The sequence below is a fragment of the Hibiscus syriacus genome, unplaced genomic scaffold (genome assembly GCF_006381635.1).
Source record: "Hibiscus syriacus cultivar Baekdansim isolate YM2019G1 unplaced genomic scaffold, ASM638163v2 tig00110785_pilon, whole genome shotgun sequence".
NCBI lineage: Eukaryota > Viridiplantae > Streptophyta > Magnoliopsida > Malvales > Malvaceae > Hibiscus > Hibiscus syriacus.
This window is the reverse complement of record NW_024062862.1, coordinates 745,118-889,296: the sequence shown is the minus strand read 5'-3', so window position 1 is coordinate 889,296 and position 144,179 is coordinate 745,118. Positions and strand designations below refer to the sequence as shown.

The window sequence follows — 144,179 nt, the reverse complement described above, 5'->3', positions numbered from 1 at the left end:
AATTATACCTATTAGCTTTTTAACAAATTTCTTCATCAAAAGGTCATAACCTTTTGATTAATTTCCTCTCCCCTATATATAGGTTAGTTGAGGCACAATCTTAGACACGACTTTGATAGACAACTTTGAGACACAATTCACAAAGTTGAATTAGGAAATCACTTAGAAAATTCCTTTCAAATTCATTATTTCTGGTGATAGAGAAAGGCAAGATTGTGTTCGACTGATCACTACGGTTGTGCTTACTGTTGTGATCGTTTGTTGTTGTATCCTGGGAGACCGACGTTCAACGTTACTCAAAGCACCGAGGAGAGGGCAAATCTTTCTTAAGGAAACTGTTCATACAGGCCTCAACAAAAATCCTTCTTCGGTTTATCATACTCTACTCATCCGATTCATTGTCTAAATATGAGTAAACCAATTTTTTGCCTCTACTTTAAGTTTTATTTATTTTGCTTCGTTCGATTATATAATAATGTTTATTATTATTATTATTTTATCTCAGATTAACCATTTTGTCTAACAGTACACGATAGAGGACAAGTCGCATATGGTTGCTCTGTTAGAACCTCGGATTAGTGGGAGTAGGGCTGACCTGGTTATTGATAAACTGGGCTTCGAGAATTCCTTTAGAGTAGAGACTGTTGGTTTCTCTGGGGTTTAGGCTCCTTTGACATTCCTCAGTTAAGGTCGAGGTGATTGTTGCTCATCCACAATTGATTTCCTCGATAGTGGTCTTACGTCATTATCCTCATTTTCTTATCACTGCCATTTACGGTCATCCAAAGAGGTATAAACGTCGAGCTTTGTGGAGAGACATTGGTAACGTTCATTCAAATATCAATACCCTGTGGCGGGTGATTTCAATGCCATCTTGAATAGTGATGTGTTAAAATTTGTAAGCGGAAAAATAATCAAAGAAATATCAATATAAAATAAGACATGCATAGGAGATGAGATTTAACGTGGTTCGGCCTTGACTACCTCCACGGGCGAGATGAACAATAATCCACTATAGATGTAGAGAACACAAAAAGTACAAATACATGATATCACATGTATCTCAAAACTCGATATAGATACCAAAATTCGGTGTATCCCAAAAACTCTCTCAATCCCTACAAAATTATCTCTGTAACATACACCCTAAAAGTTATATAAATCCCAAAAAGATTACATCTCTCCAAAATAATTCTCTCTCACTAATTAGGTTATGACATTATTTCTATTTATAAAGTCAAATACTTTATCACCAAGAATTCTTAATCCATAAAAATTCTTACATAAAACAATTACAATAAAATCCAAACTTATCAATTATAATTTGGGTCAAAATATAACAAATCTCCCCCTTACCCAAATTTCATCCAAAAATTGGTCTTCAAGTCTTAAACAACTTAAGTCTTCACCAACTTCAATTCTTATGTAATATCCTTTAAAGTATCACAGATTAATCGAGAATTACTTCATTGCAACTGGAAACTCATTGCAACAAATTCATCTTGCATGTCTCCAAAATCGCTAACAAAATTTGCAACAACAAATTCCTTCAAAACTCAATAGCCCGAACCTTGCTCTGATACCACTAGTTAAAATATGTAAGCGAAAAAATAATCAAAGTGATATCAACATAAAATAAGACATGCACAAGAGACGAGATTTAACGTGGTTCAGCATTGCCTACCTCCACATGAGAGATGAACAATAATCCTCCATAGATGTAGAGAACACGAAGAGTGCAAATACATGATATCACATGTATCCTAAAACCCGGTATAGATACCAAAACTCGGTGTATCCTAAAAACTCTCTCAATACCTACAGAATTATCTCTGTAACATAAACCTCAACAGTTACAAAGATCCGAGAAAGATTAATCTCTCCAAAATAATTCTCTCTCACTAATTAGGTTATGACATTATCTCTATTTATAAAGTCAAATATTTGATCATTAAGAATTCTTAATCCATAAGAATTATTACCTAAAACAATTACAATAAAATCCAACTTAATTACTAAATATAATTTGAGTCCAAATATAACACATTTAATCCTTGTAATTTTAATTCCAGGAATTCATTGCATCAATAACTGTGCATGTAATTGCTTAATTGCTTAGCCAACAAGATATATGTATGTGTTTTATAAAACTAACACTCCATTTATGGATTTGCCACTTTGCACCATGTTAGTTCTATAAAGTAGGTCATTGTGCCCTCTTTTTAAGTAAGTGAAGTAATCAAGCCATTCAAACTCTAATTAGCGGTTCATGAAGATTATATGTTATACCAAAATGTTCCAACAATAATCAAAGTTGAGGGTCATGCCCCTCATACATAAGGATAAATCCTTGTGAATTTTAAACTTCTATATGATTTAAATATTTATTATATTTTTTTATTATCTAATTTTATACTTCAGAAATTTTATAATTTTTAAAATTTTAATATATTAAATGTTCGTACCCTTAATTTAAAACCTTAGTGATGTCCTTCTCCGACCTCCAACCTACAATGTGACTCCATTCTTTTCCGGATTCCAATATGTAAGACGATTATGAAGAAAGATCCAAGTCTGTATCCTCACATTTTATGAGCCAATTGCAGGGAAGTTTTGGGTTTTGTGGATATTGGATCACATCATTCAAGCTCTAACAGAAGCCTAGAATCGTAGAGGGATTCTATAACAATGGGGGATAAATTTTAGGTTCCACGAGAATTAAGAGTAGCAAGCCCAACCCAGGTCTCCAAGCTGTTGAGAACGGGACCAATCCATATTTACATACTCCGCTCTGGGATATCCAAAGACGAGGATATGAGGCTCTGGTCTGTAATTAATGAGAGAACAAGTGCAAGTTAATCACCACTTGCACCCGCTGGACCACAAATGAATGTGACTGTTTGTAGCGACGAATCTAAATCTTCTGCTACGTTGCAAGGTCTTTCATTATAGCTTGGTTTGTAGTGACGAGGAAACTACAATCAAACAACGTTGAGTTCATATTAATCGGTACTTAATGACTGAAATCAAATTTCTAGCTGAAACTAATCTTGCCACCATCTACAGTCTTATAAAAACTCTAAAACCCAGCGACGTCTCTTCATGATCATGATTCATGAACACTCCTTCACTAAAACTTGTCTCCCATTCAGGAATTTCATCGAACACAATAACGATACCCACATGGCCACAAACATCACCCCCGTAGCACGCAACCATGCGACAACACGTGCCCAGAAAAAGCCAAATCGATCGACCCCTTTCACAAGCCCTTTTCGATTAAAAGTTAGTCGGGCCACACCACGATTGTCCGATTCCGGGGCAGGGTTTTTTCATCTGAGCTGCACTGGAGCATCCCCTTGAAAGAGAATATTTCCATTGCCCAAGCCGATGGCTTTCAATGCTTCGGAAGCCAACATCTGTAATGGTCCCCTCTTCTGTCAATTCTGCGCTTTTATATCCTTTTCCAGAAACAATTACTTGTCGATATAAGGGAAATACGAGATAAATCATTTCGTCGAACACCTTACCTTCATAAGTGGATTCCTATCAAAAGCTTTCGAATTTTTGTAACCATGGATACAAAAAACTTACAAAAATATTCTATATTTTTCTGGTGAATTTTAATTTGGATGTTTTGAAAATTAGATTTATTGGGATTTTTTTTATTGTGCGGTTGGTTGAACTACATGTCATTGTCTTGAGAGGGTATGAGGTTTATTGTAGTTAATGCACCATTTAATGTCAATTAGTTCTTTAATCTCTCTGACTCTGTAATTCCATCTTGTTATCGCCAAATCGGTCATTGAGATCAGAAGATTTATGACATACACGCTCTTCTGATCGTCTTCTTTTTTTAGGTGTTCTTCAAAATCCATTTAAGGTGTGATAAAAAAAATTGAACATGATAATATTATTTCAAAAATATAATAATTAATTGATGGATAAAATGAATTTTCAGTTAATTAAATATGTCATTTTCAATTGACGTGATTTTCCTTGCCATGGACTTATTAACAAGGAAAACTGATAAACTGAACTCAAATTGGGTACTAAATTGACTCAACCGTCAGGAAAAGTCTAAAAAAACAAACAATTTAATTTAAGGTTGAAAACGACGAAAATAGACGTAATCAAACATGTCATTAAAAGTATAATATTTTAATTAATAGGGTTGGTTCAAGTGGTAAGTAACTTAATATCTTTTAAGCAATGTATTGAGTTTGAGTCATTGTATTTGCAGAAAAATCCCTACTGGAAGACTCGTAGTTTTTGTAATATTAGTCAAAGCAAAACCTTGAAACGCAAAAAAATATATATAATATTTTTTGTCGCATCAATTTTCATGATTTTTTAATCAAAAATGTTTTTATAATCTGAAATAAGAACAAAGTAATATATTTTAAAGATAACTTTAAATTATTTGATATTAAATACTCATACTCCTAACATTCATAAACAAACATGAAACTTCAAAAAATAATAATAATTTATTTATCACAAAAAAAAATCACTTGGATTTGTGCTAATCTAAAATGATTAGATTGTACAACATAACTACCCATCATCCAACCTTTTCTTTTACACAATCGTTTCTGTCATTATTGGAAACGATGATGACTTTGATATTATAAACTAAGTACAAGAAAGAAAGAAACTAGGTCAAAATTTTTATTATTCCTTGTATTATGTTCAAGTTATCAATTTAGTCTTTATACTTTAATTTAGTCACTTTTATCCCTGTACATTTTAGATTTTACAATTTTAGTCGTGACTCAAATATTAACCGTTAAATTTGTCAAATCAAATTATGTTTCTAATCTCTATATTATACATATGTTGTAGATTTAATTTATATTATTCAATTTGGTCATTTTAAGCTATTGCAATTTAGTCATGTTATCCTTATATCGTTTGGGCCATGACTAAATTCAAGATTTGAAAAATATAAAGACTAAATCATGAAATTAGAGTATAAAGATTAAATATACAATTTAATCATTACATATGGACTAATAAAAGAGTTTTACCATAAATTGATGCACAATGCATTGGAATCTGAAACCAGGCCAATCCTATACTTCAAAGTACGAAGTGAACGAAACAAACATCAATTTTTTCATGTACTGTTAAACTTGCCTTGTATTAAGAGAATAATAGATCCCGATAAATCAAGGGTATACTACATAAATGGTTTCTCGACTATAAAATATTATTTTGTTGAGTTACTTAATTACTAAAAGTTATAAAATAGTCACTTGACTATTCATATGTTCCTAATTCGTCATTTTTCATTAAAAAATCGACGACAATATGAGTTAGACGTTAACTTGATGACTTAGATATGATAAAATTTGATCCTATAATCGTAAACGACTATCATATATCAGCCATCATATTAACTTCTAACTCAGATGTCTGTTAATTTTTTAACGAAAAAGGATGAGTTTATAACATATGAATAATTGAGTGACTATTTTATAACTTTTAATAGTCGATAAACTCAACAAAGTAATGTCCTATAGTTATTGATCCTTAAAGACGAGCCTTGGCCCTTGCTCCTTGCTCCTTGGTTTAACGGAAGATCTATAAATTTAGCCCCTTCCCAAAAAATAAAATTTGATTTAAATCCTTTTAACCTATTGATCAAATGAAAAAAAAATCTAGTTTTAGCATCTTTTGAAACTAATAATTCAATGTAAGTCCTTTTAATGTTTCGGCCAGATGGATAATTTACATTTTTTTATATCTACAAGATTCAATTTAAGTCCTTTTAATACAAAATTTTTAACTTTTGACACTTGAAATTTTATAAGTTTATCTCAAAAAAAGAAACCAGTGTGAGGCTTACATCCAAAAGGAGAAAGAATCCAAGAAAGTGGAATGGATGTGCCATATCTAGGAGAGATGGTTGAAATGCAAAAGGGTCCCATTTACCTAAAACCAAGATTCTCAAGTCCCCCATTTGCAATTTTACCCTCTTTTGCTCAACAAATACAAATTTATAAAAGGAAAGCACCTTGAGACAATTCTCTACAGCTGGTTTACTCAAAGCCCTCTGTCTCAACACATTTCTCACTCATATTTTTACTGATTTGCATGTTAACTTCATGCATATGATTTATAAAATTATTTATTTATAGACCAAAGATTTAACCTCAAGATGTAACAATATTATATTATATACTTTGTCAACCATATGTAGAGCATGTAGTTAAAAACTCCTAGTCGATATATTCTTTTTTTTCTAAGGTGTGAGTTCAATATCTATTAGGAGTAAAATTTTCATTTCCTTTTCCTTGGATAGGAATTATTAAAAAAACAATATTATATAATTTTCATAAAATATAATGATTAAATTCTAACGAGTTATAATATAATCTTAGATCTTATAAAATAATATAATATAGAATTCATAATCAAACATATATTAAAAATTCTATATAATTTTGACACAACGGAGACTTTCAATCTTAGAGTTAGATGCTGAAGTTGGCCAATACAATGTGTGGATTCTTTTTTTTCACCTTTTTCCTCGGTTGACTTATTTTTATTTATTTATTTATAAAGTCAACCAAGTGCACTTTTAGCTTTAGAAGTTCATGAAATTATTTTGCATGAAAAATATTTTTGGTCGATTCGATCAATTGTATAGTACAAGAGATTTTCCTTACAGTTTTTTTATACATGGTTAGGGAGGTAAACGTCGAGTCAAACTCGAGTATTGTTAAATTCGACTCAACTCGGTTTGAAATTCGCGAGTCTAAAATTTCAAGTTCGAATCAAATTCGGAACCATGATTTTAAGCTCGAAAAAGCTTGAAATAAAAAAATCTTAAATTTAACTCGTTTGAAACTCAAACTTGAACTCGAACCTGAACTTTACATACATGAAAATCTTATATTGTATTTAAAAAAAATCAACACATTAATGTTAATATTATTAATAATTTACTTTTTTTAAAATAAAATTTTAATATATATATATATATATATATTTATATTTAGTTGCTCGCGAACTTTTCAAGTCGAGTATTAAGTAGTTTATTTCAGCTTGTTAAAAAATCAAGTCGAGTTCGAGTTCGAATCAAATTCATTCGAGTCAAGTATTTATCAAATTTTGATTGAATAACTCAAAAACCATCTCTCATTTACAAGCCACATGTAACCATCGAAAAAGAGGAGGATACAATGTGCAAACCCTCACCTTTTATTTTTCTTTTTACAATAGAAAAGAATTTGGTTGAAATTCTCCCACTTTACACCCCAACTCCATATTCCGCGCTTTAACTTGACAAAAACAAAATTTTGAAATTGACAGAAAGCCGTGGTTCCGAATAATACCCATTAATGTTGTCTTAATTTAAAAATTAGTGACGATTTATCCTTTTTTTTAACAGGTAAAATTTCCCTAATACAATCTAAGCATATCTGCACTTTTTAACTTTAAAAGAAAATCATTAATTATGATGATAAAAGATTTAAATATCATTAATATTCATAAAAAGTTTAACTCAAAGATTTAATTATTAGTTTTATATATAGTTAATAGTATTTGATTCAATGATAAATTAATATATAAATTAAATAGTGTAAGAACAATCCTCATAGTTCAAATTGTTTTATAACGTTGAAGTTCGAATTGCTGAGTTTATTTGAAAGATTTTATATCTCATCTCATTAAAACCATTGCTAATACATATTTAACTATTATTCTTTTGTTATTATTATTATTATATTTTGCTAAACCTAAGTATGAATTATTATTATTATTTATTTTTGTCCCATTCCTTGCAACTTGTCTGTCTTCTTTTAGCCTAAGGGGCCAGTTCATGTTGTCCTTGTTACATGCATGATAATGAAATATGAAATGAAATATAAAAAAATTGTTTATTTTTATTATTATTTCAATCACAATCATAATATGGGATACTACCGTTTACTTTAGTGGTAAAACTTATCTTCATTAAACAAATAATTAACAATTTTTATTCTAAACTCTAATTAATTAACATTTGATGTTACCGTCTCAAGGAAAGGACAAAATTAGGTAGGCCTTTGGAAATTTTTTAAAAATAATTTAATTTATCATTAGTATATAATTTTATATATCAACCATGAATTAAATAAATTCAAATACATGACTCTAACGTAACATGTTCCTTGTTTTTTTAGATAATTTTATATAATTTTTGGCATAAATATGCTGCTTGCTTTTTTAGATATATAATAAAACTTTAAATATATGATTTTGAAGATGAAGGTCAATTTTTAACAATAATTATTTTAGAAATAATATTTGTGTAAAAAATACAAAATTATTATTAATGAAATAATTAAATATTAATTCCTAATCTGTTAAATAAACAGTGGGGACAAACCACAGTACTTTGTCTTTTACGCTTTGTCCTATTGTTGTATTGCATCACTTTTGTTTTCAACTAGCTGAATAGTAACACTCTGCTTCTTACATGTATGTATAAATTTCGCACTCCTTTCACTTCATTCAAAACCCTGAATTAATCAAACCCCAAAACTTCTCCCTTTCTTGAGTTTTTTTTATGCTTTGTTTGGATCAATTTTCTGAGAAAAGAGTGGAATTTCACTAAGAAAAGCCGTGTTCTTTCTGTGAAAAGATCGACGAAAGTGTGTGTTTTGTTTGGTTGAAAAGAAAAATGTATGCCGAGACAGGGCTGTTTTTCCCTTACATGCACAACTTTGCTGCTCAAGATTTTCAGCAGCTTGGAGATTACTATAAAACCCAGAAACCCGATGATTCAGTGGTATTGAATATCTCAAATTCCGTGCCTCTGGTTTCTTTGTTGCCTTTAGTTTCCTTGATCTTTGCTTCTGTGTTTACTTTGTGCTTCATGCTTTTCTGGGTTCTCCTGAAAAGGGAGAGAGTGGGGGACTTGGTTTAATTTATTCTCCTGAAACACTTCCTCAGTAACCAAACAAAACAAGGCTGAAATGGAAAGGAAAATTGAAAGTTATCTTTACATGCTGGAAGCTGGAAAAGGGAAAGAAAAAAACAAAGAACTTGGGAATATATTTGGCAAACCATGTCATGAACTTCAGATCGATTCCGTAAACAATCGAACGCTGATGTTTGAGCTCGAATCTTCAAATTCTAGTCTAACTTTCCTGATGCATGTATTGATCTTTAAGAAATTTGAACTGAATTTGTTTCATTGAACAAAAGTTGTTATTTATCGGTTCATGATGCTTATTTCTTAGTCTTTGTTTTTGTGCCTACTGTAGAACAACCTGATTCCGACCTCAACGATATCCGAGTATTTTCTGGGAGGAGATGGTGATCTGTTCAAGGCTCCGGAGCCGATCATCGAAGAATCAGCATTAGGCCTTGATCCCATGACTGCTGCCATGCCGTTAATCTCGTGCAATGAAGACGTCATTACTTCACAAGAACTTAAGGCTGCCGATATCGAATCGTTTCGGAACAAGCAGCTTTTGGAGGTTCTCTACGAGTGCGAGAAGGATCTGATGGCACAAGCGGTGATCGAGACACCTCTGGTAGAGGTCCTTGAAATCAAGGTTCCTGTCGTTAAAACAGATGAAAACCAAAATCAAGAAAACGATATGTTCTGCAATGTACAATTCTCGAAAAGTGTCAGCTCAAATTGTTTAAGCTCTATGGAACGGATGCAGGGGGCTGCGATCAAGTCGAATTTTCTCGATTTTCCGGGAATGGATTTAGATTCTGTTTATGAAATGAGAGAGCATTCAGTGAAGGAGATATAAAGGTTAGCTTTCCTGTCGGTGTATGTGTGGAATACCACTCCATTTATTAAAAAGTAATCCGATTCTAGGCTCGATTTATTCAGTCGATGCACCGAACTTTAGGCCTAAAACTCGTAAAATTTCCATTGATCACCGAGCATGTATTGCCTTTGTAACAAAGTCTAGCAACTGAGGAACTTTTAGATGTTTCTGGCCATTTCCGCATGATGGGGTGGGTCATTGATGATACTGCGTTTTTATGACAGGCTCTTGGCAATGGTAATGTGAGCGTCATCCATTCTCCAGTCGAGCTGCCGTTGATCTTCAGCAGCTGTTATACAGAAGATCGAAGAGAAAAGCTCTCGAGATACAGGAATAAGAAGACAAGGAGGAACTTTGGAAGGAAAATCAAGGTAAAAAAAAAGAGAGAACATATTCAGTTTCATTCATTACTCACGACTCAACCTTTTGTCATACCTCTGCACCGGAACTCACGGTATGGTTTTCTTTCCCCAGTATGCTTGCCGGAAGGCTCTTGCTGATAGTCAACCAAGGATCCGCGGAAGGTTCGCAAGGACTGAAGAATCCGACAACTGCAAGAGACAATAACTGTCGGATGACTCAAATGAAACTACCGAGCGAAGCAGGAATGAAGTAGCTAGGACCAATAAGGCATATATAAAGGTAGGATCATTAGGTGAAAGTAAATGGATGGTTGAATTCGGATTGTATAGTGTCTGTTCAAAGGTAATTGCAAAGTAGAAATATGTTCTCGTTCGTACATATATGTGCAGTAATCATGGATCATTTCTAGTTAAAGTTGATACTGAAGAATACAAATAGTCCGTTTTGTTTTGATTATACGAATATGTTTGAGCTCGGACATAGATCAATAAAGTGACCAATTGAAAATGGGTCTTGTCCAATTTCTTAACCAGATTTTTGTCCTAAAAACCAGGGATATGCCTTGCCTTTTGGAATCATGACTGTAACATGAATATTGTACACAAACTCAGATATCCAATTTTAGGCATGCAATTTGCTTTGGACAAGAAAAGTTCAAACTACGTACCCAAAAAAGGTAAAACAAATCTAAAAACTCCATGGCACTCTAATTAACCCGAGTTTTCTCAAACCCAATTTTGCAAGACCTCAAGTCATCAACATCCCCCAGTTCTGGTTTCTCAATCAGTTCGATCAAATTAACCGGCGATCAGCAGAGCCATTGCATTCAATCATTGAGTTTGGAGATTTCTCATTAGTTGTATGAAATATCATTAAACAACAAAATCAACAGCAGCGGCAAAACGCTGGAAGATTTTTCATCTCACGACTCCGATGGCCACGCGCCAATGCCACTACCGATCAGCAACCAAAACCAGTTTCAGAGCATCCTTAGAGCATAAAGAATTGATGCATGTTTCTTTCCTTCTTTTAGTTAGAATTCCCATAGAAACCAGTCATCGTATTGCTGAAAGTTACTAATCTAAATGCTTGGTTTATGATTGGCATTGGCAGGTATGATTACTTGTTTGAACCACATGAATTCGAAGTTCCATGTCAGTATAAAGCTCCAAATTGTGGAAAATTAATACCCCGCTGTTTCTCCCCAATGCAAATAAGTCGTTATATACAAACCCAAATTTGTAAAAAAAATTCCCATGACGAGGAAATGCATCTTTCCTCTCTTTTGCTTCTTGACCCCCATTTTATCATACACAAACCCTGTATTGTCACTGCCTTAACTGGTCTATAGAAAACCAATCCTAGTTACATATGACAGAAAAATACAAGTTTAATTAAATTGTACTGCAGAACTTTTCAAGTCGAGCCATAATAGAGTTCACAAACTCTTAACAAAATAAAATCAGAACAGTGTCCGAAATGATTCAATAAACAACCATGTTAAATGCATCGAAGTAGATGATGCTAACAGATTAAGGATGAAGATGCATGGATGCGCCTAATCCAGGAAACCAGATGGCATACCTCATTTTATTTGCTTTATAACGATAGGCAACAAAAACATCAAAAGCAAAAATAAAAATGCACAAAATAGAAGAACAATGATATAGAAATTGTCTCAATGTGTATTTTCAGGATAATGATGTATCCGACTTAAAATTACGGACTCGGACCCAGACTCATTCGACCCAGGAATTTGACTCTCTGATTCCTTGGGAGGATCATTTAAAGTACAACTAACTGCACCACCAACAGTATGTCTTTCCTCGGCACAGTATACAGAATTATTACCTTCAGTTTTGTTTATATCATTTGAGTTTTCCCCATCAATGGCCGGACAACAAAAAGGCTCTGGTGCATTATCAAGTGAATTCATCTGCTGCTCAGTCTCCGTCTCCGTCTCTTCCACCTTATTGCCATTCAAAACTGGTTCAGGCACCTCAGCATTCATGTGATCAATATAAGTATTTGGTTGGTATGATTTCCCAGGAAAGGCACTATCCGGATGATTTGGTAATTCACTCCTTTGAATTGAAGCTAGCTGTTCCATATTCTCGTGAGAAGTAGCGGCTGGAACAGCGTTCCCTTTCTGCTGATCTAAATCTTCCATGGTTGAATCCACCATTTCTGCATCAGGCATCAAAACTGGCTCCTCTGCTTCGTCAACAACATGATCAGAACTTTGCTCCTTCCCCTTCTCCGTGGACACGGAAGTAAATGCTAATGTTCCACCATCGACATTTGGGATAGCACCCACTTGTAGCTTGTGTTTCTTGTAAATGTCCATGGCTTTCTGCAAGTCAGAAAACAGATTTTAAACACAACATTAGTTTAGAATCAGAAGGTTTCAAAATAGAGTACAAACATATAAGATCTATATGTTTCCTTCCATCAAAACAAATTAAACCTAGCTTCTAAAAGATAAAAGATAAACACAACTCCTCCCACCAAAGAAGCAATGCAGATATTAGCTTCACTAAGTACCTGAAAAATAGCAGCATTAGTTGCAGGAATGAGTGAAGGGCTGAGCACAGCAATGGATGCCTTTTGCACTGGACGTGCACCATTCTGAAAATTTTGAAAGGATATAATAAGTAAAAGATCAGCTAAATTAGATATGGAGAGGGAATAATGTTGAAAATGATTATCTACCTTCAAATTCACAAGCCTTTTTACATCTTTAGTGAAATCTTTACTTTGCTCCGCACTCAGTATACCCATACACTGGTCATATAAATCAGAACCAGCTAGTTCTGCTGAAATGTCAAGCTTAGAAAGATAAACCTGACAATAGCGAGCATCAACATCTTTGTTTGATATTTTGGGAGAATCAGGTGCCTTGTGTGGAATCTCGGGTGAAATCCTAAAAGAATCTTTAACTGGTGACATGAAACCAGGTCTTATTTCAAGACCTTTCACCTGAATACTGTTATCACCATTTTCATATTGAGACCTCTGAAATTCCTGTCCATCATAAACATCATCAAGAGGGGCCTGCAGAGGATGGTCCTCTTTCTGAGATATTGAGGGCAAGTCAACATCAGCGTTTTGTCCTTTCCACACATCTGAATTGGTGACCCATCCTCGACCATTCACTGGATGCCTATTCTGGTCCCATTCAGGACCCCCAAGCATGTGCCCTTCTTCCCTATAAATAACATTGTGACCATCCCAACCATGAAAATGGGCAGGAGAAGAGCCATCCATCATATTTTGCCAGCACATTGGACGCATATGATTGTTAAACCTTTCGGAATCAGGTATATGATATGGAATCCCAGAGTGATTAACATCCATTGAGGGTCTCACATTAAACAGAGATGGGGAAGGAAACTGTGGCATCATTTGAAAACCACCATGGGGTGGCCCAGGTTGGAATGGGATGAAACCATTTGGAACGGGTGGTGGCCAGTTTGGGGCACCCCTCCAAGCATTTGCATGGCCTCTCCTAACATTCAGATCACCCCGCTTGTAACGGCCACTATTATTAAATCTAATATCTTCTTCTAGAGAACTCATGAAAGGACTGCCAACTCCAGATCTTAAACCAGGTGGCTGAGAATTCAAAGATGAGTTGCCCTGACCAGCTCTATTATAAAACGCAGAATCTGATTGAGAGGATCCATCCAAAAGAGGCTTCTCAGGAGGTAAGTCTCGAGTAAGTCTATTATCCTCTTCTCTGCCACCAACGGAGGCACTGCTCCATCCTGTCTCCTCTATATCAAGACCCCGCCTAACACCACTTCTACTCGTATATCTACACTCAAGACTTGTTGAAGGGGATTTTTCCATCATACTCATTGGGGAAGCTTTTAAACTTGAGGACCTCTCGAACTCCCCAGAATAGCCCTCTTCCACCCTACTTGATTTCTCTGTGGATCTGTACTTAGCACCCCTCTCAGATGTTTCAGAAAAACTAGTTACCTCTCTTGTTGAAGCTGCTTTGGACCTCTGCTCTGTCATCAGATCTCTACAACTCAAATCGTCTTGTTTCAAATGCCTGTAAAAGATAATAATTATATTATACTCAGACAATGAGAAAAATACAATCAGTTTAACTTGTCAAACAATAATCAGAATCAATCATACTGAAGAGGGTGTGATAAAGAAACAAAGTACCTATAATCATCAGTCCCACCATGGGAACTTGGGCTGGGAGAAGCCCTCCTTCTGTAACTACCCATTACTGCATCTAAATTGGCTGGGCGTAACAGAGACCTTCCCCTATCAGCATCTACCTCAACTCTACCAGAAGTCGATTTATTTCTATGTCAGAATAGTGTATTTTGCACCTCTAGACTTTGTATCATTACCAGCATCTCGATCATCAGGAGATCGCTTCCTTCCCTTACTATCTTTGCATCTAGCACTCCTCCGTTCATCATGTAACTCATCACGGTCCCGATCTCTATCCTTGTCCCGATCACTATAACGGCGATCACGTTCACGTTCTCGATCAAGATCTCGGTCACGATCCCATTGATAATCATAATCACGATCGTGGTCATGATCTCGGCTTCGGTCACGTTCTCGATAATGGTCACGATCAAGATCACGATAACGTTCACGCTCTCGATCGCGATCCCGCTCCCGCTCCCGCTCCCTATAACGATCACGATCTCTATCACGGTCACGGTCTTTATCATGGTCACGATCATGCTCAAAGTCACTATCATGAGCCTTGGACTTCTTCTGCCGAACTTTCACATCATCTTTTCCATCCCTTAAAAGCTTCTCACTAGACTTACAATTAGCTTGATCAATTGCTGGTCGATCATCTTTCAATTTATCATCTTGCCACTTGTCTTCATGGTCCATTTCTTCTTGATACTTGTCCTTGTATCTTTCATCCTTATGTTTCTCATCTTTTGCTCTGCCGTCTTTGCCAGTATAATTGTTCATAGACAACTGCTTGTCCAAGTTATCTCCATTATCTTCCAGACACTTATCCCCGTCACCAGAAGCATCTCTCCTTTTCCTAAGTCGTCTCTCAAGCTGGCTCTCTGATTCAGGACTTTGCAACCGATCTGGTACATCCAAATCTATAAAGAACTTAAGATGTTACCAAAAATATTTAAGAGCCTATTTATAAGGGGGGGGGGGGAACACCTCAGAAGTTAAATTTGATTTCAACATATACTACAAAAATCTCCTCTGACAATCCTGATTTGGTAATGGCCAAACATACTCATTTGTTTCAAGCAGAAGACAAGAGCCTATAGGAAGCGCACGAAATAATATACCTATCTGAGCAATGACATATAACACAAGATGTAAAGCAATCCAAAGCAAAATAGGAAATCTAAAAACAAAATAGAGAACATAAAGAACTTGTTCCTAATATTAGATTTCTAAAAGCATACAAGTAAAATTATCTATTCTCCCAAAGCTAATGATAACTTCAAACCTGTGTAAAATCAGAAATAAGATGAGTATCAAAATCTCGATGCATCTTGACATAGCACTAATATATTTGTGCCAAACAGCTCAACCATTTTATATTAGGCCTTAACTAAAGACCAGCTCATAGCACTGAATAAAACAGAATTTGGGAAACTGATGTCGTATACTTAGAAAAGCAATATGAAAGCACTTCTAAGTGTACACAAAGTGTGGCAACTTCAAGCTTAACCCAGCAGATTCTCCTCTAAATTTACATAAAATTTATATCCGTATCCAAAACAGGGATCCATGCATGGGAAAGTACTTTTCAAACAACACTTTGAAGCTAATAGAAAATTACATATTGGAGACAACTGAAATTTTCAAATTTTGATTCCTTTCAAACCAATACCTAGAAAAAGGAAACCAGCCAAAAGGAACATTAACTGGAGAAGGCTAACCACAATTTCAAGTCAACATTGAGGTTAAAAAATTGGAAGAAAAAAAAAGCAACCTAATCCAGGTCCATTTATCATTGCTATAGGAACTCAGACGCAGGGTGCATCACAATGAAGAAAGAGTAATACACCAAGTTTTAACGTCAGATATTAGTTGCTTTATAACTGTGCAAAGAAGGCCATAAAACAATACAAAATACACACCTTTCCAATACCATAAAAGCTAATCGGTAGAAACTATATTCTCCCTTTAATTTCAACTATATCACCTACTCTATAAATTCCTCGACCCTGCCTCTCATCCTGCAAGAACATCTACTTTTCCTCTATGTTTCTTGCAGCAAATAGGACTTCTTAAATCAGATAACTGATGGAACTTAAATTATTTGGTTTTGAATTTTAACTTCCTCAATCAACTTAAAATGTTTTCTGAGAGACTAAATATATTACATACACACTTAAACGTGGATGTATTTATGAGACATAAATTAAGACTGACTAATCATTAATTACAAATGCAAAAGGTTCTGAATATCCTTTAGTACAGTATAGATAGCATCCCTACTCGATAAAGTTATATAACAAGTTACAAAGGTTCTGCAGTTCATAAATATCGCCCTTATTCAATGTAGAACGTGTTAACTCCTAAAACCAAATAAAACTAGTAAACAAAATTGGGGAAAATAATATAACAATCAATCTTAACACACACTACCTAACAACAACAAAAGAGCGCCAAAATAGTTAGAAATGCACCATTGCACATGCTAAACTGACACTAAACAACCAACAGATAGTAAGTTATCTTACCAGTTTTTTCAGTGGATTGCTTCACAGGGTGGTGTTCATCTTCCCCAATCGACCTATCACTCTTTCCTTCTTTACTTTTCTTTTCTCTTTCCCTTTCCTCCTTTCTACTCGATTCTCTATATTTCCCCTCACTTCTAATCCTGTTTGCATCCTCTCCTTCGGCATCCTCTCGTTTCTTACTCTTGGATTCACTTGAAACCCTAGACTTCTTCTCTCCTTTACCGTCGTCTTCACCGCCATTCCACCTGTCGATTGCTCCATCATCCACTTTTTCTTTGCGGCGCTTTGAGGAACTGTACTCCTCCACATAATCTCCATTCCCCGAAACCCAAGTGTCCTTGGAGTCAAGCTTTCTCTTCTCACCGGATCCAGGCTTGCTCTCCTCCTTCGTCTTTTTTTCCTTCTCCTTTAAGCACGTACCTCTCTCCGAATCCGAGTAGTCCCTAACATCCCTAGAACTATGCTTGTTAGATTTATGCCTTGAACTTCGCGGCATCACCGGAGCACAACTAGGAGAACTCAAAATCAAAAAATCCTAACCGGAAAAATTAAAAACCCTCCAAATAAAAAAAAACGAAACACCAATCTCAAATCAACATTCAATATGAAAACCCTAAAATCGAATCTTTCACGATACTAAAATCGAATCTTTTACGATACTAACGTCGATTCTCGGGAAAAAAACGGACAAAAATGACGGTGGAAACCCTAGTTGAGCGGAAAAGAAATGAAGGCGGCGGTACCTCTCACGGCGAAGATTAGAGGTGAGTGGAGGCGGAAGGCGGTTAAGATAATGAGATCGATAAGGGGGAAATTACGAGGTTAGGGTGAAATAGGGATTTGAGTTTCAAGGAGGAAGATGGGGGCGTTTTGGGGATAAATGATAAAAGATTATGTGATTTTGAAGAAGAGAAGAAACGAGAGGGTGCGCCTTTCTGTTTTAATTGGCTTTGTTTTTCAAATATATATATAATTCAAGTTCATTAGACTTGAAGTAGACTTCAGATAATTTTGTCCATTTGACCGGATTAACCCTTGAGATTTATTCGTATTACTGTCTTGTCCTTGGTTTGGGAGAGCGGTAGGATGAGACCGGTTTGGTTTGATTGAATTCTATTACATTTTTTTTAACCGTTCGCAATTTAAATTGTTTTTATTCTTCATATTTCAAGTTGATTTTATATTTTATTTTTTAAATTTTATTTTGATAAAAAAATACTTTATTTTATATTTTTAAAGTTTTAAAGTTTTTTTGTCTGTAAAGAATTTAATTTTTCATGTAAAAATTAATTAATATTTTTATATTATCTTTTCATATTATTGTTATACTTACCTCAAAGAATTAAAATTAATTATAATTAAATAAATAAAAAATTCAATCCAAATATATTTTAAATCATAAATCACTCGAACAATACTATTAATTAAAAGAGTAGATTATACAAATAGTCTCCTGATTATAATATATTATTTATTGAGTCAATTTATAATTAAAAGTTTTAAAATGATCCTCCGACTATAGAGAATTATTTCGTTGAGTCTTTCGACTATTAAAAGTTATAAAATGATTACCTAATTCTTCATTATATTCCAAACTCGTCATTTTCCGTTAAAAAATTAACGGTCAACTGAATTTAACGTTAACATGTTGACTGGGATATGATAGTCGTGGGTGAAGTCACTCTACATCTAGATCGAAGCATATTTCAGGTGAAAAGTGTATTTTATCGAGTCTATCAGGTTGAAGGAAAACTTGACCTAACCCGACTTATGTCCATCCCTGCTATATTATAAAATATAGTATAATATAAAATATAATATAATATAATTTAAAATTTTGTTTTTTACGATATGTAAAGCTCAAATCCTAACAATTACGTAGATATTAATGATTATTCAGCTAAATGAATTAATTTACATTAATTTTGTCTTCATTCAAATTCTGATTTAATCTAATCAACGCAGAATAAATCAAAGAATGAGTTTGAAGTTAAGGATATATATGTGTATAGTATGAAATTAAACTGCAAAACAGCTTTGCTTTCAGCAATTTAAAGATGAAGAAATTGAGTAAATTTAAACAAATTGTATAGTTAGTTAGATGATAAACGAATAAAGTTTTGATGATCCTTCAAGTAGATTATTATGGAAGATTTGAAATATTATGTGGAGGATCCCGTTGAAATATTATACAAATATCCTCGTTCAGGTGAAATCGAACAATCTCATGCACGGTTCTTTGTTTCTTTAAGCCCAAGCAAATCCACGGCCCGGTCTTCAACGTGTTTTTGGAATGCCACTCTTTGGATTTAATTTGGACTGAATTGTAAATTGTCCTTTTGAGCCTGAACCCACATTCTATAGTCTACACGTCACAACATTTTAGCATCAAAACGTGGCGGCAGCATCACGTTCCAACACCACGCCGTGCTGGTGTTCCCAAGTCCCAACCAACACTTCCCTTTTAATTCCTTCCTTCTCAGAGGATATAACCGATTTAGGTCTCTCTTCGTTCCCGCACTTTACTTTCCGCTTCCTAAAGAGCTCAAAATGGCGAAAGCCGGCCTGAGCCGTCTGTTCTCGTCGCAATCGGAGCACTCTATCGTCAAACTCACTTCTAATAGTTTTAGATCGGAATCAGTGACTCGCTTCGTATGCTCCTCCGCCCACCAATTGAAACATGGAGAAAAGGCCGATGAAAAAGATCGAGAAGCCGTGAAAAGGAATCTTGAACTTAATAACAAAGAAGAAGAAGCTGATGGTGGAGATGAAGAAGATCACGTGAATAAAGAGACGGGGGAGGTGGGCCCCGGAGCCCACTCGGTACGGTGATTGGGAACGCAATGGTCGCTGCTACGACTTCTAATTTTTGTGTGTTTGGTTATTTGCTTTTCTGAATTTTTATATCATGAATGTAGAACTGAAGTTTATTTGGTGATTTTGATTTCCTCGGAAGAGAAAATAGAAGAAAAAAATTGTTGGAATAAGAATCAAATAATAGTTTGTCCAAAAAAATCAAATAATAGAATAGTTTGAAATTTTAGTGATGAAATATAAACGTTTTGAAGTTGAATGACTAAACCAAAATCATAATAAAACTGAGTGATGAAAAATGTTATTTATTTTAATTTTTATTGAATTAGATTATAATAAATTTAGACACAACTCCGTTATTTACCAATGACGAATCAAATAAAATGGGCTAAGATAGTTTAAAAAATAGGTAAATTATACTTAAACTATTATTTTTTTGTTTTGATATTTAAATTTTATTGTTTTTTATATTTAATTTTTTTAAATCATATCTAACATTTAGTTTAAATTTATTGTTATCATTAGAAAATTAAAAAAAATTGCGTTAGTAGTTCTATTAATTTTTTGACAATGGATATCAAATTAAAATTAAATATAATTTTAAAAAACAATAAAATTTAGTATAAAAACATAACAAAAAGATATAATTTATATATAAAAATTAAAAGGTAAATATCGCAGAATTTGGCAAAGTTGGAAGATACCTTCCAAATCGGTTTATTTCTTTACTTTTATTTTGCGTTTGGATGCCAAGAATCTTGTAACCCTCAACACAATCAACAACTAAAACCGAAACCATAAAAATCATTATGTTTAAAAGCTAAATATTGCAGAGAAGAAAGAGTCAACAGTTGAACTTTCCTTCATTTGAACCCCACGTTTTCTATGACCAAAGACCAGTCTCCATGATTCTATTTACAGTCAAACTTACGTTCAAAAACCCAAATCACTGTCCTTTTCTCATATAATTCCATATCTGTGACCACTCTCTTTATATACACAAGCATACGTATAATGTAACATTTGTATAGCATGAACTAATTGAGTAAGAAGAAACAAAGTCTGGGCGGTTTATTAATGGAGAATATGGGAGAATGGGAGCGAAGGAATATGATAAATGAGTTAACTCGGGGAAGAGAGCTAGCGAGGCAACTCCAGGCTCATCTCAATGCGCCTTCTTCTGATGATGTAACGAAAGAACTTCTAGTCCAAAAGATTGAAGCTTCTTATCAGAAGGCACTTTCAATGCTGAACTGCAATGTTAACACATCGCCGATAGTGACACAACAAGCACCGAGAGGAATGATCGTGACACAACAAGCACCGGGAGGAATGATCGGAATGTCGGAGTGTGGATATCCCTCGAGTGAAGACCCCGATCGACGTATTGGGGATCCGAAGCTCAAAGATGCCTCCAAGAAAAGGTATACATGTAGTGTTGATTTAAACTCGAAATTTTATTATCTTATCGTTAGATTGTTAATTTGTTGATTTTGATTTGATGCATATAAGAGATTTTTATGTTGCAGGAATAGTTCTCAACCAAGATGGATACAAAAAGTTCGAGTAGCGCCTGGGATGGCACTGGAGGGACCTCTTGATGATGGTTTCAGTTGGAGGAAGTATGGACAAAAAGATATTCTCGGCTCCAAACATCCGAGGTCTGTAAACTAAATTAAATCAATTGATCCGTCTAATTATACTATATTTAATGAAGTTACATTATATATATTGGGTAAACTACATATTTAGTACCTAAATTATTATTTTTATTTCATTTTAATACTTAAACTTTCATTTATTTCAATATCATACGTAACGTTTGCTTTTTATATCTGGACATAAAAATTTAGTGGACTGTTACAACATGACACTTTCTATAGATAAATTATATCATTCATCACTAAATATCTCTTTACTCCTATTTTGGTCACTAAAGTTTAACTTTGTTATTTTAATTAATTAACTTTTAAATACTCATAATTTAATCACTACAACTTTCAAATTTATTTTTTTATTTTAATTATATTATAATAATAATAATAATAAATTTCATGTCACAAAAATTATTAATAAAAAAAATTAGAGTGATTAAAATATGAGCAATTTGAAAGTTGAGTAGTTAAATTGAAATTTTTTAAACTTTATTGGACAAAATAAGAGTAAGAAGATAGTTAAGTGATGAATGATGTAATTTACCTATAAAAATAAGCATTGGGTATAAATTTAAAACAAATAAAAATTTAGGTACTAAAACGAAAAAACTGAGAATTTAATATTAAACTTATAGTTTATATACATATTTAACTATAGGTTCTTGATTACAGAGGTTATTACAGATGCACATATCAAGGCGTTCGAGGTTGTTCGGCAATAAAACAAGTACAAAGATCGGGGGATGACCCGACAATCTTTGAGATTACATACATCGGAGCCCACACTTGTACGAACGTAACTTCAAATCTAAATTCTCCCTCGGGACTCTCTGATGAAAATCAAGAACAAGGACCATTGCACCATAACCAGAAACAATCATCACACGATCTATTTCTTAGCTTCCAAAACGACCCCAAAGTTAAAACTCAAGGTCTAGAGAACATTCATCATCATCACCAAACATGGTATTCATTCCCTTCCACTTCGTCAACGTCCAACATTGTCTTTTCATCACCTTCTGTGGTGGACAATGATGGTGTCCGAAGCCATTCGCAGTCTAATACCGTATTGTCTGTAGCATCGAGGACTAACTTCAGTTTTCAAGCCCGTGATGATCAGACTCGGGTTACTGATAAGATTGTTCAAGCTGTTTCTACTTCGGCGACGAGCTTGCCCGCAGTTGGCTTGGATTTCCCATTCGGTAATTCCCAGTTCGATCAAAACTTCACATTTGACAACAATGGGTTCTTCCCCCAATGATCCTAAGATTTGTTGATGCCATGAAACTTCTGTTTCATTGCATGTACTCCGACAAATTTGGGTGGTATAACCAGACTCCCCCAGTTTTTTCTCTGCTTATATAACAAAGTGATCTAATCCATTTAATTATAATCAAATAGATCTTGAATGAAAAATCATTTTTCCCAGTGTTCTTACATTAGTAGTTTCTAATTTTTTTCCAGAGTATGTGGAACAAAAACTAGATCTTCAGATTCAAATCTATTATATCAACAAAAATTAAGAATAAAATCATGAATGAATTTTCTTCTCCAGCAGTTGATTGGAGTTTCTGGAAGCTGTCTACTTCTCTCTAGTTTCTTCTCTGTTTATTACTCGTATTTTGTCTTTTATTTATCTCTTTACCGGTTGAGCCTGTTCCCGGTAATATTCTAATTGCATGACAGCTCTTAATAATAATAAGAACATTCACAGTTAAAAAATATATATTACATAAATAATCAAAATATAAGATAAAAACTTAATTTTAAAAATGTTCATTTTCAAGATTTATTTTTTAAAATTAAATAGAAAGAGAACATGTACTTTTTCAAAATATATAATTACTAAAATAATTTATCTAACATATGATTGTATGAATAATATTAAATAAAGTAATTCAACATTGACCCAAATTACAGGTTCTAGAGTTACATAAATATGATTAGGGAGAATTGTCAACATTTTCAGATTTAGGACAGTTTCACGGTTCCAAATTTGCATTTATCCATTGTTGTTGAATCCTTCATGTTCACTTTAGGCTTCAAGTGACAGAACAAACATGCATGCATAGACCTTTCCTTTAAAAAACCAGAATATATGGAAAAAAATTAAAAAAGAAACATGGTGTTTCCCCTTACACACGACAAAGCTCGTTAGCCCATGGCGTACTTCTGGGTCCAGCTCCTTGCAGTTGTCTCGTACTTGTTCCTGTCCGTTTTGTACATGTGAGCAATCTCAGGCACCAATGGATCATCGGGGTTTGGGTCCGTCAGCAAAGAACAAATTGATAGCAACACCTACAACAACATATTAAAACGATGAAGCAAACAAATCGGATACTAAAATTAAAAGACCGGGTACCATTTTGGGTATTGGGTCGGATTCTATCACTTTTGCTTTGTTAAGATGGTCATCTCTCATCGGGCTTGGCATTGTGATTCATATTTTGGGAATGATCAGATTTGTTTCAAGGTTGGTGACCTTCTGATATGATTTGTTTTGGCCGCCACGGGTGGTGGCTCATTCCAGTTGGATCAATTTTTGCACCCTTAATGGCAAATATATGAGAGGAGTTCCGGAAAGGAGTATCTAGATATTTAGAGGAAACTCACCTTGGATATTGTCAGCGCAGGACTCCATTGTTCCTTCAAGATGTCTAGGCAAATGCTTCCATTGCTATTGATATTGGGATGGAATACCTTTGTTCTAAATGCCACCTGCAAAAGCCATTATCATATGGAAAAAATTAGAGAGGAGGCATTACATACTTTGCATCTCGTCTAGCTTTAATAATTTTGTGTCAAGCAACGTAAATTCTTACAGTCAGCCAAACAAAAGAAATCTACCCATGAAGAAGAACATTTATTTTCATTTTCATTTTCATATATTTTCAGCCATTTCGAGCTTTTGATAATAATAACCCAATTGATAGCATTCCAGTTTCATTTGAACCAGCGATTTAAAAGAAAGAAGCATTTCGAGTAAGGTGGTAATGAAGGCAAGCATCTCTCACTCTCCAAGGGCATACATCACACCATCAACAAGTAACACGCAAAAATTATCTACTAAAAGCACGATCCTTAATTTCTTGGAAGTTTGACAGAATGGAGATGCTAGAGGAGCGGGGGAGGGAAGGATATTTCAAATAATGTAACATCGAATCTGGACTATATAGGTAGCCGTCAACATAGAATAAAATTGACTGATATAGCATTCATGCACTTGCAAATGTCACAAGTAAATATCCTACCACTATGGTAAAGAAAAACCGCACATAAAAAGTACCTTGGGAGGCTTAAAGGGATAATCTGGAGGAAAATGGATGGTCACCAGGAAAACACCCCCAGCATAAGGACTGTCGGGTGGACCCATGATTGTTGCCTGCCAGTGAAACATGTCTTCGGCAACAGGGCCTGCAACATTGTCCAATTAACCATTAGCAATATGCAGGTAATGTAGGTCAGTGATACTCGTTGGGCACTTGTACATGCACAACCAGCAGAAGAAAAACATGAGTGAAAACATTAGAAAAAAATGTAGATATTTTATGAAATATTGATATCCTTTTAACTTATAGAGAAGCTAGAGAATATCAATCAACTTGACAATCAAGGTTTCCCTAGGAAGGGTAGGCCCAATCAACTAGACAACAAACCCAGGTTAGGCAAACCACTCCAACTTGATGTTGCATAACACGTTATCAACTATGGTCATAAACTATATAACAGAAAGGGGTTATAACAAATAAACTATATAACAGAAAGGGGTTACAACAAATTAAGAATCTGCTTCCTAATTCACCCTATCACAACTGTGTTTGAGCATCAGCTGGCATAATAATGACTATCGAAGGTTTTATTTTACTGCCTCCTGTTATAAGCCGAGAAGGCAAACGATAACATCCATCACATGAAAATTAACAAATACGTATTCTTCCCATTCTATTAATCTGTCTTTGGAGTCATAATAAACAAATCAAAACTCTTCAACTGATGATGCCATCACATGATGAAAGTGCAGACATTATCACCATGTCATAAGTGTATAAAATATGTCAAATACCTTTGTCAACATCTACTTAAAACATGATAAGACAAAATACACATATACAGGTGTCTCACAGAACCTATATAGTTTCGACACGTTATATAATATGTGATCGAATATGAAAATTAAGGACTACTTCCGGTTCGACACAAATTTAATTTATAAAACGTTTCAATTGAACACACTGAAACAGTCATTTTTATCTAGATATTGATAGGATTTTAATTTTTGCAAAATCAACACGTTTATGATGCAAAACAGTAAACGAAAATTGCAATCGTTTATGAATAATCGCAAACAAATGTTACAATCGTTTCAGCAACCTTTCAATAAGAAAATCAATGATAAATTCATCAACAATTTTTTTAATCCTCAATTAAATCCGAAACATATATACCGATAAAATCTATCGTCTCGCAGTAATATAACCATAAAATTCATCAATAATTGAAAAAATGTTAGTAACAACAGCGAAATGGTTATACCAGCGCTGCAAGATGTAGGAGGATCCTTCTGTAAATCCTTCAATTCCTTCAAGATCCGCTTTGATGCCATCGCGAACCCTACGACCCATAGTGCATAGATAAAAAAATATAAAAAACGCAACAAAAAAAGAACAATTAAAAGCGAGAAATCCTAGAGATCGAACCTGAAAAGATGATCCTCCTTTAGAGGGGGGCGGCGGTTGAATGCCTGAATGAACTTTGGGTGGATAAGAGAGAAAAGGTTTTAGATTGAAGGGAAATGAAGAAATGTGCGAGCAAAATATAGGCGAATTTATGATCGACTGTGGTGGCGGTATTTTATAAATGGGTGGGCCGGTCCTTTTGAGCGTTGCTGATTGGGTTATTCTCTTGTGGGTCCCATTGTTGGCGTTCTTCTTACGGGGAGTATTTCATTATAATTCTTCTACTATTATATTTATGCACTTATCCAACTATATAAATAAATAAAAAAAGGATATAAATAACCAATATATTATAATGAAATAAATTTAGTTATATCTGATATAACTTAAGTAAACTATAACAGTTCTATTGAAGGACAATAGAAGTTAAAAAAATCGAGCGATTTCAATTTAAATCTGATATAATTTAAATAAAGTATAGCAATTCTCTTTAAAATCTTTTTAATACAATAAAAAAATATAAAGACAATATGTAATGGAGTGAGAATCACATTGATGATTGGGTTTTCTTTAATGCTGTAAGAGATGATGAATATGATAATTAGTTTGTGGTTAAATGTAGTATCTCGAACAATTAGAAAGAAATAGAAGAATGAATTCCTATTTTATCATGGGAATACTCGTTGCAATTGCTAAATAGAAGGTGATGTCTTTGCATGGTTTTCAGAATCGGACCGATTAGCGAACCGGTCATGTTATAGGTTTATTGGTTCAACCGGTCGAATCGGTTCAATCGGTCGAAAAAATCGGACGACGTCTTAATTATTTAAAAAATTAAATAAAAATACCAAAAATATTTAATAAAAAATAATTTTTATATCACAAGTCATATTCAAAGCAAGTCATAACATATATAAGTTAAAAACCATAAAATCAAGTGAAACAAAATGATTTAAATTAACTACAACATTTAAGGTAAAACATATTAAATAATAAATATAATTATATAACTATAATTAAAAAATAAATTTGGGGTTAAAAAAGCATAACAAAATGATATTGTTTGGTTTAATTTTTTTTTAAACAATCTCACATGGCTAAGAAACATAGAAGAGCATCCCAAAAGTCTAAAGAGTAAAAATATGTGAACAAAACAATCTCACATTGCTAAGAAACATAGAAGCGCATCACAACTAACTTCTATAAATAATAGATGTAATTTGACATTCAAAATCATGGAGTCTTTTGGTGAGCATTGAGTGAACTATTCTTTCACTTCAATCAAGCTCGAATTTTAGGCTTCAATCGAGCTTCTAAATTTTTTTGAGTTCAAGCCTTTTTGAGTTCAAGTTTTAGTATTATATTTCGAGTTTGAGTTGAACTTGATAATTTTTAGCTTGTGAGTTTGAGTTGAGTTGAACTTACTTTTAAAGTTTTCAAGTTCGAGTCGAGCTCAACAATACTCGAGTTCGACTTAGCTCGTTTAACAAACGACGTTGTTTGATTTAATTTTTTTTAATAAAAAAATAAAAATCTCGTTTTTTTCGATTTTTTTCGGTTTTCAGCCGGTCCGATTCAAACAGTTCAACGGTTCTGGCCGGTTCACTAATAACGGTTCAATCGGTTTAGATTGAACCGGACTAAACAATGATTTTCGGTTGAACCGATTGAACCGACCGATCCGATCCGGTTTTCAAAACATAGTATCTTTGACAATAATAACGTTTGACATGATGTATTCGAAGGTAGTTGATGGATAACAAATTCCATGTAGTAAAAAGCAAAGATTAAGGCGTAGTATATTAAAATTGATAAACCATGTCAACATATTTTAGTAGAACTACCATTCAATAATAGCTTTCGTTAGTCAAAATATTATATTGTTTTTTTTCTGAATTTAAGAATCACGATAGGTGTAAAAAAAATTAAGGACCATATTAGTTTTTTTTTTAAATTAAGAGACTCATATATCATTAAACCTTGAATATTTGATAATTTATTTCCGAGACTACGTTGGCGCGTACTTAACAATCAGATCCTCAGAGAAGAAAAAGCTTCGCAAATGAGACATTCTCCGTTTTCCTAATAATTTCCTCCTCTATTGCATAATTCTTTCATCCTCTCCGATCCGATTAGAGTCGCAATGGATTATGATTTTAGGAACAGAACAGGTCCACCGTACGATGCGCAGATCCCGATGTACCGGCAACAATCCATTTCATCGTCATCTACCCATCCGATGTACGGACCTCCATTATACCCAAGAGTCGGTGCTCATCCCACCGCTCACGGCGTTGTCCCTCCCACAACCCGCGTCTCCTCCTTCCACCATACTTCTGCTCCTTCCACTTCCAGTAAGCTATCTCCCTATAAAAAATATATTTTTTGCTATTTTTTCATATTTTTTTCTTTCTAAATTTGCTTTCCCCCCTAATTTTGTTTCATGGCAGCGGGATTGGGCATTAGGGTTGCTTTGAAACCAGAATATCGTATTACTCCTCCGGTAAGCTTTCAGTCGCTTGCATTTGGGGTTTTAATTAGATGAATAAGTTAATCCTATTAATCAATTTGTCATTTTGTTGCAGCCTCAATTGTCTCCTCAAGTTGCGGATATCCCTCGCAGAAAATTTCCAGTTTGATTTCGAGTTTGAGAGGAAAATCCTGGCTGAGGCAGACAAAGAAAACATGAATTGGAGCAAGCTTGGCTTGGAAAACTTTGCTCCAAAGTCGACCGAAACAACTTCATCAATGGTACGCTGTTATTCTTCCATCTACAGATTTAGACCTTTTATATCTTCCGTTAACATTTTAATTGGTCTGTTCAATAGTTTGTCTTAACGCTGTTGTTTTAATGGAATTAGTTTATATTTGTTTAGCTTTAAGGGTTTATCTTAGAAGAAAAAGAACAATGATTTGAACGTGCAGGGTGCAAATTCAGACCCTGTGGTGAGCAAATACATTGCCTCCACACTTAATCGAGAAGCGGTGACTGTTGCCATTGCAAACTATGGTGACAATCCAACCAAGGTATGTTGGCATATGTCATTGCATCAAAGTATTATTAAAACTTAGCGAGTTCACTTATTATCAGAACCTAGTGTATGGCTTAATTGTAGTAATGGCATAAAACTTGGGTCTATTATAAAGTATTCCAAGATTATATGAATTGTGATGTATGTTAGATTTGATTTCTCCCAAATCTTCAGTATAACTAGTTATGTTCAATTGGTCATGCACCTGCTTTATGCTGAAGATTGGGATAAATATTCACCTTGAACGATTAGAATCTTGTGTACCCCATTTTCTTCACTGGCAGAGAGTAATTTAGGTTTAATGGCATGCTCAGCTTCTTTTCGGCTACTCTGTTTTCTTTTTATTTTGGCACCATAGCGTTCTAGGAGGAATCACTGTTTTTGTGGCCCATGACTTAGCCACTTAGGTTCCTTCATGTTGTGGAAGCACAAAATAAGGATCCTTGTAATGAGGTTGAAACTTGTTCAATTCCTTTAGCTTGAGTAGTTTCATCAATTATTCTTATTATGCAGCTGCCTTTTTCAAAATTTCATCACAGAATGTCATTTTTTGCCATATATTTATGTTGTTTATTTGCATCCATAGGTTCGGGAATTTGTCACCGGCTACAACCTACTGTGAGAAATGGGATTCTCGTCGAACAATGTGGCGGAAGCCTGACTCATGTATGACAATGACACAGACAAGGCATTGGCACATTTCCTTAACAGCTCGTCATGAGTATGATATGGTAAACTAAATAGTTTCTATGCCAATGAAAACTAGAATGGTTTTACACCATTAATTTCCATGTGTTTTGCCGCTTTAAACAGATTGTACAAATAGTCATTCTATAATATTTGATGTCTCTGATAAAAGATACCTCTTTGGTGTTAAATGTATGGGTGTCGTGTATTGTTCCCTAAATCATTGTTCTGGAGAATACATTTATATATTGTTTATACTATACTATAACTTGGACTTGGTCATTCACTTCATTGTATGTTCTGCAATATTCGAACATGAATAATTCGAATATATGAATACGATCTTCCTATCATTGCATCCAGAACTCATCCCGAGCCTTGCTAGCATATATTTACTTATATATTAAACCAAATGATATATACTCTAGAATAAATCATGTCTAAGATGTTTCTCATATAAAAGAGTAAACTTATACAAGTCTAAAGAACTAACAAATAGAAAAATGAATCATGTAAGGCTCTTAAAGCTACTATGATTTTAACTCAATGGTATAATAACCTTCACTGTGTCATTTTCAAACTCTATTCTCAACGGTTCATCAGATGGGCAGTCAAAACAACTACTGTGCAAGCAAGAAGCCCTCTAATCAAGCTCTAAGGAGCACTTTTTCATCAAATTAATGGGAGCAGATTGTGGTTATTTGTAAATACAATACATCCTATCCCATAGCATCAGCCTCGTATTTGCTTTCCGGTGTCTGTAAATAAACTCAAACTCCATAACAAATAACTCCTGAAACCAAATAAAAAAAACATGCATGTTAGTTACCTCAAGAAAGAGCCAACTTGATCGATCCTATATAACTTGAATTCTAGTGAGAGCTTTGGATACGAGTATGTCCAGCACAGGTATGTTAATCCCCCCCACCCCTCTCAAGTTTTCCCATACATTAGGAGGGTTCTTGGAGGGTTATATTCCTGGACTTGTGTCGGATACGACTACTTTGTGAGAAAAAAAAATGTTGGATACTACTTCCAGAAAAAAGAAGAGACGAAGAGTCCACAGGATCTGTCTAGAAGAACATTCCCATTTTGGCATGTCTACCTATACCTGAAACTGTCTCACGAGTAATAATTCTTCTATATTTGTTCTCTATGTTACGGTGACTTGAGTGTGTGAGTGTCGGACATGAATACAAGTCTAATGCAAGTATAAAGTTTTTTCATGAATTGAAGATTATCGGAAGATCATATCTACAGTTCCCATGTTCAAATAAGGGTCGGAAAAAGGGTTAGAGCAACTCTAGTTTTAAAAGGCACAAAAAAGCCTCTGGAGCACGCCTAGGTGCGGACGAAGGTGCGCATTTTTATACTAAAAATCTATAAATTAATTATACAACATATTTTTAATAATATAAATAAAATTTAATAAATATAGATAATTTTTTAATAATATAAATTAAAATAAATCATTTTCAAAGAATGGCAGATTGAGAAAATAATTTGATATCATGTATTAATTTTTTTTTTTTTGAAAAAGGAAAAGCCACTCTAGTATTTATTGAACTTTAAAAAGAAACAATTACATGTTGTCCATGTGCAATTAGGTCTGTAAACGAACCGAACACACACGAAATGAGGTATGTTCATGTTCGTTCATTTAATAAATAAAGGAACATAAACGAACACGAACATAAACGAACAATTTTTTTTTGTTCATCTTCGTTCATTAAGGAATATAGCTTGTTCATATTTGTTCATTTAATAAATAAACGAACACGAACGAACGAACATAAACGAACACAATAAACGAACATAAACGAACACAATAAACGAACATAAACGAACAACACAAACACAAAAAAAACTTATTTGAACACAACAAACGAATGTAAAAAAAAAAGTAAACAACAAGAATAACAACTTAAAATTCATTAATATAACCTGCAATTTTAGAGTTAATTTGTTCGAATACGACAAAAACATACATAAATCATAAATAAGTTATATGAACGTAATAAAGTCTTAAAGTTAATTTGTTCAACAAAACAATCTTCTTGAAATCCAAACAACTTCAATAATCTTCGTAACATATTCAATTTGCCCTCTGTTCGAACATAAATAAACGAACATAAATGAACAAACATATAATCGAACGTTCACGAACGTAAATGAACGAACGTGCCCTTTGTTTATGTTCGTTCGTTTAATTAAACGAACGCAAAATCTTGTTCATGTTCGTTCATTTAATAAATAAACGCACGTAAACGAACTTCCCGCCGCACAGTTCATGAACAGTTCGCTGAACGTTCAATTCATTTACATGCCATCTGCAATGCACTAACGGGCAGCAATCAAAGCTTCATTAAAGAGTTTAGGGAACCAAAGCAAAAAGAAAGAAATAACCCCAAAACAGCCCAATAAATAAGCGATGGAGAAGAGAGACGTGGTAACCTTTCCCTGCTCAAAAACTAAAGGTTTTTATTAGAGAAGTTTTGAACAGAAATGAAGAAGCAGAGAAGAGATGCAGAAGAGAGACGTGGTAAGTTTTCTATTAATTTCTCTCCCCCCACATAGGCGCAAGCCAAAAGCGGGGAACCGTTCTGCGCTGCGCCTGTGCCGTCGAAAGAGATTTTTCTGGCGCCCAGCTGCGCCCGGCGCCTTAGGCGCGCGCTTGAAAACTAAGAGCATCATAGCTTCTTCTTGCAGTAAATTACCAATATGCATAACATCAAATGTGTGCACGTGCAAGAGAGACAGAGAGAGATAGAGAGACCTGTGAACCAAGATGAGCAGCAAAACTTCCCTTCATCTACATGTTTGACATCAAGCCCTAAAAACCACGATCCAGCGCTGACATCATCATGAGCATATGTGCGCAGAAGATTTCTGCAGTAAAAAATTAGGATCAACATGCTTTATTATGGCATAAGCTCCATGAAATTGTGCAGCAAAGAGAAGTGCCCGACCTGTTTATCGAAATAAATTTAGCCAAAGCGCCTGATATAACATACATTTCACCTGAAGCATGGCGGAAATATCTGTAGAACGCCAGAAAAAAAAAGATTAAGGAAAAAGAACTCCATACGAGGAGATTAAATATCAGAAGTAAATAACAGGTACAAGAAACATATTCAAATTTCCGTCCATAAGTAAGAGAGCTTAACATTTGAAACGCATTTCATTAACTGAAGGTTTCAAAACTTAAATTCAGGAAAGAATAAGTGCTTTTACAACTAATCCGATAACAGGGATCTTGATAGCGTAGGCAGATAAATTATATTAACAGATATTGGGCTAGAAGATGAAACCAGTGGCAGCAAAACTTACGATTTTTTATCACCAAACTTCCACCAATCCGGTTCATACCATTTATGGCTCCTGCCAATATTTGCAAGCATGAGAAGAGATAGAGGCTATTCAATTATATACCGAACTCATATATCCTATTGTAGACTCTATATCTAGGCCAAACTCACGGTTCTGAAAAAACTTCGCCTGATTTCATACAGCCAATATAAACTCGAGGTTTATCTAGATGTGATGTAAGTGTAGCTCCCAAGGCATCTGGAAAACATGAAGTTGTTGATGGTGTTAAGACGAGTACTGATCAAATGTTTTATCAATAATGAAACAGGTCTTGTAATGGAACTTGTTTATCTTTCACTATGATAGAATAGAACAAAATCAGGATACTACAGAGAATGCAGGTAATGAATTCGACAGATTTTCATGCAGTGAGCCCCGGTTAACATTATTCAACATCCGCAATCAACATATTTAAAAGATCAATCTATGATATGTTGAAATTATGGTATTGTCACTTAAGTCAGTTTATGATATTAGAAATGGTTTTCAACTGCATAGGATCATCCCAGAGAATCATCACTGTGAATTCGACCTCACAAAGATATAGCCAAGGTTGTTCTTGAAATCGAGAAACAAAGTAAAGCAACTTGATATAAAACAAAGTGCTCAACTTTGAGAAGTTGAGAATTCTGCATACGATTCTTTCAACTTCACATTGATGCACAAGGTAGGGATCAAGAAAGATCATAGGTTTGCATAGATTGCAATACTAACCGATATTTACATAAACATCGTCGCTGACTTTTGCATAAAAATCAGCATCCCATCTATCTGCAGCAAGAGCAAAAAACATTTTGGCCTTCTTTGGAAGCTCCCCAGGTGCTTCCACTTGGTCCTGTTAAAGAAGTATATAGAAATGATCATACAATTGCATCGATATCTAACTTTATGAAACAAAGCAACTTAAGAGCTTTCAACTGACTCGTAAAAGAAGAAGAAAAATTTGCATTACGTGTGTACCGTTGACTTACAAGAATCATAAAGTCATTTGTTTGCCTATTTTCATCATCAACGTTCCTGTCCAAATTGTCCCCTCGGTCCGCGCTGTAAAACTATGCAACTTAAGAATGATTCTAGCTTACCATCTTCATAATTTTGCAAGACCCCTACGAACAAAAATGAAAAATTGGTAGAGATGATTATACCTTCTTCCAATGACAAATCGTGAAACTATGCCCTTTTCTTTTCCATTTTCTCCAAAGTTGCACCTGGAGAATCAAACATTCAGGTTTTGTTCCCCAATGGACGAAAAACATATCATCATTCACAAATCGATCTCACTCTCTCTCAGTACAAATGCAGAATGCAGCAAACGCATTTCACTAGTTGGATGTACATAAATTGCTGGTCGAAGATGCATATATCGAACTAGTCCCCTATTACTTGAGACTAATAGCTATAGATGGGACCAATTAAACAAGCATTTGAGCAGAAAACAAAAATGATCTCCATTGCCCTCTTTTCCTATTAAAATTCAAAGAAAATAAATCCACTTAAGCAAACAGAATTTGACAGAACAGGGAGTACAATAACAAATGGGGGAAAGTCAAGTGTTCATACCGCTTCCCATCCACGCCTTACGTATAGCATCTCTATTGTTCTTACGGCCAAATCCTGTTGGAACTCCTATTACTACAAGTGGTATTCTCTTTGAAACAGCTCCATTAGTATCCGAAGATCGCTTCGAAGTAAACCCTCTCGGCTAGCTGCAGCGAGATCCATCTTAAGGGTCGATAATTTCTTGTGTTGTTCCCTAATAGAAAGGGGATCCTTGATAAAAACACTAACGTTGCAATAGAAATTGTACTAGTCATAATAATAATAATAATCCACCTTACCTGCAGGCAATGATTTTCAAAGTATCATCTACTGATATAGCAGATTTGCCCTAAAATGAAAGGTCGGTAATTCATTAACAGTAAGAAACAAAGCAAAAATTGATAAATGAAACCCAAAAAAACAGCTAAATTCCAAAATCAAATGATAAAAAAACACTAAACACCAAGTTAAATGCTAATAAATTCTCACCAGCCCTGTCACTCTATCAAGCTCTTTTATCAAATAAACCCTGGTTTGTGCATCCTGCCATAATCTAATTTCCACCAAAAAAGAAGGGAACTTTGATATCAATAAATGAAAAAGAAGGAAGGATCTTTAATCAGTAAAATGAAATTTACATTACAATTAAAAAGGAGGGTCTGGTAGTAATTATTAACTGACCTGCCAGCAACGTAAAAAGATGCAAAAATTGCAAACATGGAGATCAACAACGACGAGATTCGTGTTCGAAACACCATATTTGAGACTTTGCTATTGGATCCCTTACTCTGCATCATCTTCGAAGGCAGAAAAAAAAAACTCAGATTCAGTGATGTAAACGAGAATTGAGAAGTAGATCCAAGTCGAAGTAGGCAAATATTGGGTTGTTTTTCAAAGATTTATCAGATGTGAATTTCGCACCGTATTTCAGGAATTGACCAACAGATGACCAGACTGTCAGTGTCAAAAGCAATTCTCCGATTTTGTCGGTCTTGTCTTGTCTTTCGGGTTTGGGGTTTTCAGTGCAACCAAACTTTCAGGCCTTTTTTTTCTCGTTTTTTTATTTATGTTGTGAAGGCTCAGGCCTTTTTTTCGAAAAATCATCGATAATTGATATATTTTTTGATCTAATATCGATCAAATTATATTTTTTGATCTAATACTTTTTGTAGTAAGGTCCATAGGCGCGTCTTGTCAAATTTGTAAAAAAAATCGAGTATTGGTTTTGTAAATATTTTAAAACTGGTGTCTAATATGCAATTAATTTCTGTTAGGTTGATATTTGTGTAAAAACGCCAATTTTATCTATTAATTTTTTTGTGATATTATTTTTAATCACGATTAATAATGTTTATTGATTTTTAAAATTAATTGTTTAAAAATATTAAAATATTAAAATAAACTTTTAATTACAATTAAGAGATCAAATGAATTATTATTCATTTTTTTAAATAAATAAAAATACAATAAAAAAATTAAAAATAAATAAAATTCAATAAAAATATAATGTAAAGCTAAAAAATATCACCTCTTTATTTAAAATATTATTTCTAATATTAATTTTAAAAATATAAAATAAATATTAAATTTTAATTTTATTAAAAATAAATAAACATTATTAACTGTTATTAAAAAATAATAATTAATAAATAATAATTCATTTGATCTCTCAGTTGTAATTAAAAGTTTATTTTAATATTTTTTATATTTTTAAATAATTAATTTTAAAATACTCTATTCTCAAGACCTAAAGTCAAGTTTATGATTGTTAAACAGTCGTAGGTGTGGAAAGCTACATGGATCGAATGAAAATTCGATCGTACAAAGTCAATTACTCAAAATTGTCTAACTGCTGTCTAAATATCAACTCAATTGTACCACGAATAAACATTCGATCAAAGAGTTGATCTTTTCTGCTCAATCTTCACAAAAAACTATTTTATCTCATCATTTTCTCCCGCGTATGAACTCCTTTTTTTTTATAACATTCATGCAAAAGAATATATGTATTGTGTAATTTCATGCAAAAATCGAAATATGTCGAGTTATAAAATAATTTGCAAAAGAATATATAAAAGTATTTTAAAATATGAATAATTTTATAAAATTTAATATTTATTTTATATTTTTTAAAATTAATATTATAAAGAATATTTTAAATAAAGATGTGATATTTTTTAGCTTTACATTATATTTTTATTGAATTTTATTCATTTTTAAATCATTTTTATTTATTTTTTAAAAAAGGTGAATAATAATTCATTTGATCTCTTAATTGTAATTAAAGGTTTATTTTAATATTTTTAAAAATTTAATTTTAAAAGTCAATAAATATTATTAAATGTTGTTAAAAATAATATCAAAAAAATAAATAGATAAAGTTGGTGTTTTTACACAAATATCATTCTAACAGAAATTAATTACATATTATGCACCAGTTTAGTAATATTTACAAAATTAACACCCATATTTTTATACATTTGACAAGGCGCATTACTGCAAAGGGTGTTAGATATGGAAATATAGTTTAATCGGTGTTAGATCGAGAAATATACCGGTCACCGGTGATTTTTCGAGAAAAACGCTGAAGGCTCAATATCCAAATAATTGCTCAAATTATACTTTTTTTATTTAAATAGGTGATTACAATATTTTTTTACTCATCTAGGTTTTTATAGTAAGGTGACCACTTTAGGTGCTTGAGACATAAAGATCGTTAGTTTTATTCGTTAAGTCGCATGTGTCACAATCTGATAATTTTGAAATTTATATTTTTTTTAAAATATTAAAAATATTATTATATTTATAAAAAAATTCTAATTTCTTTTAAATTACAAAAAAGCTTTAAAATCCCTAAAATCTCCAAATGCTAACACTACTTGCCGCCGCTGTCCTTTTCAGCCATGATCGCCGCCGCCGACGTAGTCTCTGCCATCGTCCTAGTTATATGTCGTCGTAGTTGTCGTCGATTGGTCGTTGGAATCGTATAGGATCGTGATTTTCATCCTAGGGTATGTGGGGTTTAAAACGTCGATTCGTCGTCGATTGGTCGTCAATCAGTCACGATTTCATAAGGGTTTTGGTCGTCGGTGAGAGGTGATGTCGGGTGAAGCTTCATCAATGGTAAAAGGCGACAGGCAACATGAGTTTAGGGGTTGAAATGAATGTTTTCAAAGTTTTGGGATTATTTCAAAATTTATGTTTTCTTTTTAAAAATATATAATTTATTTTTTAAATTTTATAAAAAAAGTTTTAAAATTATCAGATTATGACACATGTCACTTAACGTAGGAAATTGAAGCCGTTAATGGCTCAGGCACCTAAAGTTATAACGTTCGTAACGTTATGCACCTGGATGGGCCATAAAATACTATAGACACCTATTCGGGAAAAAGGGTATAGTTTAGGCACTTATTTGTGTATTAAGCCTATTCCGAAACTCAAGTCAATATATGGTTACTTTGATAATACCATATTAAATGTAACCCATCGTATATAGCTTAATTTATATGATTAGTGACGGTTATTCGTGATTTTTTTTGTAATTTAATTGAGTCTATAAAATTGAATGAAAAAATAATATTTAAATAAAACTCTTTACTAAAGAATATTTAGGGACGTTGTTTGTATCCAATTTAGCATAAAGTGCATTGATAGACATGACTTTGTAAATATTCAGCTGTCAGCTGTGTGTGGCTTAGGGTATTTCTCCTTGGGGATTATGAGCTTTGCTCTGTGCACTGTTCGTTTGTAAATACAAGAATGAGTTGACGGCGATGTGGATGAAAGGATCCAGTGCTTGCCAAATGATTCAATCACTGAAAGCACAATCGTTAGAACACACTAACAAAGGCTCAATAGTGTTTGCAGAGAGACCGGAGCTGATAGGACAAGAAAATTTTGTGACCACTGGCATTCGATTTTATTATCAACTGAAAGGTTACAGTCCAGCTTTTATCTTCGGTTAAATCCCAATTCCATCCATGGAAACAGGCAAAATACAAGAGTAACAAACAAGAACGAGAGAACATCTCAATCTCTGAGTCTGAAACCTTGGTGCCTTCAGCTAACTGCCCGCAGCAACCTACTCCTTTATCTGCGGCTCTCCGGATGTGATTTTAGGGTCATCCTTCTTAGAAACAGCTTCTAACGTCTTGTAAAACTCCTCTGGAAGAGGACCGGGTCGGTGTAGTGGAACATGCTTGGGAACTGGAGCATCATTTTCGATAACCTCGCATTCATAGTCATCTGGAACACCCCAGGGATCCCACTCTGCAGCCCAACATGACAGAGAACAAACATTAGGACTAAGAAAAATGCAAAATATCATAAAATTTCTTGCAATTTACAAAATTGGAGGCGAGTAAAGCTCAAAGAACATCAAACAACCTACGAATACTACAGCACCAAAACTTTTACCCCAAAAAAAGCAACACAAGCAACAGGTAATAATGCAAAGGGACAAGCAAAGCAGCCAGAAAAACAGCATGTCGTAAAGTCTCATAATTAGAGCAACAGTAACCAAGTAATGGTTCATGTCTCAATACATCAAATTCTAAAGATTGAGGAAATCGGTGAACATGCAATTGGCTGCATAGATAAAAAATGGTCAATGCTAACTAATTTGGATATGTTAACCCTAAGAAATAGATGCATATTCGGCTCCCAAATAATTCTCAGCTGTTAAAAGCTTTTATGGATCCAGGTTTGATTAAAGAAAAACTGGAACAATCATTAAGGCAAAGAACACATCTAACACAAAGGCTGGCATCACGATAATATTGAGCTTCATCATCCTAAACTTTCCAACTTAACTAATACCTGATAACAGCACATACCTTAGAAGAAAAAAAACAATTCAAATAAGAATGGGAAAAAAAGAGAGATTAAATGGTCCGAACCGATCATTTTCCAGATAAGAGTGAGCTCGTCACGCGCTTCCTCAATTAGCTCCTCGACCTGGCCACATCCGAGGCGCTTCTCGATCGTTTCCCAATCTTCTTCCTCTTGACAGACCTTGAGACGGTGGCGCGTGAAGTTTTCAACGGTCGGGAACAGCCTGGATCTCCTTCAGGGTCTTCGTGTAGAGGCCGATAAGAACTTCCCTGGCGTTGGGTACCACGTCTAATCCGACGATCCCCGTTGTCTCCTTCACCTTCGCCAACAACGGCCGCGAGATCAATCGCAGGAACATTTTTAGTTTTTTCTTCTTCTTCTTTTCCCCCCTGATTCAGCGGGTCACTAATTCACTCCCCTTTCCTCAGATGCTATGCGCTGCTTTCAGTTGAGTTGAATGATGGTTAAATCGCGTAATAAATCTCAGCCGACTCTTTCTTGTGCGGGCCAAGCCCATAAATCGGATGGTTTCGCTCCCATCTAGGTGAATCACGAACAACCCAACATAGAGGAAGGTAGGCCAAATTGGCCCATTACGGCTCCTAGGTAAATTATTTAGCCCATTAGGGCACCTAAACTTTTAATTTGGGATCTACGACAATTGCAACAGTCCCCATGGAACTCGTCACGCCATGAGATATAATTTTTTAATAGAATGTGTCAGGTGGGCCCCACAGTCTAATTAAAAATAAATTTCAAGAGGGACTCGTCACACCGACGTGACGAATCAGAATAAAAAAAAAAAAAATTTGTAATTTTTAAAAGAAAATTTTAAAAAAAAATAATATTTTATGGACATAGAACTCGTCACACCGGCGTGACGAGTTCCAATGACTATAATTTTAACTTTTTTGACCGTTGGATTGACTGTTGTCCAACAGTAAGTTTAATTTGTTTTATTTCATTTTAGTTTTGACAAAATTATAGTATTAATCATAATTATTTTATGTAATTGTATTAAATAATTTATTTTCAAATTGTAGCAAGAAAAACGAACCATTCGTCATCGAGGAATGATGAATGAAGAGCCACATCAGCGAATGGTGATATATTTTTCACAATCAGGATTATATGGAACGACGTTTCTTCACGGATTTAAAGTGATAGTAGTACCGATACTGCTGAGGTAGTACCGCTAGTGTCAAAACAGAATGCTATAATGTTACCGATACCATATATGATATCGATACTACTTAGATTAGTAGTATCGATACTCTGAGTAATGGTACCGATACTACTCCTTTAATTTTGAGTCAGTGAAATTTCCATTGAAATTTAAAAAAAAAATTGAAAATTATAGCCGTTGGAACTCGTCACGCCGACGTGATGAGTTCCATGTCCATAAAATATTATTTTTTAAAATTTTCTTTTAAAAAAAGTTACAAAAAATATATATTTTATTGGGACTCGTCACGCCGGTGTGACGAGTCCCTCTTGAAATTTATTTTTTAATCAGGTTGTGGGACCCATATGACACGACCCATTAAAAAATTATATTTCATGGAACTCATCACACCAGCGTGATGAGTTCCACGGGGACTATTGCAATTGTCGTAGATCCCAAATTAAAAGTTTGAATACCCTAATAGGCTAAATAATTTAGCGGGACCCGTAATGGGCCAATTTGGCCAGGAAGGTAGCTCCGAAACCCAATAGCTCATATAATTTAAATTATATTCGATTCATACTCTATAATGATTTAAATGTATAATTTTTGTAATTTATCAATCATTATGAATGAATTTTTTGTATCTTACATGTCAGAGTGAACAAATAGTTGAATAAATTAGATTAAATCAATTAATTATAAGTATATATTTAATCAATGTCAAAAAATTATTTGTTCAATAAATTTGTTTAAAAATAGATTTATTTCTTTATTGAAACGAATGAATAAGTTAATAGTAGTGAAAATTATACACAATTTGTTGACTATTTCTAAATTGAAAATAGTGTATTTTAATTTATTCTATCACAAAATGAATTTATTTATATTTTTTCAATTCATAATATTTTCTTTAATTTTTTTTTCAATATAATATTTAAACGTTTTAACTTTTATAATATTTTTATAATAATACCAAATACTTTAAGTTGCCATATCATACTTTTTCTAAAACGATTTCTTAATAACATTTTTTTCCTATCTACACCGTTGTTCGAAATTACGACCTTTAAAAAATCAACATTCCCTTTTTATCATTGAAGTATTTAATGAGTTATAATAACACTTTTTTAATAGTCTCACGTGCAAGATAATATTTTTTATAATATTTCTTAATCATTGACAATACACACAAACTCTGCAATCGTATTTGTTCGAACTCAGGACCTAAAAAAATAATATTTCATTTAATCTTTAAATCCGCTCAAAGAATTCTTCTAATAACACTTTTAAATATAATGTTAATGAAACTCTCTCTTAATCTATTGATTTTATAAACAAATATTTTAATTCTTAAAACTATATTAAAAATCATACAAAATAAGTTTGACTGATATTGCGTATTTTAATAAGAAAATATTTGACCATAGAAGTGATCCAACTAGTAAATTGTCAAATTTCGTTTCGCCCTTGTGAATCCACAGGAAATAGAAGGGTATATTTACTTTTTATCTCATGGTAAAGTGATCCCAACATGATTTCACGGTCTGGAATTAAAACCCGTAATCAATATCGATTTACCATACGAGAAAGAAAATCAAAATACTTAGAACTGTTAACACATAACACCCACCCCGAAAATGGTGCAAATATAATATTTTGTCGAAATTAAAGGTAAAATATGCTTTCTCTTCCTTATTGTTTTGGGTTTTAGAAAGGATTAAATCATATTTAAATAACTATTTTGTTTATTAAATTTTAAAATTATAAAATAATTATTAAATTTATTATATTATTTTTAGGGTTTACTAAGTTATTATAAAATATCATTAAATTTTATTAAATTATTAATATAAAATATTCTTCAATAAGTAATAACCAAAACGATCCTAAGTTAGTGCCCCTAATATGCTTTACCATATTATTTATCTTGTCTAAGCATTAGTGATGCTAATTTAAGTTCAGCTCCTTCGAGCATTCTTAGTTTCCATGTACCAAAGCAAATGAATGAGAAAAACCAACTTTACAAAATAAAGGTTGAAATCTGCCTATCAGTCACGACCAGCCGCGGTTCCAGCGCTTGAGGCAGAGTTACCGGTAGCCCAACATGGAAAGTGACCACCAAAGGCTGACCAGTTGGGTCCTAATCCACTACCAATAGTACTACTGCCACCGCCAGCACCAGACACGAGTTCTCCCAACCCATTGAAAAGATCTTCATTAACATGCACGTTGGGGATCAAAATAACATCATTATCATCATCGTTCTCTGCGTCGGGAGACGTTTCAAGAGCCATGTTGTTAACGGTTTCACCTTCTTTAACTTCATTATCACCCGCGTTGTGCACGTTGACGGTGGTAGCGCCGTCTTCAGAATCTGAAACCGGTGTCGTTGGAGAGATGAAAAAGGAGGAGGAAACATTAGCTGCCTTTCGAATGGTCGATAGCCTGTTTCTTCGAGAACTGCCGGCGAGCGAGTTCCGGTAAGTGGGCCTAGAGTGAGTGTGGTCGCCCGTGTAGGTAACGATAAAGGTGTCGGGTTCGAAATTGCTACGCTCGACTTGTTTTCTCGCTGAACACCCTTTCGAGCTGCTGCATCTGTAGTAGTGTCTGAAGAAACCAAAATTTTATAACTAAAAAACAAGCAGAAAGAGTAATGAGAGAAGCCATTGGAGGGCACAGAAATTAATTCAACCTTGGATAGGGGGAACCTTTGATGGGCTTTTGTCCGTATTTTCGCCATGACCATTGATCTGACGATAAATTCTCACCCGTTGCATGACAAACGGTTCTCTTCTGATTCTTCCTGCAAAAATCAGACAAAAATGGACGATTTTTATGCTAACAAATAACTGCAAAGCTTCAATCTTTTGAACAAATTATCACCTCTTTCTTGTTATTGGAACCTCCTGCTGTTGAACTCGTTTCCTCAACTGCAGCGGTTGTGGTTGTCGCTGGTTTAGAAATTGGTCGAAGTTGAAAATAGGAGCAGCAGGGGTCGTCGTAACGGTGGGTTGTTGTTGTTGCTGCTGCTGCTGCTGCTGCTGTAACTGATGATGTAGGCCACTGGATCCTCCGTCAACATGTCTCGTAAAGCTCGGATCTATGCCTCGATTAATGCCCATGGTGGTGGGGTCGGCGTGTGTCAAAAAGGGTTCGTGAGAATCTGGCAAAGAACCACTTTTACTTAGAGTAGGAAATGCACACGGGTCATCTTCTTCCTCAAACGTCAATGAAGCCAAACAAGCCAAAGGGTTCTCGTGACAACCGTTGTTATTCCCTTTCGAGGATCGATTGCTTCCTACGGCGGACGAACAACTCCTCACCACCGCGTAAAGATCCCAGTCCGTAGCCATGTTTGGTATCCACCAAATCAACGTAGGTGGAAAGGAAATATAGACACGGAAGATAGAAAATGACGGCGCTGACTTTCTCCTGTTGTAAAAGAGAGGAAATTAACAAAGAAAAGGGAAACGGAAGGGAGCATGAGACGATTAGAAAGAGATAGAAGAGAGTGGAAATGGTGGTGCACTTGACTGGGTAATTGCTTATTATTTGTACAGGTGAGAAAATAGAGAAAAGATGTGTCTTACTCATCGGTTTTTAACTGAAGTCTTAAATTTATGTTTTGTAAATTATAAAGTTTCATTATAGAATTTTCCCCATTCAAGAATTTGTATAAATTGAACTCAAATAGCGATCATACCCCTTCTCTCTGCACTGGATTCTTACAGAACTTTTTTAATGTCTTCTTATAATATTAGTATTTGATTTACTAATTGATTAATTTAAATTAAATATTATAGAGTGTAATATGAGAATAATCCTTTCAATCTAAATTATTTTATTTATAAATTTTAAATTTTAAATTTTTAACTTTAACTAAAAAAATCTAATATTTCATTTCACTATAGCAATAGGATGTTGTTGCTACGTTCGACGAGCACGAATGAACACCGTTAATGATGAGTAACATTAAATTAATTTAAAAAACGTTAAATTATAAAGTACTAGACGTATAATTATAAATTAGTTAAAAATCTAAATGTAATTTAATCAAAATACAATAAAACATTAGTTTTAGGGTAAACTATATCATTGACCATCTAACTATTTATCCTTTTTTACTTTAACCACCGATTTTTCAATTTTATCAATTATATCACCTAACTATTTAAATTTTATCAATCACGCCACCTGCCATTAAATATTAACGGAGGAAATGATGTGATAGTTAATAAAATTTATATAATTACACATTTAGTCCTCATTATTTATACATTCTATTAATTTTTGTTCTAACTTTTATTTAATTCAATAAATTTAATCATCAATCCGATTGTGACATGTGTCACTGTGTGATTATATATATATTTTTATTTAATAAATTTTCCATCCAATCAAATGGTGTCATGTGTCACCAATTGAACCAATAACCACTGTTGGTGGGGTTTAAACCTGAGACGCAAGCCGAAAAACTAAGTACCCTAACTACTAAGTTGGACTACTAAATTTGTCTAGTATACAGAACAAAATCTATATAATTTATAATATAGTTAATGGTAATGAGTGACCTTAGAAGAACTCAAAGATGAAATAATTGAATAGTATAAAAATATAAAATATGTATAAACAAATATTATAATTGATCAATAAATGAATATATTTTATTTATATTTTAGATCACATTTAATGCAAAAATTAAAATAAAAGTGAATTTAATATGTTATAATTGAAATGTATCATTTTACATATTTTAAATTAATAAATTGTCTTCATTATTCCAATTTTATAGAACTGAAATGTAGCATATCTTATATTTTAAAATATTATAATGTCGATCAAATTATAATCTTATTTAACAACTCTATATTAAAATAAACTAATTCAATAAAATCAAGTTTCCCCTAAAATTTTCTTCAAATATATAATGAATAAATAATAAAATATAAAATTCTTACTCTAACTAGGATATAAACAAGTCAATGCATAAGTTAAAATGCTTACTAATACGATAGACCCTCAACTATCAGGAAAATTCTAAGTAAACGAAGCTCTTCTTTATAATTCAATTATAATATATAAAATTACTTTTATTTTTATTTTCCATTAAAATGATTTAAAATATAAATAGAATACATTCACATATTAATCAGTTATAATATTTGTGTGTGTATATATATCATATTATTCAATTATTTCATGGTGGAATTCTTATTAGGTCATTTTCCTTTTTTTTATTACCATTAACTATATATATTATGTCGTGATATGTATGTCCTTTGAATGGTGTAGCGGTAATTGATTCAATTGGTGACACGTAACACCATTTGATTGGATAAAAAATTAATTAAATTAAATAAATATATTAAGAAAAAATCCAATCACATAGTGACACATGTCACTATCTTATTAAGGATTAAATTTATTAAATTAATTAAAAGTTAGGACCAAATTTATAGAATGTGCAAGTAATGAGGACTAAATATGTAATTATACAAATTTTATTAACTACCACTTCGTCTCCTCCATTAATATTTAAAGGCAGATGAATTGATTGACAATATTTAAATAATTAGGCGATCTGGTTGACAAAATTGAAAAATCAATGGTTAAAGTAAAAAGGAGAAAATAGTTAAGTGGTCAATGGTATAATTTATCATAAAAATTAATGTTTTATAAATATTGTATTTTAATTAAATTACATTTATATTTTTAACTAATTTATAATTATATGTTTAATACTTTATAATTTAATATTTTATAAATTAACTTAATTGTATTCATCGTTAATCGTCCATACTCGACAAGTGTTATAGAATTTTTCATAGCAATATAAAATAATTTTTGTTATGTTTTTTAGTTTCATTATCTTTCACTTTTTCTTTGACTATGTGAAAATGTCAACAGTGGGGCCGAAGCCCATGGGGCAATATGGGCAGAGGAACTCGAAATGACAATGCTTCCTATGCTTCCAAATTAACCTACACGCACTGCCTTTGTAGATTTATGTACTCGAAATATAATTGGATACCCATTTTTCTTTTTTCAAAAAAAAAAGTTTGGGAATCATCACGCGCTCCTCTTGCACGTGGAATCCTTTCCATTGCAAACCACTTGGTTATATTGGATACTTGCGTGCTTTGCATCTGTATTACATTCACATAATCTCATTAATGATGATAAGTTCAAAAGGAAATTTAGAAGTGGACCGACATTTATCAAACTTATAATAGAGCAGATTGTTGGAACTTTTAAAGCATGATTAGATGTTTTAAAAGCAAGTTAATGGGTGTATGTGAATATTTGCAAAAAAAACAAAAATACAAATCCTTTCTTTGAGTTCAACTAAAATGGGGAAAGGCCAACTTTTTGACTGAATTCTCTTGGTTTACTTCTCTTAGTTGCTTAGGTCGAGATTGACAAACGAAACCAGCCTATGAAGATATAGCTTTGTAGAGCTTTATCTTATCCAAATTTAGGTCATCCCCACTATCACCAATTCCATTTCTTAAAATAAATTATCATTTACATACAAATAATAATTAAAGCATTCGAATTAAATTTGATTTACATTATTTTGAATTTGGATTATATAGAATTTAAATTCAATTCTAATTAAAATATTTCAAATTTAAATTTAATTTGCATTTATAAAAAGTATATATATATATATATATATATATATATAATACTCACAATTAACATCAAGTTAATTCCCTTCCACTTTAGGAACTCAAGGAGAAGTTAACAATGTCACCACGTGTTATCTTTCTTTCTTTCTTCTTCTTCTCTATGATTATATGACTTTGTCACAAAGTTGTAATTTGATGTCCTTATAACAGGTTGAGCACTATGGTGTTCTTTTTCTTCTTCTTAGTTTCTCAAGTGGAAGTTTGAAAAGATAACGTCATAAATTATATTCTTTAAGACACAATTAATTAATTTTAAATAATAATTGAACTAAGTTTTAAATTCAAACAAGACGAGCATAATTTGAATTATAATAATGATAGATATTTAATTTTTGAATTATAATTTATTAATTGATTAAAGGGATCATAATTATCTCTAAAGATATTGGGTTTGAGTATATCGTATGGAGAGATGTTTAAACGTTCATTGTCAAACAGTTAAGAGTTTTTTGAACAAATATTATCTTCCTTGTAATCACCCTAAACTAATCAAACTGATCATTAATTGATTAATCGTGATTAAATACAATAGAGATTAATAAAAAAAATACCATTTTCAATCTAATTTATCATTTCATAACATTATAGTTCAAATCTCATACTTCATTTAAAAGATATAACACTTCATCGATCTCCTAAAATCTACTTATAAATTTTTAAGAATGATAACAACTTAATCCAAAATGAAAAACTATTTTGAACCCTTGTTTGTGGTTTGGATTGGTTAATCAAATTTTTTGTGCTTAAAACAATCAATGACGGACGTATGTTATGAATAAATGTATGAAATTTTAATATATGATAAATTTATAAAATTTTAAAAAGAAAAAACAAACTATTAATAAAGAATTCAAAAGAATCTAAAATATATAAAAATATCACCTCCAATCAACTCCTTTAATTCATCCTTAATCATAATTGCTCGCGTAGTATAATATAACTAATGATATACTTTTAGACTTAATCAATGACAAATTGTATATTAATCTACTAAGTTGTGTTGGGATAATATGTATGGATTTGTCTTGGGCTTTCTCATGAGATACACTCAAGCTCCTTTAAGTTTGGGTAAAAAAATTAGTATTTAATTTTGATATTTATGTGTAAAATAATATTTATTTTTATTGTATAATTAGGTATAGTATAATTAAAGAAATAATGGATTACAAATTTAATAGTTAGATGTTAAAATTTTGGGGCCTTGTAAATTTTAAAAATATTAGATACTTAATTGTACTACAAAATAAAATTTAGCTATCAAATTGTATAAAACAATTAAGTATCTGATTATACAAAAAGTTTAGATAATAAATTTATATACTAATATCTTACTATTTTAATTATGATTAAGGATAAATCGAAGGGTACATTCACATCTTTTAAAAATTTCAAATTATATATTTTCTTTGTATTTTCTATTGATGATATAATTTCACAATTCCTAAAATTTTACATTCTTAAATTTTTAATATAATTGTTTAACTTCTTACATAAAATCTATATTTATTTTTTTTACCTATAACAATTTTTTGAATAATTTTTATAAATATATTTTTACCTAAAGTATTTTTTGTTAACCCATAGTGTCATATGTAGACATCTAGTTAATTTATTACATATTGATTATATCAATTCATTTATTGAATTAATTATTTTTTAAATTTTTTTATAATCATTTATATCTGATTTATTAATTGATTAATTCAGATCAAATATTACAAATATTTAATATGAAGCGATTTTTCAATCCAATTTATTTCATTCATAAATATTACAATTTAAACTCTTAACATTACTTAAAATATTTAATATCTTATTTCATTAGATTTGTTGATTTTAAAATTATTTGTTTAGTTCAATGAACAAAATAAAATTTAACCCATTAACTATATTTTCATACTTAGTAAGCAAATTCGAAAAATATTTAGTCTCAGAACAAATAGTTTTTTAACTTTACCAAAGACGTGGCAGATTCTTATTCGCCAATTCTAATGTCAGATGAAAACCAGGAAGTCTCCATTCTCCAATCCAAATCGCCCTCTTGATATGATTATATGCAAACCTCAGCCGCCATTCTTCGAACGGTATTTTCTCAGTTCTTTAAAAGCTTAGTTCCAAAAGAAAAAAACTTCCCCAAAATCTCACATGGTTTCTTAAAACCCGAACCCGGTTGAGTTATTTTACCTGGATCCGATTGGAATGGCGTTGCCCGGCCGAGGACCGTTTGGCACGGTTGATGCGACGGCGTCCATGATTCCATCCTCGGAGGATTTGAGTCAGAAAATCCGAAAGCCGTACACTATAAGCAAGTCTAGAGAGAGCTGGACTGAACCTGAACACGACAAATTCCTCGAAGCTCTCCAACTGTAACAAACAATTTTCTCTCTTTGCTACGAAATTGCTTTGTTTTCATTTGAAATTAGGGTTTTTAAAACACTAACATGATAATTGTGCAATCTCTTTAATCTTCTCAGGAAACCTATGACTTTTCTTTGGCTATTCAGTTTTAAGGTTTTTTTTATGAAATTCGATATTTAAGATTGTATCTTTTATTATTTTATTTATAAGTAGCTGAAATTACTAGATTGGTTTATGTTATGTTTGTATATGTTCCTTCGTATATTCTGTTAGCTTTAAGCTTCTTATCTAACTGAAAAGAATCAGAATTGAAATAAACTACTTGAATATTTGAAGATGAGAGAGATTTTAGATAGCAGCAATGGACGCGATGTTATGGTCTCTATTTTTCTGTTTTGGCTCTCCTTGTCGATATTCATAGTCGATATGTAATGCAAGCCACTGTGTTATTGTTTGCATTGGCAATTGCAATAAACAATAAACACAGTCCGACTGAAAATGCATCCGCTGCAGCAATAATGCAATATAAATTCCTAATTATGTAGCTGTTATATAGTTTCTTGTTGTTACTTTCGGAACATGTTCAATCATGCTTTATGTGTTTATATTTGCCAAAATGGCTTTCCTGGTCTCACTTGCATTTGTTGTTTTCATTCCCTGGGTTCTGTTCAGATTCGATCGTGACTGGAAAAAGATTGAAGCTTATGTTGGGTCGAAGACTGTTATTCAGGTAAAATTAAAATTTACTGTAATGGTTTTGTATCTTGCAAGGATAGAAGCAGGTGACTAGGGAGGTAGGCGATTTTTTTTTTGTTATGAGTCATACTTTGTAATCATTCCATTGCATCTTAGATTGCTTTCATTTGTTTAAGTAAGAAGCTTGAAATCCGGATGCTGTAAAAACCAGTATTAGACCTTTATTTTTACTTTTAGCATTAGGTGCAGAAAGGAATGCCCACGAAAAACATTTGAAATGAAATGCCTTTTGGTTTTTATAGATTCGTAGCCATGCCCAGAAGTACTTTCTAAAGGTTCAAAAGAATGGAACAAGTGAACACCTACCTCCTCCTCGACCTAAAAGGAAAGCCGCCCATCCATATCCTCAAAAAGCCTTAAAAAACGGTGAGGATATTTGATCTTAAGCATCACCGTAAAATCATGGAGCAAACTCAAATTAATAACCGTGCCTCTGTGTGTCACATGTGGCAGCTTTTGGACACCCTCAAGTACCCGAGCCTCTGCAGTCACCTGCTACTTTACTTGACACTGGATATGTTCTTAGTACCGATCCCCCATCGATGCTTATTAACCCTGTTACTAGAACTGCTGCATCTTCCCAAACAAACAACACAGAAACCATCAATTCCGCACAAGATAAAAAAGGTTTCTTTTTTTTTTCTTCGGATTCTAGCATTGAACTAAATTTTTTAGTAGGGTTGGCCCCTTTAAAATTTTAAAATTTGAATAGTTGTTGCATTTTTTTCTTTAAGGTATTGGGATGACCAATAACTCATGTAGTAGCACTGAAAGTACCCGGAAGACGAGACAAATTCGGGAGATAGCTGATCAGGGAAATCAAGGTCATGCACTGAGAGGTTTGTCTTAAAGTTACCATACTTTTATAATCTTATATGTTATCTATATTATCCTCACACCCTTTAAACTAGCATTTTGCTTGGTGCAGTGTTGCCCGACTTTGCTCAAATATACAGTTTTATTGGTAGTGTCTTTGATCCAAACACCATCGGTCATCTGCAGAAACTTAAGAAGATGGATCCAATAGATGTTGAAACAGTATGCTCTTTTTACAATCTCAGTTTATACAATCTGACTTGATCTTGCTATGGACATGATTGCTAATACTTTTTGTTCTCCTATTTAGGTGCTTTTGTTGATGAGAAACCTCTCCATCAATCTGACAAGTCCTGATTTTGAGGATCAAGTGAGTTTCTATTTCTTAGCTCTTTCTAATGGTTACTTCTTCCTTCACGATATGCATGATGAGACTCGATTAGTAAAAGTAGTAATGTTGGTCTATTAGTAGTTTTGTCTTTCCTTCTAATAGGTGAAGGGGTTGAATGCCAAGAAAATTTATGTTGGTAGATATTGTTTGAATTGCAATGATACAGCCTAAGTAAATGGGGTCTGATTATCCTTTGGGGTCGACAATTTGCAGCACTGTGCTTTCTTCCACGTAAATTACCATGAGATTTCTGTAGTCAGCATTTAGAAATACAACAGTTTGACAAAGTATGATATGATGATGACTCCTAAGATATTACTGATCAATCTTGCATGCAACTGGCTCTGTGCATGATATGTTTTGAATATTGGAAGTTGTTATGTGATATTAGGCTGTAAATTTAAGAGATGAAGAGATTTTTGTTTTCAATGCATCATCACACATATATGCCTGTTTAAATGTTAATGATATCTTGATGTTGGATGATTTCGTTTAGTAGCGCCATAGCTTGTCCCCGACTTTTTTTTTTTTTTTTTTCTTTTTGACTTATCATTAGGTAAAATGTCTACTTCTTAAAACTTTCAAACTTTGAGTATTTTCTTTGGTTAATCTATATATTTGTTCCTAAACCTATAAGATATTGCTTTGTGATACAGAGAAAATTGCTTTCTTCATATGAGATTGACACGGAGACAAATGACAATGGTGATTCTTGTAATGCTGTTGATGACGACCAATCCAAAAGAATCACTTAATATTGTAGGTGATAGGTTTTCTCTAATTTCAGCTGTACATTACCTCTTTTATAATTAATAGACTCTATTTTCATGCCGGGAAAGGACTTAAATAAAAAAGAGTTCTGGACCGTGATATTCAGTAAGTATACATATATGCTACTTGTAGGATCATCGGCTGCAAAGTTTCCAAATAATTCTCCGCATTCATCTGCAACTAAGGGAAGTTTTGGAGAGCCGGGTGTAGAACGAAAGGATAAGAGTTGGAAAGAGAGTGTACAGTGCGTGCTCTATCTTTGTTTTGAAGAGGGGGTGGGGGGATTTATGTTGTACAGTTCTCAGACAAGTTTCGACTGCATAATCTTACCGTGAGGTTATGCCTACTTTCTAATATAAACACAGTATTTTCTATGCTGCTGCTATGGAGGTGGATACAAATATCAGTGTTTTTTTTTCATTAATTTTGTTGAAATATCGGTATCCGATGTATGAATATGAAATTATATTCTTCAAAGAGTTTTCAAATTTATAAAAATGGAAAAAAAAGTTAAACCATGATCCAAATCCAACATGCTTAAGTCTCGAGTAATATAGATATTTCCTTAAGCTTGTTAGTCATGTAACTTTCGTTCATCTTTGTTTACAATTATCCAAATGCTATAACCATGTGTACCATTCTGATTTTAAAGCTACCTAGACACGTTTGAAAGGATTGAACAAAAGATGATTCTGTCCAAACAATTGCGATCAATTTTTTTAATTAAGAGAATAAGATTATCTCAAGATTGAACTCGAGAACTATATCAATTGAAGATTTTATAATATGTTTTTTTCTATTTTACCTTTGATTTGGTAAACAATAATTACAAAGTTGAACAAAAACAGAAAATTCATGGCTAATTGCTACCGTACGGTTTGTTATATAAGTCGTTACATTATTAACTCGATTTCTGATTTTTTTTTAGAACTTTTTCTTTATTTTCTCCCAGATGCTAAAGTACGGTTTGTTATAAGAATTTAGAGTAGAGTACAAGTTACTATCAAAAGTTTCCGATTACCGAACAAGTCTTCAGCCCGACATCTTCAATAGGCAGCCTGTCCTCAGGGAAGGGGCAATCAATCTCCTTCTCAGGCAACAAATTGCACGGAACAGGGGTCACTCGGTTGGTAACTCCCTGAACATCAGTGCAGTTCCATTGCAACTCCTTTGGCTTTGCAGTCAATTTGATATCGACATTCGAAATGCAAATATCCGTGAAAGGATCGTTCTCGATCCCTTCCAATCTCGCTGAATATGTGACATTATCAGCCACTATGTCTTTGTAGTTGATTCCTTTGATCATCGGAAATGCTTTCGGGTCGAATCCGGGGTCTGGATGCTGGCCATAAGAACCTGTCATCCAGAATACATACTTCATTGTACTTATTGTCATGTTTCTAACATAAATGTCTTTCACATAAGCTCCTCTTCCCACAGCAGTTTTAATCCTCACACCAGATTGAGTATTGATTGCTGTAATGTTTTCGGCTCTTACATCTTCGATCCCACCGGACATCTCACTTCCGAGAGCAATCGTGGCACTGTCGGGAGATATGCAGGTGAACCTTCTAATCACCAAGTGCTTGGTGGGCATGTTGAACTTGATCCCATATTGATCCCAACCACTTTTAACAGCTATGCAGTCATCACCCGAGACTACAAAACTGTCTTCAATTCTGGTGTTTGTGCATGAATCTGGAAAAAAGGAAAAACAACGAAATTAGCATTTAAAGGCTCATATCAAACGAGTTCAAAACTTTAACCTATAAATGCAAACACACCTGGGTTAATTCCATCCGTGTTAGGAGAATCAATGGGTGCAATAATGGTCACGTGTTGGATAATTATATCACTGCGATTTCGGTTACCAGTCAGAATATAGATGAAAATTTGGATAAAATAAATTGGTTATAACTAAATCGAGATCGGATTGACCTGCTGTATATAGGATGAACGTTCCACGATGGGGAGTTGATCAGTGTGAGATTCGATATCTGCACCTGATTGGAATACATGACCTCGATCAAGTAGGGCCTGGTTTCATTTAATGTGCCCTCTTTGAACTTCTTCCACCAGTATGCACCTTGGCCATCGATGGTGCCGTTGTTACCTTAAGTTACAAGCCAGATGAGTCAAAAACAACTCAATCATTATTCTGAACTCGGACTTTCGTTTTAAAGTTCATAGACTATTTAATATTCAAAATGATTTAGACAAAAATATAAATTTTGAAACTCATATTTGATGTTCCATTGAATAAAATTTAAATAAATTTGACTCGACCATGAACATAACTACAAAAGAATCATAATGATGGGTGTTGGTTTGGAGTTTACCTGTAATGACGACATCGGTGAGGTTGGTGCCAAAAATAAGGCTGCTGAACCTTCCACTACCGGCGTCTCTTCCCCTTCCGTAAGAAGGCAGAACTGGAAGATGAGGCCACTCCGATTCATCCTGTTTACTTTTTTCCCTCAAATTCTATTTATAATTCCTTTAATCACTTACTTTTTCTTTTACCAAATCTTATAGTATTAAAGCTAAATCCATATTTAATCACTAATTATATTTTATTTATTTACTTCCGGTTCAATTTTCTCGAAATTGAAGTGTTACCTGAGCTCCCAGAATAATAGCATCCTTATGGATGAAAAGAGTAAAATGACTGGTGAGATTAAAGCTCCCTGTTAACCATTTCCCCGGCGGAACAACAAGCTGTGCACCGCCATCCGCCGCGAGCTGGCTGAGATTCGCTATGGCGGCTTTGAACGCCTCCGTGTTGGATGTTTTACCGTCTCCGACTCCACCAAAATCAGTTAAAACCGCGCTGTGTTTCCGACAATTAAGCGCCGGGAACTCGATCACTGTCGCATGCTCGACGGCTCGAAATTCCGCAACGCTCGAACTCAATAATTCCAATAACAATATGGCTGAGATCAACATCTGGATCACCTAAAACAACAAGCCAACATGCTTAGCATTTCCTCGTCACAGTCTATTTTATTTTCATCGATAAGAAAAATAACAATAATTCGAGAGAATTATAATGCGAAAGTATAAATCTCAGTCGAACGTGCTGAGAATAAGATAAACGACGTGGGATTTTCTCGAGAAAAAGAAAAAGAAAATATTACATGGGATTTTCTTAAGAAGTCCATAGCTGAAAACAAATGAGATACACTTGTGATTCTTGGGCAAAAAAGAATTTATATAGAGAATGTTTTATTGTGCAGCAGCTTATATATGGTAAGCAGAATCACGAATGAGATATTGATTTAATGCCATGACTACTAGAATTAATTAAACAAAATAAAGCAAAATTTAAAGGTTTGTAAGATATGTAACGGTAATGGCAAAATTATACATAAATTTATTATTATTCCATTCACTAATAGTATGTGAAATTATGCATTGGTTTTCAACTGAATATTAATTAGATGCTAAAAGAATTGTTGCTATTTCTTGAGGTTTCAAGTTCGAGCACCAAAAGTGCTAGATGTTTGAGAGTTCAATGTTGAGTGGTTGAGAATTATCTTTGAATAGATACCTTAAATTAACCAAAAATAAGGTTGATAATGTAATATTAGAGCTTAATAATATTATTACATTTTGTGTCTTTAAGAGCACAATTTTAATCTAAAATCATTTGAAAGTATAACAATTTCTAAAGATTTAAAAATAATATAATTTGTGTCCAACATATTTATATTGAAAGAATGGTGTTGTTAATCGATTAATGGAATAATTACAAATTATACGGGTGGGAACACTAATTTCATGGATCTTAAGTGATATAATTTGATTGAGAATATCTCAATTATTATTATTTTTTCTCATTTTATCATAAAGAAAAGGAAATTATACAATGTTTAGATTATTACGTGCAAGGAAATCAGAGTATGGCAAAAATTTGGATGTTTATAACCCACGGTGATATCATGCTTGCATGGCTAAAAGGTGCCACTTTTGTCTCTCTTTTTTATTACCAGGCGTTGGATGTAAAAATACTGACGTGGAATGCATCAAGTGGCCTGATGATTGACCAGAATAGTTGGGTCCGGTTCTGCCGGGACCCACTGAATCTCATATCCGGTCTGAAATTTAAAAAATTATCTTTTTCATTAATTTGGATTGAAATATTTTAACTCTAATCACGAAGGAAATGAGCGATGAATTGCGGCTAATTTCTAATAGTAATTAATTAATTAACTAATTAAATTTCAGTCAATATTTTCAGTTTTATTACAATTAGTTTCTATGTTACTTGAACTTAGATAATATTTTTATAAAATTATATTTAATTTATATTTATAACTAAACATCTAATACGATTAGTGTTAATAAAATATTGTAAAGCAATGTTTCAATATATATATATATATATTGTAATGCAAGAGTTTGGAACAAACTTTTTTTAAACTTTAGATTTTTTATATTTTATTTAAATTTAATTTAAAAATTCGTTTTATTATTTTAAAAAATATAAATATATATAAAAAAAGTATACTTAGATTTTTTTGAATAAACTATGTATACATAACTGAGTATTTATGATATCTCTTGTTTATACATTCGCTGTTCTGAATCATTTAGCAATGTAAAATAAATTGATCTACATGGGGTCGATGGTTGATGGAGTGTGTCTCCTTTATGGTAGTGCTAATGAGATTAGAGACTACCAGTGGTTAAAGGCTATCCTTCACAGTTCACACCTTCTGTGCTCTCCGAACTTCAATAATCCGATTAGTTATTTTTCCTTTATAGTTTTTCTTTCTGTTCTTCTCAAAATCCAAACACGCAAGGAGGACGGTATTTATATTATGAAATAAATTTATAAAATTTAAAGAGAAAATAAACTTATAAAATTTCAAAAAATGAAAATATATGTTTAATATAAAATATTTAAAATATATAAAAAAATTTAAAATTTTTAAGGAGACTACCGTTCTCATCCGTCCCTGCTGACGCAACTTCAGTTAACACTCTCTCTCTTTTGGTTTGCAGTTTTCTTTTTTCATTAAAAGCAGTAGTGGAGGCGCTTCTTTTCCCTCTTAACATTCTTGATAAGGTTAGATTCATCTAAATCTTCTCTCTTGATGACATTTTTTTTAGTTTTAATTCTTGATTTGTGTTGTTTTGATTATCTGGTATTTGGATCTGATGCTGATTAATGTTTTAAATTGTTTTATTTAATTAAATATGGTTTCTTGGTAACTTGTTCGAGTGGATCATGTTCTGCCTATAATTGTATTGCAAATTCAATCTGAATTTAGGGTTTTGTTTCTACCATAGGACAGATCTAGATGCTGCTGCTCTTTGGTATGCTAGAGAATTGTGGAAAACTAAAATTGAGATTTGATATACAGCCTGATAAAAATAAGAAATTTACTTTATGGCGTTGGGTTGAATCCTTTTGTTGTTGAATTGTCTGATGTTTTAGAAACTTCAATTTTTCCTTTTACATATTCTTGCTTGAAAAATTAAGTCAGATAGTGCTAGGATTGGTTAGAATTTCTGGAATCGATTATCTTTCAGTTGGGTATATTCTATTTTTTCTATTGATGTTGACCTTTCTTTTCCATTTTAATTTCGCCATGTATCTTTTTTCTGCACAAATTCACTCTCTATTTACGCAATGATGTTATCATGCTAACTGTGCGGATAATCTTTATGCACTTCTCATATTTTTTTGTCTTACCAATACCATGAACGTTGATTTGTTGTGTATCCTTCAGTTCCAGAGTTGTTTACGTTTAACTTGTCTGTTTATATGCTTGAATATTTAGCGTCTCACCAATACCATTATTGTTGAGTTGTTGCTTACCCTACAGTTCCAAGGCATTTTTCATTTAAGTTGTCATGACTCTAAGAATCAACTTGGATCGGTACGTCTTAATGTCCATCTTTGCTTAATTATGTTATGGAGCTGGATGGTTTTATTTTGTTATTTTAGTTCAATCTGTTGATTCCTTTTATGAATTTGTGGTTGAATTTATTGTTGTCTACTTGTCTTTGTACTTTTATCCATATTATCTGCTTTTTACCTGTGAATGTTTGTCAGTTTAATTTGCACCCGAAGTTTGGCTTCATGGTTTATTGACTCAGATGGTGTTCATCTTTTAATACTGTAGGGAAGGCAATGTGAGTTGTTTGAACTGGACTACAAATATAGTCTTATTTGACGGGGTAAGCTTGTTGGTTTTTGTACAAGATGGGTAAATGCAATGGTTGTGGGAAACTAGGAAGGATGCTGGTGAAGGATGGACCTACAAAGTCTTACCGTTCTGCTCTTCTATGTTCCCCTGTTGTTTCTGTTTGGGATTGCATTGTCCGTAAGATGAGATATTCCTACAGACCTGAGTGGGTGTACTCTTAGTGTTATATAATTATATTAGTTCTCAGTAAGAGAATTAATTAGAAATAGGTAGCATCTGAACTTTTTTGGGGAAAAAAAAGGAAAGGACTGTTTTATAGAGAAAGATATACGATTTAGCGGAACCTTCTTTGAAGAGAAAAAAAATATGAGCTAACAGAATTCCGTGTTTAAAAGCTTTTGAGTTCTCATGGATAACAATGCATGCAATAAAGTGCAACCAGTAGTGAGGAAAGTAAAAAAAGAAGCAGGTGAAAGATGAGTTGGATCGTATTAAACAGGCTGAGAAGAAAAAGAGGCGCTTGGAGAAAGCCCTTGCTACTTCCGCTGCCATCCGCTCTGAACTAGAGAAAAAGAAACAAAAAAAGAAGGAAGAGCAGCAGAGGCTCGATGAGGAAGGTGCTGAGATTGCTGAAGCTGTCGCTTTGCATGTCCTCCTTGGTGAAAACTCTGATGATTCATGTAAGGTTATGCTACGCAAGGAAAAGAGGGTTTCAACTGTCGGGATTATGCTGGCAACTTTGATCTATTTATGGGTGGAGGGGCACCTTGCCAACCGCATCAGGTTCATGCAAACTGTGAAGGCTGGGTCACCAATGCATATAGAGCTCAACACGAACGGGCTGAGTTTGGAAACAATGACTGGTCATTCTCATATGTAGACTATGGAAGGGATCTTGCTGCACCATATTTTCAGGATGGAGGCTGGGGAAGTGCAGGACTTTCGGCTGGTCTTATCGCATGACAGGTTGTTTCGACACTCCAGATCAGGGAGACTGCAGAGGTGGACACATTCGTCCTCAACGGGATGTTGAGAGGCATGCATCAACGACTTGCTCTCACCATCTCAATACATGTGATACATAAATGTGTTGGACAAGTGATTGAGAATGTTGTTGAATTTATTGAAGAGCTGATGTTTTGTTGTTGAATCTAACATTTTTAAGTTGGTAAAGACCAACCACCTGTTTCAGTCAGAATGAAGTGCATATATCAGCAAACCATGGCCAGCATATTCCCAAGGGAACAAGGATCTTTCACCTCTTAGCGCTCTTTGCATGGTAATATCATTCATGGCCACCCAAATGTCCATAAGGATCGTTTTTAATTGAAAATATACAAATTAAAAATAATTCAATTAGATTCATAAATTGTTTGAAACCAAAGCTTTCATTGCAAAAATGTCCGTGGGAATTAATTTAAAGAGCAATCTCTTAAATAAATGTGTCAGTATTTTTCCATAAATTATGTCTCAATAAACTAAAAAGACTAAGAAAAAATTAATTATTTTATATGGCTTAAATACTAATTAATTATAATAAAATCAAAATATATTACAAGATAAACAAATTATTTTTAAGACACAATCAGGTACAATATTTAATCGCCCTCTATTAAAGTAGTATATAAATTACTAAACAACACATATGAAGATCTTTTAGGCGACAAAAAGATCAATCAAAAGTTCGTTAAAAAATTATTTGATTCGATGATCAGGTAAAATTCAAATTTGTTCTCTCTTTGTTGTTTTCGCCAAGTTTTGATTCCCAAGTCTAAAGTGAGCATGTAGGAAGCTAAACAAGGCAAGGAGAAGATGCATGGGAGATTAGCTAGTGGTCGACCATTGATGGTTCATCTCGCTAGCGAGAAATACTCGGAGGAAGCTCTACATAATTCTTTGAAAGTCTGTGTTGGTAATGCTCAATCACACATAGTATTGGAAACACTATTGAGAATAGTATTTAAGGCTTGGCTTTCCCACTTCCTTGTTGAGTGATAGAGAACAAGGGGGACTCTCGCGCACAGCCACCGCCGTCCGTCTGTCTCGGCTCGGCTCGGCACGGCACGACACGGCTTGGCTCGTGGTCGTACGTGTCTTCGACACGTCCGCGCGGATACTATCTTTTTAGAGAAAACTCTTGAGGAATTTCTCTTTGAAAGAAACAAATGGAAAAATGTGAAAGATTTCAACTGATATTTATAGGCTGCTGAGGACTGTTTAATTTCAAATTATAACAGCTGGTTTATGAGAGTTATCAGAAATTAAACAGCTTTTCCTAAATTAAATCAAAAACGTTAAGATGTATCTGGACTGATTTCCAGCTTTGTACAGAGGAGACAAGCTGTTAATATCAGGAATTACAGGAGTTATTTGATTTAATTCCATGGGTTACATGATATAATTTCAGGAGTTATAACAGCTGAATAATGATGCAATGAACCTGGACTATTTTTGAGTCAGGTTCATCTAGATGTTTCAACTGTTACAAAAGAAGAGATTTAATCCTGAAATTTTATGGACGATTTTAACCCTATTTCTAGTCTATAAATAGAGGGTTATATTCAGCTTCTCAACTCACTCTCAAACATTCACAATTCACTACAAAAGTGTTTTCCACAGTTCTCTCTGTGAGTTCTCTCTGAGTGTTTTCCAATCAGAAGAGCAATACCACCAACAGTCCACTCCGGTTTCGGGTGTACGGAATTCGGAGCGACCGTGTTAACCTCTGGGGACGGTCCGCCTACTGCAACGATTACACACATCGGGGAAAATTCGTTTCTAAGGCAGTGGTTTTTACCACGACACGGTTTAAGAATTTGTTCCTTTTAATTACTGTTTATATTTCCAGTCAGTGCTAACGGTGTAGTTTTACAGTTCATATATCCAACAATTTAGAAACGAAGTCCATATACTGCAATCATGACAACACCTTTGAGCAAACTAATCCCTGATCTTTCCAAGCTCGATGCACTTGATGGAAAGAATTATAGAAGGTGGTCCCAAAGAATTCTGATATTCTTCGAGCAACTTGATCTTGACTACGTGCTGCTCAAGCCACCACCTACCATGCCGCCAACCCCAGCTGTCGATAATGATGCGGATGTGGTCCTCAATGATGATGCCTTAGCAACCGCCGCCGCCGCTCTTGCTACCTACGAGAAATACGAGAAAGACAACAAGACGGTGCGAGGACATCTGCTTAGCCACATGTCATATAAACTATTTGATATGTTCCTTAGAGAAAGGAGTGCCAAGGCAATATGGGACACTCTCGACAAAATGTATGGTGCGGACGATGCGACATCAAGAAGTACGTTTTTGGCGAATGGCTCAAATTCCAGATGACAAACGACAAGCCAATAATGGATCAAGTCCATGACTATGAGAACTTAGTCGCTGACATCATCGCTGAAGGGATGCAAATGTGTGAGGTGCTGCAAGCCAATGTACTCATTGAGAAGCTGCCCAAGTCATGGTCCGACTACCGCAACTCTCTTAAGCATAAGAAGAGAGACATTTCGCTTGAAGAACTTGTGGGCCATATGAAGATTGAAGAAGCCAACCGTTTAAAAGATAAGCTTACTAATTCTATGAGTAATTTATCTTTTAAAGCTAACTTGGTTGAGTCTAAATTTAAGAAGATCATGAAACGTGGGAATCAAGACAAGAAGATGAAACCACAGAAGGCTACCAACTTCAAGAAGTCAGGAAAGGCCAAACCGGAAGGAAAGACGTTCAAGTGTTATGTATGCGGTTTACCCATCCACAAAGCTTACTAATGCCAATATCGCTCAGACAACCAGAATGACAACAAGCCACATATGCACGTTGTAGAAGAAGATAATGAGATCATTGCTGCGGTGGTATCAGAAGTTAATCTGGTGGAGAACAGTTCAGAATGGGTAGTTGACACTGTTGCTTCGAAGCATTTCTGTGCAAGGAAAGAGTTTTTCACCGAGTTCGAGGATGGGAACACTGGTGAACGTGTGTACATGGGGAACTCTAGCAATTCTGAAGTGCTAGGAAAAGTCAAGGTTTTACTCAAGCTGAATTCTGGTAAAACTCTGGCTTTAAATAATGTTCTGTATGTACCTGCCTTGCGTAGAAATTTGATAAGTGGTGGGCTTCTGAATAAGGCAGACATTAAGTTAGTTTTTTAGGCCGATAAACTTGTACTTTCCTAAAATGGTGATTATATGGGGAAAGGGTTTTTAAGAAATGGTTTATTTGTCATAGAAACTCAATTTAATGAAACTAAAGCTACCACTTCTGTTTATATTGTTGAATCCATTGATATGTGGCATGCTAGATTAGGACATGTGAATATTCATGCTTTAAAGAAATTAATGAATATGAATATTATGCCTAAACTAGACACAACTAGCTTTAACAAATGTGAGATTTGTGTAGAAGCTAAGCATACTAAACCTCACTTTAAGACTGTTTCTAATAGAAAGACTGAACTGTTAGAACTCATTCATACTAATCTAGCAGATTTTAGAAACACTGAAAGTAAAGGAGGAAAACACTACTACATAACTTTTGTAGATGATTATTCAAGACATACAAAAGTTTATCTCCTAAGAACTAAAGATGAAGCTGAAAACTTCTTTCTTATTTATAAGGCAGAAGTAGAAAATCAGTTAGATAAGAGAATCAAACGGGTTAGATCTGATAGAGGTGGTGAATATGGATCTAATTTCTTAAAAGATATTTGTGAAAAGTATGGCATAATTCATGAAACTTCACCCCCTATTTTCCTCAACAGAATGATATAGCCGAAAGGAAAAATAGAACTTTAAAAGAGATGATGAATTCTTTACTAATAAGTTCAGGGTTATCTGATAACATGTGGGGGAAGCCATTCTATCGGCAACTCATATCTTGAACCGAGTTCCTCATAAGAAATTAGATTCTACCCCATATGAATTGTGGAAATGATACGCTCCTAATTTACAATACCTGAAAGTGTGGGGGGTCTGGCCAAAGTGGGTTTGCCAGACTTTAAGAAGTCCACCATCGGACCTAAAACTGTTGATGCAGTGTTTATAGGGTATGCTACGAATAGTGTTGCATATAGATTCATGCTTTTACAAGATTATTCTATTTTGAGTCAAGGGATGTTGTTTTCTTTGAAAATACTTTTCCTTTAAAGGAACCGAGAATGAATATTGAAACACAAATAAAATATATTCCATCTACTTCTTCTAGTAATCCTGCTAGGTCTTCTGAACAAATTGATTTCGAGCCTAGAAGAAGTAAAAGGCAAAGAGTTGAAACCTCTTTTACAAGATCTATCGATGCTAGTTTTTGGAAAAGCGTTGTTAATGATGAACTAGAATCGATAATGTCTAATCATACTTGGGAATTAGTTGACTTGCCTAAGGGATTCAAACTAATCTCCAAAAAATGGGTCTTCCGGAAGAAACTAAGGCCAGATGGTTCGATTCAGCAGTACAAGGCAAGGTTAGTCGTCAAAGGGTTCACTCAAAGGTTTGGTTTAGACTACTTTGATACATATTCTCCCGTTACCAAAAATCTTGACGATTCGTGCATTATTTACACTAGCCTCTATTCATAAGTTGCAGGTACATCAAATGGATGTTAAGACTGCTTTCTTGAATGGAGATCTAGATGAGGAGATTTACATGGACAACCACTAGGTTTTGAAGCACCTGGTATGGAAGGCAAAGTCTGTAGACTCAAAAAGTCACTCTATGGACTTAAGCAGGCTCCTAAACAGTGGTATGAGAAATTTCATAAAACTATTCTTAGTTTTGGTTTTGTTGTGAATGGTTCGGATGCTTGTGTGTATTCGAAGATGTTTGACACTGAATGTGTTATCATAAGTCTTTATGTTGATGACATGTTGATTTTCAGTTCTAACATTGAGTCCATTAACAAAGTTAAAAATTTCTTGTCCACTAAATTTGAGATGACAGATTTGGGAGAAGTAGATGTAATCTTAGGAGTCAAAGTTACCAAAACTGAGAAGGGATTTTCTTTATGTTAAGCACATTATATAGAGAAAGTGCTAAAGAAATTTGACAGTTTTGATGTCGTCCCTGTTCGAACTCCTTATGACCCTAGCACACATCTAGTTAAGAATAAAGGAAGTAGCGTTTCCCAAACTGAATATGCTAAGTTAATCGGAAGCTTAATGTTCTTAATGAACTATACTCGGCCTAATATTGCTTATGTTGTGAGTAGACTGAGTAGATATACTCATAATTCGAGTGGTGAGCACTGGATTGCTCTTAAACGCTTACTGAAGTATCTCAAGGGTACTTTGGATTGGAAACTTGAGTTTGTTGGCTTTCCTGCAGTACTGGAAGGATATTGTGATGCCAACTGGGTTTCTGATAATGATGAGGTAAGCTCTACGAGAGGGTATGTTTTTACTTTGGGTGGAGCAGCAATCTCGTGAAAATCATCAAAGCAGACTTGTATTGCTCGTTCTACTATGGAGTCAGAGTTTATAGCTCTTGACCTAGCTGGGCAAGAAGTCGAGTGGCTCAGAAGTTTGTTAGCAAATATTCTGTTGTGGGGAAGACCGACTCCTCCAGTTTCATTATTGTGTGATTCACAAGCTGCGATATGTGTGGCTAAGAACCAAGCTTATAATGGTAAGAAAAGACACATTCGTATAAGATATGAGTCAGTGAGACAATTAATAAAGAATGGAGTGCTCTCTTTAGAGTATGTGAAGTCGAAAAGGAACCTAGTAGATCCACTTACCAAAGGGTTAAGTCGGAAGCTGGTCCTAGATTCGTCGAGGGGGATGGGTCTAAAGCCTATTGGTTGAGGAATTCATGGTGGATACCCAACTTAGTTATCTAAGTTCCATATGGTCAAACGAAACCATGGAAAGACTCATAGTGCACATTCCTTCTTCCTATCCCTATGACGAATAATGTGCATGCCCAGGATGAGCTTAAGTGCTCTTAATAAATTCATAGCCCAGGCTTTGGGTGGTCTTAGTGAGAAAGACTTGATGAATTTACCAATTTTGGCTGAATATATATTCTTAATAAGTTTATAACCCAGAGTGAGTGGGTAGGAAATGATGAACTTACCTACAGAAATGTTGAGTTTGTTAAACTCTTAATAAATTCAAATCCAAGTATTTGGATGGTTCTAGTGAGAAGGACTTACTGAATTTACCGATAAATGAGGTTGAATATTTATTCTTAATGACTTCTTAGCCTAGAGTTTGGGTGGTTCATTAATAATGAACTTGAAGAAAGTCACCATACCCTTTGTGAGGTTGAGCTATTATAAAAGCTCTTAATTATTTCATATCTTTTTTTAAAGGGTGGTTTATGTTGAGATAAACTTGATGAAATAACCTATGTAAGTGAAAAGGGTTAGTCGCCTTCTATGAAAAATGTTGGGCCATTTTTCTAGCACACTTACTAGAATCCCGAGGTAAGATGGCCAAATATATACTTTGTATATATATATCTTACACATCGAGGACTCAGGTGGATGAAGGGGTTAGTTGTGTGTTATGAGTTTACCCTGATCTTAGAAAGTTCCAGACTAGTTTCACTTATCTAAGAGAAGGATTGCTCATCATCACTATGTACTAGTTCCAGATACGTTCACTAGTGCTTAAGCAACTAATCTCGCTATTGCTCTTCTAGAAAAGTTTGTTTTCGAGTTTCAGAAGATTTCTTTCGCATTAGTGGGGGAATGTTGGTAATGCTCAATCCCACATAGTATTGGAAACACTATTAGGAATGGTATTTAAGGCTTGGCTTTCCCAATTCCTTGTTGAGTGATAGAGAACAAGGGGGACTCTCGCGCACCGCCGCCGCCGTCCGTCCGTCCGTCTCGTCTCGTCTCGGCTCGGCACGGCACGGCACGGCACGGCACGACTCGACTCGGTCGTGGTCGTGGTCGTGGTAATACGTGTCTTCGACACGTCAGCGCGGATACTATCTTTTTAGAAAAAATCTTGAGGAATTTCTCTTTGAAAGAAACAAATGAAAAATGTGAAAGATTTCAACTGATATTTATAGGTTGTTGAGGACTGTTTAATTTCAAATTATAACATCTGGTTTATGCGAGTTATCAGAAATTAAACAGTTTTTCCTAAATTAAATCAAAAAACGTTAAGATGTATCTGGACTGATTTCTAGCTTTGTACAGAGGAGACAAGCTGTTAATATCAGGAGTTACAGGAGTTATTTGATTTATTTTCATGGTTACATGATATAATTTCAGGAGTTATAACAGCTGAACAATGATGCAATGAACCTGGACTATTTTTTAGTCAGATTCATCTAGACGTTTCAGTGTTACAAAAGAAGAGATTTAATCCTGAAATTTTATGGACGATTTTAACCCTATTTCTAGCCTATAAATAGAGGGCTATATTCAGCTTCTCAACTCACTCTCAAACATTCACAATTCACTTACAAAAGTGTTTTCTACAGTTCTCTCTGTGAGTTCTCTCTGAGTGTTTTTCAATCAGAAGAGTAATACCACCAACAGTCCACTATGGTTTCGGGTGTACGGAATTTGGAGCGACCGTGTTAACCTCGGGGGACGGTCCGCCTACTACAACGATTACACACATCGGGGCGAATTCGTTTCTAAGGCAGTGATTTTTACCACGACACGGTTTACGAAATTATTCCTTTTAATTACTGTTTATATTTCCAGTCAGTACTAACGTGTAATTTTGCAGTTCATATATCTAACAGTTTGAGGCGAATCGATTAAAATTGGCACTGCTAGTGGTGTCTCGGGGCAGATGAGTCGCATCACCAAAATCACTGCCATTAAAGCCAACTTGAAGGACTTGGACGAAGAGAGGGATAGCATAAAGAAGCAAAAAGCTAGCTGACCAGCACTAGTGAAACAACTGAGTAGACCTTCATTCCGATGGATATTACTAATACTTTTTTCAAGGTTGTATTTGGATTTATGATCCAAATCAATCCAAACCCGATTCCGCAATATCGAGATTTGTTCTCGAATCAATCCAAACCGGAATTCATAGGTTAATGGTAACAAATTGTCCAACTCAACGAAGCATGAACGAGGATTGACTCATATTGATTAAGTTCAACCTGATCTCAAAGCTCTTAAATTTTAAACTAATTTAAACTGAAAGATGAACTGCTGAATGTCATAGGTTTTCATTGGGTAAACTATACGATTGGTCCCTTATGTTTTTTTATTTGTCTGATTTTGGTTATCAGTTTAAAAATAATAATTTTGGTTCCTTACGTTATCGATTTGTTCGATTTGGGTCCCTCTACCGTTAAATCTCCAACACATGAACAGAATTCTTCACCTGTAGCTTATGAAGAGACGAATCCATAAACATGATTTCACCTGTAGTCTTCATCTGTTCGATTTAAGACCTTTCCATTGTCCAGGCTTTCTGGTTCCAAACTTTTATAAGATTTCTCTTTTATTCGTGGTTGATCCATAAACATCTCTATTGTATGCTCAAACCAAACAAAAGAGTGACAAAAATCAATTAATTTTCATACTTTAATCTGAATTTAAAATGATAGAAATAATTAATTTAAGCGTCTTACCTCGTCAACAACGCAATTAATATGTGCAATAAAGGTGCATTCTTCGCAAGAATAAACATTATGTTCTGGATTCCTCTGTCTCGCATATATCACAACAATAATCTCTAAAATCATCTTCAATAAAGTAATTTGACATTAAAATTTATATCATGTTCATGGGATTTATAGTTGATGCTATTAAGGCTATGATTTTGTCCGTGTTTAAAACATTGTTTTCAGCTAAGCCAGAAGTTGGAGTTTATCCTTTACATCACTGTTGTTCATCCATAGTTGTCTCCATGTGCATAAAGCCCCACTAGGCATAGATAATGTAAAACCCCTACATTACACTTTCTTGCTCTTAGTTCCGTAGGCTTAAAGTTACATCAAGGCAGCTGGATTCTTCGTTGTGGGAAGATTTCCATCGTAACTACATCTTAACACATCGGGTTTTCTCACTAGCCGAGGCCCGACTGGCACCTTTCCTGCTTTCGGACGAATGTCCTGCACATTGTCACTTTAAAACTTTATATCATGCAAGTCAAGTTTACGAAGCCTGAAAAATCAAGAATGATGATGCTATGTGTTAATTTTCTGGTGAACGATACCTGGTCGAAGATAGCAGTAGGAATTGCAAGAGTTGCAACGGCATTTGGTGAATCTACGATCCCAGAGATCCGTCCTTCGCAAGGGCAGCAGGATAGCAGAAGGTAAATCTGATGATCACCGTGGTTTCTTATGGATCAGTAATGGCTTAACCATAGGTGATTTGTTTGAAGAGAGGCTCAATATCGATGGAACTTACCTGTTCTTTCGAGTATCCAAACTTCGAGAGGTAGTCAATTGCATTGAGTACCGCACGCTTGTATGCAACACTTGCGTCAAGGAAATGTTGCCTTCCACTCTCATCCACACTTATTCCCTCGAACACCAACCATTCGGAGAATCTCGGTTCGACCGGTCCGATCTCAAATATAGGATTTACATGAAGAAGGGTTGGTCCCATTGGCGTGAGGTACTCTTTCATTCCACCTCTTATGATTTCGCACCTATTAAACCACACGCCAATTACTAAAACAACCGAATACATGCAACAGCCAGGGAATTATTGCTAATTTTAGTCTAAATTATTGGAGATGGAGCTAAATAACTCACTTAAGCTCGAGAAAACCACTCATCTCAATTGCTCCACAAAATGAGACTTCACCGTCACCTTGAGAAAAATGCATGTCACCTGTGCTGAGGTTAGCTCCTTCAACAAAAACAGGAAGATATATTTTTGAACCTCTACTGAGGTTTTTGATGTCACAATTTCCACCATTCTCTCTTCCTGGAATAGTCCTCGCCGCCTCGTTAGCGACCTTTTCCCATTCGGAAGTCCCCTTTTTTATCTGCAAATTAATGTCCATTTTTAGATTACATGTCATTGTATTATCAGTCTCTGGTTGGAAATTACATGTTATCATCAAGGAAACTGATGTAAACTACCTTCCCTAAATGGCAGCCTTTGGTGGATGGAAGATTTGCCAATGGTCGTGTATGCAAAACTTCACATAGTTTTAGGGACTTATGGCCATTCTCTTCTACTTCTCTTTCTCTGTCATTCCATATATTCAGAAGTTCCATCGACGGCGCCGTTCCGATTATCCCGGGATGAGTCAAACCCGGAAATCTCACCCCTGCAATTTTTAGATGACAATAGAAATGGAGGAAAGTGTTTGAAAAGCTTATGACTAGTGGGAATGGATCGAAACTTCACCCGGTATATGAGGAGAGTAAGCATATATTCCTTCAAAATACCAAATAGCTTTAGTTGCACATGGAAAATGGTCTGTCAAAAACCCACCACCATTTTCCCTGTCAAACGTCGCTGTATAACCCCATTCATCACCCGGTAAAGGACCCAAATTACATATTTCCACTGCAAGAAGATCACCCGGCATGGCTGCTATGCCATCCTTGTCTTCAACTCTTATAGGCCCACTCAGATAATGAATCTGTGTATCATAAATATGTCCTTTGGAGATGTTATATGTCGAATATAACCCTCTAGTTCAAAGATGATTTATGGGACAAAAAAATTAAGATCATACATGATTGTTTACTTACAGTGGATAGGTCTATAAATTTGACATCGGTTGCAGAATCATCATCTTTAATGGCACCTCCGGTCCAGTCCACCATTTCAACTCTAATGGGCTCACCGGCCTTAACATGGGTGACCGGAGGTATTTCCGGGTGCCAACGATTGTGAAGAGGTAGAGGTTGTTCCCATGGCTTCTTCTTCAAGTCAATTGGCACCACTAGTCTTGGAGTTGGAGGAGCCATGGATAAGGCGCAGGACAAAACGAAGAGATCGAGATATTTGTTTCGTATTAGAACCGGTCACTTACCAATTGACATCACTTTTTCCAAATGTCAATTCTTAGGCACTTTTAAAAGTGTTAATGGAGTTTAATACATCGATACAAATAAAAACAGTGACGATGGTCCATTTTGATTGTGTGTGTTTTTTTAATACGACCGGTTGATTTATAATTTAGAATTGAATTTACATAGATTTATTATAAAATTAATTTAATTATTTTATTGAGTAAAGTATACAAATGATCAATTGATTATAGGGCACTACTTTGTTAGTCTCCGACTGTTAAAAGTTACAAAATGATCATTCTACTATAGGATGTTACTTTGTTGAGCCCTCCAAGTATTAAAAATTATAAAATGGTCACTCAACTATTCATATGTTCCAAACTTGTCATTTTCCGTTGAAAAGTTGGCCGTCTGAGCTGAACATTAACATGTTGAGTGTGATATGATAAAATTTGCTAACATAACTGTTTCGGTTGTATTCTATCGATCTACTTTATGTTTACATTATGTTGTCGAGCCAGTGCTTGAAAGATTATATCGTCGAACCAGTGCTTGAAAGCAACGACGTTGCTAGTAGACATTATTAAATTATAATTTTATCATATCGTAGTCTATATGTTAATCTCTAGCTCGGACGACTGTCATTGTTTTTTAATGGGAAATGAGTTTAGAACATATGAATAGTTGAGTGAAAATTTTGTAACTTTTAATAGTTGGATGACTCAACAAAGCAACATCTTGTAGTCGAGAGACCATTTTGTAACTTTTAGTAGTTAGAGGACTCAACAAAGCATCACCCTATAGTTTGAAGATTGTTTGCGTACTTTACCCTATTTTAATCATTATATTATAATTTAAAAATATGATTCTCTACTTAAGAAATTGAATATCTCTTATTTGTAGGTGCTTAACGAACAAATCGATTGTAAGTTGGGTAGTGCTTGTTAAAAAATTTTGTTGCTTGATTCGACTGTTGCTCATTAAGCTCACCAAATTTTTTACCTTATTTTTTAACTACAGGTAAATTATACTAATACTATATAGATCTTAATATAAACATAAATTAATAAATTTAACTAAAAATATATCAAAAGATTGTATGAAGTAATTCCAAAGTCTAAACTCTCCGAAGTAACAATCTACGTATATACCAAACTAGTAAATTAGTAAATTATAGATTAGTAAATTAGTAGTAATTATTAATGAATAATTTATTATCTTTCTTATTATCTATTAGTGAATTAGTAATTATTATTTAGACTTTCTTATTTTGAATGTAATAAAGTTTTAAGATAATTACTAAAACATAAAAAAAATTAATGAACTGTTCGCGAACTTATCACGTCCAGTTGGACTTTACTCGACTTAACTTATTAAGGTCTCGAATCAAACTCAATTACGAGTCGAATCAACCTGAATCGAACATTGATCTAATTTTGATCGAATCAATTTCGAATAACTCACGAGTTACTCAACCCATTAATCACCCCTACTCTTGTCATTACAAATTCACAAAAAAAAATACAAGCTCTAAAATATTAAAATTTCCGTATTTTTAATATATTATGTACGTTGGAAATAAGATTATATATGAAACAAATTTAATGAAATTAAATTGGATAGGCAGAGAATTTATTGTTTTTTTTGGTTTCTCAGTAGTTTAAAAAAAAATCTAATTCCATATCATTAAAGACATGCAACTCTCCACCCAGAAATAAATAGAATTCTTCTTTATCTTCATAAATAGGGAGACGAGTAAATGGAAAGTTATTATTCCTTCGTACTAAAGCTTGTTTCCATCATTCCTTTTTATTATTAGAGTAGGTAAAGGTATTAATTATACGCGTCGTAACCGGTTTTCGTCCGGCACAAATTTTTACTTGACGGAGAAAATTAATGTAGATAAAAATGATTTTGATTTAAAATAAATATTTGGGAGTCGCCATTGACCTTTTGGGGTTAGGTAGGTCAAATACCTGAAAAAAAACAATCTTTTAAAATAGTTTTGAATAAAACATAATTTAAAAGATAAAATTGATATGCGTATAACCAAAATTTTTAGTAAAACAGGATTCGTGGTCGATTACGTTTAGGGAAGGATTAGCACCCCTATAACGCCCACAATTGGTACTTTATTAATTATAAATTGTCTCTATTATTGGAAATTTAAAATTTCAAAGATATATTTAATTTATAATCTTATTATTTCAAATTTATTAGTATCTTTAATAAAATCTATTAATTTATAAATAAGATATTTATTTATTAAGAAATATCAGAAAAGGACTTCTAGGTGCCTTAAGACAGCTCTTTTCTTCGATATTAAATAAAAATTAATAAAAAATTAATATATATATATTATAGAGTAAAAAAATCATAAAACGGACTTCTAGGTGCTTTAAGATAGCCCTTTTCTTTAAATTAAAACATGCTTATAATAAAAAGTATTCTATATTAAATTTATAAATAAGATTTTGAATAAATAATATATATATATATATGATTAAGTAATAATAAAAAATGATAAATAACTAAAATATAAAAGAATTACAATTATAGAATTAAATCACAAAATATATAAAACTTATGGTCAAAATTATATTTAATTATTAAATTATAGAATATAAACAATTAATGGCCATAGTTATAAATATTATGTAGTATATACATTAAAAATGTAATTTAACCCTAAAAGATTAATACGGGACTAAAATAAATTTTAAAAAGTTTAAGGGATTAATTATAATATGCACCTAAATTACTAGTAAAATAAATATTATTGAAAGAGTAAGGACTAAATACATATTTTACCTTAATTATTTATATAAATATTTCGGTCAGGACTAAATTATAAGAAAATAAAATTAAAGGACTAAATCACGACATATAGGAAATGATTTCAGTGACTAAAATGAATGTTACAAAACTAAGGTGGCTGCAGAAAAGGTTTGTCCATACGTGTAAATTATGCATATACCCTTCCCAAAACGACGTCGTTCGGGAAGGGATATATATTTCCCCAAACGGCTGGCCCGAAGGCCAGCATCCTCATTTCTTTCTTCTTCTTCTCTCTCAAAAATGAGAGAAGAAGAGCTCTCTCCCTTCTCTCTTAATTTCCCTCACCGGAGGGAAACGATCTCTGGTCGACCACCGCCAAATCGGCGTCCGGCCACCACATCCGGTGGCCGAAAATTACAAAACCCACCCCAAATTAAAGCTTGGTTTCCCCTAAAGCTAAATCGAGTTTTTTTAGCCTAAAATACTACTGAAATGCGTAGATCTAATTTTTTTACCTTCGATCTTTGGCTTTCCGACGGCGCAAGGAGGTTCTGATGACCGTTGTTCCCTCGGTAAGTTTCTCTTCTCTTTTCCTTGATGTTTTGGTGATTTGTGGTTGCTGGATTGCTTTTTTTATTCTTCTCTGTGGCTGTTGGATCTCACTTTTTTTTACTTTCTGTTTTTCTCTTGGGTTGTTGTCGTCGTTGTTCTCTTTGTTTACAGGTGAACCGAGGCTTTATAGCCTCGTCGAGACGTTCATCGGACCGGGTAATGGAATGGCCCTCGGTGAGTCACCGAACTATGGTGGTGACTCACCATAGGGTAGCAACGTGGATGGCTCGGTGGCGCTTCTGGAGGCTTCTTTGAGGGCGGCGGCAGCTGGAACGTCGACGTGGGGCGGCTGGAGACAAAGGCGGCGGCGCGTGGTCCCTAGGGTATCATAACCCTAGGGTTTCTTGTTGGAGAGCTTTGGACCGTTGGATTTTACCAGATCCAACGGTTGAGATCGTTGGTGGCTGGCTGAGATGATGGAAACCCTAGAAGGGTTTTGCTGGGCCTGGTCGGGTTGGGCTCCGGTCTGTTTTTAAACTGGGTTGGGTTTATTTGTAATTAGGCTCCGGGTTTTAGGCCTGCAATATATTAAAATTAATTAATTATTTAATAATAATATAATATAATAATAAAACAAAATAACAATAATAAATAAAACAAATGAAATAAAAACTAGTGTCTTCAACTGCCCCTCTTTGTTCATTCTTGTGCTAACGAGAATAGGGCAAAGACGAAAAGACTATAAGTTTTTTCATTTGACTTCATTTGATTATGATGGAAATGTTGAACAAGTTCTTCTTTAGGATTAGTTCTTCTTATTATGAACTTTTGCACCAAGGATGACAATTTATCTCTTCTGTGATATAATCATGTAAAGTTTGAATAAGTTCTGCTCCTTATTCTTCAGATGAGTTCTTCTCATTATGAACACTTCTGAAAATGTTGATGCTGGTTTATCTCCTTTTGTGATAGAGTTATGCAAAAGGTTGAACAAGCTCTTCTCATTATGAACTTCTTATTCCTCTTCAGATAAGTTCTTCTCATTATAAACTTCTCTAGACAAATTGATGCTGATCTATCTCTTTTTATGATAGAGTCATGTAAAGGTTGAACAAGCTCTTCTCATTATGAACTTCTTCTTCCTCTTCAGATAAGTTCTTCTCATTATGAATTTTCTCTGGAAAAGTTGATGTTGATCTATCTCCTTCTGTGATAGAGTCATGCAAAAGGTCGAACAAGCTCTTCTCATTATGAACTTCTTCTTCCTTCTTCAGATGAGTTAGTCTCATTATGAACTTTCTCTGGAAAAGTTGATCCATCAAGTGATGGATTTGAGCAAAAGGTTGAACAATCTCTTCTCATTATGAACTTCTTCTTCCTTCTTCAGATGAGTTCTTCTCATTATGAACTTTCTCTGGAAAAGTTGATCCATCAAGTGATGGATTTGAGCAAAAGGTTGATCAAGCTCTTCTCATTATGAACTTCTTCTTCCTTCTTCAGATGAGTTCTTCTCATTATGAACTTTCGCTGGAAAAGCTGATCCATCAAGTGATGGATTTGAGCAAAAGGTTGAACAAGCTCTTCTCATTATGAACTTTTTCTTCATTCTTCAGATGAGTTATTCTCATTATGAACTCTTTCTGGAAATGTTGATCCATTGTGATGGATTTGAATCTTTGCTAAAATCTTTGAAATTCCTGTCAAAATTCAACATGGATAAAATGAATGAAAATGCACCTATTTTTGCAAATGCCTAAATATGATGCATGAATGTTAAGTTTATCTTTATTTGATTTCAAAGTAGTGAACTCGGTCTTCCTTCACTTCATCATTTATTGTTAGGGTTACCTTTGGATATCAGTGTAGCAACCTATGCTATCAAGCTTGTATTTCTGAAGAACCATTTGATCAACTTATATCCTCGTGTTTTCTTTGCTTCATGAAAGTCTCAGAAGAAATGTTTCATTTATGGAACTCTTGCCGTAGTCAGAACTATGACTTTGATGCCCCATTTTATCTTGGATAAAACCAACTTTCTTTGCTTGGATTTGTGTAAAAATCCAAAAAAGCTTTTATCTTTGAAAAGAGAATCTATCATCTTTGAAGATGGTAGATGTAGATATGCCTGACTCAGCAATGATTAATTGGGAGAGTAGAGTCTGTTCTGTTTTAACTCTTGAAACACATCACAATGAGGATTTATCCTAATTCCTTTCACGTCTCCACATCTAATTAGATCTCGAACAAGGCAACTTGAACCATATCATGTCAAGTTGTTTAACAATAACCTGTCATTCAACTTTAGTTGGCTCTACTAGTTTCTTGTTGTTAAAACTTTCAGCTTCCCTTTGTGGAAAGAAATCTTCATCATATCTCACTTCTAACCTTGAGGTTGAAGAAGACAAACTTCATCTTGGACCAATAAATGAAAACCATCTGATCACAATATTGGTTCAACATCAGAATGACTGGTTCGTTAAACATTTGTCAATACATTCATCATCTCATGTGGTTTATGCTCAGATGCTAGTAAAACATTTGACAACACATTCATCCTTCATGTGGCTTCTGCACATATGCTATTTGACAACACATTCATCATTTCATGTGACTTATGCACAGATTTCTAGTCAGGGAGGCTCTTTCGTAGCGCTCAAAACTTTCGTATAACGGCACAAGACCACTTGGGAACAAAACTTAATAGGAATACAAATGAATGCTGGTGTGACCAAAAAGTTGATCAAATTCGCGAGATATGCTAGTGATGAATTGAATAAAAGATACCAATTGATCTTGATATTGTCTCAGGCAAGGGTAAGTGTGATATCGATCACGTTTTCTTCCGAAATGAGCATTGTAGAAAGTAGAAACACTTCAGCTATAGGATCCATATACAGAAGAAGGTTTATGGAATTCTTGCTGTTGGGGATGAAACACACAGGATAAACCAAATAGATGAAAATTCAGTTCACCCTGGCTGGTAATGATAACCCCGGTGACAACGGGAATAAGAATAACATAAGCTGAGCCTCTTTATTTGTTCAATATCATCAAGTAAACAAACACTGATGTGAAAAATAGCTTCGTGATCTCAACAACATGATTGAAACTAACTGTCAGGAATCTCAAAGAAATATTTCCAATCATTACCGATACACAAAATACAAAATTCAAAGTCGAGATTTTGAGAAACTGAACCCTGGATCAAATGGTTTGCCTAGGGACCATCCTTATTCATGCAAACGTGATGTAGCTTAACAAGAACATGTTGTCGTGTGAAACATGATTTAAGAAGATTGAGTATTTGAAATTATTCTTGCTGAGTAGATATTTGTTCAACAATATGATCCTGATGTAACTGTCTGATGAACGAAACAATAATGTATAGTCAGCTCCACTGTCACTGTTTCACCATTTTCATTCTTATTCCTTTCTGTCTTATTGGAAATATTTGCTCATGTCAAATGATCTTGACACAAGATGATGTGGGCCTTCAGCATGCCCCAACATTGGCTGATACAAATATTCAAAATGCGTCAACATTCTCCATTCTGATTGAAAAGGCTTTCAGCATGCCCCAACATTTGCTTCTTGTTAATTTGATCCTTCAAAATGCCCCACATAGATCTGTCTAAAGTGGCGTTTGAAATGTCCCAACATTTACATTCTATTTCTGGATGAAATGGTCTTTCAAGATGTCCCGTATGGATCTATCTGAATTTGGCATTCAAAATGCCCCCAACCTTCTAAACTGTAAGGCTTACTTTCAATATTTGTTTGATTCCAATATCATGATCCCCACGGGGTCCAATTTTGACAATGCACTGTTATGGGTACATGTGGATTTATTCATACCCCAAATCTATTTATCTTGAGTAATCTTATTCTGGTGTCACTAAACAGCAGTGTTGTAAAGTAAACGGAGAAATTCTCTTCACGTTGTCACAAACTTAAGAAGTAATCAATCATTCTGACAGAAACGTCTGAGATATGTGCTTTTTCTGAATGAGGTGCCCATTTTTGGATCTGGAGGGATCTTAGTCGGAAAGAGTGGTATAAATCGCTTGGTAATTCATTCCAGGCTAACATAGTGAACCTTGTTTTCAGTGAAGACTATTTCTGGAATAAACTTTTTCATGCAACATGTTGATTCTGATAACTACTCATCTGATTATGAAGTAATCTTTCAAGATGATTTCACAGATATTGATAGTTCTTCTGATATCAAGGAAATTCTGAATTCTGATTCTGATGAGGAGAATAAACTATTATTCTTGATGAAAATAGGGTACTCAGAGGCTGAGGCTTCAATAACCATGGAGAGATGTGGTCCAGATTCATCAATTGTAGAATTGACATATTTTATATGTGTTGCTCAAATGGCTAAGGCTGCTGATGCACTTCATTCAGGATAAGATAGGAAGCCATTATATAATGATCCCAATTACAAGAAAAGGCAAAACTCGGGTTATGATTTTTTTGAAAAGAAAGAAGCAGAGGAAGCTTCTTAATGAAGATGATCATGTTCATCTTTCAAATTTGATGATTGGTTTTGGGGTTCTTACCAAACTAGATCAATAACTCAAAGAACACTTCCAGAAGATGCTATTGGGCCTCCTTATTTCTACTACGAGAATGTGGAACTTGCTCCAGTTGGTGTTTGGACTGAAATGTCTCGGTACTTATATGATGTAGAGCCAAAATTTGTAGATTCAAAGTATTTTTGTGCTGCTAGAAAAGGGGCTACATTCATAATCTGCCAATTGAGAACATATCTCCTCTTATTCCACTTCTTCCACGTACCATACATGATGCTTTTCCATTGATAACAAAATGATTACTTTCCTTCAAGTGTCCAGATATATGTTCTTGATAAGTATCGAAAATGGAATCTGGTATAGGTTGGAAGGAATAGAGTTGCTCCACTTGAACCTGATGAGGTGGAATGCTTCTAGGTTTCCGTCTAAACCCTACACGAGGAGGAGAATCTGTTAGAGATATGTTCCTCGGTGGTATCAATGTCCTATCTCTTTTCTCTGGAATCAGAGATGCAAGGGTTTCCTTCTACTGTCTTGACATACCTTTAAAATAGATGCGCAAGAACTGAATGGTGATCGGTTAGAGCAATTGATGAGTAGATTTGGTGGATTTGACCTGGTTGTCGGTGGCATCCACTGTAACAACCTTACTGGAAGAAATAAACATCATCGGGGTAAACTAGAAGATTTCTGTTGGTGCATTTACTTGCAATGACTGCTACAACAACTGTCTCTTCTGCTACTCCAAGATATATCATACTCTTACTGAACCATGGAAAAGTTTAATTGACGGTAAAACTGATTATCTTTACTTTTGGAATCTTGTAACCAATGTCACCCCATATGAAAGGTCTATAAGTGTAGAATTTGTTCCAATATCTTATTTTGTGCCATAAGTCCTTAATTTCAAGTTCAACAATCTTCTAAAGGAAAACACATATAATCATGACAAGGAAAATAATCGGCATGGAAGAGGCAACAATGATGCATCAAGACTTGAACCAATATCACAGTATAACCAGAGTGCAAATGGTGACTTGTTCATTCCCATAATACACTTAATGGGACTTATGACTCTGTGATTGGAGAATCTGCTAGAGACATGGATTGATGGCTGGGGAAAATAATTTATCTGGTGATGCTTATCGCCTTCAGTATTAGATAAGTGATAATCTTTCTTGATGGATTGCTAATGATGTCATAGGAGAGCGTTACAAGTTCAATTCTCCAGACTTTCTGGCTTTTCAGACCACTTGATTTCAAGAATGCTTCATCATTCTGCTCTGACTTATTCTTTCTACAATAGATGTAGAATAGGCAACAATCTGCTTTAAGGACCTTCCTCATTTGAGACTGTCTTGTTTGAAAAATGTTTTTCCTCCTTTCTTTATCGAAGAATGACATAATTTTGTAAAATGTTACCTATCACAGGTTCACAATAAAATCAAAGCATAAGCATGAATTCAAAGAATATCAAAAGAATCAACAATTCTTTAATGTTTGAGAATTATAGTTCTTTGATAAGTATCAAGATTTGGTTTGGTTTCAGGATGGCTTTCCTATTTTCTATGGTTACATCTATTTAAGATGTCACTTATCTATTGCTCTTTGTGAACTTTGTCACATGCCTCACTTTGAGGATTTGGTATTTTAACCAGATACGTACAAAATGACGCAACTAGGATTGCCAATTACTAGACCTTCTAAAATCCTTCCATTTCAATTCTCTGAAATTTTTCATTTAGACTCATCTAATCAAAATAGTGAGAAAATATCAGTCTAAAAATGAAATTTCTGAGTGGTTGTGTGAAGTTGACTATAACAGGTGTTTCGTAACTCCCTTAGTCCATTTGTTAACACATTTGCCATTTTGGCTAGCTGAATTCAGCTTTATTGTATATAATAATATAATCACCTTTATCAGATTAATTAAAACTTATCCATAATGCCGGGGCGATTAACCAATTGCTCTAGAGGGATTTTATTGCATATAATAGTATAATAGGTTAGCTTAATATTATCCATAAAGCCGGGGCGATTAACCATTTGCTCTAGTGGGACAATTCAAGCTTTATTGTATATAATAATATAACATGGGTATCCAAATCCAATTTCTTAAGCTTGTTAAGAAGAACATGTTATAGTCTAGGAGTTTTGGTAGAAGTCAGAAAATCTCTTCGTTAGAGTTCAATTCCCAAGCAACTGACTTAAACTAGATTTATCTATTTGTAAAAATTATGCTCATCATCGAATGTCATTAATAGAAAAATATTCTAATCAGTTTTGTAATGTAATACATCAACGATTCCCCATGTTCATGTTGTACGCTCCTATATATAAATACCAAGCCTTTTTTTAATTTCTTTCAATAGGAGTAGGCTATCTCATATTTGTAATAGGATAGTGTTTGGGTGTATTTCTTCTGAGGTAAGGTCAATGGTCCTTGTTTTTCTGGTTTTCAATCCTGATATTCTGTCAAAGATTATAACTCTAATCATGAAGAGCTTTTTAATCCAGTTGATATTCAAAGAACTGCAAGATTGCAAAATTGACTGAATGCTCATAACCTTAATAAGCAACATAAAATTATTTATTGCACAAAAGGCGGAGAAAGGAACAAAAAACAAGTTTAAACAGGATGCTGAAAATAGAAAAGTACTACAGTGGTAGATAACAACTTCCACTTGTTTATTTAGCCTACCCCATCATTCCAATAATGTTGGGTGTGTAATTGGCCCAAGATTTTCCTCATTTGCCCCCATTTCTTGATTATCTTTTGTGTCAACTTCTTTGGGTAAGCCTTCAGATACATAACTCTTTACTTTATTCTGAGCAGTCTCCATCATCATCTTTTTCTTCTCTGGCTGGTAATTGAGCTCATTTTTGGATTCAGAACAACTTTTACTAAGGATGACAGCCTTGTCCTGATTCTGAACACATATTGTGGCTGTAATTGGAGTAATATTCACCAGACTCTTTGTATCCAGACTCTTTTCACTGGTCTTCAGAAAATTTGATACATACGTTTGAGGTTTCTTCAGAGTTTCATCTTTCCCATTCATTCTTAAACCTGTGGGCCAGATCTCGAATTACCTCTCCTTTTACTTTTTTATCATTTATAATCAGAGAAGTATTGAGAATTGAACGTTTTATCTTTGGCTCAAGTACTTTGTTTTCTTCATTTTCTGCGGCATGTACTTTACTTGTTTTGATACTACCAACTCCATTTTGATGTTTAATTCTCGATTGTTTGACCAAAACAGACTGGTCATCCAATTCTATGATTCCCTGAACCAAGAGGTCTTGAACTCGTTGTTTGAAGCGACTGCACTTTTCAATGGAGTGTCCTTGGGCTCCAGCGTGATAATCACAAGAGAGTTTCTCATTATAACAACTCGGGTATGGAAGAAACAAAGGCTTAGCTCGACAGGGAGTAATAATCTGGGCTTTGAGTAACTCAAGATATAACTTGTTGCATGAAACTGAAGGAACCTTGGGTAGAATTTCCCCTGATATCACTGTCACATTACAATTGTTTACTCTGCTTTCTTGAAGACCTTGTGACTGTTTGCTTTGTTTAGATTTCTTCAATGGTACTGAAATTTCTTCCATGCTTCTCTTCAACTTGATCTTTGTCGCATTATCTGGGGTCATACCCGTTTTTTGGAGATTTATAGAATTTCCACATTCCCCGACAAAGTCTTGGTCATTTGTTTCCATTGTATCAGCTACATCATTCATAATCCGATTCAAATCTTTCACAACAGAATCCTCTAAGGGTTTCTCTCCATGGATTACAATATTCATCAGGTCCATCAATTTGGTCAATTGTTCCTTTGAATCATTCTGGAATTTTTTTCACTTGATCAGTCATCTTTTGTTGTGTCTCGATAAATTGCTCTTGTAGTTTCTCGATTCTATCAACCCTTGCTAAAATCTCATTCATGGCTATTATTCTTCTTTAGGAAGACCAAGTTAACTCCACTTTGATTTTGTCATGGAATTCTCCACGAATTATTCCACGTTGTCATGATTAAATGCATGTAGAATAGTTTGAAATAAAATGTAATTATGCAAATATGCAAATGCAAAAATGAAAATATAAATATAAACGTAAAAATGACAAAAATGCTAAATGTAAATGCAAATGTAAATATGTGAATGTAAATAAAAAAGCAAATTGTGCAATACAAAAGAAAACATAAAAGTACAAATGCAAAGATTCCAAATGTAAATATGCAAATGTAAAAATGTAAATGTAAATTATTTAAAATACCAGAATAGGACATCCAGTTATATTAAGGCTGCCCTTTTCTTTGATATTGAAAATAAATAAACATTATTATTTAATTAAATATGTTTTAATGCATGATGTAAGTTTAAAAATGTAAATGTAAATACAAACGTAAAAATGTACAGATGCAAAATGTAAATGCATGTATGAAAATGTGTTACTCAAGAGTGATCATTTTAGAACAGATTTCATTTAACACAAAAGTTTCCGTGCATCAAACAAAACTTTTACATATAGGGGACATCTTTCAGTCCTAACTTCTCTAAAGCCAAGTTAATTTCCATTCATGCTCAATAGTGAATTATCAGTCTGCTTTAATTCCTCGTAAAATCAGGTTGGTCTATCAGCTTATGGGTCATATTGCTTGTCTGGACTGCAGCTTCTTCCATGACATTCTCTTTCATCTTCTGTATCAATTCTTGGAGTTGCTTATTTTCCCTTGTAAGAGAACCTTTCTGTCCAAGAAGTTCTTGAACAAGATCTTCATATAAGTTGCAGTTCTTTTTCAGCTTGGTGACCCCTGTTATCCACTCTTCTAGGGTACTTCCTAGGCCAGCATTTTGAAAGGTTTGACTGATCTTCTGAAAATCTTCATGCATGGTTTTCATTTCTGTGCTCAATTTCTTGTTTTGGTCGTTCAAGTCCTTCAAATAACATGCTTGAGCTTCATAAAAACCTCCACTACTCTGAATGCCCTAAATGATGCTCTTACCATAGACTGCTTTTGGTATCAATCTGATAGGATCTTTGTGTAATACTTTTGGTATTAATATAACCGGTTCTCTATGTACAGAACTTCCCTCGATCCTCGGAGTTTCTTCAGGATGTCTTTCATTGGCCACATCATATTTTGTTTGATCATAAAACTTTATGTCCATTTACGATTTCTTTCCAATTTGATGAACGGTCTTTCAAGTCAACACCTTTTGATTATGCCATGATCGTGCAATGCAAACAAAAGAAATCAATATAAACAAGTTTATAGCAAACAATATGTATGAAAAAAATGAGAAATGAAAAAAGAAATTGGTTAGTACCAATTAATGAAGAAAAAAGAAAAAAAAATTATATCTATCAAGGTATAAATCCTAACCTCATGCTTTCTAGTTCCATGCTTTGTTTGGAAAAATTAACCTAATTGCATGATTTCTAGTTCGCATGCATTTATTTAGGAAAAAAGAAAAGAAAAGAAATTAAAAGTTAAAGCTTATTTCTCTTTTGTGTATACCTACGAACAGAGGTTCAGTACTGTCTTAGATCGGGAGAATTTCTAAGGGTTTATTATATGCAGGGTTTCAGTTCTAGGAGTAAAGGTACCCGAATTGTCCTCGTTGATGCCCCTTAGGCTGCCAACCCTCAATCCTAATCCATTACAGACTTAAGCGGATCGAGTTCAATTCGAGGGGACATTTCTCTATGCCTGACACGGAGAATAAATTCTCACGAATACATAGAGCATATGAACCCCAAAAATTACTTTCTAGGTCTGACACGGAGAATAAATTCTCACGAAGACGTCGCTTTCACTCCCACTTAAAAGGGACAAATCTCAGTTATAGAGATTATGTTTATGCAATGTAAGTGTTGTGTGTGAGGAGAAATGTTCAAACCTCTAACAGACAATAAATAATGAAATTTAATACTTGAAAAATAAAATAATATAAATATTATGAAAATGATAAGTATATATAAAAATTTAAAAAATGAAATTAAATAATAATAAAAATTAAAAATTAAATATATGAATTTTTAATTTCTAATTAATAGAGACAATTTATAATTAATTTTAAAGCTTGATCGTTCCCCAGCGGAGTCGCCAAGCTGTCGTAACCGGTTTTCGTCCGGGCACGAATTTTTACTTGACGGAGAAAATTAATGTGGATAAAAATGATTTTGATTTAAAATAAATATTTTGGGAGTCGCCATTGACCTTTTGGGATTAGGTAGGTCAAATACCTGAAAAAACAATCTTTTAAAATAGTTTTGAATAAAACAAAATTTAAAAGATAAAATTGATCTGCGTATATCCAAAAATTTTAGTAAAACAGGATTCGTGGTCGATTACGTTTAGGGAAGGATTAGCACCCCTATAACGCCCACAATTGGTACTTTATTAATTATAAATTATCTCTATTATTGGAAATTTAAAATTTCAAAGATATATTTAATTTATAATCTTATTATTTCAAATTTATTAGTATCTTTAATAAAATCTATTAATTTATAAATAAGATATTTATTTATTAAGAAATATCAGAAAATGACTTCTAGGTGCCTTAAAACAGCTCTTTTCTTCGATATTAAATAAATATTAATAAAACATTAATATATATTTTATAGTGTAAAAAAATCAGAAAACGGACTTCTAGGTGCTTTAAGACAGTCCATTTTCTTTAAATTAAAACATGCTTATAATAAAAAGTATTCTATATTAAATTTATAAATAAGATTTTGAAAAATAATATATATATATATATGATTAAGTAATAATAAAAAATGATAAATAACTAAAATATAAAAGAAATTACAATTATAGAATTAAATCACAAAATATATAAAACTTATGGTCAAAATTATATTTAATTATTAAATTATAGAATATAAACAATTAATGGCCATAGTTATAAATATTATGTATTATATACATTAAAAATGTAGTTTAACCCTAAAAAATTAATACGGGACTAAAATAAATTTTAATAAAGTTTAAGGTATTAATTATAATATGCACCTAAATTACTAGTCAGGATTAAAATAAATATTATTGAAAGAGTAAGGACTAAATACATATTTTACCTTAATTATTTATATAAATATTCGGTCAGGACTAAATTATAAGAAAATAAAATTAAAGGACTAAATCACGACATATAGGAAATGATTTCAGTGACTAAAATGGAATGTTACAAAACTAAGATGGATGCGGAAAGGGTTTTTCCATACGTATAAATTACGCATATACCCCTTCCCAAAACGACGTCGTTCGGGAAGGGATATATATTTCCCCAAACGGCTGGCCCGAAGGGCCAGCATCCTCATTTCTTCTTCTTCTCTCTCAAAAATGAGAGAAGAAGAGCTCTCTCCCTTCTCTCTTAATTTCCCTCACCAGAGGGAAACGATCTCCGGTCAGCCACCGCCAAATCCGTCGCCGACCACCACATCCGGTGGCCGGAAATTACAAAACCCACCCCAAATTAAAGCTTGGTTTCCCCTAAAGCTAAATCCGGAGTTTTTTAACCTAAAATACTACTGAAATGCGTAGATCTAATTTTTTTACCTTCGACCTTTGGCTTTCCGACGGCGCAAGGAGACTCTGATGACCGTTGTTCCCTCGGTAAGTTTCTCTTCTCTCTTTTTCTTGCTATTTTGGTGATTTGTGGTTGCTGGATTGCTTTTTTTCTTCTTCTCTATGGCTGTTGGATCTCTTTTTTTTTTACTTTTTTTTTCTCTTGGGTTGCTGTCGTCGTTGTTCTCTTTGTTTGCAGGTGAACCGAGGCTTTATAGCCTCGTCGAGACGTTCATCGGACCGGGTAATGGAATGGCCCTCGGTGAGTCACCAAACTATGGTGGTGACTCACCATAGGGTAGCAACGTGGATGACTCGATGGCGCTTCTGGAGGCTTCTTTGAGGGCGGCGGCAGCTGGAACGTCGACGTGGGGCGGCTGGAGACAAAGGATGGCTGAGATGATGGAAACCCTAGAAGGGTTCTGCTGGGCCTGGTCGGGTTGGGCTCCGGTCTGTTTTAAACTGGTTGGGTTTATTTGTAATTGGGCTCCGGGTTTTGGGCCTGCAATGTATTAAAATTAATTAATTATTTAATAATAATTTAATATAATAATAAAACAAAATAATAATAATAATAAATAAAACAAATGAAATAAAAACTAGTGTCTTCAATATATATCAAATCAATATAAAAAATAATATTTTTCTCAAACATAACTAAAATTAATCATAGTTTCTTTGTTAAGGAGGAACATCCAAGATTATCTCGTTAATGCATCCGTAACTTTTATATTCTTATGATTTTTTTTAGTTAGGAATACATTTTTAATTGCAAAAATTATGTTACTTTCACTTGATACTGAAAAATATTAACGATTCGATCTATGTTTTAATATCTCGAAAACTTGAAATAAAGAGTTTAAATTAATCATTTTATTAGAAGTAATAATATACAGTTCATATATTCATCATCATAATTTAATAATAATAATTTGATTTTTTTAATAGAAAAGTTAGGTAACCAGAATTACATTGCAAGAAACTATGTGGTTTACAAGAGAGTTCCAATCAAATTCCAATACGTAATATTCAAACAACTAGAATTTAACGGCAAATTCAACGAGATAATGCTCTCAAATTCTTTATTTAACGAAATTATTATTAATTTTTAATGATTTGATAGTAATAATTAGTAATAATGAAATTATTATCAATTTTTAATGATTTGATAGTAATGATTAGTAATAATGAAATTATTATTAATATTTAATGATTTGATAGTAATGATTTAGTAATGATTAGTAATAATGAAATTATTATTAATTTTTAATGATTTGATAGTAATTATTAGTAATAATGAAATTATTATTAATTTTAATGATTTGAAAGTAATGATTAGTAATAATGAAATTATTATTTTTTAATGATTTGATAGTAATAATTTAGTAATGATTAGTAATAATGAAATTATTATTAATATTTAATGATTTGATATTAATGATTTAATAATAATTAGTAATAATGAAATTATTATTAATTTTTAATGATTTGATAGTAATGATTAGTAATAATGAAATTATTATTAATTTTTAATGATTTGATAGTAATGATTTAATAATGATTAGTAATAATGAAATTATTATTAATTTTTAATGATTTGATAGTAATGATTAGTAATAATGAAATTATTATTAAATTTTAATGATTGATAGTAATGATTAGTAATGATTAGTAATAATGAAATTATTATTAATATTTAATGATTTGATATTAATGATTTAGTAATGATTAGTAATAATGAAATTATTATTAATTTTTAATGATTTGATAGTAATGATTAGTAATAATTAGTAATAATAATTTATTATTAATATTTAATGATTTGATATTAATGATTTAGTAATGATTTGATAGTAATGATTTACGACTTAAACAATGAACAATGTTTGGTTCAATTAACCATATTTTCGTTACATAACTAGTAATGAAATTATAATAATGATTTGATACTAAAAATCATTATAAATATGTCGAATTTGTTAAGGTTTGAAAAAACTAGTCTAATGTAAATATTAAATTTGTAACAAATAACAAACTAGTTTACAATTGTTGCCGATGTCGGGGTGTTATTAAATGATAATGTTGGGGCCGGACGTCTGATGCGTTGTGGCCGTTGCGGTTGCTCAGGAGTATGGTACTCATCCTCCTCATTCGTTGGGGGCATTTGAACTGACATGTGTTCAAAGTCATACGTCGACGAAAACATGGGAGAGTAGATGGATGCATCAAGCTGCACAAACTCTGGTATGTATGCATCACCGAACGGTTGTGGTGCGCTATTATCCACATCGGTCATTTCCGCTTCAGGTTGTTGAGATGAACTCCCACTCCCACTTGGTAGAGAGTATTCAGCTTTACCAAATCTTTTCTTAAACCTCAAAAATTGTCTCCTCTCTGCAATTGTTGTCAAGAATGGCTTTCCATTATCCAAAAAATAAGCAAGGTAAGCCGAAGTCTCAAAATTAAAGTCGTCGTCTTGAATGTCGTTAAGAGTTGGGCATGAATGAAGCCCTATTACTCCAAGCATTAATGTAGGTTGCATGCTTCTCAACCCAATTAACATTTTCTTCACGACGACCATCAATTCTGTGCAGCTGGTCATGCGTCTCAACCCAATTCACCTTACGACGACCATCTAAGATTTGGAGGAGGTCATGATCCCATGGACTCCGCAGAATAGGTTGGTGGAAGTGGAATTGCCTCAACACTCTATCCCCAAATTAGATCTCAACAAACGCAAAATTGATCAATGGTGTAACAGGACACCAATATTGAAACCCATCTAAAATATCGTGCGGTATCAACGCAAGTATTTCTTCATTCATGTATGGTCTCCAATTAAACTGTAAAATTACAAAAACAATAAAATTTATTTAAATCAAATAATATAGTTAATTTAAATAATAATTAAAAATAACAGATTATACATACCTCCTTTTTTGCCTTAATGTCGATCTTCAGCCTGAACTCTTTAATGTTGTTGTGCACCAACCCGTGCCTTCAATTTTATGCCTCCATCTGTATATAAATCAAAACAAAAATATGATCATTTTTATTTTATAATTAATATTTTAAATTAAAATAGAGAATTCATATTACCTTCCCGCAAGCGGAAAGTCAACCGCAGTCCGACTAATCGGTGTCAGAAACGAAAGTCTATGCCAAGCCCATGACTGTAGTAGCAACATACATCCACCGATTTCTGTTGTATTATTATCATTCACGACTAATGACGCCTTGCACATCTCACGATACAAGAACGCCAATATCGTCGATCCCCAGCTATATTGCCTAGTATTCTCAAAATTTCTTAAAAAAAGAAGATATTGAGTGTGAACATAACTACTGGATTTATCCGGCATTAAAATACCCCCAATCAACTGTAATATATATGCTCGTGTTGCATATATAATTTCGTGCTCCGTACTATTTGATTGAAGCTGAAATTCATTCTTCAACCATGACAACCTCACACGCCACCCTTTACACTCTGTTGGTACGGGCGTTTTCCCAAGAAACAAGCTACAAAGTTGTGCCACATTATTAAACTCATGTGACATTACCACTGGCATCCCATTTGTTTGGACCCCGAGTTGCAATGCCACATCCTCCAGAGTTATCGTACATTCGCCACACGGCAAATGAAACGTGTGCGTTTCTGATCTCCAACGCTCAATCAAGGCACTGATCAAACCTGGGACTAACTTGTAATCTCGCACAAATGTTACATTCCAAAATCCAGCCTCCTACAAGTTTTCTTCTATCAATCTGTGTGGCTTGTGCACTTTATGTAGCCGAAGACGAAGGACTCGCTGCTCGTCCTCCTGCAATTAAATATTTCAAAAAATTTATCACAATCATAAAATAATATTCAAATATTTATTAATTATAATTCATTAAACAAATATTTTATTCACCGTTATTCCCAAATGACTTGAAATATGTTCATTGTCAAGCCTCAACAGTGGAATTTGGTCAGCCATTGGATGAATCTGCAAAAACAATTAAACAACAATATTTAAAAAATCATTTAATATAATCTAATATAAACTAATAACTAATTTACAACACTAAACTTTAATATAATAAACTAATAAACTAATAAACTAACAAACTAAACTTTTTAAAATATAAGTTAAACGTAAACGCTAAACCCTTAAACAACTAATAAAATATTCTTTTATATAACTAAAACTAATAAACTATTTTTTCATTATAATATACTACTAATAAACTTACTAACTAATTTTTTATATAATATAAATTCAACAAACAAATATAACTTAACTATTTAACTACCACAAACTAATTAAATAAATTTTTTATATAACTAACGATTAACAAAACAAACTAATTAATTATTTTTTAACTATATAACTATCAAACATACTAATTAAATAATTTTTTATTTATGTATAATATAACTTAAACTAACAATCATATAACCCTAAATTAACAAACTAATTAACTAATTTTTTATCATAAACCCTAAACTAACAAACTAAACATTTATAATAATAAACTAATTTAAATAAAAAAAATACCTCACAAGAGCCTTATCTCCCTTTCTTCTTCTTCCTTTCATTTCTCCCTTTCTTTCTTTCTCGGCTGCAATTTCTTCTCCCTTTCTTCTGCTACAATCTCTTCTCCTTTCTTTCTTTTATGTTCTCACCATAATGCACACCCCATATATAATTGTTTGCACCAATTATTTCACCAATAATGTCACCGGCTACCTCAATTATTTCACCAATAATACGTTTGCATGGCAGCAGCTGATTTCACGCTGCAATGGTTCAATAATTGAACCAATAATTCACAGCTTCACATACATGCATTGCTGCATGAAGCAGGTGATTTCACGAGCAGGAGAGGAGCACGGGAGCAGAGGGGCACGTGAAGCTTGGTCGTCGGGATTGCTTGGCGACCTACAAGGTCGCTGGAGTGCATGGCGACCTTGTAGGTCGTTGGGAGTGCATGGCGACCTTGTAGGGGTGTTGGGGAATGCATGGCGACCTGTTGGGGACGTGCATGTGCCATGCAAACGACCCTCGTCGGAAGCCACGTCGTAGGTCGCCCGGAAGGCATGGCGACCTACGGCCAACTGTGCAATTCACCCTACTTCATCAATTAATCTTGGGAGAACGTTATTTCTTGAATTATTTATTTCCAAAACATTATATCGTGAGTTTAGCCAGAATTTAACTAACAATAAAAATGCATAATAATAATAATAAAGAAAATAAATTCCTGGAATTTTGGTAATGTAATGTGAGAGCAAAAGTACAAATCATGATATACCCACAAGTCAGCATTATACGGAACACTTGATTTCACACACAAATGAAAATTAAAACACATTCAAGAAAATGTTAGCGCAGAATTTTCCTCCGATCCAAACACTCCTACTTTCTCATATTCATTTTCTTCCAAGGAAAACGTGAAAAATATAATAGCAATTAATTTTATTATTAGACAAGTTAATGCCAAGCAGATGCGACGGTGAGAGTCGGCCCAGCCACCCAAAGCTAACCCCTCCGTTTTCTTCTTTAACGGTGAATCCAGGGTTGACTCGCTTACCTGAATTGAGTTTAGCACGCATCGTCTCTGCAATGGTTTGACTCAGTGGCTTTAACTCGAACCCCGCCATGCTCATCCGGGCCCGCCACTTGCCAAAAACCTCACATCTTTCTACGCGATCCCTCCCCTCACAAGTAACCGAGTTGGCTATTTTGCGTAATAGCCCTTCCTCCATCTTCGCTCGTTCCGGGTTATCCCTCGAGACGGTCGACTCAACCGAGTCGAACAACGCCCCGTAATATCCGCACGCTTCACCCACGCGCGATACGAACGGCGCCGTATTCGTGTTCATTTCTTGCTCGACTAATGTCACCACGCACGGCGCCAATCCTTTCACTCGACGTAAGAGCTCATCTCTTGGGTTATCAACGAGACGCTCTCGTCAGGCATCCGATAAAGTTTGAATGCGAAATTAACTGCCAATGGCTCGTCTTGTTCAATACCCAGCGACTCACGACTCAGATCGCTGAGTTTAAGACTTGACACCATATTGAATTTCAAACAAACTCCAAATCTTTCTGCGATTTGACTCAACTTATCGCCAACTGTGTCCAACCTTTCATCCCCACCATTATCTGTGATGGCAGTAATCTTTACCTTTGAAGGCTTACCACTCCCACGCTCAGAAAGCGCGTAGAGAAGATTCATGTACTGCCCTCCTTGCCCAATATCAAAATCAATTACATGAAATTTATTACAGCTTGGTTCCTCTAAAGTAGCATCGAGGATAGCCAGATTAGCAGCCAAGAACCCAAGCTTAAAACAAGGAGACAGGTCATAAAGCATCTGAGTCGCGGCGGCGTGTTCCCTGCTAAACAACTCTGCCACCGGTGGTGGGTTTTCAACTGAGTTAACCCTCGATTTAAGAGCTATCAACATGCACTCCATCAACCTCTGCTCTGAGTTCCCTTTGGAGTTAGCAGCCTGCGTTAATTGGGTCAGGATCTCGTTAATGGCGTCACTTTTAGCCTCGGAAATAGCTGTCGCGCAATCGATTATTGTCTGCTTTGAACTAGTCGAAGCTGGATAAGCAATCAATGACGTGGAGGAAGACGATGAAGTGGTTGAAGAAGTAGGCGACGGGGAAATCGGGTTGTTAGGGTTTCCGGAACCAATCAATTTCTGTATAGTTTCGGACCACTCGCTGTTGGTATTGGTAATAACCGAAACAGCGTCCCCTTCATCGTTTTCGTCGTCTAACAGCTGTTTCTCTAGCTCTTGAAGTTGGTTCATCATTTTCTTCTCTGGGTCTTGCGGCTGTGCGACCCGCGTCGAAACCGGATTCATGTACGGGTCGCCTGGTAAACCGGGGTTAAGGGCCTGAATTGTGAAGCCGTCGGAGTTGATACCGAGTGGAATTTGCGGCAACCCGTATCGCTGCGACATGAAAGAAGGAGACCAGAAGTTACCCGAGACATCCGGCGATGACAAGTTGGTCGAAAAATCGTTGGGAGAGAAGGGAGAAATTGGAGAAGTGTGCTGGTAAGTTCTGGGCTTAACTGAACGGAGATAAAGGTGGGCAGGATGATTGTTTAGGAGTTTTTGCGTTTGAAACTCCGCTAGTGTTCGCTTCCCAATGAGGCCAGGCGCCGCTCGTTTCACGATCTGAGACGTTGGGTACACGAACATTCCGGGGACCTGTGTCCGGTACGGTGCAGTCGCTTGGTTGTTGTTCATGCTGCCAGTGTTACCCACAGATCTGCCGGTTAATCCACCATAAAAATCCGGGCCACCGCCGGTGAATCCCGAAGCCATTTCCTCTCCCTTCTGCTTTCTCTCTTCAGATAAAAGATGTACAGGATAAAAGAAAAAGGAACAAGCGAACAACGAGTTCAAAGAATTAACTTCCTAAGAAACGCATGACAGAAGAGAGAATGAGAGGGTTTCGCTTCTGGCGAATAAATGGTTAACTGAATATAACGGAAGGGAGCAAATGGTGATTTGGGTTTTTCCAATTAATTTAATGTGAACATACACGATGAAATGCAAGCACCAGATCATGGCCGTTTACTTATTGTGATTTGGCAGCGTGTGGTGATTAAATCTTTATTAACACTACAATTTATTCTGAAATTTGAGAATATCATAGGAAAACTTTGATTTTGTTTAAAATTATTGTCTATAATTGATATAATTTTTTGATATTCATGTAAATTTTAATTGTATTTAAATAATTGTTTTTATTATTAAACTTTAAAAAACATAAAAATAATTATTAAATTGTTAAAATGAGTAGAATCTAAAGGAAAGTGGTTCCACGCGATAAGCAAGGATCGTCGGACTTGAATTTCAAATTGTGTGAAATTCAAATGGGGTGTTTGGTTGGGTACTTGATCACCTGACAGGACAGTTACAACTGTTTAAAAAGGCTTGCGACAATAACCAAGAAACGCAATCCAGAACAACAAAGGAAAGCAACCCTTGTGTACGTGGAGCGATGAGGTTAAGCCTTGATGGAAATAACTGCAACCGCCCTGTGAATTTGAAATTTCTTATCACTTTTTGCTGATTCGAAATTCCAGTACCTCGGTTTGTCCTAACCTCGACCGACGACTCCCGGTTGGTTCTGACATATGCTGCCGAAACGTGTGGGTTTGCCTAAGTTGGCGTTAAAATATTCGTTCTAAACATTATACAATATAAATTATATAATTTTAAAATTAAATTATTTTATGCATTCAAATCTAAAACAGAATCTAATAAGTTTCAGCTAAGAGACAGGTATTCTACTCATTTTCTTATATGACAATTTTGAATATGATAACTATTTCCTTACCGATACAAATATACAAGAAAATAACTATTTTTTTAGCAAACCAAAGTATCTTATTAATAATTAAAGTAATGACTGTTATTTTTATAAATTGAATGATGTTGTTATGCTTGAGCATTACAGGTGAGCACCATTAAATTAGTTTATAAAATTAAATGTATAATTATAAACAAATTAAAAACTTAAATGTAATTTAATTAAAATATAATATTCATAAAACATTAGTTTTTAGGGTAAATTATATTATTGACCACCTAATTATTTATCCTTTTTTACTTTAACCATCGATTTTTTAATTTTGTCAATCAGGTCACCTAACTATTTAAATCTTGTCAATCAAGTCACCTGTCTTTAAATATTAACGGATGAGATGACATGACAATTAATAAAATTTATATAATTACACATTTAATCCTCATTACTTACACATTTTATTAATTTGATCATAACTTTTATTTAATTCAATAAATTTAATCTTCAATCTAATGGTGACATGTGTCATTGTGTGCTTCGATGTTTTTAAATATTTTTTATTTAATAAATTTACCGTCCAATCAAATGGTGCCTTGTGTCACCAATTGAATGAATAGAAAATAAATTAAATCAATAACCATTGTTGGTGGGATTTGAACCTGAGATGCAAGTTGAAAAATTTAACACCTTAACCACTAATCTAGACCACTAAATTTGTTTTGTGTACAGAACATAATTTATATAATTTATAATATAGTTAATGGTAATAAATGACTTTATAAGGACTATAACATGAAATAATTGAATAGTATGAAAATATAAAATATATATAAACAAATATTATAATTGATTAATAAATGAATATTTTTATTTATATTTTAGATCACATTTAATGCAAAAATTAAAATAAAAGTGAATTTAATATGTTATAATTGAAATGTATCATTTTACATATTTTAAATTAATAAATTATCTTTATTATTTTAATTTTATTGAACTGAAATGTATCATATCTTATATTTTAAAATATTATAACGTCGATCGGATTCTAATTTTATTTAACAACTCTATATTAAAGTAGACTAATTCAATAAAATCAAGTTTCCCCTAAAATTTTCTTCAAATATATAATGAATAAATAATAAAATATAAAATTCTTACTATAACCGGGATATAAACAAGTTAATGAATAAGTTAAAATGCTTACTACGATAAGCACTCAACTATCAGAAAAATTCTAAGTCAACAAAACTATTCGTTATAATTCAATTATAATATATTAAAAAAAATTCATTAAAATGATTTAAAATATAAATAAAATAAATTCGCATATTAATCAGTTATAATATTTGTTTGTATATATATATCATATTATCGTATTATTCAATTATTTCATGTTGGAGTTCTTATTAGGTCATTTTCACTTTTTTATTGTCATTAACTATATATATTATGTCGTGATAGGTTTGTCATTTGAATGGTGCAGCCCAGTAGTTGGGGCGTTTGCCTCCTCTCCTCACGTTTTAGGTTCAAACCCCACCACCAACAGTTATTGATTCAACTTATTTTCTATTAGTTCAATTTGTGACACGTGGCACCATTTGATTGGATGAAAATTATTAAATTAAATAAAAATATTAAGAAAAAATTCAATCACATAGTTACACGTGTCACTATCTGATTGAGGATTAAATTTATTGAATCAATTAAAAGTTATGACCAAATTAATATAATGTGTAAGTAATAAGGACTAAATGATTAATTACACAAATTTTTTTAACTATCATCTCCTCCGCTAATATTTAACGGTATGTGGCTTGATTGACAAGCTTTAAATAGTTAGGTGACCCGATTGACAAAATTGAAAAATTAGTAGTTAAAGTAAAAAGGGGTAAATAATTAGGTAGTCAATAGTATAGTTTACCCTAAAAACTAATGTTTTATAAATATTTTATTTTGATTATATTACATATAGATTTTTAAGTAATTTACAATTATACGTTTAGTACTTTATAATTTAATGTTTTATAAATTAATTTAATGATACTCATCGTTAACAGTGTTCATGCTCACTCGACAAGTGTTATAGAATTTTTCTTATAAATTATAGGTTCAAGCATCAAAGACTACAAGGGTGTTTGGACTTTCATTGTTAAATATTTGATAATCTTTAAAACAAATACTACGTTGTAATCACCATAAATTAATTAAAAACTATTTTTAATTATTTAATAAAAATAAAATTGTTTGATTAATTAATACAAATAAAAATAAATATAAAAATCGTCGATTTAATTATTTTATTTTTTTAATTAATCACTGATATTCGATTTATTGATCGACTAATCTAGATCAGGTACTGCAGAGGCGAGAACGACCCTCCCAATTCAATTTGCTCTATTCACTAAGGTCAAAATTCAAACGCCTAATCTTACTTAAAGAATCTATTGTCTTATCCCACTAACCAATCGATTATATATTAATTATCTTATTCTTTATCGTTTAAACCACCACTTAACTCATTATGCATCAATATTAACGTAATGAGCATTAACTTATCTGTCGTAAAAAATAATTACATTATATTTAATAATCACTGTTAATGGTTTTGTTTTTCATTAATATATATTCACCAATAATATATTATAAATTTAAATTTTACAATTTACTTTTACTTTTACTTTTTTTTTAAGAAGTTAAAGCTGTTAATTAAATTCGAAGATAAAAGATCTGATCTAAAAATAATTCAGATGTTGATATTTCAATTATGTGAATCTGTCATAAAATCTCTCGATAAGTCAATGATCTCATCCAATATATTAAATTATTAGTGAAAATAACAAGTATGATTTCATTAGAGGATTTATGGTCAATTAATTATATTGTTTAATTTAAACGGTCAATTAATTGTTATAACAATTATTAAATTTTTTTAATCGTAATTTAATCATTAAAAAATAATTAATTATTAACGATTAATCGTTATTAACAGTTTGATTACGTGTTAACCTATTACAGTTTTTTTCAAACACAACACGAAATGAAAATTTAAAAAATTCATAAAATTTATGATGATATAAACATATATATTTGTATAAATCTTATTTATTTGTAGATACATTCTATTATTATAGATATATATATTATGAGGTATACTCAGGGTTTTTTTTCAATTTAAAATCTAATGTACATATTTATATTTTACAGTTTAAAGTCGGGTATTTTTTTCATCTATTTTTGTTGAGATTATTGAGGCGTTTTGGATCAACTAAATTAAGTTAAATGACGTGAATTAACCTTTAAAAATTTTGGTGTGAAAGCAAAGAAATATAAACAATTTACATAACGATTTATTTAAAAATTTCTAACAAATTCACAAATTTATTCTTACCTTTTCAAGGATAAGGTGTAACTTTCACAACTATGATTTTTCTATTGCTCAACTAAAATCTATCCCCTTTTACAAGGTTTGTTTTATGTAAACAAAAAGGCAACTTTAGGTAGGTGTTTACAATGATTTAACTCACAAATAATGAATACAAAATATATTCAATTAGCTCTATACACTGTGTAAAAAAAATTGAAAGAATAAAGATTTAAGATTATTTTCTCTTGATCTTTAAGCTTAGACAGAAGTAGTAACCTTTTCCAAATGTTTTTATATGTTGGAATGAGGTTTTAGCTGTCTGGAGCTGTTGGGGTTGAATTCCAACCGTTGGAGTTGTTAATTTCAACATTGGAATCTGTCTAGATAAATTAGTATTGGTACATCTCTTTGCAATATCAGTACCTACATGTGTTAAATTCAAAAATCTAGCCAGTGGGGAAGTTGGAGAATTGGTACTATACCTAGTAGTATCGACATTACAATTATAAGTAGTATCAATACTCTTAGGAGTATCTGTATTAATTTTACATTCTTGAATTTAAACAATTTTAAAAACAAATGGTAGTATCAGTATTACTAGAAGAGTATTGGTACTACTCATAAGATTAGTATCGATACCACAAGAACATTGTCAATACTGTTCATTTTTCTAATTAAATTCACATTTTAAAGTGCATAAATGATAGATAAAATGTTTGAAAATATTTGGAAAAAGTAGAAACACATTTGAAACATACTTTTCAAGTTTATTTGTACTTTGAATTATTTTTGAAATATTTGAACAAATACAATTAAGTTAAAAAATATTTTGCATTCGATTATTATATCAAAATATAAGTTTAACAAATTTTGATTTAATGTGATCTATATAAGATAAATATGATGACTAAAAAATAGGAAGAAACTATTTTGGTTTTATTTCTAATTCTATTATTTAAATAAATATAATTAATTAATTATAATTTTTAACAGTTAACCGATGATTAATCATTTGATCAAAATTCATAATTGTAACTATAACGGTTAACTAATATTTTTAACGATTCAATTAATCAAAATCATTTAACTTTAATTGTTCGATTAATTAATTTGTATAACGTAATGATTATACCGATTTGCGATTACGATTAACGATAATGGATTACTTCTAACACCCTTAAATTTCATTATTGAACTCATGATTTCAATGTTTTTCTTCCTTCATATTAAAGTAAAAGTCGGTAAACTAATGTAATTTAACCCAATTTCCGCACCAGAGCAAGTAAATTGGAATTACAGAGCCACCGTTCGAACCGAAATTGGACCAATCAAATAACATTGTCAAACCCTTGAATTATACAAGTATCTTGGCTGTAAATATACATAATGACATCATATAAACTGCATTCTGTGCATTCATTATTTTATAAATTATAATCATATTAAACTATTATATTTAAAATTATATAAATTTCATTACGTTAACGTTCGTAGTATATAAATATTAATAAGTTTGAATATTCAGAATCCGTATGTCGATTGTATTATATATATTAATTATTTATATTAGTATTATATTTTAAATTATATCATATTAAACTATTATGTTACAAAATATTTTAACGGGGTCTGTTTAGATTTAGGGTTTATAATATTATATTTTGCTTACTTTTTAGTTCATCACAATATTTTTATTTAAACAATTAATCACCAACAATTATGTTACAAAATATTATTAATATAAGTTATGTACTAAAATATATTAATTAATAAAACTTCACAATTCCCTACAATACCGAAGTGCTTTTAACACCAATTTGCAAAAAGGTTTGCGTGTTAGGCAAAATCTGTTGGGAAATCAGTCACGAAAAGTAAAATTAAAACTGCCTTTTTCTTTTATTTATTTATATTTTCTTTCACCAAATAGGATCAAAAACCTTCCACGTCAACACGTGTCAAATACGGATCACATCTGCCACTTGTCTGCTTCCCAGCTCATATCTCATATCAACCATTCATTTGACATATTTGATTAAGAAAACTCTATCATGAATAAAACGATTAATATAAAAAATGTTTATCAAGTAATTTATTATTTTTAAAAATAATAAATGGAATGTCTAATAAAATTTATTGACATATATTTATTATGAGTATAACAAAAAATCAATTATTATTAATTTTTAAATTGAAATTGATAGAAATGTTTAGAGAACAAAGTTTTTACAATTAAATTTAATTATATTCGGGCATTTATTCCTTTTTGGTATTCTATATATGTTAGTTAATCGCTAATTAATATGATAAGATTAAAAAGGATGGGTGATAAAAACGTCATTTAATTTAAGGGTAAACTACGCTAATGGTCATTGATGTTTGGATAAATTTTTATTTTCACAATTAATGTTTTAAAAGTTATAAATTAATCACTAACGTTATTGTTTGATAAAATAATCACTAACCATTAATAGACGTTAAGATGAGTGCCGAAAAATACAACTGGATCATTATCTGTTGAATTAAATTCGTCAAAATGACGGACTCTTCTTCTTCTTCAACCCATTCTCATCTTCTTTTTTTTCACTTTTCTTCTTCTTTCTTTATCTTCACTTTTCTTCACTCTTCTTCTAGACTGCAGAAGTTCTGAAACCTCTAGTGCCAGGTTTATTTTGTCCTCTGAAAGGCGTCTAATGGTCTCAACGAGAGACGAAACATTAAATCCAATGTTACGAAGGAAGCTTTCCTGCTCAAGAGCTTCAGAAAGAAGCAAAACTCCCTCATCAGCTTCTTTAGATCTTCTTTGCAACTCCAAATCTGTTTCCTTTTCAGTTTCTGAAGAGTTCAAACCATTAGAATTTCCCCCAAAGAAACAATATTGCTTCTCCAAGCCAGAGAAATCCTCACCATATCCAATATCGTTGTCATAAGGCTCGTCCATTGCACAACCATTTTGGGCCAACACATCCGATTTGGACTCTGGGCATCCATGCAAGTATCCACCATATACATCTTCAGTGGTGATCGAAATATGAAGATCAAATTCCTTTGAACTTGATCTTGGGATATGAGTCTGTGAAAGCCTTTCAATCACATTCTTTGCAATCATCCGAGGTGACTCATGTCCGAATCCGTTTTCCGCCCAGTCTCTAGACGAGAACTGAAGACGCGTGCCTTTAGCTTCCCTAAATGAATTAAACTTGTTTTTCTCATTGACACTATCTGTTGGAGACGGAGGATCTGTATATTGAACTCGTGTAGGAAGCCTCCCACCACCATTTCGGAGATTATTTATTTTCGAACTGCTCTTGGACTTACTGCTTTCCTACAGCTGTTCTCCATCAATATACCGGTCCACAACTTTACTCGACATATTGCTAGAGCAAGAGGAAGAGCTTCCCGATGAATCACGGCGTATCCTTGAAGAACTAGAAGGACCGGGCCTCTCAAAACCATTAGCTACCACTTCACATCTTTTAGCCTTAGATTTTTTCTCGGGGGTCAGAGTTCTTCGCCTGGAATAAACCACAAGAACAAGGTTGGTATACCTTTAGATTTATACAAGTAAAAAAATAAGGTCTAATCAATCCTTCTTACACTCTGTAAACGAACAAACACATCAAATGCAGAAATTCCTTACCGAGATGATTGATCATACTGTTGATTTGGAGTAATATTAAGAGACCTATTTTGATCATACGAGGAAGGAACATCTTCTTGTCCCGAACCATCAACAAGAAAGGCTGCTGATGACAAAGAACGACTCTTTCGAAGACCCGCTGGGTTGTTGCTAAAGCTAGGGTTGTCCGGTATTTGCTTTTGAGATTTTCCAAAGAAACGTTTAAGACTGAGAAAACTGTATTCAACCTTGTCACCGAGTTGATCATTGAAACCACTTTCCAATGTGTTTTCCCATAAAACTTGCTTGTCTGCTGACGGTGAAGGAACGACGGCGTTACCGTTACCACTGCTAGAGGAGGATTTGAAGAAAAACAGCTTCTTCATCTCTATATATCATCAACAAGAACAACTAATTTTACCTCACAATATTCTGCCACGAAATCCGAGTCCTTTTTATAACAACCTTTGAAATGGCGGTCAAAATGGAGGTTTCAGAACTTCTGCAGTCTAGAAGAAGAGTGAAGAGAAATAATGAAGAAGAAAAGTGAAGAAAAAGAAGTTGGGGGAATGGGTTGAAGAAGAAGAAGAGTTAGTTAAAATGGCCGTCAACGATCTAACTCAGTAAATAACGGTTCAGTTGTATTTTTTCGTCACGTCTCTTAACGGTTAGTGATCATTTTATTACAAATGATAACGTTAGTGATTAATTTATACTTTTTGAAACATTATTGGTGAAAACGAAAACTTACCTAAACATCAGTGACCATTGGCGTAGTTTACCTTTAATTTAATAACCAATGTGGGACTCTGTTTGAATTTTGGTTTTTTTACCGGGGATAGCCGGTTCACATTATGGGAATGCAATTGCCGCCGACTATTTGGTGTTGGACGCGCTAAACCCACACGCCATCCACGACACACGAAATCCACGCTCCCGTAAAATGTGTCGTGTTCTCCCATAGACACCGAAAATAACGTGGACGATTACGTAATTCAAAAACGAATTTAATTTTAATTTTTAATATTTATAAAATTAATATATATGAAAAGTAGTCCATATTATTGAGAAACACAAGAATTCAATGAAAAGGACTGGTCCCATTTATGCCTAGGAATTATAGACGCAAAAATCCCCAAAAGCTGAGCATATTTAATTAATTTATTATTTGGAAAATATATATTTCTGAAATATAATTTATATTATGTGATATTTGTTGGATTTATGCTATTTTATTTTTTAATATTTTTATTTAATATTTATCATATTATATAAATAATGATTTAATGTTGTTAAGAAATAAAATTTAAATATTTATATTCGATATTGATCTTGAATTTGATTTAGGAACACAAAGGCTAGAGTTAGTTGGAATTAGGGGAGGATCTTTATGAAGGGAAATGGGGTGCAAGTTTAGTCCCCACTCAAAGCCAATTTGAGAAATGATTAAGTCAAGTTGGCTTTAAAGAATTCATGTGAATCATCCCAACCTTACAATAAACAATTTAAAATGTATTTGTTCTCTTGAGATCTTACATAATCTTAAAAAATAATATTATATTACGAATAAATAAATAAATAAATAAATGCCATATGTTAATTAATTTGGATTTTGGACTCGCACTCTCAATACATGTAATATAAAGATTTTGAAAACGTTAAGATTTCAAATTTGAGTTTAATTATGTATATTTTGTAGGTGAATTCTTTTAAAATTTCAATTTAATTTAGATTTAGATTTTATACCATTTCTATCTAAATTTATTTTAATATTTTTAACGCATCAAATAAAATTTCACATATTTATCTCAAAATGATGGTAATAGATGTGGAGATGCGTTATCTCTCCAATTTCAAAGTAGCATGATTTTAAATTAGAAGACAAATTTTTGAAAGTTGTGAAATTGTGAAAATAAATTATCAATGGAAAAATATTTAAAAGTTTAAAATTTTTAGGGGCGATTGCTCTCACTCACCCTTTTCGTCCTTTCCGTTCATCCCTATCTCAGAGTACTGTTTAAATTTTAAAAAAAATTAACGAAAATATTAAATTTTAAGATGAGATTAAAAAAATAGTTCCATTGAAAATGTGCATTAGATTTGAATGTTAATATTTAAGGCTCGAACTTGACCAAACCCACTTTTTTAAGCTTACAATACATTATATCACATACTTTTAAATTTATAATAATACATAATACTACAATATACATATTAAAATGTATATTAATTTTTACATGCATAAGAAGAAGAAGAAAACACAATGTGATGGCTGGAAATGATACAGGTAAAACTTTAAGTTCGTATTTTGAATTGAATAATTTGAACAAACATAAAATTTATTAATCTCATGTGAAAATCTAATTTAAACCTAACTTGGCTCATAAACGCCTCTAAAGGAGAGCGATAGATGATAATAATGATAAGATTTTACAAATTAATACCTTTTGCATTGCAATATTATGATTCAACAATGGACTTGATAAATTTTACATCCATGGAAGAAAATATTTTATTTAAGTAACATGTGTCTATAAAAACAATCATTGAATGAATAATCATAATAACAATGATAAATAATGTGTATATACTTTTATTGCTTTAATATTTATTTTTTGTTATTTTATTGAAAATTATAAAAATATAGGTACAATAATATTAATCATTCTTTTAGAAAGTATTCTTCCATTTAATTTTTAACTGTAATTAGGTATGTAAATAACAAACTTGAACGAATAAAGCTATGTTCGTATTTGTTTGTTTATTTTTAAAGATATTCATGTTCGATTTGTTTTTGGGTTTGTTTGATTGATTTTAAAGGTGTTCATTTGTTTAGCATTCACAAACATGTTCATTTAACTTTTGTTTAATGTTAGGCAGCTAAAACTACATTTTTACCCTTTTATTTGCAAGTCATATAAAAAATGGTGAAACTATACCACTAGTCCTTAAGTTCCTTAGACTTCACAGTTTGAGATCCAAAGTTTACATTACGTTCAATTTAGTCTATATCTTTACCAATATTTTAAATGTAAAAAATAAAAAGGAAAAGGAAAACCGAGTAAATGAGCTTATAAATGAGTTTGTCCGTGAATATAAATTAACCAAACACATCTTTGTTCATGTTCGCTTAATTATTAAAAGAACACAAAAATTTTGTTTATTTGTTTATTTAACTCAATAACCGAACATTATACGAACGACTCACTAACAATTCGTCGAACATTATGTTTATATACACCCTAACTATAATTATACTTTATTAACTAATGACACAAATTCAAATAAGATTTTAAATAAAAATATTTTACAATCGATGTTAGGAATAAAATTTATTGTCAATTAGTTCCCTTTGGTCCGATTGGTTAATTTGCCTAAATAACCTTTATTCTCAAGCTCTTATTTATTTATTTATTTATTTTTAACAAAATTATTTAATAATCCTTAAACTTGCAACATCAACTTCTTGCGAGCTTTATGTATGTTATAATTCATTATATTCTGCTTTGCTTTCATGATAGCAAATCTATTAATTAATTAGATTCCATAACAAAACGACTTTTCCCATATATTCCATATCCAAACATTAAGTTTTTAAATTAAATTTTAATTTTATTTTATAATTACGTTTTAAATCCTGGATTATAAAAATATTGTAAAATTGCATCAATATCATTGTAATAAAAACGTTTTATTTGAGTCCACGTCAAGTGAGAATAAATATTGGCATGTTGGGCTTTTCCCCTTGTTTTATATATAATTTTCAACTATTTGATATTGAACGTTCATATCACAGAGATATTTATAAAACTCAAATCTAAAATTTCAAAAAATAACATCAATTTATTTATAGTCATCACCCACGTATTATATACGCTATCATTTTGTATTTTTATATTGAGGTATATTTATCTCAAATATAGATTTAGGAAATAATTTGATAAATAAAAACCATTATTGTGACAAAAAAAGCCAAACTTCACGGTCAGAAAAGGAAAAGAAATAGGGTTACCGTTTACCGGATGTAGGCAGTGAGAGATTTCGTGTGGAGAAGGCTAGGAGTTGTCACATCAAAACAGGCTGTAGCAGGTAACGTCAGTACAGTAGACACAGCTACAAAATATGACCACCCTTTGCCCCTCTTTTTTATTCTCCATAATGAGCACCGTAGACGACGGCGTTTTTTCAGTTGGTGGCGGATTATCCACCGTTAGTTGGTGTTCATTCAATTCACCCACCATTAGATTGGTGAGTTTCTTTTTTTTTAACTTCGACGGGTACAAAAAACGTCAGTGTGCAGACCACGTGATCCTACAGATCTCAGGCTTGCTTTGCATTTATGAACTGCTTTCCGCTTTATTCCTCCATTTAACCTTTTTCTTTTGGCTTTTTATTGGTTTTTCCCCTAAGCTTCACTGTAAAAACAGAATTCGAGTCTCTGGAGCTACCACTGTTAGGGGTGTGAAAAAAATTCAATCCGACCGATCTGATCTGTTGAACCGTTGATCCGATTCGAAAATTCGGATATTCGATCCGTTTTTCAATTTTCGGATAGTTCGGATCGGATATTCGAATTTTTTTCTGATTTTCGGATCGGATACAGATCAAGCAAAATCTAGTTTCGGATTATCCGAAAATCCGAAAAAAAATTGGGCTATATTATTAGTCCAGAGCTGTTTGGGCTAAGTCAAACCTTGTTCTGCCTGTGCCATTTCCTTTTTTTTTCTTCTCGCCCGAAATTTCGCTTGATTGTTTCAAATCCTCATTTCATTTCTCTGTTTTTCATCGTCTCCTACTCCTGATTATTTCTCTTACATTCTTACGCGACTTTGGCACCCTTCAAAGCATTTCACCTAATCCTGTGGCTAGAGGCAAGCCAGCTACCTTCACCATCTCAGCTTCTACCGGTTCTTGCAATTTTTCTAATGGTTCTTGCTTTGAGTTTGATTTCATGTTTGATGGTAAATATTTAATTATGAAAAAGAAGAGGGTAGGGTGTTGAACTTTAGAAATCAACGAAATCACTTCATATTTTCTAGGGATTCAATCCTGTTGAACTTTAGATGCCGAATCTTTTTCAGATTAAGTAAAACATGAATAGTTAGTATTGTATCAAGCCAAGCATCAGAGATTTCTATAATGTGAGTCTAAGGATTGTATGTTTGTGGAATATGAGTTGCTTTATGGAAGAAACATAATTACTTTACTGGTTTGGATCTCCAGTATGTAGGAACCTTCTTTAGGGTGGTACAAAACTATCCTAAACATAGGCCGAATCTCGGGGAGGTTAAACACGAAGTTTAATTAAGAATCAACCTTCAACCCTCCATATGAACTGTACCGGCATGACCGTAAAACCCCTAAAATATTCTCTGGCAGTTGAGAGTACCAGCATGACCCTAGACCCGTATCATGAAAGCTAATTCTTCTCAGTGTTCCTTTTGATTTAGAACCTTACATCGGTATCTGATTTCTTAGGCAAATATATTTCAAATCTTGGTGGATATGCTCTTGGTTGCAAAGTTAAATCCAAATTGCTAGACTGGTGCTGTGTTTTGATGGCAAAACTTTGAAATTTTTAAGTACTTAATGATCCTATCTCTTTTTTTATGTTATTAAGACTTAATACTCTTGTGTGGTATTTTATTTTGAACATCTTGTGTTGATTTGATTATGTTGTTGAGATTTAATACTCTTGTGTGGTATTTTTAATATGAACATCTTGTGAAGTTCGGTCCTATTGTTTTCTGCTTTTACTATGTTTTATAGAAAGACTCGTTATATGCAGTCCTCAAATACGTTTGAAGTGGAGCTATTTAATTTCATGGTTTACACAGAATGTTCCAACTCTTTTTTTCAAGTTGGTTGCAGTTGTCTTCTATTATTGTATGCCAGGTATCTAACCAGTCATTGAACAACTCGAGCATATGACCAGGACTTGATTTTGGTCATTGAATTGAAGCGGCTGCCCCAGAGATGGACACGACTTTTTTTAGGTTCCAAAGAAATAAGGATGGTTACAATTTTCTATTTTAGAAAGAAATAGAAACCAAAATTCCTTAAACGCTTCGATTGGGAATTTGGATTTGGATTTTATTTGCAATGTAAATGATAAAAAAATAAAATATATACATTAGAGATAAATAGTTATGATTCAATACAATATAGTAAAAACGTGGAGTGAAGTGGAGCATTAATTTTATGATTATTAAATGTTATTTTAGTATAAGATTGTGAATAACAATAGGATAATTTATGTATTTAGTATCTAAATTATTAATTTTAGTACTTAAACTTTTAATTTTATGTTGATTAATGCTTTTATTATGTTGTTGTATTTTAAATTTTTTGCACAAAAAAAAATTCGGATTCGAATCCGGATATTCGGATATCTGAATTTTTCGGATCGGATACGAATCATTACTTTAGGTATCCGAAATTTTCGGATAGTATTCGTCTTTTACTAAAATACATTTGAAGTATGCTAAAAAGAGAGTTTAGATTATAAATTTAATAATTGTTAAAATAATCATTAAATTTTATTATATTATTATAAATTTCTTATTAAATTTAATTAAACTGTTAATAAGATCATAATTAAATATATTAAATTTCTATAATAAATATTAAATTTTATAAATATTAAATAATTTTTATAACTTTTAAAAGTTTAATAATAATATTTGTCAAAAAATATAACAATAATCATTTATATAATAAATCCATCAAATGATTGCAATATTTGTCGGTAGATGTATGTGTTATGAATTGATTAAGAAAATTCTCAACATATATTACTTAATAATCACTCTACTACCTGAAAAAAATCGTTCATATAATTTAGTAATTTTTAATATATTGTTTTTTTTTATTTGTGTGGGTAAACATCTCAACAGATTCTCTTTAATTTCGCTTGATAATATTGTAAGTTTTGTATACAAAATTTACGAGTTTATGCGGCCAGTATAATTTGCATTGACTATGTTGTTTCAACAAATATCAACTACATGCACCCGTTTATGTAAAGATAAATTGACATATATTTAAGTCTGAATAAACTATGTCTCTCCCTAAATTGAGTTTGAATTAACAAAATTGAGGGTAAAGTACACAAATGGTCCCGATTATAGGGTATTATTTTATTGAATTTTCTAATTATTGAAAATTACAAAATGATTCTCCAACTATAAGGTATTGCTTTATTGAGTCATCAGTTACTAAAAGCTATAAAATAATTATATGACTATTCATATGTTCCAAACACATCATTCTTCATTTTAAAATTGGCAACTGTCTGAGTTGGTCGTTAACCTGTTCACTAAGATATGATAAAAATATGATCCCAAAACTGTTTGAATTGTATTTTTTTGGATCAAGTCTCTATTTACATCATATTGTCGAGTCAATGTTTGAAATATTATGTCATCAAGTCAGTGCTTGACACCAACGACGATGTTAGTAGACATCATTAAAATATGATTTTATCATATTCCAACAAGCATATTAACGTCCAACTCAGACGACTGTCAATTTTTAACGGAAAATGACGAGTTTAGAACATATAAAAAGTCGACTGACTATTTTGTAAGTTTTAATAGTCGTGGGCTCAACGAAGCAACACACTATAGTCGAGTGACTCAATAAAGTAATTTTCTATAATCGAGAGATCATTTGTGTACTTTAGCCAAGAATTAAATAATAAAAAAAATAATATTTTAAAATTATTTTTAGCTTTCAAAAGACAACTTTTTGGGAAAAGAACAAGGGAGGCCCATATATTTTGTACCTATTTATTGAAGATAAGGAATAAAGGTGGCATCACAAAGTTGGAATATGAATAAACAAACTTCACATCCTTTTGCTTTCATTTTATTTATTATAATGCATTTTCTTTTTCTTAAATTTTGTGGAACACATCATCTTTTAACCATTTAAATATAAATGCAATTAACATATATGGAATTATTTTCAAATGAATTTAACATTTCTATTTAATAAAATACTTTTTTTTTAAAATATTTTTATATTTTTTGATTAGTCTAAAGTGATTACAACTTTACAAAATAATATATGTTTAGAACTTTCTTAATTTATTGACAACGCTCACATACACAGATACAATTACTCGAACTTTTAATATTTTAAAAACAAGTAATATAAAAGTAATACAAATATAATAAAGAAGCATGCATATCTTTATAAATTAAATCTTAACGTACCCAAAGTTGGATTAATGTAAAACGTGCATATAAATATGATGTGATAAAAAATATTTGAGCCGTCCGATTTAAAAGTGATATTAAATACACGGGTGGAGACTGATATTGACATGGCTTCTCAAAATTCATCTTAAAAATCAACAACAAATTTGTTTTTTTCAATTCCTTTAATCCATCATTTTCACAAAATTTTAAAATCCATTTTATTTTATTTTAAATTGGAACGAAACTTGAATTTTTCAACAAGTTGTTAAAAATCAAAATGAAAGCTATTTAAATTTTTATTTCACTTTAATCATTAAACTTTTAAAATTTATATTAAATACACAACTTTAATATCTCTTTAATTTCAGTCACTATCTTTTATCACAATTGATGTGACATTAACAACTGAATCGATATATTATGTTCCCCCCCCTAATAAATTAATATGCTTTAATAAGATAAGGATATGTATCATTACATTATTGATAAATAAAAAATAAATCAAATTTTATGCTTGAAGAATTTGAACTTAGGACCGTTTTAGAAGGTTCAAATACTTAATTATTAAATCAAACAAGACACTTGTTACATAATTGTTAAAATTGTGAGTAAAAGTAAATCTACAATGATATAACAAGTACTCAACTTAATACAGTGATAAAATATTAGACAAGGTTTGAACTTCTCAAGGATAATGCAAAGTTTAAAAGGTCGATGATATCAGACTAAAAACATTCTAAAATTCAATGACCATTAATATAGTTTACCATAAAATATGCTATTATTTAGGAATGTAAAGCTCAAATTAGAATATCAAAATCTGTTATTTGTCAATTGAAGCAGATCCTGAAATTACGTATCTATAGGATCATAATCACTCGCATATGCTTTCAAGCCGTTCATAATACCCCATGTATTAAAATAAGCAGAAAACAAATACAATATGTACGAATACCGAATTCCGCTCTATACATTGTACCTTCTCAAGTATTCCAATTTCAGTTCCAAGTAGCTTAAAACTTCTTTTAATAAAAAATAACCCTTCTGGTCCTACCGTAGATAGAGATCAAAGCACCAACTAAAATGAAAAGTAGATCAGTTTCACTTCTTATATCTGTATCACCATATGTTATAACAGGTGAGCAGAATGTAATCATTTCAACAATCTACAATGGTTAATATAAAATACTATTTTGTTTTTATATTCTATGCTCCGTACGATCAATATTCAAGACAAAACTAGAATTAGTAACTAGTCACTTAAACCATAGCCCAAAATACATTGTGTTGCAGCTTTCTGTATCAAAACCAGTCTCAACGAAAGATGTTCAAAAACTACATTCTTCAAATAATAATCTAAACTTCAACCATAAAACATTGGCTTTAAAGACGCATCCCAGAAAACATCATGTTGCAGCTCTCTGTTTCTTTGGCATTCGGTAGCCACCCACGACACAGGCATGGTCACGCTCAAATGGTTCAAGAGTGACTTGTTCGAAAGGCTTGAACTGTTCCTGTTGCAGTTTCTTAACTTCGCTCTGGAACACAGCCTCAGCCGGAACAGTTGAGTCTATACAATTAGCCTGGAAATATTCAATCATGTTAAAGCTAACATACCAAAGTTGAAAAAAGCTTGTGTTACTGGATATTGAAACACTAACCTTGATTGAAATAACAAAATGACCACCAGCTTTAAGGAAAAATGATGCATTCAAAGCAAGAATCCTTGCCTGCAAATAAACTAAAAGGAAAGGAGGAAGATTACATCCATGTTAGCTTGGTGCGAGTATCCAATATGGAAATGTTGAATTTTTTTCTAGGTTTTTTCATATCACATGCCCATTTATGAATATGCATTTTGAAATATAGCATACATCCATTCCATGCAGTGCGTCAAGCACACAGACAGAAAATAATGTATGAACTAAAATAACAATCTTAAATAGATGTTTCAAAATGGCTAGTAAGACATGCTTTTAAAAAACAATAATTTCAAAGAAAAGAATATATACAATGACTACTCTTTAAGAGAGCAAAGAAGTCGGGGTTTATTGAAAAAAAGGATTGCAAGACACAGTACAAGCACTGAGAGGTAAATTGAACATGCATCAGAAACTCGGTTTTGCATCACCCATGATGTCTTGAAGGGGAATCCGAGTACCTCATCATTTGCATAGTTATAGTGTCAAATAAAATGCAGACGGGAAAACACACACATGCAAAACGAATAACTGCCGTACAAGAGTTTCTGAGAGATACTTCAAGGTAAGGAGGAAGTATCTTTTAAGTTTAAACTACTTGTATTCTTATTAGAAGATTAGAAAGATCGAACACATTTTTTTAGAAAAATGAATCCTTTTGTAACAATTGAAATGGTAAACTATTCAAAGTTGGTCACTTAATATTGCATCAGAAACTCGAGTTAGCATCACCCATGAAGTCTTGAAGGGGAATCCGAGTAGAGTTCATCATATGCATATGATACTTAAAGCTGTGCGTTAAGCCAAAAATCCAAGACTACTATGTTTGAAAAAAACAGCTGAAAGAATCAGAACAGAAGAAAGCAAATAGATCAAAGGAATGCAACCAGGAAACTAAAAGCAAAGGGGAAACATGGAACATGTTAAAAAAGAGAGCATACAAGTAAAAACGGACATTATCAAGAACCAAAACACTACAGCACAAAATCAAGTTGCCATTTAATCCAGCAATTCAGCCTATTCCTCCTGATTGCTTACTCACCGGTTCTCTATAGAAAAAATAAGAAAAAAAAAACTCAAGAAAGCAAACCTGATCAGGCTGAGCAACATCAGAAAATATCACATCCACCATGCCAACTAGCATCCTGTATTTGGCCGGATGCCTAGCATCTTCAATTAAGGGTATAACATTTGTTCTCTTTTTGGCCATGTTAACCAAGTCTCTACCACTCCGGTGAGAAAATTCCACTGCATAAACCACACCAGTCTGGCGAAAATTAAAAATCAATAAGCAAAATCCAACAGATATAAGCATACAATTCATTAAAACATTCAGTATTCAGTAACACTATATACTTACAGGACCAAAAACATCAGATACATGAGAAACAGTTGTACCAGAAGCAGCTCCAAGGTAGAGAACCTTGGCACCAGGTTTCTAAAGAAAAAAAAGAACACAGGTGATGAGGATGTAAAACAAGTTGCTGCCAGCGTAAATCATGTAACTTGTAAAAACAAAAACAAAATGAGAACGGATAGCTTACAATCCATATATTGTCAACACCACCAAGAATGGCGGCTGCCAACTTAGATCGGAACGGATTCCAAACCCGGTATTCAACTTTAGTACCATCTTCATTCTGTTAAAGCATAATCATGAAATATCCTCAATTTCTACTAGAAAATGTAACCAGATATGATTATCCACAAGTAGAAGATGAAAATACCCAATTGGCTAGAACACATTCAATCAATAATCTATATTCTATTATTGCAGAAGCTTAAAATAGAAAAAAATGGTAAGAACAAAAATACCTGAACGGCAATCCTTTTCTCATTGTAAACAGCTTCACCAGGGACCATATTCTTAGTAACAAGGGCATCTTCTTTACCCTTGGCCACAAAAACTCCCTCGTGTCTATGGGGTTCAACTACGACCTAGCTTCCACCCTTCATTCCTCCACCGCGTCCTCTTCCTCCTCCACCGCCACCGCGGCCTCCGCCACGAGATTTCATGGCACTGCCGCCCCTATCGCCACCTCTTACACCACCACCTCTTCCTCTTCCCCTCCCGCCATCACCTCTTCCCCTAAACCCGCCACCACCACCACGTCCTGCACATATCAGGACACTAGGAATACCATAAACATAAGCTAAACTCGTACAAAGAAAGCTAAGGGAGATCGGTTACCTCTTGGAGGTCTCATACTAGGAGAGCTTAAAGTAAAAAAAAAGGAACAACCGAAGCTAAACAGAGAGTGAGGCGAAGCAAAGTTTTAGGGAAATGCTAGGGTTTATGCTTCAGTTATATAGAAGAAGACTAGGGTTTTAGCTTTTAGATGGGATTAAGCCCAGATTTGTGGAAAACCTTAGGCTTATATCCAACCCATTTCTACATTTGTCAACATCAAAGTGTAAACCATTAATGGGTCCAAGATATCAAAGCCCAATAGTTTTTTAAAAGAAAAACTGAATTAACTTACTGAAAAAATAACGATATCATAAATTTATGTCAGTTATTTTATTGATACTGATGTTTATTATTTTATTTTTATGAAAAATATAAAATAATAAAATATTTTTAAAATGATAAAATATTAAAAGTTACCGAACTTAATATCGGTAAAGTAAGGTCTTGAGTTCAAGTCCATATCTATGCAGAAAATTTCTGTTAGGAGACTCACCAACAAAATCAAACGTGTGAAACGAGCCGGTCCGAAATAGTCAAGACTTCGCGAAGCCTTAGAACCGGGAGGACAATAAAAAAATCCCTAATATTACTTTTATTTTATTAATAATTTTAATCGAAATCAAATTAGATCAAAATGATGATAAATTTCATTCGATCGCTTGAAGTATTTTTTAATACGGACATTTATTTTAGGTCTTAGCCCATATAGTGTGCTACCATATTAATTAGAAGAGAGGGCAGCTGATCTGGTAAATTAATGAGTCACAAGTCACAACTGCTTTCATGATTCCATTAATGTCAACGCCAACTACATTAAGTGTTTATTCTTCTATTTGTAACCACAAATCTTTGTATCTCAGCAGCAAACACAATCGTCAAGGATATATGACAGCTGAAGCAGGGAAGAAGGAGGAGGATATGGCGGTGGTGAAAGTCACTGGAAGAAGTCATGTCAAGTCGGGGAAGTTCATAGGAAGAAAAGAGTGTCAGTTGGTAACATTTGACCTTCCGTATCTTGCTTTCTATTACAACAAGAACTCAAGAAGTTGTTTTATAAGTGTGGCGATGTAGAGTTTGAAGGCAAGGTTGAAAAACAAGGTTGAAAAGCTCAAGGACGGGCTAAGGGTGGTTTTGGAGGAGTTTTATCAGCCGGGAGGAAAGCTTGGGAAAGACGACGAAGGGGTTTTTTAGAGTGGATTATGACGATGATACGGACAGTGTTGAGGTGTTGGAAATCGTCACTGAAGGGATCACTGTCGAAGAACTGGCGACTGATGATGACCAGATCTTTTTCAAGGAACTGATAGGTGATACCCTTCAATGGTGTCTTGAATCTGGAGGGCCTTCACATGCCTCTCTTATCTGTGCAAGTTTTAGTAATTAAATGTTGAAAAGCAAAGTTTGAATGGTGCAAAGTCAAAATTGATGGCACCACCAATTTGCACCGAAAGTGCATCAATTTAATGCACCGAAAATGTGTTGGTTTTTTGTTGAAAAATGGCAAGGGTATAATCGTAATTTAGTCATTGTACTTTAGGATATTTATAAATTAGTCTTTAAGTTTCAACTATAAATACCCTAGCTCATTTAGCTTCAAAATCATCCCAAATCATTATAGTTTTCTTCCAATACTAGAGAATTTAGTGAGTTTATTGAGAGTTATTTTCTCCATTTTATCAAGAGAGAATTATCATTGTTTTCTCCTTGGTAGATCAAGAGAAGTTGTAATTCATATTTTCTCATAGTGAAATTCTTCTATCGTTGCCTGTGGTTTTTACCCTATATTATTTATGGGTTTTCCACGTAAATTTTGTGTCTCTTTTATCTTCATTTTTATTTTATCAAATTATTAGTTGCGATTTTGCTCTATCCGATAGCCGTCTTCCGCAATAATTGATATCAGAGCCAGATTTGAGTGTGTAATATATGCTTATTGTCTTTGTCGTTGACACCAAAAGGTGCATCCTCCAACAAAAGGTGGATCCTCCAACATAATAAAGTAAGAAGGTATTACTCATTCTTTGAAGGTTCCAGAGAACTGTAACACCCCAACCCGTATCCGACCCGAATACGAGTCCGAGATGTCACATTGACTTTTCAAAATCTTTTTCGTACAAAATATCAAGACATTTGAACTCTTTTTAAGAAAATACAATAATATATTTTTGAATCATGTTTGTTATAAACAATTTAAGAAAATATATGTTTTATGAACAGTAAAATACGGTATGAACAATACCGTGAACAATAATGAACATTACCATGAACAGTACCCGAATGTTAAAATTTTCCAGATTATCAAAGGGGAACCGATTCCCCTGCTACAAGGAATCAATACCCTGCTACAGTACTGCTACAGTACTTTCGTAAAATACGTATAAATTCATAAAATTTAAAACGTTCATCATCTTTCATTCACCATTTACAAATATATGTTTAAAACATTACAAAATTCAATCATATGATTTTTAACAAAACCGATTAAAACATATCGGATTCAATTCTTTGTTTACATGTCAACCACTATAAGTATTACAAAATACATACTATTCACTTCTTTTATGATCTGATCTTTGGAAAGGAGAAACTGACCTGTCTTGCATAACTTTTTATCAATATTCTCTTTTTCGCTTTCCAAACCTACGTGTGAAACAATCACACGCTAAGTCGATGACTTAGTGAGGCATATAAAACATATAGTATAACTATGTACCATTTTATATAAATAAAAGGCACACATCAGAAAATACTATCACATCATATAAAAGCATATTTCCATTATATAACCGATGCACACATAATATCGTATAATTCATATAACGCATTTCGTATCATAAAAACAAACATATACATCATTTATATATTTTATTTGATATTATCTCTTTATTAGCCCATGGTACACTGGTGAGAACTGAAGGTATGTGAGTACATTGAGGTTGTGCACTAATGTTGTCACCACAACTCGTATAAATTTGCACCGTAGTGCCACGTAGAATTTGCACCGAAGTGCCACGTAGAAATGCACCGTAGTGCCATATAAGATTGTCCATAAGGATCACATATAAATTCCTTAAGAATCATATACATATACCAATGATCAAGTAGGTGTCTCAAAAGACCTCATACATGTTCCAAAGAATACATATACGTCCCGAAGGACCACGTAGAATTTGTCCCGAATGACCGCGTAGACCCTCTACTCTTGGCATGCCAACTATACCTATAGCTCTCGTATCATATAACATGTGCATTATGATCACATATCACATGTGCATATAATCATGTAGTTTACTTTCATGTAATTCATATCATTTTTCATATGAATTTATATTCATATGTCACATAGCTCATATCACTTTGCATAGATTCACATAAGCATATATATCATTGTGTTTCATCACTTATTCTCACATCGTTTAACATGTATCACAAGTGTATGTAATCACATATTACATGTAATCACATAGATCATTTCATATGGTTATATCATTTCTCATTTATTCATGTACGTATGTCACATATACTTTGAATCATCATTTTCACATACTCATATAATCCTTTCCTATAGTTCATATTTTATTTTCACATATGGCATATCACATAAATCACATAGCACATATAAACACATATCAGCTTATATAATCAAGTATACATACATTTCATGTCATTCACATCCTTATAATCAATTCTTCATGCACTATAACTATTGGAAATATACTTATCACAAGTCCAATTCATTATAATCATATAAACTAAAAATGCACTCATAATAATCATATCAATAATATAACATTTTAGGAGTCACTTCTTACCATAGTAACTCCATCACTGGCTCATCGCAAGCCAATGTTTTTTGATAGCATAAGTATAATTAAATTGCACTCACCTTAGCCTTGTTTTGATTCAATCCTAATCCTTTGATTATTCCAGAACTTGTTTAGGCTCAATATCAACATAAATATAACATTTTAAAACAATTATCAGAAGCCTAAATATTACACTAGATGTTAATAACTTAAGCTGGTTTAATCAACCAAATTCTATTTTTTTTCATTTAGAGGGGAATCGATACCCCCCAGGGGGAATCTGTTCCCCCTGCACATTCTGGAAATTTTGCTCAAACCAGAAATCATTGTTCATGCACAAAAATTCACTATATCAACTTAAATTCTTTATGTTTCATTCTCTTTTATATTCTTAACTCAGATATATATACTTAAACTAATTTATATCCATTTATTTCATCTTAAACCTCAAAAATCTATTCTCCATATAGAATTCAATAATCATACCAAATTTTCCATGTTATCCAAACTTAATTCTAACACTTCTAGCTTCTTATTCTCATAGGTGATAAGTCAAATTCATCCACCAAATTCATTTAAACCTTCTTATTTAATATTTCACTTAAAACCCCATTTTCTTTAATCTGTCATAACTCCTTTATCTTTTGATTTTAAGATAACTTAAGCTCTCCTTAAGCTTAGTTATCATCTAATGATCAAAACTCACTCACAAAATCAACAAATAATTGATTAACCAGAAAACTCACCTTTGAGCTGGAGCTTCACACACAAAGAAGAAAGGAGAATAAGAGAATTCTGGAAACCTTGTTTTTGGTTTCCTTCACCCCCACGTGTAAATATATATCCCTAATATTACATTTTTAATTCCTTAAATAATCAAATGACCATTTTGCCCTTTAATTCCTTTGATAATTACTAATAACTTTCCAGAAATATTCCCAAATAAATCATTAAACTATTCCACTATTCTACTTTAATCAACAAATTCTAAAAATTTACGATTTAGTCACTAACCTATAATTTGGGATGTTACAAGAACTATTCATGATAGTGAAATAGTGAGATCTATCCGTAATAGAAGTTATGACAACGAAATTTGATATTGAAAAATTCAACGGGAGAAATTCCTCATTGTGGAAATTGAAGATGAAGGTCATCCTGAGGAAAGACGAGTGTCTAGCAGCTATCAGTGAAAGACCGGTAGATTTCATAGATGACAATAAATGGATCGAAATGGACGGGAATATTATGGCAAACTTTCATCTAGCATTAGCAGATGAAATATTGTCAAGCATCGAGGAGAAGAAGGCAACTAAGGAGATATATGATCATCTCACCAAATTGTACGAGGCCACATCATTGCACAATAAAATTTTCCTTAAGAGGGAATTGTACACTCTCTGGATGCCAGAATCTACTTTAGTGACAAAGCACTTAAACACGCTGAACACTTTATTTTCTCAGATTACATCCCTAAGATGTACAATAGGAGAACAAGAACGTGCTGAACTTTTACTTCAAAGTCTGACAGATTTGTATGATCAACTCATCATCAACTTGACAAACAGTAATGTCACTAGTCTAGTCTTCGATGACGTTTCAGCTGCTGCTCTACAAGAAGAAAATCAGCGCAAGAACAAGGAAGACAGACAAGTAAATATGTAATAAGCAGAAGCGTTGATAACGATGAGAGGGAGATAAACAGAACGTGGCCAAAGCAGCAGTCACAAACATGATAGATCGAAGTCGATAAGCAAGAAGAATTTAAAGTGCTACAATTGTGGAAAGAAGGGTCACTTGAAGAAGGATTGTTGGAGTCTAAATAAAAACTCCAATCTACAAGGCAATACCTCCAACACTTCAGATGATGGAGATGTTCTATGCTGTGAAGCGTTAACCACCGTGGAAGGCAAAAAAAGATTTGCAGATATGTGACTCATTGATTCGGGAGCAACATATCACATGACCTCAAGAAGAGAATGGTTCCATCATTATGAACCTGTCTCAGGAGGATCTGTGTATAGTTAAAATGATAATGCCTTAGAGATCGTTGGTGTGGAAACCATCAAATTGAAGATGTATGACGAAACAATTAAAGTTGTTTGAGATATACGACACGTGAAAGGACTGAAGAAAAATTTATTATCGTACGGATTGTTGGATAATAATGCAAGCAAGAATGAAACACGAAAATGAATCATGAAGGTGTTCAGTGGAGCGCTTGTGGTGTTGAAAGGTGAAAAGATAGCTGCAAACTTGTACATACTGAAGGGAGAGACTTTGCTAGAAGCAGAAGCCTCTGTTGCCTCATGTAGTTCAGATTCTGCAATGCTATGGCATCAGAAACTTGGACACATGTCAGAACAAGGAATGAAAGTCCTTATGGAGCAATAACTACTTCTAGGCTTAACGAATGTATCAATTACTTTGTGTAAGCATTGCATAACAAGTAAGCAGTACCGGTTGAAATTCAATACGTCAAATTCTAGAGGTAAAAGTGTTCTAGAATTGATTCACTATGACGTATGGAAAGCACCAGTTACATCCCTAGGCGGAACAAAATACTTTGTCTCATTTATTGATGACTACTCCAGGAGATGTTGGGTGTACCATATCAAGAAGAAGTCAGACGTGTTTTCAACTTTCAAAAACTTCAAAGCGCGGGTAGAACTTGATTCTGGAAATAAGATCAAGTGTTTCAAAATAGATAATGGAGGAGAATACACAAGCGAAGAATTTGATGACTTTTACAGGAAAGAAGGCATCAAAAGACAGTTCACAGTGGCGAACACTCTTCAACAAAATGGAGTGGCAGAGCGGATGAACAGAACCTTGTTAGAAAGAACAAGAGCAATGTTGAAGGATGTAGGCCTAGAAAAATCATTATGGGCAGAAGCAATCAATACCGCCTGTTATTTGGTGAATCGAGCTCCATCAACTGCAATAGAGCTGAAGACACCAATGGAGATGTGGACTGGTAAACCAATTGATTATTCAAACCTTCATGTATTTGGAAGTGTTGTGTATGTGATGTACAACTCCCAAGAAATTTCAAAGTTAGATCCAAAATCCAGGAAATGCAAATTCTTGGGGTATGTTGATGGTGTAAAGGGGTATCGTTTGTGGGATCCCACTGCCCGTAAAGTGATCATCAGCAGGGATGTTATCTTTGTAGACGATAAAGTACAAAGAAAAGAAGACGGTGATAGCGCTGAAAAGTCAGAGACTACTCAGATACATGTAGAAAAGGAGGTTGAACAAGGATATTCTTCTGAAGCAGAACCAACACATGATGAACAAGAACCAGAGAGTTCTGAAGCCCCAATAACTCGTCAATCAGATCGTGTGAGAAGACGTCCCAATTGTCACTCAGATTATGTTATAGAATGTAACATTGCATATTGCCTTTTAACAGAGGACAGTGATCCATAAACATTTCAGGAGGCAATAAACTACTCAAATGCTTCAATGTGGATGATGGCAATGCAAGAAGAAATTGAAGCCCTTCATAAAAATAATACATGGGACCTTGTGCCACTACCACAAGGAAGGAAGCCAATTGGTAACAAACGGGTCTTCAAAATCAAGCGAAATGGTGATGATCAAGTGGAGAGGTATCGTGCAAGACTTGTGGTCAAAGGATATGCTCAAAAAGAAGGTATTGATTTCAATGAAATATTTTCTCATGTAGTTCGACTAACAATAGTTTGAGTAGTCTTGGCAATGTGTGCTACATTGAATTTACATCTAGAGCAGCTAGATATTAAAACAACTTTTCTTCATGGAAATCTTGAAGAAGAGATTTGCATGCTTCAGCCTGAAGGTTTTGAAGAAAAAGAAAAGAAGAACTTGGTTTACAGGTTGAACAAATCTATGTACGGTCTAAAGCAGGCACCGAGGTGTTGGTATAAGAGATTTGATTCATTCATTATGTGCCTTGGATACAACAGACTTAATGCAGACCCTTGTGCTTATTTCAAGAGGTCTGGTGATAACGATTTTGTTATATTGTTGTTGTATGTGGATGACATGTTGGTTGCAGGACCCAACAAAGATTATATTGAAGAATTAAAGACACAACTGGCTAGGGAATTTGAAATGAAAGACTTGGGATCAGCAAATAAGATTCTAGGGATGCAAATTCACCGATACAGAAGTAATAGTAAGATTTGGCTTTCACAAAAGAATTACTTGAAGAAGATCTTGTCACGATTCAACATGCAAGATTGTAAGCCAATTTTTACCCCTATTCCTATTAACTTCAAATTATCCTCTAGTATGAGTCCTAGCAGTGAAGAAGAAAGGATGTAGATGTCTCGAGTACCGTATGCATCAGCAGTGGGAAGTTTAATGTTCGCTATGATATGCACAAGACCAGACATTGCACAAGCAGTGGGAGTGGTTAGTCGGTACATGACGAATCCAAGCAAAGAGCATTGGAATACAGTAAAGAGGATCCTGAGATACATCAAAGGGACCTCAAATATTGCATTATGTTACGGATGATCAAACTTACTAATCAATGGGTATGTAGATTCTGACTATGCAGAGGATTTGGATAAAAACAAATCTACTACAAGATATGTGTTCAAAATTGCTGGTGGAGCTGTAAGCTGGGATTCAAAATTACAGTCAGTTGTGGCTATATCCATAACAGAGGCAGAATATGTAGCAGCTACACAAGCTAGTAAAGAAACAATTTGGTTGAAGATGCTGTTGGAGGAGCTTGGGCACAATCAAGAGTATGTCTCTCTGTTTTGTGACAGTCAAAGTGCTTATGTCTCTCTGTTTTGTGACAGTCAAAGTGCTTTGCATCTAGCAAGGAATCCAACATTTCATTCAAGAACAAAACACATACGAGTTCAATACCATTTCATTCGTGAAAAGGTGGAAGAAGGGACGGTAGATATGCAGAAGATCCATACCAAAGACAACATAACAGATTTCATGACGAAGGCAATCAATGCTGATAAATTTACCTGGTGTCAATCCTCTTGTGGCCTGTCAGAGACATAAGAAACATGAAGGTACAAGGTAGAAAGAATGGTGTGAAGATATGATTGTTCTAATCAAATCTTCAAGTGTGAGATTGTTGAAAATCAAAGTTTAAATGGTGCAAAGTCAAAATTGGTGGCACCACCAATTTGCACCGAAAGTGCATCAATTTAATGCACCGAAAATTTGTTGGTTTTTGTTGAAAAAATGGCAAGGGTATAATCGCAATTTAGTCACTGTACTTTAGGGTATTTACAAATTAGTCCTTAAACTTCAACTATAAATACCCTAGCTCATTTAGCTTCAAAACCATCCCAAAGCATTCTAGCTTTCTTCCAATACTAGAGAATTTAGAGAGTTTCTTGAGAGTTGTTTTCTCCATTTTATCAAGAGATAATTATCATTGTTTTCTCCTTGGTAGATCGAGAGAAGTTGTAATTCATATTTTCTCATAGTGAAATTCTTCTACCGTTGCCTGTGGTTTTTACCCTATATTATTTAGGAGTTTTACACGTAAATTTTGTCTCTTTTATCTTCATTTTTATTTTATCAAATTATTAGTTGCGATTTTGCTCTATCCGATAGCCGTCTTCCGCAACATTAAATGCTTAGTATTTCAACAATGGCTGATTTGACTCAGTTGACTTTATTAATTGTTTGGTATTTTGTTCAATAGTTGACGACGTCGAAAGATGGTCTCGCAATGGGTGCGCCTTCAACCATGCAATCCTCGATAGAACCTTGGCTTGGCATTTCATGAGCTCTTGGGCTAAAATCTGTAGTGGTTCAAGTTATATTTCCGACTCACCGTTTCTTGATCGGACCAAATCTCGACCTCGAGCTATCACCCAACCCGGTGGCTTACTCCAATAGCAACGCCGAGCAAGACCCGCAGCTTAGGGAGAAACTCTTCATATTTTTCGAAGCTGCTGTCGATGAGATCAAGTCGAGAGTGAACTCTCACCCACCATTCGACGGCGGCGCTAAACCGTTCTCGACTTTTTGATCTCCAGTAGCGCACATTTGGCGACATGTCACCCAAGCAAGTAATCTTAAACCCGAAGACTACACAATTTTTACTGTCTTCGCAGATTGTCGTAAGAGGGATTATCCACCAATGCCCGACAGCTAATTCGACAATCTGATCCAAGCCATATTCAGTATTCACCGTCACGCCGCCTGGTTGTTGGCGGCGAACCCGCCGGATTTCGGTACTTCGATGATACAAAGAGCTATAGAATCCCACAATGCTAAGGCCATTGATGAACGTAACAAGGTGTGGGAAGGGGTGCCGAAGATTTTCCAGTTCAAGGAAATCGGCGTCAACTTCGTGGCGGTTGGTAGCTCACCGCGGTTTAAAGTTTACGAGATGGATTTCGGGTGGGGAAAGCTGGAAGGTGTGAGGAGTGGATCCAACAACCGGTTCGATGTGATGGTGTATTTGTATCAAGGGAAGGCTGGTGGCCAGAGCATTGGCGTGATGATTACCTTGAAGGCTCAAACTATGAGAATTTGGAGAAATATAAAGAGTTTCTCAAGGAAGTGTAGTATTTTGTGTGACCAATGATCAAACTTGGAAATGTACTATTTTCACGTTAATTGGTTCGAGTTTAAGATAATTTATGCTTATAAAATCTTAATATTTTAATAATTAATATTAAAAATAAATATGATCTAATACATCACACTTTTAAATTTTATATATGATTTATGATAACTGAATTAAACAATTTAGCTTAAAAATTGAAAGCAAAAAAATTTTATGATAAAAGGTGAATTGTATCTATCATTAATTTACGCTCCTCCCATGATCATAAATTAATGTAGAATTTATTTTAACATTGATGTAAGTTATGTTTTTTATTGTTGTTGGTTTAGTTTGTCTTTCCCTTATCATGTAAAAATGGTATATGGATTTGTCTTTTTTGTAGCACGTTATTTGTTTGTTTTTATAATATATTTTTTTATCATGATTTGATTTTGTATTGCCTATTCATATTTAGATGTCATTTATTTGGATATCATGTTGATCTATCTTTGTTTTGGATCCTGAAATTAAATATTGATAGAGACTTGCAGTTATCGAAGATAAGTCACAATTAAGTAGTGATAATGTTGTTTGTCAATGAGTCATCCTTTTTATATGCATATTTATATTAGTGTTGACAATTTTATCCTTCATTGTCAATGATGATATTTATTTGTATTTATTATTTGTCCGAATTATTTGGTTGAATGTTTAATAATTTTTATATGTTTTTCTATTAGGTGTTTAGTTTGTGCATTTTAATGATTTTAAGGAGAATATCAGAGTTACATAATTAGTTTAATTTTTTTGTTTTTATATGCTTTTCGTGTTATTTTCTTCTTCATTTAATAAAACTTGATATTATTGTTAGTTTTAATATATATATATATATATATATTAGTTTTTAAAATATATTTGTATTTAAATAAATAATCAAATTGTACACTAATAATTAATGCAATGTCATGTATTAGATCTAGCTGCAGGCAGCTGCCCACCGGTTGCCAAAGTACTATGTCCATGTGGGTGTATTGATAGTAGTCTTTCTCGTTCTTATCCACCTTCGCTATTTACGTAAGTGAAGGTTCGCTATCATCATAAATGGAAGGGCTAAAGCAAAAGACCTGCTGGAAACAATCCTCCTTCAGTGTCCCTTTACATACCATCTGGCCACTGATGCTGTCAGCTTTCTACTACCTGGTTTTGACTTTTAGAATAACTCAGTTTTCACTGCTGTCATTACACTTTATCCTTTGTTATTGGATTATGTACAGAGAAAAACAGTAAATTATTGTACTTGCTATTTACTTTGTGGTAGCAACAAGTTCATTTTTTTTTCTTTCCCTGCAGTGTCATTTCTACCTATGGGAAGAACGGCAGGGCCACCTCTTAGGAGCTATTTTGATGGTCAAAGTTCAAGTCTTTATTGTTGATCAAGCATATGAAGCAATTGATCTTTCGATCCTTGTTCTTCCCCAAGGAACAATGGTGGTTAGTGGATATCTTGAAAGGGCCGATGCGTTTAAGTACCTAGGTAAGTTTTTGACATGGAGGAGCAGAAGTCAAAGGATTTGATTTGCAGAATCTGCTTAGTTTCTGCCATATTTGAGTATTATTGTTCAAAGGTTTGATTTTTAAGTGCAAATGTTTTATAATTGAATTTGTGTTGAAAATTTCAAGTCAAAACAATCCCCCACCACTGCATTTCTATCTATTTTCATTGTTCAACTCTTCGACAACATGAAAAAACCAAAGTTCTGCCCTTCCTTTCTATCTATCCATGGGATGGAAGGGCAGAGGCCTTTGGTGTCCCCTCTGCAAACAATGCATATCTTTCTCATAACATATACATCGTTTTATTTGTAACAAAATCAAATGAACCTATCAATTTCATTTGAAGACTAGAATTAACCACCAATTCATTTGTCTGCAAAATAAGATACAAAAGGATAATGACAACAGAATAGTTGATCTCTAAAATCTGTAATACAACTTTACTCACAGTTCTGGGATTCGTATTGAAGAAAGGGCTTATTCAAAACAAAGAATCCACCACACTTCTATGCCTCCCACAGTGACATGTGCTCCAGATGATGTAAATATTGTCTGAATCTAACATTCCTCATCATCCTGCTCAAATAAAAACCAATCACTAAACAATTAGGTAGAGTTAGGGTTCAAGGGACCCCACCATGGTTCAGGTTCTAGATGATTTAAATATTGTCTGAATCTAACATCCCTCATCGTCCTGCATTCCTGCTCAAATAAAACCAAGAATAAGACATTTCCTCGGGAAAATCACTAAACAATAACACATTTCATTGGGAAAATCACTAAACATCAGAAAAAAATTATGGAACTTCTAAATGTTTTTCAATTAGTATGAACTCACTCAAACTATGTATACATATGTTTCTAACAAATTAATGTTCAGAAAAAAAGAAGACTTGAAGCAAGATAGGTAAGAATTGACTACCATTGGAGAACTTGAAGCTGGTTCTGAAGGAACTACACAATTGGACCATTTGGTAGAGTTGGGGTTCAAGATACACCATGGTTCAACTCCTAGTCCTTTTCTTTATCATCGGATACGGTTCACCTGAGAGAATGGCTCATGGTGCGCTTTTTGAACAGTTTTAGCCACTTCTGGGACCCCAAAAACATTCCAGAATCTTAATGTCTCGTCTCCTGCAGCTGAAGCCACTGTGCAGCCATCAGGGCTTTGAGCCATGTAAAGTACCCTAGATGTGTGACCGGTTAGCTCTGCCATCTTCACCATGGATGGATATTTCCAAAGTGTCAATTGATTCTGCGTAAATCCATGAGAACTCAAAAGCTCCCTTTCATTCTTGCTCCACAGCAAAGCACACACCTGAGAGCCTGTATCAACTGAATTCAAGCATGCACCAGTATGTGTGTTCCAAAATTTTATGCTTCGATCACCACCACCTCCACCAGTGGCCAGCAAATTGCTCTGGAAAGGGCACCAAGCAAGGGCTTTGACAGCTGAAGTATGATCCTCCAACCTGTGCAGCCATCGTGTTGGTGAATTCGAAGATGCCATGGACCTATCCCATATGTGAACAAGATTATCATTGCCTCCGCTGGCTAGTTGTTGTCCGGAAGCTGACCATTTTAGCCCACAAACCTCTTGCTGGTGTCCTCTGTATGTTTCGACAATATGAGATCTAATTCTCACATCATTGTTAACAATCTGACCATCCATTCCTCCTGTTGTAAGAATGTGATTGTTCCATGCCATAGAACCCACTCTTGATCTGTGACAACCTCTCAGAGTTCGCAGCTGCAGCAACAAAGTTAAATATCAGTGTCAGATTAAACAATGGAAGAACAAAAATAAGAAGCTGCAAATATTTCAGCATGGTCTATGAAATCAAACCTGTTTGTTGGAAGCCGAATCCCATAGTTGTACTTCAGAATTGTTCAAGCCAACAGCAATATGCCGACCATCAGGTGCCCAACTCACACTTGTTATTGGTCCATTTTCATCATCAACAGTAACGAGTTCCGAGGTAGAACTATCTGAAGCATCCCACAAATACACAGTGTTTCCAAGTGCTATTGCTAGCACATTGCTGCTACCCCAATCCAATAAATTCAGGTAAAAGTCATCAATGAGATCAGGGGCATCCAATGTTCTCTCGGAGCTCTGAAGAATCAAAATGATAATAATCACATCGCATTAGTGTCAGTTGAACCAAAATTTCCTGAACTAGTGCATGACATACTCTAGTTACCTGGGGAATGTGTCTTCTAGGCTTTGCGGATTTGGTCAGATGAACTGAAGTCAAGTTCTCAGAAGGGAAGAGTTCAACTGGTTCTGGTGGCTTATTCTTGAAAGCCAAAATTCGGGTCCGGTTCATGTTCAAAGCCTCAGCCAGCAGCTTCCTGTAGGCCTCCCTGGCAGGGGAGCACACTGATTCATTCTCTTTGACCTTCCATCCTGTCAGCATGCAATGCGCATAATCGAAGTCCGTTGCTGAACGGTTTGGTATGAATCTGTCCATCTGGTAATACCAAAACACATTCAATTTGGATGTCACTGAAGGGTCTAGTTTATCAGTTCATAAGTTAAATAAAAAGAACTTCATTTAATCGAAGCTATTCTCTAAAATCAATTAATGAAATGAATGATTATCTAGAAAGCCTTTGTCAAGTCGAAATTCTAAAAATTAAACCCGATTTGTCATCATTAAAGTTCAATAAAAGCACATTCAATTTGAATGTCAGTACAAAGTCTAGCGTATCAGTTCATAAGTTAAAAAAGGATTTCATTTAATCGAAGCTATTCTCTAAAATCAATTAAGAAATGAAGAACTGAAACCCTAAAAATCAACCCTTAGTTGACATCATTAATATTAAATAGAAGCACATTCAATTTTAATGTCTCTACAAAGTCTAGTTTATCAATTCCAAGGTTAAAAAAGGGACTTCATTTAATCAAATCTATTCTATAAAATCAATTTAAGAAATGAAGAATCGATTATCTATAATCCCTTGTATCAAATTCAAAATCCACAAATCAAGAACAAGAAAACCCGGATCTGCAATCATTAAAATTAAATAAAACCCTACATAATTAGTTCAAATATTTACATTTTCTTTAGAAGAATTTCTTCTCAGGAGAACCTGTTCTTGAAGTGGCCATCTAGATTGACCCGTCAAGTTTGAAAAAGAATTCAAAGATCCTGCGTCCATAGCATCCATAGTATCAAGTATCCAAAAAAAAAAGAGTTATATACAATAAAAGAGAAACAAAAAAAGCAATAAACTATTTAAGATCCTGCAAGAAATAGTCAGGTAAAATCGGGGGAAAACTATATAGATTGACAGCCCGGAACCTGCAAAATTCAAATAAAAACTTAGTAGAAAAAACGATAAACCGAAACAAAATCAAATGAAGAATGTTAAAGATGAAAAACAATAGAGAGATTTGCTATGCGAGAGGAGCCGGATATGTTCGATCGAGAAATGAAAAGTTTGATGAAGGAATCAACGGAGTTTAATAATGATGCCGGAAAGATTATAAGCGGAGTTTTCTAATCCGAGTATAAGGAATATCTAGGTTTTATTAGAGAGCGCTGCAACGGCTATTTTCATAGAAGGCAACGGCTATTTCTAGGCTTAAATACCAAACATACCCTCGTAGAATAATGCAAATATCAGTTGAGATCTTTATTGAAAATGACAACCACTTGAACCCCTAAAGTTTTAATTTCATCCAGTTTAGCCCTCATAAAACCATTTTCGCCAAAACCCTAAAGGCCCTGTTTAATGATGTCGTGAGGTGGCCTATTTTATTTTTGTTAAGTAATGAAGTGAAAAAAATGGAATGCAGATATTTTGGATTTTTTATAACAATTTTGTCGCGAAACATAATCGGCGACAGATGATGATTACCTATCGATGATAGGTAGAAAAGTGCGGTATCAAAATTAAATTATTTAAAAGTTTAATAGTAAAATTAATATATCTCTAAAGTTTAATGTCTAAAACTATATCATTTTAGGTATCAATAGTCATCATAAAAGATAAGTCTACAACACATGCTGCATACCGCAACTTACTACTAAAGCGACGTACCGAAACACACTACAAACAAATTTATCCTTATTATGTAAATATTAAAAAGTATAAAATTTTATTTAAAATTAATCATTTATTAATATTTAATTATAATGCAATTATATTTTTTAATTAAAAAATAATAATTAATTTAAGTGATTTAATTTATTTAGAATTAATATTTTTAAGTTATATAAGTTAGAACCGATCATCAGCATCAGTCACCGTCGACGACCACCTTCACTCTCCGAAAAATCAACTGCTACAACATATAACGCTTCAATTCGCCAGAAAATCAATTGCTCATGATATTTTTAATAAAAAGTAGGTAAACTACACATTTAATACTTAAACTATTTCTTTATTTCGTTTTCGTACCCAACTTTCATTTTTTTTCAAAATCATACCTAAAGTTTACTTTTTGTTTCATTTTAGTACCCCGCAGTTAAAAAGTTAATGGCACATCTGACGTGTTATTTTTTTATTTGGGTAAACTACACAGTTCATCACTCAACTATCTTCTCACTCCTATTTTGATCACTAAAATATAAATTTTTTGAATTTAATCATTTTGATCCTCTCAGACTATATGATTATTTTTTTAGTATGACATGATAAATTAATTAATATTTAATATCAAATAAGATTTAAAATAAAAATAAAAATTTATAATTTTAATCCAACCCTTAATCCCCAATCGTTGATCCAAACCCCAACCCCAACCCCAACCCCACCTACATCACCCTCCGACCACCACATAAGAATCCATTGAAAAACGTTTGCGAACCAAAAATAAGTGAATACATAGAAACAAATTTAAGTGTCAATAATACGATAACCACCATCACCTTCACAGAGACAAGCTAAGAAAAATGTAAACATTGCTCAATAATCATAATTGAAACAACAAAAAGCTCAAAAATTTTTTATATAAAGATAAACACATCAACAATAAAAGGAAAAACGCATGAAGTGGATGAGAAGGAAGTTGTCATCCATGTTTCCTCATTTCCTCTTAAAATGTTGTAGTTCTAGAAAAAGTAAAACTAAATAAAGAAGAGATAAAAGAATATGAAACAAAACAAACAAAAAATATAGGTTTCTGTTTATACTTATTTTATTGCACTTTCTCTCATTTTTAGGCAAAATGAAGATAATTCATTTCATTAGATCACCAACCAAACAAAAGCAGTATTATTGTAACAGCCTTAACCCATATACGTTACTGCATATGAGTTAAAGATATCACACCAAACGTATAAAATATTTTTTTTTTGAAAATGTTAAAATTTTGGTTCTTTAAAATCTTAAAATGCATTTCTTTAATTTTAAAACTAATAATCACATAAAATAATAATGAAATATTTAAAAACATAATATAATACTGTACTATTCATTTATTTTATTTATAGTACTTAATATTACCTATTTTAAAACAATTTTAGATATTATTTTATAAATAATTATATAACTAATGTAAATATTAAATCAACTAAAACCTCATTAATATACATGTCACTAACTACAATACAACAAAATATAATGTCCTTACTGATTATGGTGTCGGACTTGATTTCCCCAGAATGACGCTGGTACGCATTCTACCTTGCTCGCTAGCTTAATACCTACGTGTGAACCAATCACACGCTAAGTCTTTCACTTAGTGAGGCAACATAAGGAAATAGATAAACTTTAACATATAGAACAAGTGATATCATATAAAAATATTATTAAAATTAAACATGTATAAATCCAATTACGATCAATAAAATTATTTGCATATACTAGAAGTTATAAATTTAACTGTCATTTCAAAACCCGTAATAAAAAATTTACTTAAACAGTCTGACAGTTAGCAGTACTGTGTAAAATCAATTATGTACTACTCTATTTCAATTCGTATTATTGCCCACTGTATCATCATGGGAATATATGGTAGTGAGTCAGTACGAGTGTGCGAATTGTTTTGCAGTTTTATTATCAGTAACAGTTTGCACTTCCAGTGCCAGTAACAGTAATGTACATGTTTTGTAAAACACATCATCATTGTACCAGTAATCCGATATGTATTTCACAATGTCACAACATCGTGAACCCACAGTGCACATATAGTGCAAGTATCAATAATCAGTAATCATTCCACCTCATGACATGTCATTTGTACCACTAACTCTCAGTATCATACAATGGGCGTAATTCAAAATTATATATTGTTCTCCATATAAAACATCCATATAATCGAATATAAATAAAAATTTCATAAAAATCAGTTGTGGACAGTTCATACCTAAAATGTTCACATGTTATAAAACAAACAATATAAAATATTGTATTTTTAAAATACAATTTAAAAAACATTTTCTTTTCTGATCGATTGAGGTTGACTCATCGTAAATCGTCCTCGTATCATTTTATATAAAAAGTTAGTTGCACTCGCCTGTTGCCTCACTAGCTTTAATACTACAATCATTTCATTCTCGGGTTTTATCATTTTCTTTTAATTCACTTTAAGCTTGCTTTTGGTCACGATCTACATGTCAATCGATTTCCCGACATATATAATTTTAAACATATATTAGTACTCGTACTAATATAATAAATTCAAATTCAAATAAAATTCTAAAAATACTATTCATGTACGTTAGATACTAATTTCTTACTAAACCGAAATCGACACCAACTCTATTAAATTATCTTTCTAAATCCTTTAATAATTCACTTTAATCCATATCATTCATCATTTTCCTACTATATCCAACATTTTTTCAATTAATACATTAGTATTGTAATTTTGTAATTTTCACCACTAACTTTTCGAAACTCCTAAATAGATCCCCTAAAATGTACAACTTTTCATTTCAATCCAAAATCCACATTCCATCACTAATTTCCAGCATAGTGTTTTAAATTTTCAAATGCTTACAACTTGATCCTTCCATTATTCCAAACTTGCGAAAATGGTCTGCTAACTTATCATGGTTCCATAATGATCTAAAACTCAATTCCAAGGCATGAAAATCATCCTTAAGTCCAATATAATCCCTATGACATTTTTATTAAAATTTTCCAATTATTTCTTTGTAACATCCCAAACTACGGGTTAGTGACTAAATAATAAGGATTTCATAATTTGTTTATTAAAGTGGAAAAATTGAATAGTTCAATGATTTAATTGGAAATATTTCCTGAAAGTTTATAGTAATTATCCAAAGAATTAAAGGACAAAATGGTTATTTAGTAAGAAAGATATTTCCCCCAATTATATGAATGATTCACGTGAGGTGGGGAAGAGTTATCTACAAACTCTTCTTCCTTCTTCATCTTCTTTCTCCCGTGGAAGCTAGGCAAAGGTAAGGGTTTTCTATTTTGTTGATTATTTGTTGAATTAAAAGTTGTGTTTTGATCATTAGATGATAACTAAGCTTAAGGAAAGCTTAAATTATCTTAAAAGCAAAAGATAAAAGAGTTATGATAGATTAAAGAAAATGGGTTGTTAAATGAAATCTTGAAATAGAGTTGATAAGTTGAATTTTAAGTTTAATTTGACTTGTCATCCATGAGAATAAGATGTTAGAAGTGTTAAAATTAAGTTTGGATAATATGGAAAATTTAGTATGATTATTGAATTCTATATAGAGAATAGAATTTTGAGGTTTAAGATAAAATAAATGGATATAAGTTAGTTTAAGTAATGGTGGTTGGGTTTAATGACATGATAGGAGTTTAAAATAGAAGATTTGAGTGAAAAATTGATGATTTTCGGGCTTAAAATACAAATTCTGGGAAGAGGGTATCGATACCCTATGAAGGGGTATCGATACCCCTCTTGAACGAAAAATTCCAGTATGTGCAGAGGGTACATATACCCCCTAATTGAAAAATGGAATTTGGTTATTTAATCTGGCTTAAGTTATTAACATCAAGTTTAAGGTTTAAGCTTCTGATAGTTGTTTTGAAATGTTGTATTTATGTAGACATTAAGCCTAAACAAATTTCCGGAATAATCAAAGGATTAGGATTGAATCAAAGCAAGGCTAAGGTGAGTGCAATTTAATTCATACTTATATTATTAAATAAACATTGGCTTGCGATGAGCCAGTGATGGAGTTACTATGGTAAGAAGTAACTCCTAAAATGTGATTTGATTGGTGATCGATGTGATGATTTGTGTGATTATGGGATATGTGTTATAAGACAATGATCTAAATGACTACATGAACCATGTGATATAAGTTATGTGATTACATGTATGTATTAATACATCTTGCTTGCATTACATGTTAGTGTGATTATGAATAGGTAGAAAGGAAACAAATGATGATATAAGAATCTATTATAATATATGATATAAAAATATGATAGTGAGCTATGTGAAAGAACTATAAATATATAAGTTATGTTATCGTATGCGTGACATGATTTGTATGAATGATATGAATATGTGATATATGAACATACGAGATTAAGTACATGAACATAGATGATATAAGAATAAGAAATGAATCATATGTTATGAGTTATATGGAAAATATATGTGAACAAGATATGATCTATGTTTTATAAACAATGCAAAGTGATATGAGCTATGTGAGTTATTAATATAAAATCATATGAGAAGTGAAAAGAATTACATGAAAATAGGCCAAGTGATTACATGTATATGTGAAAGAAGCTATGAGCTTATATGAATATGTGATATGAATGAAGCTATATGATACGATCTACGTGAAAATGCAATATATGATATATGTTATATGAAATGACATATGAATATGCAATATGTGATACATGTGATATGATATGAAATACATGGTTACACATACATGTGGTATGTGACAGAAGAGAAAAAACAAGTGATGAGAAATGTATTCATAATAAATGCCATGGTATATGATATGAGAGCTATAGGTGTAATTGGCATACCAAGAGTCGAGGGTATAGTAGTCCTTCGGGACGTATCCAGTAGTCCTACGGGACGTATATAGTGGTCCTTCAGGACATAATAGTCATTCGGGACGAATACTGAACAAATGTTCGGTGCCCATGAGGGAATTTATACGAGCTGTGGTGACAGCATTAGTGCACAACCTCATGTACTCACGTACCTCTGTTCTAATATACATGGGCAACTGAAAGATAATTAAAGTGAAAGTGATACAAGAAGGTAAGTTTTATATGCATGACATGATATATATGTGATAGTGAAATATACATACATATTGAAATGTCATGATGTTATGTGAAATGATATAAGTGTTATATGATATACAATATATATGATGTTATGTGAAATGATATAAGTGTTATATGATATACAATATATATGATGTTATGTGAAATGATATAAGTGTTATATGATATACATAAATGATAAGTACAATATTATATGATAAATGAAGAGTGTAGGATTTTGTATGCTAATAACAAGAATGTTAATACATGATAGTGATAGAAATTATGATAATGTTATTGATGTTGCTAATGATGGTATACGTGTATGTATGCATTCTGATATATGAAATGTACTATGATTTCTATTATATGGTTTTATATGCCTCACTAAGTCAACGACTTAGTGTGTGATTGTTTCACACGTAGGTAACAAGAAGAGGAAGATTAATAAAAGTTAAGCAAGACATGTCAGTTTCTCCTTCCCAAAGATCATATCAGAAAAGTATTGAATAAAATGTATTTTATAATACGGATGGTAGTTGGCATGTAAATAAAGATTTGAATCTGATATGCTCTAATCGGTGTTTTGTAAAATCATATGATCGAGTTTTGTACTGTTCACGGTACTGTTCATACCGTATAATACTGTTCATAAATACATTTTTTTACTTGAATTTTTATACTGAAACATAATATAATAGAATATTGTGGTATTTTCTTAAAATGTGTTCAAAGGTTTTGATATTTTGTAAGAATGTCATTTTTAAAAGTTAATGTGACATCTCAGACTCGTATTCGAATCGGGTATGGGTTGGGGTGTTACATTTAATGGTATCAGAGCTACGGTTTAGCCGATTCTAGGTAAAAAACGAAGTCAAAAGTGTTTTAAAAAGTATAATGCCAACACAAAGTGAAAAATTTTCTGATCTGATATGGTAAGGAGTGTATTGTCTTGTTAATAAAGTTAAATTCTTATTATATAAGATAAGTGAATATATGAGAATGATTTATGATATATATATATATATATATATATATATATATATATATATATATGATAGATGATATGTGAACTTATGTAAATGACATATGTTATATGATATGAATTGGATGATCATATGCACACGTGATATGTGATAGAAGTAATGATATAAGCACATGAATATATGAGAGCTTCCAAAGTGAAGCACAAGGCGATAAACCTGAAGGTAATAGCATTCACCTGCCCTGGCCAGGCAGGGAGGAGAGCGAAAACCTCAGGGAATGCCTGTATAAGATTAGAGAATGATTCATGATGTTAAATGATATTTCGATGTGTTTTCAATTCTATAGTTTGTTAACTCATATAATGAATGTATCAAATAGAGTTAAGTGCACCCGAGTTCAAGGGTGAATTTGAGAAAGGTTCTGTTGTTACAGACCTTTGGATAAATGATATGAAGATAATACTAGAAGGTGTTCATTTCTCCAAAGATGAGAAATTAAATTGAGAAGTTTCATTACTACGTGGATACGATAGAATATGGTGAATAAAAGTCACCATAAGAATATTAAAAGATCAAGTGACGTGGTTATGGTTTATAAAACAGTTCAAGAATAAGTAAATCGATGACAAGTTCATAAGACAAATGAAGCTCGAATATATGAGCTTGAAGAAAGGGAATTATATGTGTATGTGTATAAGTTTAATAAGTTAAGTAGATTTATTGCTGAAATGATTTCGATTAAGAAGAATATATGTGATTGGTTGTTTAAGGCTTGCACCTTAAATCAAAAGAATGTTACTGTTTTAAATTTGTTCTTATTTCAAGAAATGGTAAATCATGTTAAAGCTCTAGAAAGAGCTCAGAATGAAAGGATTGGAGAACAAAAATCTCAGATGATTAAGAAAATTAGTGCTTCATAAAGTTAAGCATCATCAAAGAAAGATAGAGATTCTGGTTTTCAACTTTAAACCAGATATGAATTAGTTGTATTCCTCGCTAGAGAATAGAGCCAATCCGTTCAGACGGATTGTAAATTATAGTATTAAAGGAACTTTATTGTTCTGAAATATAATAGTTTCTTTACAACATGGACAAAATAAAGTGGAAGAGATGAATGTTAATTGGAGAATATTAAAAGACCAAGGAAGGGTTTAAGAAAATGAATATGAATATCAGTGATCAGTTATAAGACAAAGGTAAATGGAATGGTTGAATTCGAACCAAAGAATTTGTATTATGGACGAGTGAGAATGAAGGTTTGATAAGTGAAGGAATAGCTAATGAATTATTTTGACTGAAAGATATATATATATATATATATATATATATATATATATATATATATATATATATATGGATAGTTTGATGAAGGTTTATGTTTTTGATTGAAAGAAATAAGTTGGATAATAAAGTAGTGTGAAAGTGAGTGTATTAAAGTTAAAGGATTTGGATGTTTGACAGAAATTAAGGATTGATAGAAATTTAAAAGGGATAAAGAATGATAAGTATAAATGATATGGAATGAATGAAAAAGCATAAAGGAAAAATGATAGTATTATGTATAAGTAAAGTATGGATATGATATTCAATATGATAGAATTTGTATTCTGGATGGAAAAAGTTAGCATCGGCTAACAAGATTATGAGATGAAAAATATATTGGAATTAGGAAATTTTATATTTCAGGATATGATAATCGAATATGAAGTGGATTTGAATATAGTTGTATATTTTGATTATGTAAATGTGAGATAGTGAAGGAGATAATGATTCATATGTTTAAGGAAACATAAAGAGTAAAACAAAAGTTTAAGAATGAATATATCAGTGATTAATTTATAAGACAAAGAAAGTTACAATGTTTGATTTTGAAACAAAGGAATGGTACTGTATTTGAGCAAGAGTCTGAGTTTAAAAGGTGGATAAGATATCGTTGAAATAAATAATTTGGAAAGGTGTATATGATTAATTAATCAGAGCTTGTGTTCTAGATTGAAGAGCTAAAGGAAGAAAAGAGTAAATAAAGGAGATAACATAAGAACATTAAAAGAGATGTTCTTATTAATGTGTGCAATGAAAATTCGAGGACGAATTTTCTTAAAAGGAGGGGAGATTTGTAACATCCTAAACTACGGGTTAATGACTAAATAATAAGGATTTCATAATTTGTTTATTAAAGTGGAAAAGTTGAATAGTTCAATGATTTAATTGGAAATATTTCCTAAAAGTTTATAGTAATTATCCAAAGAATTAAAGGACAAAATGGTCATTTAGTAAGAAATATGTTTTTCCCCAATTATATGAATGATTCACGTGGGGTGGGGAAGAGTTATCTACAAACTCTTCTTCCTTCTTCCTTCTTCCTTCTTCATCTTCTTTCTCCCGTGGAAGCTAGGAAAAGGTAAGGGTTTTCTATTTTGTTGATTATTTGTTGAATTAAAAGTTGTGTTTTGATCATTAGATGATAACTAAGCTTAAGGAAAGCTTAAGTTATCTTAAAAGCAAAAGATAAAAGAGTTATGATAGATTAAAGAAAATGGGTTGTTAAATGAAATCTTGAAATAGAGTTGATAAGTTGAATTTGAAGTTTAATTTGACTTGTCATCTATGAGAATAAGAGGTTAGAAGTGTTAGAATTAAGTTTGGATAATATGGAAAATTTAGTATGATTATTGAGTTATATATAGAGAATATAATTTTGAGGTTTAAGATGAAATAAATGGATATAAGTTAGTTTAAGTAATGGTGGTTGGGTTTAATGACATGATAGGAGTTTAAAATAGAAGAATTGAGTGAAGAATCGATGATTTTCGGGCTTAAAATACAAATTCTAGATAGAGGGTACCGATACCCTATAAAGGGTATCGATACCCCTCTTGAACGAAAAATTCAAGTATGTGCAGAGGGTACATATACCCCCTAATTGAAAAATAGAATTTGGTTCTTTGATCTGGCTTAAGTTATTAACATCAAGTTTAAGGTTTAAGCTTCTGATAGTTGTTTGGAATGTTGTATTTATGTAGATATTAAGCCTAAACAAATTTCCGGAATAATCAAAGGATTAGGATTGAATCAAAGCAAGGCTAAGGTGAGTGCAATTTAATTTGTACTTATTATTGAATAAACATTGGCTTGCGATGAGCAATGATGGAGTTACTATGGTAAGAGTAACTTCTAAAATGTGATTTGATTGGTGATCAATGTGATGATTTGTATGATTATGGGATATATGTTATAAGACAATGATCTAAATGACTACATGAACTATGTGATATAAGTTATGTGATTACATGTATGTATTAATACATCTTGCTTGCATTACATGTTAGTGTGGTTATGAATAGGTAGAAAGGAAACAAATGATGATATAATAATCTATTATAAGATATATGATAAAAATGATAGTGAGCTATGTGAAAGAACTATGAGATATATAAGTTATATGTTATCGTATGCGTGACATGATTGTATGAATGATATGAATATGTGATATATGAACATACAAGATTAAGTACATGAACATAGATGATATATATGATAAGAATAAAAATGAATCATATGTTATGAGTTATATGGAAAATATATGTGAACAAGATATGACATCTATGTTTATGTGAAACAATGCAAAGTGATATGAGCTATGTGAGATATGAATATAAATCATATGAGAAGTGAAAAGAATTACATGAAAATAGACCAAGTGATTACATGTATATGTGAAAGAAGCTATGAGCTTATATGAATAGTGATATGAATGAAGCTATATGATACGATCTACGTGAAATGCAACATATGATATATGTTATATGAAATGACATATGAATATGCAATATGTGATACAAGTGATATGATATGAAATACATGGTTACACATACATGTGGTATATGACAGAAGAGAAAAAACAAGTGATGAGAAATGTATTCATAATAAATGCCCATGGTATATGATATGAGAGCTATAGGTGTAATTGGCATGCCAAGAGTCGAGGGTATAGTAGTCCTTCGGGATGTATCCAGTAGTCCTACGGGACGTATATAGTGGTCCTTCGGGACGAATACTGAACAAATGTTCGGTGCCCCATGAGGGAATTTATACGAGCTGTAGTGACAACATTAGTGCACACCTCAATGTACTCATGTACCTCTGTTCTCAATAATATACATGGGCACTGAAAGATAAATTAAGTGAAAGAGATACAAGTAAGTTTATATATGCATGACATGATTATATATGTGATAGTGAATATATACATACATATTGAAATGCCATGATGTTATGTGAAATGATATAAGTGTTATATATATACATATATATGATGTTATGTGAAATGATATAAGTGTTATATGATATACATAAATGATAAGTACAAGATTATATGATAAATGAAAGGTGTATGAATTTGTATGCTAACAATAATGTTAATACATGATAGTGATAGAAATTATGATATGTTATTGATGTTGCTAATGATAGTATACGTGTATGTATGCATTCTGATATATGAAATGTATTATGATTTCTATTATATGGTTTTATATGCCTCACTAAGTCAACGACTTAGCGTGTGATTGTTTCACACGTAGGTAACAAGAAGAGGAAGATTGATAAAAGTTAAGCAGACATGTCAGTTTCTCATTCCCAAAGATCAGATTAGAAAAGTATTGAATAAATGTATTTTATAATACGGATGGTAGTTGCCATGTAAATAAAGATTTGAATCTGATATGCTCTAATCGGTGTTTTGTAAAATCATATGATCAAGTTTTGTACTGTTCACGATAATGTTCATACAGTATAATACTGTTCATAAATACGTTTTTTGACTTGAATTTTTATACTGGAACATATAATAGAATATTGTGGTATTTTCTTAAAATGTGTTCAAAGGTTTGATATTTTGTAAGAATGTCATTTTTAAAAGTTATGTGACATCTCAGACTCGTATTCGGATCGGGTACGGGTTGGGGTGTTACATCCTCCTTATGGCCGAAAATTACGAAGTAGTCCTCTAATGGTCTCCAATTTGTTTTCAAGCTTGAATCATCATCCAACATTCATTTATAGTCAAGTCTAACCATTCTAAATCAATCCTAAACTCAATGTCTCATCACACTAATAATAAATTTCAGTATGGGACCACAACTTTCTCATTTTGCTCATGGATCCTTCTAATTTTCATAATTTACAAAATGGTCCTCTAATTTATTCAAGCTTCAATTTAATCCAAAACATGATTTCAATAACATAAGATCACTTCCATAATCATTATAAGCCCTTAATAATTTTTTGAAAAAAAAATCCAACAATTTTTTGTAACATCCCGAAATCTGGGTCAGTGACTAAAATGAGAATTTTTAAAATTTGGGGATCAATTTATGAAAAATTGGAAAAGTTCAAAGATTTAAATAGAAATATATCAATATTGGATAAAAGGGTAAATATGAAAGGATTATAAGGGTATTATGGTAATTTAGCTTGGAGAATATTTTATCTCATTTATTTAGGGAGATAACACGTGGGAAGAGAGATATCTAGAAGCTTTCTTCTTCTTCTTGCTTTCTCTTCTTCACGTGGAGTTTAGCTACAAAAGGTAAGTTAGATTTTTATGGTTGTTTTCTTGAATTTATAAGCTGGTTTTGATTATTTGGGTGTTATATAAGCTTAAAGAAAGCTTATATAAGCTTAAAGAAAGCTTATATAAGCTTAAAGAAAGCTTATATAAGCTTAAAGAAAGCTTATATAAGCTTAAAACACTAAGAGGAAAGAATTAAAAAGGAATTTCTATTAAGAGTTTAGAAATGAACTTTTGTTATAGAAAGGTTTTTGAAGTTCTAAGGATGGATTTGACTTGTCAATGGGTTAATTAAGAAGTTAGAGGTGATAGAATTGAATTTAGAACACATGGAAAATTTGATGAAATTCTTTGATTCAAGAATTATGGTGAATTATGAGAGATGGTAGAGTTATAGTGCTATAAGAAGGTTTACATATGTATAGAAGTTTTAAGGTATAGGAGGGATTAATAAGTAGAATTTGGGGTTAAAACAAGACATTTTCGTGCTCAAGATGTAATTTCTGGACTGTGTGCATCGGTACACATTCAATGGGTACCGATGCACTCAACGAATAAACATCGAATGCAATGAGTGCACGATGCATAGGGAGTGCATCGATACACCCTTTAAAATGGAAACATCGAATGTATTTGTATACCGATGCATAGGTAGTGCATTGATACACATGTTAAGGAATGCATCGATACACTATAGTGTGTACCGATGCACTTCAAGGGGAAAATAGAATAGATCTTTCTTTTAATTTAAGGAACGAAAAGATTAGAATCTATCAATTAGATATTGATATGCATCAATGTGTAATTATGTAGATATCGAGCACAAACAAGTTCCGGGACGACCATCAAGTTAAGATTCGATCGTAAGAAAGGAATCATAAAAGAGGATTGGAACTTAGTGAGACCAAGGTGAGTGCATATTAGATAATGTATTATGTTTAATGGAAATAAGACTTGTGACAAGTCTATTTCCTGTAGTAGAATGCATGAATTCATTAATATAAGCATATGTTTGATATGTTACATATGTTATTGATTGTTGCATATATTAATGATATGTGTGAATACATGTTTATATGATACATATTAGTGTCCATGATATATGTACACATGATAATATGATATAAGTTAAATTATGTAATATGATACATAATTATGAGATAAGTGAAGGAATGTGTATATGATAGAGATTATGTATGAGATATATGAGAAAAGGTAGATGTGATCAGGTGAAAAAGATACAAACATATTAAGCCATGTTATATGATAAATAAATGATATGAAAAGTGACATGAACTACTTGAAAAGAAGCTACATGATTACATGTACATGTGAAAGAAGTTATGAGCTTATATGAACATGTGATATGAATGTGTATATGTGATACAAGTTATGCGACATAAGCTACGTGATATGTGAAAGTGAACTATGTGTTTATATGGATATGTGAAATGATATAAATGATAATGCCCATGTTATGTATCATGAGAGCTAGGGGTATAGTTGACATGCCAAGAGTCGAGGGTTCTACGGTCTTTCGGGACATAGTGGTCCTTCGGGACATAGTGGTCCTTCGGACAAATTCTACGCGCCCCTAGTAGGAATTATACGAGCTGTGATGATAGCATAGTACACAACCTCTATGTACTCAAATATCTTAGTTCTCAATATGTATATGGGCGAAGTTAAAGAGTAATATGAATAAACTTGATATATTCATATGTCTGTTTTGTTGGGAAATGAATATGCTATGAGGTGGTGTAATGCATGATATGATGATTACAGATAAAAGTAGAAAATTATAAGAACTAACGTGCAGGTTTGTATAATGAAAATGATTGTACATCAATATATATATTGAGATGATTCTACGTGTACTCGTTGTGAAATGATATATGTATGTGTATTGGTTATATGAAAGGATATGCTTTTGGTATGAGAGGAAAGCACTAATTGTTTATGCATAAATATGTGTATAGTTTCATTACATGTTTTATATGTCTCGCTAAGTCATCGACTTAGTGTGTGAATGTTTCACACGTAGGTTTGGGAATCGAGAATAGAAGTAACGGGGAGCAAGACATGTCAACATCTTCCTTACGAGAATCAGATCAGAAACATATTGAACATATGCATTATGTTTATAGAATTCATTTGGCATGTAGTTACAAGTTTTAAATGGAGTATGCTCTGATCGGTTTTAGAAAACAATTTGATTTATTTATTAATGTACTATATTTATTTTCTTAAATGATGAATTTAATTATTTTGTACGGATTTGTAAAGAACAAAGTTTTAAAAGTCAATGTGACACTTCGAATTCGAATCCGGGTCGGATACGGGTTGGGGTGTTACATTTTTCTTATAGGCCGAATATTTTGAATCTTTACTAAATAATCCCTAAATTTATTTCAAGCTCGATTTCAACACCTACACATCAATTTCAACCATTCCAATTTATTTTCATATCAATACACTTCAAACTCAACATTTCTTCATGAAAAAACTTAGTGGTCAAACCTTATTCATGAACTTCTACTTGATTCCAATCAATTTTCATGCTTGATTGTACTTCCATAACACTCCTAAAATCAAAATTTAATCTTATTTCAACCAAATATAATTTTCTCTTCAACCACTATAGATACCCACTTCACCATTTAAGCATGAAACAATGAAATACATATATCAATTTGTAGAGAATTAAGTGTAAAACATTTTCTTATTTCACACTTTTGGCTGTGGAGTCACGACAGGTTGAAGAAGATGAACTGAGAATTCAAGATTTTCTTACAAAATATCTCCTTAAAACCCCAAATTAAAATGAATTAAAATTCACTTTAGCCCAAAAGTCAAATCACCCTTAATGGATCATAATTTTTACCACCATGCCATCCTTTTATCTTAATTTTAATATCCTTAAATAAATATAAAAATCTCATATATCAATTTTCATCTTCGCCCTTCTAATTTTTCAAAAATTTAATTTAGTCACTAAATTTCACAATTCCACTTTAACATGGAAATTCCTCCAAATTCACATCAAATTCCACTAACAACAAATATTAATATAATATTTATAGCCCCAAAATACATTCCTTCAAAATTTTGAAGACTTCTGATTCGATCCAGTTATCTGAATATTTTACGATCTTTATCGCTTAATAAACTTTTATACTAACTCCAAGACCCAAAATATA

The 144,179-nt window shown here is 33.0% G+C and overlaps 11 protein-coding genes, 2 non-coding genes and 7 pseudogenes across 15 annotated transcripts; 6 read left to right on the top strand and 14 right to left on the bottom strand.

The window, feature by feature from the left end:
- The first annotated feature begins 8,551 nt into the window (after positions 1-8,551).
- On the top strand, positions 8,552-10,435 carry LOC120140465 (annotated as a pseudogene).
- Positions 10,436-11,690: 1,255 nt separating this feature from the next.
- On the bottom strand, positions 11,691-14,465 carry LOC120140462. The gene is made up of 4 exons (XM_039155445.1): positions 14,325-14,465; positions 12,858-14,205; positions 12,690-12,773; positions 11,691-12,498 (listed from the first exon to the last, which is right to left on the bottom strand). The coding sequence occupies exons 1-4, from the start codon at positions 14,387-14,389 to the stop codon at positions 11,824-11,826; spliced, it is 2,172 nt and encodes a 723-aa protein (XP_039011376.1). The 5' UTR covers positions 14,390-14,465; the 3' UTR covers positions 11,691-11,823.
- On the bottom strand, positions 14,461-17,769 carry LOC120140463 (nipped-B-like protein B). Its single transcript, XM_039155446.1, has 2 exons — positions 16,988-17,769; positions 14,461-15,247 (listed from the first exon to the last, which is right to left on the bottom strand). Exons 1-2 carry the CDS (start codon positions 17,349-17,351, stop codon positions 14,472-14,474), a joined length of 1,140 nt encoding a protein of 379 aa, XP_039011377.1. The 5' UTR covers positions 17,352-17,769; the 3' UTR covers positions 14,461-14,471.
- Positions 17,770-20,746: 2,977 nt separating this feature from the next.
- On the top strand, positions 20,747-22,585 carry LOC120140525 (probable WRKY transcription factor 30). The gene is made up of 3 exons (XM_039155497.1): positions 20,747-21,093; positions 21,184-21,330; positions 21,997-22,585. Exons 1-3 carry the CDS (start codon positions 20,747-20,749, stop codon positions 22,583-22,585), a joined length of 1,083 nt encoding a protein of 360 aa, XP_039011428.1.
- A 684-nt stretch (positions 22,586-23,269) lies between these two features.
- LOC120140467 (ubiquitin-conjugating enzyme E2 10) lies at positions 23,270-26,151 on the bottom strand. Of its 2 annotated transcripts, XM_039155449.1 has the most exons (5): positions 26,022-26,151; positions 25,858-25,935; positions 24,611-24,738; positions 23,938-24,042; positions 23,479-23,622 (listed from the first exon to the last, which is right to left on the bottom strand). In XM_039155449.1, the coding sequence occupies exons 2-5, from the start codon at positions 25,925-25,927 to the stop codon at positions 23,479-23,481; spliced, it is 447 nt and encodes a 148-aa protein (XP_039011380.1). In that variant the 5' UTR covers positions 25,928-25,935; positions 26,022-26,151. The 2 variants fall into 2 exon arrangements, with proteins under 2 accessions (XP_039011381.1, XP_039011380.1); XM_039155450.1 differs by lacking the exon at positions 26,022-26,151 and having other exon boundaries at positions 23,270-23,622; positions 25,858-25,927.
- A 1,885-nt stretch (positions 26,152-28,036) lies between these two features.
- On the top strand, positions 28,037-29,910 carry LOC120140466 (annotated as a pseudogene).
- A 469-nt stretch (positions 29,911-30,379) lies between these two features.
- LOC120140464 (hydroxyproline O-galactosyltransferase HPGT1-like) lies at positions 30,380-35,697 on the bottom strand. Its single transcript, XM_039155448.1, is given in 14 exon segments — positions 30,380-30,512; positions 32,496-32,608; positions 32,689-32,760; positions 33,050-33,100; positions 33,199-33,286; positions 33,803-33,923; positions 34,060-34,132; positions 34,234-34,273; positions 34,276-34,296; positions 34,649-34,786; positions 34,789-34,841; positions 34,927-34,976; positions 35,117-35,180; positions 35,309-35,697. Coding segments are annotated over 14 exon segments (1,023 nt in total). The 5' UTR covers positions 35,425-35,697; the 3' UTR covers positions 30,380-30,489.
- A 2,803-nt stretch (positions 35,698-38,500) lies between these two features.
- On the bottom strand, positions 38,501-39,945 carry LOC120140458 (annotated as a pseudogene).
- A 2,734-nt stretch (positions 39,946-42,679) lies between these two features.
- LOC120140524 (probable WRKY transcription factor 27) lies at positions 42,680-44,072 on the bottom strand. The gene is made up of 3 exons (XM_039155496.1): positions 43,515-44,072; positions 43,324-43,434; positions 42,680-43,238 (listed from the first exon to the last, which is right to left on the bottom strand). The coding sequence occupies exons 1-3, from the start codon at positions 43,982-43,984 to the stop codon at positions 42,680-42,682; spliced, it is 1,140 nt and encodes a 379-aa protein (XP_039011427.1). The 5' UTR covers positions 43,985-44,072.
- Positions 44,073-49,398: 5,326 nt separating this feature from the next.
- On the top strand, positions 49,399-52,477 carry LOC120140425 (protein REVEILLE 6-like). The gene is made up of 8 exons (XM_039155413.1): positions 49,399-49,689; positions 50,354-50,411; positions 50,680-50,803; positions 50,891-51,064; positions 51,172-51,276; positions 51,366-51,475; positions 51,564-51,623; positions 52,301-52,477. The coding sequence occupies exons 1-8, from the start codon at positions 49,523-49,525 to the stop codon at positions 52,397-52,399; spliced, it is 897 nt and encodes a 298-aa protein (XP_039011344.1). The 5' UTR covers positions 49,399-49,522; the 3' UTR covers positions 52,400-52,477.
- An 878-nt stretch (positions 52,478-53,355) lies between these two features.
- Positions 53,356-56,505, bottom strand: LOC120140523 (probable polygalacturonase). The gene is made up of 6 exons (XM_039155495.1): positions 56,431-56,505; positions 55,035-55,370; positions 54,755-54,875; positions 54,354-54,528; positions 54,200-54,270; positions 53,356-54,113 (listed from the first exon to the last, which is right to left on the bottom strand). Exons 1-6 carry the CDS (start codon positions 56,503-56,505, stop codon positions 53,419-53,421), a joined length of 1,473 nt encoding a protein of 490 aa, XP_039011426.1. The 3' UTR covers positions 53,356-53,418.
- Positions 56,506-57,421: 916 nt separating this feature from the next.
- LOC120140445 lies at positions 57,422-59,720 on the top strand (annotated as a pseudogene).
- Positions 59,721-68,322: 8,602 nt separating this feature from the next.
- LOC120140540 (formamidase-like) lies at positions 68,323-70,501 on the bottom strand. Its single transcript, XM_039155508.1, has 7 exons — positions 70,219-70,501; positions 69,869-70,106; positions 69,598-69,788; positions 69,265-69,500; positions 68,915-69,158; positions 68,718-68,825; positions 68,323-68,613 (listed from the first exon to the last, which is right to left on the bottom strand). Exons 1-7 carry the CDS (start codon positions 70,435-70,437, stop codon positions 68,491-68,493), a joined length of 1,359 nt encoding a protein of 452 aa, XP_039011439.1. The 5' UTR covers positions 70,438-70,501; the 3' UTR covers positions 68,323-68,490.
- Positions 70,502-91,151: 20,650 nt separating this feature from the next.
- Positions 91,152-93,416, bottom strand: LOC120140484 (annotated as a pseudogene).
- Positions 93,417-100,218: 6,802 nt separating this feature from the next.
- LOC120140551 lies at positions 100,219-101,787 on the bottom strand. Its single transcript, XM_039155523.1, has 2 exons — positions 101,261-101,787; positions 100,219-101,135 (listed from the first exon to the last, which is right to left on the bottom strand). Exons 1-2 carry the CDS (start codon positions 101,623-101,625, stop codon positions 100,946-100,948), a joined length of 555 nt encoding a protein of 184 aa, XP_039011454.1. The 5' UTR covers positions 101,626-101,787; the 3' UTR covers positions 100,219-100,945.
- Positions 101,788-110,797: 9,010 nt separating this feature from the next.
- LOC120140550 lies at positions 110,798-113,442 on the bottom strand (annotated as a pseudogene).
- LOC120140558 lies at positions 111,548-111,618 on the bottom strand. Its single transcript, XR_005517727.1, has one exon. It is a non-coding gene; the product is annotated as a small nucleolar RNA snoR60 (small nucleolar RNA).
- On the bottom strand, positions 111,849-111,921 carry LOC120140559. Its single transcript, XR_005517728.1, has one exon. It is a non-coding gene; the product is annotated as a small nucleolar RNA snoR60 (small nucleolar RNA).
- Positions 113,443-114,219: 777 nt separating the features above from the next.
- LOC120140504 lies at positions 114,220-123,683 on the top strand (annotated as a pseudogene).
- Positions 123,684-125,567: 1,884 nt separating this feature from the next.
- On the bottom strand, positions 125,568-128,599 carry LOC120140503 (cell division cycle 20.2, cofactor of APC complex-like). Of its 2 annotated transcripts, none has more exons than XM_039155483.1 (5): positions 128,281-128,599; positions 127,422-127,691; positions 127,064-127,333; positions 126,137-126,967; positions 125,568-125,784 (listed from the first exon to the last, which is right to left on the bottom strand). In XM_039155483.1, exons 1-4 carry the CDS (start codon positions 128,389-128,391, stop codon positions 126,245-126,247), a joined length of 1,374 nt encoding a protein of 457 aa, XP_039011414.1. In that variant the 5' UTR covers positions 128,392-128,599; the 3' UTR covers positions 125,568-125,784; positions 126,137-126,244. The 2 variants fall into 2 exon arrangements, with proteins under 2 accessions (XP_039011414.1, XP_039011413.1); XM_039155482.1 differs by lacking the exon at positions 125,568-125,784 and adding an exon at positions 125,849-125,919 and having other exon boundaries at positions 126,140-126,967.
- Positions 128,600-144,179: the final 15,580 nt, after the last annotated feature.

Coding starts and splice junctions, on each gene's coding strand:
- LOC120140463 (XM_039155446.1), bottom strand. CDS start 17,351: ATGCCGCGAAGTTCAAGGCATAAATCTAACAAGCATAGTTCTAGGGAT. Junction 15,248..16,987: donor GGATGCAAACAGGATTAGAA/GTGAGGGGAAAT, acceptor AGTTCTTTATAG/ATTTGGATGTACCAGATCGG.
- LOC120140525 (XM_039155497.1), top strand. CDS start 20,747: ATGGAGAATATGGGAGAATGGGAGCGAAGGAATATGATAAATGAGTTA. Junction 21,094..21,183: donor AAAGATGCCTCCAAGAAAAG/GTATACATGTAG, acceptor TGCATATAAGAG/ATTTTTATGTTGCAGGAATA. Junction 21,331..21,996: donor CTCGGCTCCAAACATCCGAG/GTCTGTAAACTA, acceptor TCTTGATTACAG/AGGTTATTACAGATGCACAT.
- LOC120140551 (XM_039155523.1), bottom strand. CDS start 101,625: ATGAAGAAGCTGTTTTTCTTCAAATCCTCCTCTAGCAGTGGTAACGGT. Junction 101,136..101,260: donor CAGTATGATCAATCATCTCG/GTAAGGAATTTC, acceptor GGTTTATTCCAG/GCGAAGAACTCTGACCCCCG.
- LOC120140540 (XM_039155508.1), bottom strand. CDS start 70,437: ATGGCTCCTCCAACTCCAAGACTAGTGGTGCCAATTGACTTGAAGAAG. Junction 69,789..69,868: donor TTACTCTCCTCATATACCGG/GTGAAGTTTCGA, acceptor TAAAAATTGCAG/GGGTGAGATTTCCGGGTTTG. Junction 68,614..68,717: donor CTACTGCTATCTTCGACCAG/GTATCGTTCACC, acceptor GACAATGTGCAG/GACATTCGTCCGAAAGCAGG.
- LOC120140425 (XM_039155413.1), top strand. CDS start 49,523: ATGGCGTTGCCCGGCCGAGGACCGTTTGGCACGGTTGATGCGACGGCG. Junction 50,412..50,679: donor GGTCGAAGACTGTTATTCAG/GTAAAATTAAAA, acceptor TGGTTTTTATAG/ATTCGTAGCCATGCCCAGAA. Junction 51,476..51,563: donor ATCCAATAGATGTTGAAACA/GTATGCTCTTTT, acceptor TCTCCTATTTAG/GTGCTTTTGTTGATGAGAAA.
- LOC120140462 (XM_039155445.1), bottom strand. CDS start 14,389: ATGGGTAGTTACAGAAGGAGGGCTTCTCCCAGCCCAAGTTCCCATGGT. Junction 14,206..14,324: donor GGTGGGACTGATGATTATAG/GTACTTTGTTTC, acceptor TATCTTTTACAG/GCATTTGAAACAAGACGATT. Junction 12,499..12,689: donor CTAATGCTGCTATTTTTCAG/GTACTTAGTGAA, acceptor TCTGACTTGCAG/AAAGCCATGGACATTTACAA.
- LOC120140467 (XM_039155449.1), bottom strand. CDS start 25,927: ATGGCATCAAAGCGGATCTTGAAGGAATTGAAGGATTTACAGAAGGAT. Junction 24,739..25,857: donor TCCTACATCTTGCAGCGCTG/GTATAACCATTT, acceptor ACAATGTTGCAG/GCCCTGTTGCCGAAGACATG. Junction 24,043..24,610: donor ATCCCTTTAAGCCTCCCAAG/GTACTTTTTATG, acceptor TGGCTTTTGCAG/GTGGCATTTAGAACAAAGGT.
- LOC120140524 (XM_039155496.1), bottom strand. CDS start 43,984: ATGGCTACGGACTGGGATCTTTACGCGGTGGTGAGGAGTTGTTCGTCC. Junction 43,435..43,514: donor GTTCCAATAACAAGAAAGAG/GTGATAATTTGT, acceptor TGATTTTTGCAG/GAAGAATCAGAAGAGAACCG. Junction 43,239..43,323: donor AAAGGTTCCCCCTATCCAAG/GTTGAATTAATT, acceptor TGGTTTCTTCAG/ACACTACTACAGATGCAGCA.
- LOC120140523 (XM_039155495.1), bottom strand. CDS start 56,505: ATGAGATTCAGTGGGTCCCGGCAGAACCGGACCCAACTATTCTGGTCA. Junction 54,876..55,034: donor CTATTATTCTGGGAGCTCAG/GTAACACTTCAA, acceptor AAAAGTAAACAG/GATGAATCGGAGTGGCCTCA. Junction 54,271..54,353: donor GTTCATCCTATATACAGCAG/GTCAATCCGATC, acceptor CCGAAATCGCAG/TGATATAATTATCCAACACG.
- LOC120140503 (XM_039155483.1), bottom strand. CDS start 128,391: ATGGATGCTATGGACGCAGGATCTTTGAATTCTTTTTCAAACTTGACG. Junction 127,692..128,280: donor GAAATTCTTCTAAAGAAAAT/GTAAATATTTGA, acceptor TGGTATTACCAG/ATGGACAGATTCATACCAAA. Junction 126,968..127,063: donor ATTCGGCTTCCAACAAACAG/GTTTGATTTCAT, acceptor TTGTTGCTGCAG/CTGCGAACTCTGAGAGGTTG.